General features: G+C 47.5%; 1 protein-coding gene, 2 long non-coding RNA genes and 2 pseudogenes across 5 annotated transcripts; 2 read left to right on the forward strand and 3 right to left on the reverse strand.

The window, feature by feature from the left end:
• Positions 1-2,985: 2,985 nt before the first annotated feature.
• Positions 2,986-4,480, reverse strand: LOC147374742 (uncharacterized). The gene is made up of 2 exons (XR_015161435.1): positions 4,361-4,480; positions 2,986-3,981 (listed from the first exon to the last, which is right to left on the reverse strand). It is a non-coding gene; the product is annotated as an uncharacterized LOC147374742 (long non-coding RNA).
• A 15,435-nt stretch (positions 4,481-19,915) lies between these two features.
• On the reverse strand, positions 19,916-24,966 carry LOC147374743 (uncharacterized). Its single transcript, XR_015154227.1, has 2 exons — positions 24,827-24,966; positions 19,916-20,254 (listed from the first exon to the last, which is right to left on the reverse strand). It is a non-coding gene; the product is annotated as an uncharacterized LOC147374743 (long non-coding RNA).
• Positions 24,967-34,301: 9,335 nt separating this feature from the next.
• Positions 34,302-75,305, forward strand: LOC147374744 (small ribosomal subunit protein uS2 pseudogene; annotated as a pseudogene). Its single transcript, XR_015154234.1, has 3 exons — positions 34,302-37,427; positions 61,275-61,478; positions 73,799-75,305. The product of XR_015154234.1 is annotated as a small ribosomal subunit protein uS2 pseudogene (transcript).
• LOC147374745 (ubiquitin carboxyl-terminal hydrolase 17-like protein 6) lies at positions 52,060-55,540 on the reverse strand. The gene has a single exon (XM_086373798.1). It carries the CDS (start codon positions 54,901-54,903, stop codon positions 53,302-53,304), a length of 1,602 nt encoding a protein of 533 aa, XP_086229924.1. The 5' UTR covers positions 54,904-55,540; the 3' UTR covers positions 52,060-53,301.
• A 56,973-nt stretch (positions 75,306-132,278) lies between the features above and the next one.
• On the forward strand, positions 132,279-134,056 carry LOC147374746 (small ribosomal subunit protein uS2 pseudogene; annotated as a pseudogene). The gene has a single exon (XR_015154235.1). The product of XR_015154235.1 is annotated as a small ribosomal subunit protein uS2 pseudogene (transcript).
• The last annotated feature ends 9,744 nt before the right edge of the window (positions 134,057-143,800 follow it).

Here is a 143,800-nt window from a genome sequence, read left to right on the forward strand (position 1 = left end):
GGAAATGGCAACCCACTCCAGTGTTCTTGCCTGGAGAATCCCAGGGATGGGGGAGCCTGGTGGGCTGCAGTCTATGGGGTCGCGCAGAGTCGGACATGACTGAAGCGACTTAGCAGTAGCAGCAGCAGATGACAGTAAAGGAGGAGAGTGGAAAAGCTGGCTTAAAGCTCAACATTCACAAATCTGAAATCATGGCATCTTTTCCAATCACTTCATGGCAAATAGATGGGGAAACACAGTGGAAACAGTGGCTGACTTTATTTTTTGGGGGCTCCAAAATCATTGCAGATGATGATTGCAGCCATGAAATTAAAAGACACACCTTGGAAGAAAAATTATTACCAAAGTAGACAGCATATTAAAAAGCAGAGACAGTACTCTGTCAACAAAGATCCATCTAGTCAAGGCTATGATTTTTCCAGTAGTCATGTATGGATGTGAGAGTTAGAACATAAAGACAGCTGAGCGCTGAAGAATTGGTGCTTTTGAAGTGTGGTGTTGGAGAAGACTCTTGAGAGTCCCTTGGACTGCAAGGAGATCCAACCAGTCCATCCTAATGGAGATCAGTCCTGGGTTTTCATTGGAAGGACTGATGTTGAAGCTGAAACCCCGATACTTTGGCCACCTGATGTGAAGAGCTGACTCACTTGAAAAGACCCTGGTGCTAGGAAAGATTGAGGGCAGGAGGAGAAGGGGACAACAGAGGATGAGATGGTTGGCTGGCATCACTGAGTCAATGGACATGGGTTTGGGTAGACTCTGGCAGTTGGTGATGGATAGTGAGGCCTGGCGTGCTGTGGTGCAAGGGGTCACAAAGAGTTGGACACGACAGAGCGACTGAACTGAACCTTCAGTTCCAGGGTCCATCTGTTCCCATTTCTTTGCAGCTGATTCTCGGAATTGTGGAAGCTCATATCTTGGATATAGTCTGGTCATCATGCAGTTAATTTCTCCACCTGATGGTCTAGTGTCTGTAAGACAGCTCACGGGACGTGGCTCAGAATATTATCTATAGCCCTTGAGAAAGAAAGAATTAAAGATCCTTGACTGTGCTTAATGACTACATTATTACTATTTAGTCTCCTTTAGCTGTTTTCCTTGGCTTTGGCGTTTCTCACTTCTCTGGTTAAACTTATTTTTTGATTAAACTTTTTCCACAGACAAAAGGCAGGCAAAGGGCATGGTGGGTGGCAGCAGGGTGGGGCGGGGGTGGGGGGAGAGGCGAGCTGAGGGGCAAGGACCATAGGGCCTGCTCCTTTTGAATCTTCCCTTTGCTTTGATGGCTCAGACGGTAAAGCGTCTGTTTGCAATGCAGGAGACCCGGGTTCGATCCCTGGGTTGGGAAGATCCCCTGGAGAAGGAAATGGCAGCCCACTCCAGTATTCTTGCCTGGAAAATCCCATGGACCGCGAAGCCTGGTAGGCTACCGTCCATGGGGTCGAAAAGAGTCGGACACGACTGAGCGACTTCACTTTCACTTTGCTTTGATACTCCTCAATCTTGAGGAGGGACTAGTACAGAGCAAGAAAGATAATACACTTTCATAGTACCCAAATATTTAAAAATTACTAGATTTATTACAATGAGGATAATAATCAAAATGCCTCTTTGTATTATTGTCCTAGTGATTAAAGCAGATGTGCAGTGAATGTTAAATAGGCCACAAACAGGCTGTTTTGGTTAACCTGAAGTTTGTATTAAATGATGTATAGGCCAAAATGACTTCCCCATGCCTTAGTATATGAAAATCTCTTCCATCATTCCCCCTTTTAGATGTAATTCCTTCCATAGGGAGCACTGATAATCAATACATTTCCCAACGTTGCCAGAGCGGCTCTCTGGCTGCTCTAGTCGATCCGTGTCCCTCGGCGCTAGGCCTCTTCTTTGTTTATATATTTGCCCAGTTGTCCAGTGGGAAGAAACTAATCAGACATCATGAACAGGCTCAGAGTTATGTTACTAGGGGAATGTTTTATAGGCCATATGTTTTATCGTCTATCCCCAGTCGTCACACAAACCATACACATGTGCTTTAAGCAGCAAACTTAGAGCCAGCAGTGCTGCACACCATGAGTAGCTATACTTTGCGACAACTTCACTGGACAACTTTTCCATCCTGTACATTAGGGTCAAAACTAGAAACCAAACAAGTACTTTCCATTAGAAGCCTCTGTTACCAAAGTCAGATCAATATTCCAGGAGAACTTTGTTTTCTTAACAGAGAAAAAGAACAAATTCAGTCTTGCATCAGTTTACTGTTAATAACAAAATTTATATATCTAATTAAATTCAGTCTAACATTAATCCTGACAATATACAAAAATCTTTTCTCTAAGTTTCTTTTTCACAAACCTTTTATTATTTTTTAGATCCAAACAAATTTGTCCTGTATTTCTTCGTCAAAAAACAAAGAACTGTAGGAAAAAACTATCATTTTTCTTCAACAAAAATATCTTCTCTTCCACAACAACACATATCCTACTTGTTTTACACACAGAAATCTTTCCCTTATTATTTTTACATATCACAATTTTTACTCCTTGAAGCCTTAATGAAACTAAGTGAGTCAAATATTATACCAGCATTTTTTGATTGGCAAACTCAAGAACATACTCTATAACCCCTAAAAACATACATGCTTTTCATAGCATAATTTTTCTTCAGTAGTACAACACACAGGTTTAATAAACCAAAACATCTTTAATTTCCCTCTAGTCTTACAAGACAAAAGGAAGTAAATTTAGATTTCTTTGACTTGTAAGTGACCATATTTTTAAGGACAATTAAATAGAGCTTCTTTACAAATTAACCTCAGCAATATAATACAAAGACAAACACACGTGCTGAGACACACAAACATTCAGACAGAGATCTCATTCTTTCATCTTTTTACATTTTATGAATCAGCCATTGCAATTAAACTAATCAGTTTATGGATAATAGAATAGCCGAATTTACATACTTATTCTTGAAAGGCTTCTTTCCTTTTTCTTTTTTTTTTTTTTTTTAGCTTGAAGTTTTACCCAATTAACCAAAGACCAAAGTCACAGGCAAAGTGGACTGTGTTTGTATTTCAAGGACTTGATAAGAGTTAACTTCAAGCTTTCTCCTAGGCATATTTTTGTTTTCTCAGGAGCCAGGAAAACTGTTTTATCAAGCTAGCTTTCCCTAACTGCATATACAAAAAGAACCAGTTTTTGTGACTTTCAAGAGTTTCATCTTAACCAATTTTCCCTGAAGCTTAAAAAATAATGTTGCCATTTTTTTGTTGCTCAGTCACTCAGTTGTGTCCAACTCTTTGTGACCCCACAGACTGCAGCACGCCCGGATTCCCTGTCCTTCACTATCTGCTGCTGCCATACGTTATTCAAAATAATAATAATAATAGTCATCTTTCTTTGTCTTAGTTATAATTTTGTAGCTAAAATTTTGCTTAATTGCGCCCTAATGAGTTGTCATTTTGCATAAGGCAGCAAGAATACCAATCACGCAAATGGAATACAGTCTCACACACTGAGTGACAGATGAGTCACAAACCCTCTCCGAGGGTGACCAGTACAGAGTCCCAAAGGAACATTTCCCTGACACAAACAGTCCTCACGGGTAGTTATGTTACTGAATTCACAAGCCCATGTGCCAGGCACACAGTGAGGCCTATCAATTCTAAACATTATAATGAGCTTGGAACAGAGAAAGGCTTAATACACATCCATACAAGGAGATGGGTCGCTCATGCCCTAAGATGGGTCGCTCATGCCCTAAGAACTCCAATATTAATGAAACCTTTCAGCAAGCCCCCTTAAAAGCAAAAATTGAGGGATGGGTGTGGTTAGTTGTTGCAGACTTCTCGGGGTCAGAACGTTTGTTTCTGAGGTCTGGTAATGATGTTCCTGTAAGTCTCTATAGATGAATGTTACTCTCTGTCCTGACAAGAAAGGGCAAGGTCCCAAGGCACACCTTTCACCGTCCAAGGTCCCAGTCCTGGTTGAGAGGAAGCAGATCTCAGTTGGCAGCTCCTTCAGGTCCAGGTTTCCAAGGCATGCTCTGCTATCATCCCTGAGGGAGCCAGGCACCCAACTCAACTGACCCTCAGTCTCCTCAGCTGCCCAAATGGGGAGACCCGGTCCCACAAACTGTGACTCATACGGACGGCCACTGCTATTAGGTCACAGAGACAGGGGTGAGGGAGAGGTTCACCGCTGCCTCAAGGGCTGGACCAAGGCCAGTGGAGGCCTTGTGAGGCCTCTGGAGCCCTGCGGGATGGAGCCCCAGTCTGTTCCCTGGGCCCTCCACTCACCCACGGCCCGAAGGCTGGGGAATCTGGAGGGCCTCCCGGAGAAGGCCTGAGTCTGCCTCTTACCTCACTCTCCACTGGGTGACCAGGACCCCACTGACCCCTGGCTGAATCGCTTCCCCAGTGGTCCCTCACTGACAGTTACCAGTGGGCAGGGCCCGCCGTGGTGCTGACCAATAGTTGAGCAGGACAACTAACACTCGTCAACAGTTGGTTGCTTCTGGGTGGGGCCGACTGAGGCGCCGACCAATGGCTGCGCAAGACCTGTTGCCTAGTAACAGGGAGCAGCGTAAAGAGACAGAGCAATGGCCACCTGCTGAGGGCTGCAGCCATCCTGCTCTGTTAGCCAGGAGTCAGAACCAACTGGTAAAAATGCCTAAATAGCAGTCCGTGGTCACAAATGATCCTCAACATCAGACACACATCAGAACCAACTGGCAAGAATGCCCACATAGCACTAACACTCACACATGGGAAGGTCGCTGTGTGCACACCAGTGCGCAGTGGACTTACCCACTCCTGGAGCTTGTCAACTCCTCCTAGATGCAAGTTTCCATTCTGCCAATGAAAAGCACAAGTTGGCGGCCAGTGCCAAGAAGGGGAGAAACAGAGAGGATTCTCAAAACAAATGGTTTTGATAGCTGCTAGAAACACGTCCCATATACCCTACTAGGGGCTAGCTAACCACAAGCAGGCTCATACACTGTCATGGCCATAGATCTCCCCTAGAAAACCCAGGTAAGCCAGGTGCCGTGAAAGCACAGGAGCCAGCAGCAGGCAGCCCCGTCCTGGCGGCCAAAATCTGTTACAAAAGACCGAGTGTGGGGTCTGGTTGCTCGCCCGTCAAAAGCCAATAAACAGGCCAGGTTGGTGGAAAGGAAAGCTTCTCTATTTCAGATCTGGCAACTGGGATGGGGAGAAGCCGGCAGACAACTGTCCAAAGGCTGAATCCGCCCACTCTCAACAAGCAGGGGGTCAGAACTTTTATAGATAGAATGGGGTGGGACTACAAGTAGAAACAGCACAGTTATCTCTAACAGTCATATTTGAATTGGTCACTAGTGGTCTGACCAGCGTCATCTTGGTTGCTTTAGGTACAGTTAATCTTCAGTTCTGGAGTCCATTTATTCCCATTTCTTTGCAGCCAGTTCTTGAATTGTGGCAGCTCACATCCTGGGTACAGTCTAGGCACCATGTAGCTAACTTCTCCCACCTGGTGTTTTAGCATCTATAAGACAGCACATGGGATGTGGCTCAGAATATTATCTATAGCCCTTGAGAAAGAAATAAAGATCCTCAACTATGCTTAAGGACTACAGTTAGTCTCCTTTAACTGTATTCCTTTGTTTCAGCATTTCCCATTTCTCTAGCTAAACGTATTCTTTGATTAAAGTTTTCCACAGACAAAAGGCAGGCAGAGGACATGGTGGGTGGGGGGCAAGGACCATAGGTTCCTACTCTGTTCATAATGCCAAACTCCTGCCAAGCTTCCATTTGAATCAGCATCAGCTATAGAAACTGTCAAGACTTCCCTGGTGGCTCAGTGGTAAAGAATCTGTCCACAATGCAAGAACTGCAGGAGTCACAGATTCAGTCCCTGGGTCAGGAAGATCCCCTGGAGGAAGACATTGCAACCCACTCCAGTATTCTTGCCTGGAGAATCCCATGAACAGAGGATCCTGGAGGGTTACAGTCCATAGGGTCTCAAAGAGTTGGCCATGACTGAAGCAGCTGAGCACGTGTGTACACATGGAAACTACCAGATACTTCTGAGAAGCATCATATTCCCGCAGTTTCCTCTGGGATGCATTTTCACAGCCTCCCTCATTGGATGAGTTCACAGCCTCACCCTTGAAGGTCCATGATTCCTACAAACACGGTGGACGTCCTGGCTCGAGTGGCACCATTGCTCACAGTGTGCAGAGGTGATGGTTTAGGATGACAGCACCGGGGACAGAGAGCTGTGTGGATCAAAACCAAACTCAGAGGTCAAGTCCCGTATATCTCTGGGGTGACTGCTCATACGCCTTTCAGAAACATCCCAGAGATGTGCACATTCTAAATCCAGAGTAACTTTCATGAAGATGGAACATCACATGAAAAGTAGTTTGAAACATCTGGAAATGCCACAACGGAATGATAATTTTAACTTCCTGACTGGTGATTATAAAACTGGTACCTGGGAGCTCATAAATATGCTCTATTCCCCACAAAGTTTAATTAAATTCACAGACTAAGCACGAGGCAAACAATATCCATGTTCTGCCACTTAGCTGTGACTGTGAGCAAAATTCCTCAAGTATAAACCTCCAAATTCTTAAGTGTGAAATAGTTTCATAACCTCCTGAGACACTTGAGTGACCGAAAGATCTAATAGGTAAGAGCTTCTTACATTAAAAAAAAAAAAAAAAACCCAGGTAAAGCCACAGAAACACTAGTCTTGAGGTTCTCCAAGAACCTCGACGAGGTGTCCAGTACTCTGCAGGATGGAGCCAGCTTTCTGTGGGCCTGGGCTTAGGAAGCGCTGCCCTTATCACCTCAACACACATCAGTCATTCTTCACAAGCTACAACAGACAGATTTTCCTCCTCAAGCCAGTGACCCTGGGGCTGCAGAAGTGAAGGAGTGTCCCAGCCTGACCTCTCCTGTGAGCTGAGGGCTCTTTTCCCTTCTGATCTCTCTGGAGCCTCACAGCTCTGATGATCCTTTTCCTCCTGCCGCTTCCCCATCTCCCTACTCAGATTAACAGGAGATTCTAGCTGGTTCAGGCCTCTCCGTGTAAATGCTGGAAAGGAGGCATTTTCTGCATTAGCGCTTGTCCACCCCACAATCCTCCCAGAGATGCTGCATGTGAACTAATGGTCAGAGCCTGGAATGCCTCCTGGATACACTTAGAAGACTCAGTACAAGTGAAGATACCATTCTAACCACTGAAAAGAGAGTTATCATTTCACTAGAAAAAGCAAGCCCCCAGTCACACAGAGATGCATCGCCAAGAACTCAGCTGTTAGCTGTTTCCCTCTGTATTTTATTATCTCACAGTCAGTATGTTCTCTAAGCAAGTGAACCTGAGGAAATAGAAGAAAGCCATGAGACTTGAATCTGATCTGTAAATTCCAGGCCTAAAGTCATGAATTCCTGAACCTTTACCTGGGCATGAACTGCCAGTGAGGCACCAGCAAACGGGAAGTATTCAAGAGAAAAGCGGAGAAATCTTCTTTCCCAGAGTCAACACTAAGAAGGGCTTGGCTAGTGCTTCTCACAAGGGAAATAGTGAATCAAGTTTATGTATAAGGAAACAAAAATCAAAGAGTTTTTAGAAAAGTAATTAAAGCTACTTGAAGTTCTTACTCAGTTCCTTTCCTGACCCCAAATGCTTGGAAAACCTCCATTGAATTGACTCCACTCCCTTAATATCTGTGTCAACCTATCATTATTTTTATGTCATATTCATCAAATTAAGTCATTTCAACATATAGTTATGAAGACCAACACTTTCCATATACTTCTGACCTTTTATCACACCTGCTGTCAAGATTCCAGTCCTGGATGACTTCACAGGCCTGCTTTTCCATGGCTGAATCTAACTAGCATCTTAAACCTGGGGAGGCTCACAAACCTCCCAACACCTTTCAAACATCTCTTGCCACTGTACTATATCTGGATAATTAAATCTTATTCTATGCTTCACAAATATTTCAGACTTTTCTGCATATCTTCTAACTTTTAAACATTCTTAGTACTTCATTTACTTTCCACAAAAGGAATCACCTTCTACTGCACACGTGAATCAGATAATTTGAGGAAATTCTTCAGTTCACAGTGTCACCACGTTTACAAATATGCCTGAATTCAGACTAAGCCCACTTTCTCCTATTTTACTCTTTTCTCTCCTGCATCCTTGAAACTTTATATAATTAATGTATTTTAAGTATTATTTACCTTGTGACTAAAACATGAACATTTCAAACTCTCAAAAATATCTTCCTTGAAGAATTAGCATGTTTAATGTTAAAATGTTAAGTACTTTATGAATTAGTTAATAAACTGTTAATAAATTTTTCTGTATTTTCAATGTATTTATGGTATTTTAATAAGCATTTATAATTGCCTGTGAAATCCTTTATATGAGTTTATATAACTTCAATAAGCTTCTCATATGGAACAGAAATTTGTACAGTAGACACAGACATTGCAAAAATTAAAATATGTAATTATTAATTAAAGCAACTTTGTTGTTATAGCACTTAGACCAAAAAAAAGAAATCTGTTAAGCATGTAGAAGATCTGAGTGACACTATTCATCTTCATATAGTGAACATTTTATAAAGAACTCCAAGAACTACACAGTAAATAACACTTCTTTCTTACATGAAAAGTTTACAAAGATATTCTGGCCCACAAAAAAGCTCAATAAATGTCAAAATATTGAAATATTGCAAATTATTCTGAGGGTTAAATTAGATCTTGAATTGAAGGGCTGTGGGGGTGGGCCCAGAAGAAAGCTGCTTCCCACACACCCCCCAACCTTGTACAAGGGAAGGTGCAGTTTTGTTTGGAATCACTGGGTCTGTGTGGATTGAGGAGAATGGCAAAATAGAACCAGGCCATGAGTGATGAAAAGGATCCAAAATGTGACTACATACTATGCACTGGTGAATTCATTATCTCATGCAATTCTCCACATAGCAATGCGATGTGATAATGTTGCCATCTCTGCTTTAGCAGAAGTGAGGATAGAATGGTTACAGGGCCTTTTCACTGATGGGGAGGTCAGAGCAGGGATGGGAATGTGTGTATTATTCAGGACCAGTCGGTGTATTTCCTATCAGCAACATCATGTCTAAGTGAATAAGCCACAGCTCACACCTTCTAACTGAGGTTTGGGGGGAGGAACAGTGAAAAGTCTCCACTTACTCTCTGCTTGCCACCTCTTCTTACTATTTTCTGCTTCTGTGAGGTCCATACAATTTCTGTCCTTTTTCGGGCCTGTCTTTTGCATGAAATATACCCTGGATTTCCCCTTATTTTCTTGAAGAGATCTCTACTCTTTCCGGTTCTAATTGCTTTCCTCTTTTTCATCACTGAGAAAGGCTTTCTTATCTCTCTCCTTGCTACTTTGGAACTCTGCATTCCGATGGGTGTATCTTTCCCTTTTTTCCTTTGCCTTAGCTTCTCTTAGCTATTTTTAAGGCCTACTCATGACAACCATCTTGCCCTTCTTACATTTCTTTTTCTTGGGGATGGATTTTGATCACCACTGCGGACACAGTGTTGCAAAACTCCATCCATAGTTTCTTCAGGCACTCTATCAGATCTAATCCTTGAATCTGTCACTTTTTCCCTACTCCCTTCCACTTAAGTCTGAATTTGGCAATAAGGAATTCGTGACCTGAGCCACAGTCAGCTCCTGGTCTTGTTGGTGACTGTGTAGAGCTTCTCTATATTCTGCAAAGAATATAATCAGTCTGATTTCAGCATTGACCATCTGATGATGTCCATATATGGAAACCTGTCTCTTGTGCTTTTTGGAATAGGATGTTTGCTATGACCAATGCATCCTTCCTGCCAAAACTCTGAGCCTTTGTTCTGCTTCATTTTGTGCTCCAAGGCCCAAACTTGCTTGTTACCACCTGTATAAGTCTTCCTATTTATGCATTCCAGTCCCCTGTGATGAAAAGAACACTTTTTTCGGTGTGCTAGTTCTAAAAAGTCTTGTAGTCATCACAGAACCATTCAGCTTCTTCAGCATTAATGGTAGGGGCATAGACTTGGGTTTACTGTGATATTGAATGGTTTGCCTTGGAGACAGAGATCATTCTGTCATTTCTGAGACTGCACCCCAGTACTGCATTTCATGGGAAGGGCATGTCCTTTCCTCGGGAAAATAGCTCAAAGCTCATGCAGAGACGTGTTGCACACCCATGCAAGATGTGGCTGGCTAGGAGCCTTGGAATGGGGATGATTGGTATGAGTACCAGCATTACTTAATATAAAAGCATAGTATTCGGAACACAACCATTAAAAGGAACTAGGTGGGTGATTTCTAATACAACTAACACGGGGCAATCTTAGGAATTCGTGTGGCTGGCAGTGGGGACTCCCAGGTTGAGGAAAGAGGTCAGGGCGTCCAGGTCTGCTTGCTGACTCCAGAGTCCAAGTCACAAGGAAACCTGTTTCCTTCGTGTTTTTTTTTTTTTAATTCCCTTTAAGCTTTTCTATTATCTTTGGCTTTCCAGCTGAGTTTCTTCAGAAGATAAATGCATTTTATTTTGAAGAACACCCCTGGAAGTTCTACAACTTGTTTTCATTGAAGTTGCACTGTCAATTTTTGCAGTATCTATAGATCTACTTCATTTAATATATACCAATAACTCAAACACAAATTGATGAGACTGCCTTGTGTAATTGTACTAGAACTTACCAACCTAGTTCCTCTTACTAGTTTTTCCCAAATGCTTTTACATGAAGCAAAGTTACCCTCAATTTATTAGGCATACACATTTGCACAAATGTTCTCCAGGTACTTACCATTGGACTTCGTGAAATATGTAAAGATCAGTATGTAGTCGTTTATTCAACTTTAGTATGACTTCCGGACTTTAAAGTTCTGTGCAAGGACTCCACTCTGTAACTGCATAATATAAATAATTCTCACACATGCTCTTTCCCAGTACTTTCACGGTTGCCATTTCACAATCCTCTCAGCCCCGTGAGCAAGGACCATGCAGCGTCTCTGGGCTGCGTGTGCGCCACCCGGCTGGGGTCAACCGGGCGCATCTCCTTGGAGGCAGCCTCCCGGCGAGGCGTTTCCATCTCCCCGATGGCCGCGTTTCCTCTGCGGCCCAGGTCGCGCGGCCCGGGCGTGTTGTGCGGGCTGGGTGCCAGCTTTGAGACAGACCTCCTAGGAGGCTCTCTGGCGTTTCAGCAGCTCGCGGTGTTCCTTTCTCGACAACAGGCCCGCGACCGGGATCCGAACCGGAGACGTCCCAGGGACATCCCGCTGGGCTTCCCTGGTGGCTCAGAAGGTAAAGCGTCTGCCCGCTATGCGGGAGACCCAGGTTCGATCCCTGGGTCAGGAAGATCCCCTGGAGAAGGAAATGGCAACCCACTCCAGTATTCTTGCCTGGGAAATCCCCTGGCTAGAGGAGCCTGGCGGGCTACAGTCCATGGGGCCCAGAGTCTGACACGATTGAGCGACTTCTTTCTTCCCCCTGGAGCTTCAGCGCCCTGCCCAGGGGCTGCGCCTCCGCCGCCCGCCCGGAGGGAGCGTTCAGGGAGCCGGCGGCGCTAGCAGCGAGAGCCCCCGGAGCAGAGAGGACCCGATACCTCCTTTCACTGGAGATTGAGTTGGCAGTTTTAGGGAGAGAGAGAGCGAAGCCACTTTACAGGGAATAACTGTGGCCACATTCCCGAGTCAGGTGATGGCACCCGCCCGAAGAGGCCAGCACTTTTTCACGTTTCTCTGCCAGAGGGATGCTGTCCGCCTTTGATCACAGACCTGCCTGCCGTTTATCCCACTGTCAAGTGGCCCACAGAGCAAGAACGAGGCAAATGCACACACTCTTCCTCAGTGGGTCTTGTCCATCCTAATCCCAGTAGTTTACCTCTCCCCCTGGAGCAGGAACCGGCCCGAATGCGAAACTAGGAGGGACTGGAGATGGATTCCAGAGGCCCATTCTTTCCCACAGACAGGGCATCCGCATACAGTCCTGGGGTGCGTCCTCGCCCCTTGGGGGCCTGGGTCCATCCTGGTGACATCTTGAAAGTTCACCGGCGGGCATTTGGTTTTTCCAGTTCGGCTATAAACATTCTATGGCTCAACAAACAGGACGCCCTGTAGGCCGTGCCCTGTAACATCTCCGCTGAGAGCGCCCCTGTTCCCTCTCCTGGGGGTTCCCTGGGCCCGGCGCTTGTGCGCCAGACACGGAGGTCTCCTCGCCGTGAGTGACAGCGCGAACTAACAGCGTGCTGGCGGTTCTGCCGGGGGCCTGGAGGTCAGCTGCCCGAATGTCGGGGAACGGGACCGGCATTCACCGTTCAGGGATGGTCTGGAAGAGGGCTGAGCCCGGCCGCGATCCTGGGTGTGCGGTGAGCAGAGGTTGCCTCCAGAAAAGCTGGGTTTTCTGGAGACGTGGAGAGGCCTTCGTACACACGGGTGGATGTCACGCATCGAGTGTTTTCGAGCTTCTTCCGTGTTTTATATAGTGTTTTTTCCACCGAAGAATTGTCTGTTGTATCATTAACATACACAGACAAAATCTAACATTTGTAAAAATGAGATAAAGTTCCCAGCGTGAACATTTTATGCATTGTCTGTCCACGGCCTCACACCCTGCTTTCCTGCAGACCCTCACCTCACCACACCTGAGCCACCATCAAGCTCAGTGGACACAAGCTCAGTCCTGATGCCTTTTCTCAAAAACCCACACGCCATCTACCCTGACCAGGACACCAATGGGTGCCTCATGACGGCGGCTAATGAAAAGAGCTCCTGTGCAGAGGTGAGGGGTAATAGTGGCAACTGGAGATGAGAGAGGTGGCGAAAGTCTCATCTTCCACAACCTGGAGTCTTTTAACCAGGTATCCTCCGGGTGGTGTTGCCACTGATGCCACCAGGCTGGGAACCCTGCCAGCCCGGCTTTACCGCCCAGTGTGCTCTGGAGCCTGGGCTCCCCAGGTTCCTGGGTGGGGGCTGCTCCCCACACGTTTTTAGGCCTGTGTGGGCTGTCCTCAGCCTGGGACTTTTTAGTCCCAGAGAGTTTGTCTCTTAAAAAGCACACATTGAGAATTGAGTTTTATTGGGGCAAAATGATAGCCCAGAAGACAGCATTTCTGAAGGCGTTAAGAAACTTCTGTAAAGAGGGTAAAGCAAGTGAGTGGTGAAGGGGAGTATGTGCAATCAAGCTCGTTTTTTTGGCAAGTTTCTGCTAGTCTAATGGAGTATTGCTAGTCATCAGAACTCACCATGAAGGATTTTTGTGCTTTTCTAAATGAGATACAAGAACGGGGCTAATAAAATCTCTTGAAAATGTTGACATTCTGCCAGCTTTTTTCAAGGCACATAGTGCCTCCTTGCTCCTCTCCACCCTAAACTGTCAGGGGTGTTGAAGGTCAGCAGCTGCAGTGACATGCTGTAATCATTGTAGAGGTAGAGGGCAAGTGCCAATCTGTAGTTGACCGCACACATTCTGGGGATGTGGCCCTTGGTGTCCTGCGAGGACCAGCTGGAAGTGGCCCCGTCCAGTTCCCTGGATTAAGTGCTGCTTGGGCACCACCACACTCCCCAGCTCCTGCGTTCCCTCCGTCAATGTTCCCCCCGTCAACGTTCCCCCTCCATGGTGCAGATCAGCGTTACTAGAGAACAGTGTTGGGTGACAGCAGAGCTGTAGCATCTTTCAGGGGCCAGGAGCTTAGCCGGGCTTCCCCCTCCAGAAGGTTGTCTGGCAAAACCAAACTGTCAAATTTAGTAACTGAGGCGCCAAGTGTCCTAGTTGCTTGGCCTGAGTCATCAAGAGGGCTTAGAGCTGAAGTCTGGTGGCCTCTAAATCTGTCTCCAAAAGACTGGTTATCCAAGGAGAGAGACTTTGCATTATATGTATCAGGTACTTACCAGGCATATTAAATACAGGGCTTCCCATGTGGCTCAGTGGTAAAGAACCTGCCTGCCCATGTAGGAGCCATGGGTTCAATCCTGGGTCAGGAAGATCCCATGGAGAAAGGAATGGCAACCCACTCCAGTAATCATGCTTGAGAAGCCCATAAAATGAGGAGCCAAGTGGGTTATAGTCCATGGGGTCGCAAAGCATCAGAGACAAGTGAGCAAGTAAACAACCTGACTCAAAAGTCACCATAGTTTTTCACTGTGAATCATTGCACTACAGTATGCTGAGTACAAGAGAATTGGTAAGCAGACTAATGAGCTACTTAAGTGAAACTGACTAAAAAATCTAGTAATTGAGACTCTTAACACGCAGCCCACTGTGGCCTCAGTGTCTCAGCAATTGTTCTCTCAGCCCAGGACACTCTGTCATCCATTACTTATTCCCTAAGCTTTCTGATTTTCTCCAAGAAGCGCATTACCATCGGACTTTGTGTACATTTTCTCTGCCTCTCTGCGTCCGCCTGTTGTTTAAGGATGGGGATCTCTGGGCTCCTGTTTCATCCACTGTTGTGCCCTGGTATCTCAAACAGGCCATGAATGCAGTGGGGCCTCTGTGGATGTGCTCTGGGGGAGGGAGCACTGAGTGTTTAGTGGGACAGCTGGGTGTCCTGGAGCACTACTGCGGGTTGTATATGGACAGAGGATAAAACCTACTGAAGGCCCTAGCTCCTTTCTCATATATTTTGCTATCATGAAGTTTGAATATCAGAGCCAGGGAGAAGCAGTTGCTCTGACTTACGGACAGTCCTAAGTACAATAACGTGTACCTCCCAAACTGAGAAGCGAGGTGGCATCAGATCTCAGGTCTTCACGGCACTCTTCCCTCCTCCGGTGTCTCTTCGAGTCTCAGAAACCCTGTACTCGGGACCCGTTCAGCCAATGTTTCCATTCTGTAGATCCATTCATGCTTCCACCTCAGAAAGGACTTTGTGCCCTGGAACTTGGAAGGCCCTCTCTATCGTTGACACATCTGAGCCTCAACTGCCCTGGAGACACACTCCCACTGCCCCTGGGGTTTAAAGGGCTTTGCTCATCAGGTGAGACCACACAGAGGGCAGGCACTGAGGTCCTCCAGCCACCATGAATACCTGCACCTCCGTGAAGAGCCCTCAGCCTCTGCGTGGATGGGGTCCCCCTCCACGGGTGTTCCTGGGACTGGGACTGAACTGCCTTCCTCTGGGAACCAGCACCAAGATGACTTGTCCATACCTGTGTGGGGGAGGGGAAGAGTGCATGAGTGGCCCACAGGGTCCCAGGCTTGTTGATCCCAGGGGTGGGAGCGGCACTGGAGGGAGGCCGGCAGGGCAGCTCGCCTGGGGCGGGGGCCGGGCTGGGGGCTGTGTCCACGCACTGGCCGCACCTGCCTCAGATGCCCCTGGTGACAAACCACTCCTGTGTCTGTAGGAGCCTGAGTCACTCTGCCAGCTCTCTCAGCGCCACCATTTACAGTAAACACTGTAATGCCCAAGGGCTGCCTGTGACCCAGGAAATGCTCCCTTAATCTGGAAACTTTCTGATGGCGTCTCTAAAGATGTGAAGAAACTGCTTTGGTGAAGTCACTGACAGATTTTAGCATTGGCTTCAAAGGTACATTTTTGGTGTGAAATAAGCTGCGTTATTTCAAAATTAAAAACCTATATTTAGAACCAGATTACTTAGATGACATACTCCTTTTCCCATTTGGAACCAGTCTGTTGTTCCATGTCCAGTTCTGTTGCTTCCTGACCTGCATACAGGTTTCTCAAGAGGCAAGTCAGGTGGTCTGGTATTCCCATCTCTTTCAGAATTTTCCACAGGTTATTGTGATCCACAAAGGCTTTGGCATAGTCAATAAAGCAGACACAGATGTTTTTCTGGAATTCTTTTGCTTTTTCCATGATCCAGTGGATGTTGGTGATTTGATTTCTGGTTCTTCTGCCTTTTCTAAAACCAGCTTTTCTAAAACCAGCTTAAACATCTGCAAGTTTACGGTTCACGTGTTGCTGAAGCCTGGCTTGGAGAATTTTGAGCATTACTTTACTAGCATGAGAGATGACTGCAATTGTGAAGTAGTTTGAGTATCCTCTGGCCATTGCCCTTCTTTGGGCTTGGAATGAAAGCTGACCTTTTCTAGTCCTGTGGCCACTCCTGAGTTTTCCAAATTTGCTGGCATATTGAGTGCAACACTTTCACAGCATCATGTTTTAGGATTTGAAAGAGCTCCACTGGCATTCCATCACCTCCACTAGCTTTGTTCGTAGTGATGCTTTCTAAGGCCCACTTGACTTCACATTCCAGGATGTCTGGCCCTAGGTCAGTGATCTTACCATCATGATTATCTGGGGCATGAAGGTCTTTTTTGTACAGGTCTGTGTATTCTTGCCACCTCTTAATATCTTCTGCTTCTGTTAGGTCCATACCATTTCTGTCCTTTATCAAGCCCATCTTTGCATGAAATGATCCCTTGGTATGTAATTTTCTTGAAGAGATCTCTAGTCTTTCCCATTCTGTTTTCCTCTATTTTATGACCAACCTAGATAGCATATTAAAAAACAGAGGTATTACTTTGCCAACAAACACCTGTCTAGTCAAGGCTATGGTTTTTCCAGTGGTCATGTATGGATATGAGTATTGGACTGTGAAGAAGGCTGAGTGCGGAAGAATTGATGTTTTTGAAAAATGGTGCTGGAGAAGACTCTTGTGAGTCCCTTGGACTGCAAGGAGACCAGTCCTAGGTGTTCATGGGAAGAGAGACTGAGATGTTACAGAAAATATGAACACAAAGCACAACAAAAACCAAGTTACCAAGCTCCGCCAGGGTGTGAATGAATCAAGTTCTTCCCCAGGACGCCTGCCCCCTGCTCACATGCAGCCCCCTCGTGTTGGCATCCCCCTCGTTTTGGCATCCCTGGCCCCAGGAGTGAATGGAGGCCATCCTGTCCCTGGCATGCAGGGTGCCAGTTCAGTCTGAGCAGCAGTTCCTGCCTGGGCCCATCCATCATCCATCAGGTCCCCACTGCCCACCCTGGGAGGGGCAGAGAGCTGCCTTTTCATCCTCAGGCTCTGTGCTCAGAGCCCACAAATAGGACTGCAGCTTCCCTGCCTGGGGATGGCCCAGGGGAGTCCAGCAGCTTTTCTGTGCTCCCTGAACCCAAAAGGAGCTGGGCTGGGAACTGCCCTGGCTGCTCACAGCCAATGCCTGTGGATGACTCTGGCGATTTTAGTTCACTTGACACCTTACTTTGGCAGAGAACAGAATGCCTCCTGCAAACCTTTCTAAAGAATAATTTTTGCCAAGGATGGGAAATCTGGACTCTTTCACACCAGAGATGATGGCTCAGAAATGAAACATGTGTACTTGGCTGCCACCTTGTTGCCCCATGTGGGCCCTGAGTGCAGAAAGACAGACAATAGGGCCAAGGCATTCCCTCATTCTGCTCTGTGGCTGTAGCCTGGAACCTGGCAAAACACAAAGTGCAAGTGCTCCTGCCCCGATTGGCCCAGAGCCCAGGCAGACAGCAGACATGAGCAGAGACAGAGGGCCAGGGCCAGAGGTGGGCCAGCACACATCCTGTAAACAAGGGGGCTTTGGGCAAAGAAAATCAGGAGCCTCTGGAATGACAGGAAACCACACATTTTGGGGTTATAGATGTCCTGGAAGCAAAAACAAAGCTGGGAAAAGTGGAAATCTCTGGTGTCTCACTGTAACTTTTGCTCATTATGTGCTCATTACAATAAAATTAGCTTTGCAGACAACAAGTTCCCATCATGCACTGAGGCTCCGACTTAAACTCCCTCTACCTTGGGAAGGTAGAGCTGGGTTGAAATTTTTAAAAATATGGCCCCAGTCTTGAATGGCTGCATGGTTACAAGGGAGGACTTTGAGACTGTAAGGTTGCTGGTGGCAGCTGGCAGTAGACACTGTTTTGAGAGTGACTGATAGTGTCCTTGAGTTTGATGCTGTAATAGGGAAGAACAAATCTATTAGGTCTGTTTCTTTTACGCTAACCTCTATACTCTATGGTTTCACTTTGAGTTAAGAATGTTGTCTATAGCCTGAAATATACAGGTCAGCCCATTCCCAAGGCTCTGATCTTTGAGAGTATAACACTTTTCCATTCATGGACATAAAATTTTCAGACTAGAAAGTTACATTTTTTTGCGGGATGTTTCCAGGAACATGGTGACCTGACATTCAGGGACAGAGAATTCCTGCACCAAGAAGTTTGCAACAACCAACCTCACAGCTTGCTTTTGGAAAAGTTGTGCTGAGAGCTTTGGGGGAGTTTGGGGCTTTTGTAGGGGCGTGATCCCTGCATTCTTCTCACAAGGCCCAGAACAAACTTTTCTCTGCTCCAAACTCAGATGTTTCCATTTGTTTGGTCTCACTCTGCACTGGACACATAAACTAGCCTTCACTAACAACACGGGTCAGTTCACTGAAGCACTCCGCAATCCCAGGATGTGTCTGCAACCACATTCATAGTGGCCGCCTGGCTCCATTGTGAATGCCTAGTTGGACCGTAGTTGCCCTACTTGATTTTTAAATGTCCCCCCATCCTGCTGTGGCTCATCCATTTAGACATGAAGATGCTGATAGGAAATATACAAACTGGTCCTGAATTACACAAACATTGGCATCCTAGCTCTACCCACTCCTTGTCCATGTGAGGTTGGAGAGACTGACTAGCCACCTCTAACCTCACTTTCCCTACTTCTAAAGCAGAGATGAAAATGTTATTATATTATATAGCTGTACGGAGAATTACATGAGATAATGAGTGTATTAGTTCATATCTGAGGTCACACTATAAAGAAAGTTGAGCACCAAAGAATGGATGCTTTTGAAATGTGGTGTTGGAGAAGACTCTTGAGAGTCCGCTTGGACTGCAAAGATATCCAACCAGTCAATCCTAAAGGAAATCCACCCTGAATATTCATTGGAAGGACTGATGGTGAAGCTGAAACTCCAATACTTTGGCCACCTGATGCAAAGAACTGACTCACTGGAAAAGACCTTGATGCTGGGAAAGATTGAAGGCAGAAGAAGGGGACAACAGATGATGAGATGGTTGGATGGCATCATCAACTTGCTGGACATGAGTTTGAGTAAGCTTCGGGAGTTGGTGATGGACAGGGAGGCCTGGCGTGCTGCAGTCCATGGGGTTGCAAAGAGTCAGACACGACTGAGCAACTGAACTGAACTGAGGTCACACAAGCACTTCCCAGGTGGCTCAGTGGTAAAGAACCTGCCTGCCAATATGCAGGATACGTGGGTTCAATCCCTGGGTTGAGAAGATCTCCTGGAGGAGGAAATGGCAACTCATTCCAGTATTCTTGCCTGGAAAATCCCACAGACAGAGGAGCTTGGCAGGCTACAGTCCATAGGGTCGCAAAGAATCGCATGTGACTGAGTGAGCCCGCACATGCAAGGCCACATACCAATCCCAATAATCCCAATGAACGATTTGAAATACTTTGTGTTACTTGTCCACGTGGTCCCCAGGGTGATCACTCTTACTGTCAGACTTCGGTCATGCATTGGGCCCTTTTCATTTCCCACGGGCTGTTTCTACTTTTCCATCTTCAACCATCCACATTGAATGTAATTATTTCCAACTGAAACTCCACCTTCCCTTGTGTGTGGTTGGAGGGGTGGGTGGGACATAGCCTTCCTCTGTGCCCACTGAGCCCTTAAATTCAAGATCTTATTTAATCTTTATAAAAAGCCTCTGACGTAGCACAACTATTCTTATTTTCCAAAACACAGAACTGAGACATGGTGCTTTTAGTAACTTGGCCAGGATTGATCTCATATGGTCTCTACCTGCAGAAATTTGAAGCAGGATTTCAGTTCCTCAACCAGAGATTGAAGTCAGGCCACAGCAGTGAGAGCACTGATCCTGTCCAGTGGCCAGTGAAAAGGTCCTCTCCAGTCGACGTTGTAATAAAATCTGACAAAATAGATGGAAAATATTGAAAACAGTCAACGATTTGTTTATAGAAGGAAGAAGGGTACGCTTGGACACACACAGGGTGGCTCAGCGAGAGAGCTGCACCCTCTTAGTTTGAATCCCTTACGTGGGGTGTTTCTTCCAGCTTCCCTCTGACCAGTCACCTTGCTTTGCTGAGCTCTGAGTCTGTGTTGGGTGTATCTCACGGTTTTCCCCGACGCACACGTGCATCTCATAGCCAAGCCGGGCTCTAGTGAAGAGGACTATGGGTAGGTTGACGTCACCTACTATGGGGTGGTGCCTTCTCATTTTGACTTCCGAGCAGCCTTTCTCTGGATGTGTATTCAGGAAAGCCTCCTTGACCTGGAGAATGAGAAATACATGGTCTCTTTGTCTGGGCAGTGCCCAACTTCTCCTTTCTCCTGCTATTGCCTTCATCTTGGAGTATGTGTCCATAGGGGACAAACTCCAGCTGCTCAACTTGAGACCCTATTTCTGGTGCCTCAGAATCACACGGTGAATGAGTTAGTGAGTGAGAAGCCAAAACTTAAACTCAGACAAGTCTGATTCCTGGGCACTCATACCCACAAGAAGTTCTCTTCCTGTACTTTTCGGAGCTCAGTGGTTGCACTTTTTTTTTTTTTAAAGTAGCTCCTGTAGATCTCTCTAATTACCAAAATACTGTCTATTTATTTATTGTAGCCAGATTTGAAAATATTTATAATAGTGAAAGAAGGAATTTTAATTCACCTGTAACCCACAATCCCCCAAATCTACCCAAAGATCTCTCTTTGCTTACTTTCTTTCAATTTTAAATATTTTCCTGATATAAAAATTACTATTGCCCAGCTAGCTCAGTTGGTAGAGCATGAGAGTATTAAAAGGTACTAGCTTTGTTTCATCAAATTGTTATTGCTGAGCATTTAAGAGTATTTCTCATTTTAGCATTATTTATTTCTCATCAAACAGGTAAAACTTTATAGCTTATTATCTACTTGGTATAAATCCCCAGAAATGAGAAATGAAATCCCTAGGCCAAATAGGAAACATTTTAAAGGGTTTTGATTTGTATGTGCCACCAAAGAAGCAAACAAGACAAATTGTAGAGTACACAGATCTTCATGAATGAAAGCGACAGTCTTTGTTAGTGGGTAAGATATTGGAAGATTCTTACCTCTTTGTGGGGAAGAAAATATTATTTCACTCTTAATTTGGTTTCTTTTTCTATTTTCTGGCAACAATGTATATTTTTCATTTCAACTTTCCTACTTACGTTTCTTGCCAATTTTTCTGCTAAAGTGTTTACACTGCTATATATTTATAGGAATTATTTCTTGGGAATACTAGACCTCTATCAGCTATTAGAAGTTACATTCTGGGGTGGGGGGAAGCAGTAACATTCTGAGTTTGTGGTTCTCCTCTTATTTTTGGACAAATAAGAGTTTAACAGTACTGTGTAGTAAAACTCTTTAAGCTTTTTCTGTGTAGTTTGGCATTTAGGATAATATTATTTTCTTGTAGTTGCCTTAACAAAAGACCACAGGTTGGAGGCGAGCAGGGAAGGAATTGTAAGCAGCACAAATGGATTTCCTCACAGTTTTGGAGGCTGAAAGCCCAAGGCCACGGCATGATGAGCTGTGGTTTCTCCTGAGGCCCCTCCCTGCCTGGCACAGGCAGCCTCCTCAGTGTGTGCTCACGTCATCTGCCCTGTGCACATGCAGCCTGTGTTCCTTGTGGCTCCAAGTTTCCTCTTTCATAGGGAAGGGGCACAGCCTGATTGGATTAGAGTCCACTTTAACAGCCTCATTTTACTGTTTAACTGTTTATAGGCCACAGATATATGTTTAGTCACACTTTGACATACTAGGGGTTAGGGCTTAAATATGTGAACTTGGGGGACAAAATTCAGTTCATAACAGTTTATAAATATCTTCCTTGACCATAGAAATATTTTTAGTTTTCATCTTGAAGTTCATGGCATCATGTTTTCTATTTATATTCCCCTTGGAATTTATGTGGATGTGTGGTATTTTTTGGGGGGGGGGGATACATACAGAAAGTGCATAGGTAATACAAAAGTATTTAAACGTAAAAGAGTAAAAAAGAAACCACATTCACATCACCTGTCTTCAGAAATGAGATCAGATCAGATCAGATCAGTCGCTCAGTCGTGTCCGACTCTTGGCGACCCCATGAAGCGTGGCACGCCAGGCCTCCCTGTCCATCACCAACTCCCGGAGTTCACTGAGACTCACGTCCATGGAGTCAGTGATGCCATCCAGCCATCTCCTCCTCTGTCGTCCCCTTCTCCTCCTGCCCCCAATCCCTCCCAGCACCAGAGTCTTTTCCAATGAGTCAACTCTTCGCATGAGGTGGCCAAAGGACTGGAGTTTCAGCTTTAGCATCATTCCTTCCAAAGAAATCCCAGGGCTGATCTCCTTCAGAATGGACTGGTTGGATCTCCTTGCAGTCCAAGGGACTCTCAAGAGTCTTCTCCAACCCCACAGTTCAAAAGCATCAATTCTTCAGTGCTCAGCCTTCTTCACAGTCCAACTCTCACATCCATACATGACCACAGGAAAAACCATAGCTTTGACTAGACGGACTTTTGTTGGCAAAGTAATGTCTCTGCTTTTGAATATGCTATCTAGGTTGGCCATAACTTTCCTTCCAAGGAGTAAGCGTCTTTTAATTTCATGGCTGCAGTCACCATCTGCAGTGATTTTGGAGCCCAGAAAAATAAAGTCTGACACTGTTTCCACTGTTTCCCCATCTATTTCCTATGAAGTGATGGGACTGGATGCCATGATCTTCATTTTCTGAATGTTGAGTTTTAAGCCAACTTTTTCATTCTCCTCTTTCACCTTCATCAAGAGGCTCTTTAGTTCCTCTTCACTTTCTGCCATAAGAGTGGTGTAATCTGCATATCTGTGGTTATTGATATTTCTCCTGGCAATCTTGATTCCAGCTTGTGTTTCTTCCAGCCCAGCGTTTCTCATGATGTACTCTGCATAGAAGTTAAATAAACAGGGTGACAATATACAGCCTTGACATACTCCTTTTCCTATTTGGAACCAGTCTGTTGTTCCATGTCCAGTTCTAACTGTTGCTTCCTGACCTGCATACAAATTTCTCAAGAGGCAGATCAGGTGGTCTGCTATTCCCATCTCTTTCAGAATTTTCCACAGTTTATTGTGATACACACAGTCAAAGGCTTTGGCATAGTCAATAAAGCAGAAATAGATGTTTTTCTGGACTCTCTTGCTTTTTCCATGATCCAGCGGATGCTGGCAATTTGATCTCTGGTTCCTCTGCCTTTTCTAAAACCAGCTTGAACATCAGGAAGTTCACGGTGCACATATTGCTGAAGCCTGGCTTGGAGAATTTTGAGCATGACTTTACTAGCGTGTGAGATGAGTGCAAGTGTGCGGTAGTTTGAGCATTCTTTGGCATTGCCTTTCTTTGGGATCGGAATGAAAACTGACCTTTTCCAGTCCTGTGGCCACTGCTGAGTTTTCCAAATTTACTGGCATATTGAGTGCAGCACTTTCACCGCATCATCTTTCAGGATTTGAAATAGCTCAACTGGAATTCCATCACCTCCACTAGCTTTGTTTGTAGTGATGCTTTCTAAGGCCCACTTGATTTCACATTCCAGGATGTCCGGCTCTAGGTCAGTGATAACACCATCATGATTATCTGGGTCGTGAAGATCTTTTTTGTACAGTTCTTCTGTATATTCTTGCCACCGCTTCTTAATATATTCTGCTTCTGTTAGGTCCATACCATTTCTATCCTTTATTGAGCCCATCTTTGTATGAAATGTTCCCTTGGTATCTCTAATTTTCTTGAAGAGATCTCTAGTCTTTCCCATTCTGTTGTTTTCCTCTATGTCTTTGCATCGATCTCTGAGGAAGGCTTTCTTATCTCTTCTTGCTATTCTTTGGAACTCTGCATTCAGATGCTTATATCTTTCCTTTTCTCCTTTGCTTTTTGCTTCTCTTCTATTCACAGCTATTTGTAAGGCCTCCCCAGACAGCCATTTTGCTTTTTAACATTTCTTTTCCATGGGGATGGTCTTGATCCCTGTCTCCTGTAGAATGTCACAAACCTCCATCCATAGTTCATCAGGCACTCTATCTATCAGATCTAGGCCCTTAAATCTATTTCTCACTTCCACTGTATAATCATAAGGGATTTGATTGAGGTCATACCTGAATGGTTTAGTGATTTCCCCTCCTTTCTTCAATTTAAGTCTGAATTTGGCAATAATGAGTTCATGATTTGAGCCACAGTCAGCTCCTGGTCTTGTTTTTGCTGACTGTATAGAGCTTCTCCATCTTTGGCTGCAAAGAATATAATCAATCTGATTTTGGTGTTGCCCATCTGGTGATGTCCATGTATAGAGTCTTCTCTTGTGTTATTGGAAGAGGGTGTTTGTTATGACCAGTGCATTTTCCTGACAAAACTCTATTAGTCTTTGCCCTGCTTCATTCCATATTCCAAAGCCAAATTTGCCTGTTACTCCAGGTGTTTCTTGACTTCCTACTTTTGCATCCCAGTCCCCTATAATGAAAAGGACATCTTTTTTGGGTGTTAGATCTAAAAGGTCTTGTAGGTCATCATAGAACCATTCACCTTCAACTTCTTCAAGGTTACTGGTTGAGGCATAGACTTGGATTACTCTGATATTGAATGGTTTGTCTTGGAAACGAACAGAGATCGTTCTGACGTTTTTGAGATCAGGGAGTTAGAATGAGGAAAGGTAATCTGATAATATGTATCTTCAGAAAAGCAGTTCAGAAGCCTCTCTGCTGAGAAAGAGGGAAGGGAAAATGTGGGTAGATATGAAAGGCCCTCCCTGGGGGCAGGAAGGGACTTCGGGCAGAGGAGCCTCGGGGAAACAGCTGGGAGGGTGTGTGCTCGTTATCTTACTTAGATCTGGAGATGCTGTGGAGACAGCTGAGCTGAGAGAGGGTGATGCACAAGGGGGTCCTGTGGCCTTGCACCTGCATCTTGACCACCAGGTGAGCGCCGTCCCTCAAAGATGAGCATCCAGAACCGGGGGGGTCCCACTGGAAGGAAAGAGTAACCAGGGGAAAAAATGACCTTATATCACAACGTGCCGATGGAAACTTAGCTTTGCATCTTTCTCTTCTGACACCTAGCTGAAAGTGACAGCAATATGTTATCAAATGCTGAGGTAAGAAGCCAGGCATTCTCAGTGCACAAGCCTGAAGTAAACTGTGCTTGTGTGAGTCGGGGGAACACGAGTTGGCTGTGAGTCACACAAACATCCACATCCTATCGCTACCCCTGTCTACTTGTGTGACTTTGGACAGGACACCTAGTGTCTTTAATCACCTGTTTCTTTACTTCTAGGGTAGAAATGACAATCCTATTGCATCATAGAGCCGTGTGGAAAATTACATGAGATAAGACATGTACTGGTACTTATATGAGGCTAGCTCAGTTCAGTTCAGTCACACAGTCATGTCCAACTCTCTGTGACCCCATGGACACCAGGCCTCCCTGTCCATCACCAACTCCCGGAGCTTACTCAAACTCATGTCCATCGAGTCGGTGATGCCATCCAGCCATCTCATCCTCTGTCGCCCCCTTCTCCTGCTTTCAGTCTTTCCCAGCATCAGGGTCTTTTCCAATGAGTCAGTTCTTCACATCTGTGAGGGTAGCTAGTGATCCCCCCAGATCCCAGGGAATGACTCGTGATACTGAGCACAGGGGGATCATGCTTAGCATCCTCTGGGTTCTGGTACTGCTTTGGATTCTTTCCATCCATCTGGCCTGTTTCTACTTCTGCATCCCCCTTGGTTCAAAAAAACCTTATTACTCTCAACTTTAAAAATCTACTTTTCACTGTACAAGGTTGGAGGAGTTGGTGAGAAGCAGCCTTTCTCTGTGCCCACTCTGAGCCCTTTGAGTTCAGGAAACAAGGCTCTGAGGCCTCTGACAAAACTCAGACTTTGATACTTTTAGAAACCCAGCCAAGATTAGAACAAGTGAGAGTGACCACGATTCAAATGCAGTTGCGTCCTGTCCTTGGGTCTCAGACCCACAGGAGGTCCACTTCCCATTCTACTCAAATCGCCTCAGCAATTGCTTTCATGTTTCTGACTTTATAGATTTCTTGGGCTTCCCTGGAAGCTCAGCTGTAATAAATCTGCCTGCAGTGCAGGAGATATGGGTTCCAGCCCTGAGTCAGGAAGATGCCCTGGAGAAGGAACTGGCAACCCACTTCAGTATTCTTGCCTGGGAAATCCATGGACAGAGGAGCCCAGTGGGCTACAGTCCATGGGTTCACAAAGAGTCAGACAGAACTTAGTGATGAAACCACCACCATATTATTATCAAAGCAATCTATATTTTATTGTAGCAAACTTTGAAAAATATTGATAACTAGGAAAGAAGACATTTAAATTTACCTGTATACAATTCAGAAAATCAACCTATCAGAGATGATTTCATTTCATATTTTGGTTTATTTCCTTTCCAATTTAAACATTTCCATGGTGTGAAAGTTGCTATACTTTGTTTAACCAAATCCTTATGCTGAGAGTAAAGATTATTTCTCATTTTAGAGTACATATTCTAATAGTCAAAATAAATAGTCAAAATATTTACCTAATTACTTGGTATAAATTCCCAGAAGTGAGACTTAAAATTTCCATGTCAAACATAAGTCATTTTTACCACTCTTTGATCTGTATGTACTGTCAAAGGACCAAAAAAAAGAAGGAATGTTAAATACTTAGATCTGCTGAGGATGATAGCTACAATCTTTGTTAAATGTGTATGCTATTATTTTATGAGGCACTTGTCTCTTAATAGAAGAAAAAATAATATCTCAGCCTTAATTTGTTGAGAGAAGTTGACTTTTTTTTTTCTGTCTTCTAACAAGCATTTGTATTTCTTTATATGAACATTTCAGTTTATGGATCTTGCCAAAGTTTTTGCTAGATTGTTTTATTACACACTTATAGGGGCTATGTGTTGGTAATGTCAGACTTTTGTCAAGTGTATTATAGTTTTGAGTTTGTAATCTTCCTTTTACTTTTTGACATGTAAGTGTTTAGCAGTGTTGTAGTAAAACCCACGAAGACTTTTCTATGTAGTTTGCCCTTCAATGTAATGCTTATGTATTAGTTTGCTGGGGCTGCCATGACAAAATCACATATCCTCAGAAGCTTGAATGGCAGACATTTGTTTTCTTACAGCTCCAGAGGCTGGACATCCAAGATCATAGTGTGGTTGGGGTTGCTTCTCCAAGGACTTGCTTCTTGACTTGCAGACAATGACTTTCTCTAGGTCCTTACTTGACCCTTCCTTTGTATGCACCCATTCCTGGGGTTTCTTTCTGTGTTCAATTTCCTTTTCTTACATGCACAAGAGTTATACTGAATTAGTGCACAACTTAAAGGCCTCAATTTATTTATCTCTTTAAAAACTCTGTCTGCAGATATAGTCACATTCTGAGTCTCTTCAGGTTAGCACTTCAACACATCTCCCTGGGGGGACACAACCCAGTCCATCAGAGTTTATCAAGGTCTTCCTCATCTCAAGATTGCATACATATTTGTACTTTATTCTTAAGGTTTATGGTATCAAATTTTATATTAAATGCCACTTGGAATTTATTTTGATATGTGGCACAAATCTTACTGAGAAATAGATTATATAAAGAAAAGCTTATAGGTAATATAAATACATAATTTGCAGAATATTAGTAAAGCAAATTCTCATGTTCTCAACACCCACTCTCATTTAAAAAGATTCTAATTTTTCCATATATGTCAATTCTATGTCATTCTCTGCCTTTTATTTGAGATTTTCTCATGCATATGAGTTCCTAAACAGTACACAGGCTTTTCCTCTTTTGTCCCTTTATGTAAGTAGAATCACAGTGATTATCCTTTTGTGACATAATACTTATTTTGTGTGTGGTATCGGTTTCTGAGGTTCATTCATTCGTATGCATGCCATTGAATTACTTTTACTGCTATATAGTAGTCCATACTTTAAATGTACCAAATCTACCCATTCTATTGTTGCTGAATGTTGGCGCTGTTTACAGCTCTTTGCTGTTAAGAATATCATTCACATGTATCTGCTTTATGAGCTGGATGGGAATTAATGAAGCCTAGGGTGTGCACTTGTGCAGCTGTGCTGTGTTACTACAGTTGCCATTCCGATTAACAAGGAATGACAGCTTCTTCTGTTCCACATCTGAGCCAGCCTTTCATAGTCACTCACAAATGTTTGCTCAACTGTGAGCTGTGAGATGGTGTTTTGTTGCAATTTTAACTAGTATTTAATTTATCACAAATGAAATTGATCACATTTTAAATGTTCATTGGACTTCCATGTTTCACCTTCCATGCAAAGCCTGTTAACGTGTTTTTGACATCTACTTTAAAAAAATATTTGTTGGTGAAAGATCTTTACACTTGTTGCACATGTCACTTCCTACTCCCTGGCTTTTGCTTTCCTCATTTTATGATGTCTTTTGATGAGCAGCAGTTGTTACTTGTAACATGATCATATTTATCCATCTTTTACTTACCCATTTGTTTGGCTTTTTAAAGAAGTTCTTCATCCCCTAGACATCATAATAGCATTCTGTTAGGTATGCTCCAAAAGGTTTCATGTTTTTTGTCTTTCACACTTAATGTTTAATTTATTAATATCTTCAATTTAAGTTTCAACTTACCTGCAGTTTATATTCATGCCTTGTCTGAAGAAAAACAGCTTCTTTTCCAGCAAAGCCTGTGGAGAGAAGATACCACCCTACCCTCTCCCCACATCTCCCTTCACCCACAGCCCCATCCCTAGAGGCTGTCAGAGATGCAAGAAATAAGAGAGAGAGAGAGAGCAGGACGAGTGGAAGAGAAGGATGGCGCTGATGCCCTCCATGTGAGGTGTGGGGTCTCTCCCCCAGGATGGAGCATTTAAGTAAAGGCTTGAAGCCAATGGAGGAATGAGCTGTCTGTCGCTGGAAGAGAAGCGTGTTTCAGGGGAATCAGAGAGAAAGGAAATGCTCTGTGACTGAGGGGGTGTTGGGATTTCAAAGAACAGCCCGGGGTGCTGTGTGGTCCAGCACCTGAGAGGAGAAGGCGGGGGTCGGGGGGGATGAGGTTCATTTTCACAAACGTTCCCGTTCTTCACATGAGCTGCCTCCACCTCCAGGTAAAAAAAGCCTCACTTTTAAAGACTCACCTGAACCTCCCCTCCTCTATGAGACTGTCAGGGTCCCCAGACTCCTGGGCGGAGTGAGTGGACTCTCCACTGCCCTGTGATGGGGGTAACTTTCTGTATTACCAGCAGAGAATGAGCTTCTCAAAGAGAGATTTTGTTCTTTATCACTAGTGATAAAAATGTCCAGTAAATATTGGATGAATTTACAAATGAATCCAAGAAGGAATGAAGCTAACATTTTCTTCCATCTTCACCATGGCCCATTAGAAACTGGGTATAGTAGGAACCCTGGGCTTCTGTTAAAAAGAATCTAGTAATGGTCAGGTCAGTCTTTAACCTTGTAGGTAGGTCCTAGGAATGAGACTCAGGCCGAAGCTTCCTGCTGCCTCCCTCTCACTGAGAGTTGGTGACCAGTCAGCCCTTCTCTCTGTGTTCCACCCAGTGGGTGACAAGGTCTGCAGACTCCATGGGCCAATCTTCAACCTGGCTTGGCTCTCCTTGGCCACCCCAGATTCACAAGTGTGCATCTGGTACAGGGACCAAGAAGATGATGTCATTACCTGCTATGAGTCACAGCCCTGAGACCCTGGCTGATTTGCATTTGCTTCTGATGACAAGGGCGCCTGCCTGTCTCTGAACAGAGGGCTGGCCACGCTGCCCTGGTCAGCTTCCCACACAGACAACCTCCTGTCATTTCACCTTGACTCCTCCTGTCCCTTTGCCTTATTGGGACGTCTTGCCTGTGACAGCCACTGCTGTTCCTCACCCTGAATGAGGAAGTAGGTAAGTTCTTATGACCCCGAGAATCCCCGGGTGGTAAGTTATGTGGCCAGCCCTGGCCTTAGCACCCCAGGATGATCACCGACCTAGCCCGCACTGAATGCAGTTGATTCATTCTGCCTGAGAGAGAGGAGGAGAGGGTGGACTCGGGGTGGGTCCTGAAGGTATTTACTGAGTCAGAGATGCTGAGATCAGGCCTGGTTTTCCTGATGGGGAGTCTGAATCATTGAAAGATGGCAACCTTCGCCAGCAGTCTGGGGGCTCAGGAAGCCTGGCCAGCCTGCGGGCCCTCTGCTGCCCCGAGTGAGCCCGCAGACAGCTGCTCCAGGTTCCATGCGCTGCTCTCCTCTTGGGGTTTTCTGATGGTTTTGGTTCATTGCTCCCCTCACATCTCCTTGGACTATTCAGCAGAAGTGATGTGTGCCTGTTCCCTGAGACGCTGAACACTGGAAATTCCTCCTTTTCTGTGACCTGGAGTTTTGTAAGCATTCTAAATACCTAACAGAATCAGGTACAGAATGTCAGAAGAAGAATGAAAATAAAGAGAAATGAAATGTTATTTTTTTTTGCTGGACTCTGTCTTTTAAAAATTTAACTGATTGATTTCTTTGGGCTGCACCGGGCCGTCACTGCCGCACACCCGCTGTCTGCAGTGTGACCTGCAGAGGCTCCTCTACTGCGGCGCCTGGCTTCTCACCGTGGCGGCTTCCCTTGCTGTGGAGCACCCACTCCAGGGTGCGCACGCTTCAGTGGTCGGGGTGCACAGGCTTCGTTGCTCTGTGGCTTGTGGGATCCCCCAGACCAGAGATCAAAGCTGTGTCCCCTGCATTGGCAGGTGGATTCTTAACCACTGCATGTCTAGGGAAGTCCCCGGACTCAATCTTTCAAAAGAACTGAATTTAGTTTCAGAAGGGAAGTATAGCACGGCACACAAGGTCAATGGTGGTTGGGGGATCTTTAAAGAACTACTCTAAAGGAAGTCCTAGGATGGCTGGAAAGAGCTCTCATGGTAAAATAAATGAAACAAGAAACCAGACCCAGAATTAGAGCTGCTGGGGACAGAATGGGGCGGTGCTGGGCCTCTGGGCACACTCTTCTCTTTCACATCAGCTGCTGCCCACAGACCTCATTTAGGAAAATAGCTCTGAGCAGGGGAGACTTGGCAGATTAGTTGGGGAGGGAACTCAAGGATTCTCACCATACTAGAGATAGCTTCTCATTCTCCTGGGGCCACTAGATCATCTGAGGTATTTATTTCAAGAGCGAACTTATGGTTGAGGCCTGAGCTCTCTTATGAAGACAAGGGAGTAGGTGGGACTTGTACTCAGAGGAGGCACACCCTTTTGGGAAAATGGGAAACCTGGAGATGAGCAGGGTGAAATGAAACAAATGATTATATTTCTTATCTTTTAAGAAGATGGAGGGTGTCAACTAAATATCAGAATATGTTTTGAGTGAGCACACAAATTTGTTTGATGAAGAAAGTAATTAATTTTCCTTCCTTAGAGACAAATACCTTCCTATACAAAAATTATGAAATGAAGAATGTTTCTGCCAATAATATTTAGCAGGACAGAAATCCATGTAGTATTTCACCATGCCTCTGAAGGTGTCAACTAGATTTCACCCCAAATTAAACTTCCTCTGCATTTGATGAGCGTGTCTGCCCTGTGGGACTGTGACACCCACCAGGGGACTCATGATGTATGTGCTCCTGCTTCTTTCCTGTGCAAGGGGGTTTAAGAGCTTATCTGTGTGACCAGAGTGCCTGACCTTTCACCAAGACATGACCCTTAATGTTGTTTCACCTACCACTGAAAAGGTTCACAGTGGCTTGGTCACATATCTGAGGCCATGACAGAACTAAGGTTCGGGCTCCAAAGCTGCCTGATTCCCACATGGGGAGGACTCAAGATGACTGAAGGCACTTGCATCCAGTGGGTCAGGGAAGGGCACAGCAGGAAGGGTGGGGACTCTAAATGACTTCAGTGGGTATTGGAGAACAAAGCCTGATGCATTTGATCAAGAATTAGTTATGGAAATGTTTGAGAGTGGTGTTTGTTCTGTGGAGTCAAGATTCCCCAAATGATCACTGTGAGGGTTTCCTGGGATTTGATGTAAATCATAGGAATTGAGTATTAATTAAATAACTCTGAATAAGTAGATCTAATCAGAGTATAAAGCTCATGACTTTCATTTTTTTCTGTGTAAAATGGAAATATTACTACATTGTTTATGCGGGGAGTAGCCCATAGTATTTTTGGAGAGGGCAATGGCACCCCACTCCAGTGTTCTTGCCTGGAGAATCCCAGGGATGGGGGAGCCTGGTGGGCTGCCATCTATAGGGTCGCACAGAGTCGGACACGACCGAAGCGACTTAGCAGCAGTAGCAGCAGCCCCCTAGTGTTTTACCTTTGACCCCAGAGAAAGGAGGGTTCCCTATTTCTCTGCATGCCCGTGGTTTGGTGAGAGGAGTCACCCCCAGGTGAATGGTTGGGGACTCATGCCTGGAGTATCTAGCAGGGCTTTAAAGGCTTGGCTCTCATGACTTCTTTCCATCTCCCCAGCTTTATCTGATCAGTTTCAACAGTCCTGCATGATGATGCAGAGGAGGACAGTGGTGGCTGAGTTCTTGACCTTGAAACAATGAGAGGGACTTGCTCTCAGTCCAGGTTTGATCTGTGTCTTGTCAAATTGTCCGGTTTCTCCTTTCAGCTTGGATCTTCTAACACCACCCAGGAAATACTAATGCCAGTAACATCCACCACTCTGTTAGGCATATGGCAGCTCAGGGACTGATATGAAAACACCCTCTTTCTGTCATTCACACCCACTTGTTACAGCATCTGTAAAGGTTGTGACTTTAGAGGACAGATGGGAGAGGTTTCTATTAAAAGGGAAAAAAAAAAAATACAACCTTCAGGCTCACTAGAGAAAAATCCCCTGACTTACCATGTGAATGGCTACAATGGCCTCAGGTGTGTAATGAGCATAGAGGATAGTGATGAGTGTGAAAGAAGTCTCCAAACCAGGAGAACAGGCATGTCGTCAGGTGAGCCCAGTGTGACAGAAGCTGGGGCAGAGGTGGTGATGCGCAAGAAGGAGTAATGAGGGATTATTTATTTTTCCTAATTTTAAAAAATATTAAGCTTTTATAGACTATATTTGAACATTTTGGTAGCTATAAAACAGATAAATAAAGCTTCCTCACTACCTTCTTGACAATAACTCCGTTTCTCTCTGTTCTTAAACTTTGTTCAAGTTTGAAAATTGAATGCAATATGTGTCGATTCTTATTTCTTAATGGTGACTGTGCATTGAGGAGAGAGGGTAGAGTGGACCGAATAAAGTGCAGGGCGCTGGACAGCAAACTGCAGACTAGGGCGCCCCAAGCCCGCACTCCCCATGGTGAAGTCAGCAAAGCAACCAGGGTCTGCCAGCGCAGAGGACCCGAGAAGCAGCAACAATGATCTCTTTTCTGCTCCCACCATTGCCAGCCCTAGCAGGAGTCCAGATTAGCTCCTGGGGTGTGTGTGTGCCTCTATGTTTGTACGTGGGTGTGTGTGCATGTGTGTGTGTGTGTGTCATATTTCTTCCTGCCACATAAGTGAGCCTGGATGCTTCAAGTAAGCAATGGTCATGCCATGCAAACAGCACAGTGGAAAGGGTAGTGTCTTTGGGAGTTGAGTGTGCACACAGAATTTGTATCATGGGTCCAGGTGCAAACTTCCGGTTGTTCCCGTGGGTCATACCTGTTTTGTGAGGGGAATGGTCTTCCCTTAGGATATCAGCTCAAAGCTTATGGAGAGAAGGACTACACAGCTGTATGTTAGAGCCAGCAGCTCTGGGCATGGATGATTGGGCAAACCAAGTGAATTGCTCGAGGCTCCTGACATGAAGGAAGAGACTGTGGACATAGGGATCCCAGGCCTGCAGAGTCAGAGTTCTGATTGCCTGCAGGGGCTGTGGGTGTTAGTGAAGCAGAGACGTGGAGGGGCTGAGATGCCGGCTGCCTGTCCCAAGACTATAGCAGGAGGGAGCAGAAAAGCACGTAGTGTGGCCCATCTTTGTTTCTGGCACGTCTTTCTGTCCAGACACCAGGCTACAGGGAAGACTTGATTCTTGCTCTTTAAAACCGCTTTAGCTATTCTAACTCTTTATATGTCCACTTCACTTTTAAAAAAGGTATATATATATATACACCCCTGGAAGTGCTAAAATTTTCTGTTTTCATTTGACAGTTTGCCTTCGTCATCTTCCAAGTCAATACCTATGGATCTAACTCATTTAAACAACAGCAATAAACCAAAAAGCAAATTGACAATCTTGTGTTACGTGAATGCACTGAAAATGTACTTAACTGGTCCCTTGCCGTGTTTTCTAAATATTCTATTATTACGTAATGCTGATGTCAACATTCTTAATATATATTTAGTTGCACAAATGTTCTCACACACCCATTTTTTGTCACCTGGCTTTGCTTGGTAAAGACTAAAAGGCCAATTGCATAGTCAAGTTTTCAGTCGTTTCCTTTATGGCTTCTGAGCCTTGTATTTTTGTGCTTTAGTAACATCTCAACTCTGAAATTACAGAATAAAACGTATTCCGTGCTTTTGTTCTTTCTGTTTTACTTTCACGGTTCCAGCTCACAGTTCACACAGCCCAGCCCCCTGCAGAATCTCCCTTGCTCAGGTTGGCCTGCGGCCCTGCAGTCTCGCGGGGAGGGCCTCTCCGCCGCGGCCTCCCGCTCTCCGCCCGCCCTCGTCTGCCGCCTGGGCCGCTCCGCGACGCCGCGTCGCGCTGTCCCGAGCGGGGAGTCCCCTCCGAGGCAGAGGCCCCGGGCGAGCTCGGACGTAAGGGCGGTCGGCGCCGCTGCGGCCTGCCGGCGACTCGTCCCGGGGACACTCGAAGCGGTTGTCGGGCGCCCCTGGCGGCCGCTTTTAGAGCGTTCCTGTCCTTCATAAGGACTGCTATTCAGCCGGCGAACGCGGCGCAGAGCTCCAGAGACTGGCAGCACGGGCGGCGATAACAGCGGTACTGCGGAGACCTGGGCCTGCTTGTTCCTGCTGAAGATTGGACCTGCGGGTCTGTGAGGCGGTCTCGTACCTCGGTGGTGGGTTGCCGCTTGTTCTGGTCGACCAGCATCTCTCCTCGTCCTTCCATCCGCGGGGCTTGGGAGCGCGCAGGAAGAGGGTCTTCCGCGCCGGAGTGCCTGTGGCTCGGCGGCCAGGCTCCTGGGTCACCGTTAGGGGCGTTCGTCTCCCCTCCGCGGTCCTCCCGCTCCAGGCTCTGGGCCTTGGACAGCCTGGCCGAAGCCGTGCTCGCAGGGCTCGTTGGCGAGCGCGCTTGGGCCCCGTCTCCGAACCTGGACGCGTCCTGCTCCCGCTAGAGTTGAACGTTTAGGCTTGCGTGGCGAGGACGGGCCGTGTATCTAGAAGCTGTGCGGCGATCCGAACGTTTCGTCCGCCTGGGGTACAGCTCGCGGCCAGGAGAGTGAAGGTGCACCGCGCGGTGTCCTGGGGCCACATTTTGTTTTCCCGCCTCGTCTGAGTAGCCGTGTGTCTCCGTCGGCAGACGGCGCAGAGTTCCCGCCTGCCGTCCGTGAATCCCGTGCGTCCTCCCCCGGAGTGGGGCCTTGCCGGAGGCGCGGAACAAAGCGTCGCTGGACTGCGCGCCCAGCCGGCACCGCGATCACCGGGCTCGCATCTCCCTGCGCCACGTCCTCGCCGCCTGGAGGCCCAGGTGCGCACCAGAGCCGGGCGGCGGGGTAAGCTGCTCCGGGACAGACGCTGTCGTGTCACCATACTCTGCGATCGTTCGTGAGCGGGCTTGCGTCTTCGCGGGGACCGCATGTAGTTTCTGCTGTTCTTGCGGGCTCGGGGGTTGTGTGAACCACACACGGGTCCCCCTCCGTGGGCGAGCAAGGAGGCCGCCCAACGCGCGGCTCTAGTCCTGCTCGGCCTCGGTGATCAGAGGCACCAAACAAGTGTTTGAGACCCAAAGAGTGGTCGGGGCCGTCCGCTGAGGGAACCAGGGTACGGACCCTGGCTCGGTCTATGGTTCTGGAAGAGCCTCTGAACACAAGTGGACGGGAGGACGCTTAGGGGAGAGAAATGCAACCTGCGGCGAACTCGTAGGAAATGAGTGCAGTGGTGGTGCTGGACCTTCGCCCTGTGATCAGAATTTGTCCAGGTAGCATTCATGCTGTTTGTTTGTAGCCGGCTGGTCACCGCCAACAGGTCGACCAGGTGGCCAGACAACTTTGGCGCTTTCAGTTCTGCTATATTGTAGGTTGCCGTGGTTATGTTATACTGTAGGTTGTAGTAGATGAGGAATACTAAAATCTCCAATAATGAAAATTACTATTATGGTTATTACCATTGTGTGTAATTAGTGATAAAGTTTACCCACAAAATAGCTAGCTGCTCAGTTCAAGATGACCAAAGGAGTTTCAATATGTCTAAATATACGTTTAAAAGCAGAGGGAACTCCCTACAACCCACGAGGCCCTGCCCCATGCCCCGCAGCAACCATTCTGGAAATCCAGACCCCCAAATTCTGCAGCACTAGGCCTCACATTCCGGTCTTGGTCAGTGACTGTTTCCTCATTTATCCTTTCCAATTAGAAACAAATCGGCGGGAATATGTTCCTCTAAGCAATCCCTTGGGCGCCCCTGTTCCTGTCAGCCTGCCTCTAACTTCCCTACATCACAAGCTCTCAGCAGGACATGCCTTCCTCTTTTGCTACCACTCTTAAGTGTGCCCCTTAAGGAAGTCCAGACACTCCTCCTTGAATTTAGAAGCAGAAATCACATTTCAAGAGAAAATTATACTTTTGAATCAATAGTTTAAAATCTAACCACACATTCCTTTGGAAGGAATGATGCTAAAGCTGAAACTCCAGTCCTTTGGCCACCTCATGCGAAGAGTTGACTCATTGGAAAAGACTCTGATGCTGGGAGGGATTGGGGGCAGGAGGAGAAGGGGACGACAGAGGATGAGAGGGCTAGATGGCATCACTGACTTGATGGATGTGAGTCTCAGTGAACTCCGGGAGTCGGTGATGGACAGGGAAGCATGGCGTGCTGCGATTCATGGGGTCACAAAGAGTCGGACACGACTGAGTGACTGAACTGAACTGATGAGATCAATGAATGTAATAATGTAACTCTAGATATGGAAAGAAGCAACAAGAGGAATATTCTCCTGGGCCAAGAGGCTAGTAAGACAGGTGTGGTCCTGAGACTTTTGCTACTTGCAAGGTCTGGTCTAGTAACAGCACACAATGGCCTGTCAATGGAATCTTCATTAGACCTGAGACACGAGGGCCCTGAAATGCCCCCAAAGCATGGTCAAATATGTGGTTATGAAGGGACCCTGCTGACTGGAAGTTGGCACTTGCCAGCTGTCTCTACAAAGATTACATCGTGACCACTGCAAGCTGCTGACCTTGAAAGGAGTTCAAGGTGGAGATTAGAAATAAGGCACTCTGCTCTGGGAAAAACCCAGAAGAACCGGCCTTCAGGGAGTCGGATGTTTTCAGGTAAAGGTTTTTATGAGCCCAGCTTCTCACCTCTTCTTGCACCCAGAGAAACACTAATGTCATGACCCAATGTCTGGTCCTGGTTCTCCTGGCTAGCTCCTCGGGAGCTTTTCTGCTTCTCTCAATCTTTGGGCCATGTGTCTTTAACTTTCTTGTTAAGTTTGTTTCTTCTAGAAAACAATAAATCTCCAAGTGATAGTTTGACAAGAATATTCCCTGGCCAACACCCAGACGACGCTGAAACGTGCCGCCTTATCGTTCCATGGACTCTCATCTCCCTCCGTAAAGGCATCCTGGCAGAGAGCAGGCAAAGGGAACCTAGAGCCCCACAACGCCCCTCCAGCCTGAAGAAGCCAGAGTGGTCATCACCCCTTTCCCCTGAGACCGGGTTCCCAAATGCCTGAGAAGGGAAATAGGTAGATAGTTAGACGTGAGCAGAGTCTCAAAGGGGGCCAAAGAATTGGCCCTAAAAATAAAGAGAGGGAGGAAGGTGGAGACCCAAGGACAGAAGAGCAGAGAAAACCAAGGGGGAACGAAATGCAGGAACGGAGAACCACACCCTGATCGTCCTTCCCTCCCCCATGGTGTAACTACTAACGGATTTCAGGTCCTTCTGAGCAGTACAACCTGTCTCCCCTCCTAGCCCATAGGGAGAAGGTCTTTGCTTTACTCTCCACCCTCCTTCTCATCCAATCAGCAATGACCAGCAAGACCCGTATCCTGCTCCCTGTACCCTGGATATAAAATTGGACTAAGGGCCCCTGTTCAAAGACGGTTCTCTCTTGAGCTGGCCTGCTGTTCTAATAGCATCTCCCACGCTAAGAAACTTTATTTCCCTCTCACTCTGTCTCATGTCAGGAAATTCTTTTCCAACCAGCACCAAGATCACGACAATTTTCCTTACTGTTGTTACAAAATACTGATTAAATTTTCCTATCTAAAATAGGAATGTCTGATTTACTTACAGGCATGACTATAACTGACACAGGAAACCCCACGAGGCTATCAGAGGATTTCTCAGAAGAAAACTACAGGCCAGGAGAGAGTAAAATGAAATATTCAGAGGGCAGAGCAATAAAAATTGCCAACCAGAAAAACTCTATTCACCAAACATCCTTCAAATATGAAGGGAAAATAAAGGTTTTCCTAAGGAAAAGCTAAGGGCGTTCATCACCACCAGATCTGCCTTGCAAAGAATGCTGAAGAAGTTCAAGCAGAATAAAAGAGATGCAAAGTAACACATGAACACATACAAAAGTATATAACACACTAGGTCAGGTAAAAATGTATAGTCAGATTTAGTTAATTCCAATTACTTAGAAGAATGGTATATTAACAAGCTCAAGTATAAAGGCTCAAGGAAAGGATGACTAAAAGTAACTACAGCTAATATACCTTATCACCAAACACACAGCATAAAAGAGAGAACCGGAACATCAGAACATTGCAGAGGAAGAGTTAAATGGCGGAGCCACTTTATTAGCTAAAAAAGCCAGGTTGCCATCAGCACAAGACAAGCTTGTTTTAGGTATAAAATTTTAATGTAAGCTCCATGGTAACCACATTAAAAATCTAGAGTAGATGCAAGAAATATAGAAAGATGCAAGAAATATACAAAAGTAGGCAGAAACAAAGGGAAAGGGAATCAATGGAGACAAAAAACAACCAGAAAGCAATCACTCAGATGGCAGGAGTCAGCTCTTATAATCAATACCCAGTCTAAATGCAAATAGAGTGGGTTCACCAATAAAAAGACACTGATGCTTAAAAAAAAAGACCCAAGTATATGTTGTCTACAAGAAACTCACTTCAGCTTTAAGGATACACAAAGGCTCAAAGTGAGGGGGTAGGTAAAGGTATTTCACAGGAATGAAAACAGAAAGGAAGGGGGCATGCTGCTAAGTCGCTTCAGTCGTGTCCGACTCTGTGCGACCCCATAGACGGCAGCCTACCAGGCTCCTCCGTCCTTGGGATTCTCCAGGCAAGAACGCTGGAGTGGGTTGCCATTTCCTTCTCCAATGCATGAAAGTGAAAAGTGAAAGTGAAGTCGCTCAGTCGTGTCTGACTCTTAGCGACCCCATGGACTGCAGCCTACCAGGTTCCTCCGTCCATGGGAGTTTCCAGGCAAGAGTACTGAAGTGGGTTGCCATTGCCTTCTCTGGAAGGGGGGCATAGTAATTCTTATATCAGACAAAATAGACTTTAAGAAAAATGATAACAAACATCAAAGGAGGCCATTGTATGACAAAGGGTTAATACATCAAAAAGTATACACACACACACACACACACACACACACACACACACTTACATATGCAAATATATAAAACAACATTGGGTCACCTAAGTATTTTAAGCAAATAATAACTGACCTATAGGAAAAAATAGACAACATTACAACAATGGAGGGGGTTTCAGCATCTCAGTCTTAGCAATGGATAGATCATCCAAACAGAAAATCAAGAATGACGTGTTGGAATTAAACCAAACTTTAGACCAAATTACATTAAGAGACATATATAGAACATTCCACCCAATGGAACCAGAATACACGTCTTCCCAGGTCTACACAAAACCTTCTCCGTGGACAGATAAGGTGATGGATGGGACACGAGCAAGTTTAGGCGGAGGTCGTTGTTGTTGCAGATGCTGTTGTCACTCAGTTGCGTCTGACTCTCTGAGACTCTGTCCATGGGATTTCCCAGGCAAGAGTCCTGGAGTGGGTTGCCATTTCCTTCTCCAGGGGATCTTCCTGACCCAGGCATCAAAGCCAAATCTCTTGCATTGGCAGGTGGATTTTTTACCATCTGAGCCACCACAGAAGCCCCTAAGAAGTATATATTACATATATTACAAATAATTTTATTCCTTTAAAGACAGTGAAGTGCTGGCTTAAAATTATGCACAACCTACAAGTTTAGAGTTACATTTTATTCAGCAGGAATGTTTAGGATTTCCAAACAGGGAGACAGCACCTCAAGAAAACCGAGGGAACTGCTCTGAGGTGAGGGGGAGCTAGGTTACATAGAAGTTTTGCACAAAGGGCAAGTAGTCAGAACATCAAAGATTATTGTTAATTAAAAGAAAGCCAGATATCTCAAGTGAATGAATTTAGCACTTTTCTATGTGTGGGAAGATGCAAGAGGCTGGCCTCACTGAAATCATTCCTTTGATACGCATCTCAGCTGTTTGGGGACAGGATCCTGTGGTTTTGTCCTGGAAGGAATAGCAGTCTTTATTTATTTATTTGGCTGTGCCAAGACTGGGCTGTGGCACGTGGGACATGTTAGTTGTGGCATGTGGGACCTAATTCCCTGACCAGGGACAGAACCCAGGCCCCCTGCACTGGGGGCACAGTCTTAGTCTTGAAGTAGGATCTCATTTCCCCATCTAGGAAATGAACCCAGCTGCCAGTCCACCAGTGGCTAGAGGCTACAAGCTAACTTCCTTGATTCTTACTCCATTTGAAAGCAAAAATGTTTCAAGGAGGCAAAAACTGCAGAACAGGTGCAAAGTTTTTTATATAGAGACACAGTGCAACACATAGGAGAGCACTCAGAAATAATTTATTTATGTCAGAAGCATGACAGTAACACACACTGGGAGAGGAGCACGGGTGTCCTGAATGGGGAGTGCAGTAAGAAGCTGATTTAAAATACTCGTATATGGAGAAGGAAATGGCAACCCACTCCAATGTTCTTGCCAGGAGAATCCCAGGGACGGGGGAGCCTGGTGGGCTTCCGTCTATGGGGTCGCACAGAGTCGGACACGACTGATGCGACTTGGCAGCAGCAGCAGCAGCAGACACAAAACATCACAACAGAAGTAAAGAGAAGAGATGCAAACTGAAACATATTTGAGAGTAAAAATGATATAACTGGAGATAAAAAGTAAGGTATGGACAGGAATGCCACCTACGTGTCTATTCTGGGCATCTGGGGGATGGTACTGACATTTATGCAGGCTTTGCGGTAGATTACAATGTTATAAACTCAGTTCTGACCTGTTACCTTGAAGGCGGGAGTGGGACTCCCATTTGTGTGTATCGTACACAACTCTCCTGAGATTCCTCTGGAGACCAGTGATAAAGCTACAGATACAGGCATGGCCATGTACTAGAAGGCAGAGACGGAAGACCACTATAGGCTCTGAGTCAGTGACTCAACACGCACCTTGGGTCCAGTTTCTTTCTAAACTTTTCACTATTACGCTTTGTGTATGGGCTCTATAAGTCTTCACTTTTGGCATAATATTAGATCAAATAAAGAAAAAAATAAGATCAGAAAAAAAAGAAAAAGAAAACACTCATATAGGAGTGTCCTTATATAGGGTCTTTGTTTAGATTTGGCCAATTACTTTGTTTCTTTTCTCACACATGGCTGGTCCTTTGCCCCTAAGAGGCTTGTGCAAATTTCTGCTAATATGGATTCCACCACACAAGCCTGTAGGTGTATGTCCACACTTATGGGATGGGACTCCCTTCCCTTTCTGACCCTCAACAAGCCTTCCTGCACATGTGTGCACAGAGAAGTCCTCCTTGACCTAAGGAGTGGGCACTGTATCTCTACTTCAGCAGAGCTCAGTGTTTGCCACTAGCTTTGTCCTTGGAGTGTCTGGGTGAGAGCAAAGCTTCAACTTTACTCCCCTTGACAATCACCAGGTGTGCAGCCTGGGACCCATCTATATCCTACCGCATTTTCACATCTTGAGTTCCCTCAGGGCTCGCCATGGGGCATAGCTGCAGTCTGAAGGCTGCCAGAGGGCAGATAGTCTTTCCCTCCTGAGTCCCCTCAGGGCTTCACCAGCTCACCTTTGGCTGGTGGCTGCAATCACTGATGACTGTGAAATCATTTGTTACTGATATGGCAGGAAATATTCCATTTCTCAATGGGAAAGCAAAAGTATAATAAATTCTGATTCCTTAAAATATAAAACCTGTCAACTTAACCACCATGAAGGATTTTAGCCCTTTTCTAGATACTAGGAGATACAAGAATTGGCCTTATAAACTTGACTCCTGAAAATATCTATCTGAAGACTTGTTCCACCAGTTTTTCCCAGAGCACAGGGGTCTTCATTTCTGCTCTCCAGCCTGAACTGCTTTCAAGGGGTGTTGAAAATCAGCAGCTGCAGCAGCACATTATCTGATCCTTGTAGAGGTGGAAGGCAAGTGACCATTGCAAGTGCCAGTTTGCGGTTGACAAACCTAACATAGCGCGCTTTAATACATCTCTGCTTTACCTTTTCAATATTTTCTCAACTGCGTCCACGTGATATCTATGTCAGCTACAAATTAGCACTTGTGAGGAGCATTGGCCAGAGACTCACCTGCAACAGGGGATTTGCCAGCTGCCTCAGCGGAGATTGACCCTGTGCTGCTGAAGCTGTGGACCGTCAACTTCTGCTGAGGGGAACCTAGGGTAGAGAGCCAGGCACTCTGCTCCAGGGAAACTGCTGGAACAGGTCTTTTAGATAGTCAGATATTTTCAGGAACTGATTTCTTGATCCCAACTCTTACATTTCTTCATATCTAGAAAATCACTAATTCCCTTCATGGTGACATCAGCTCGGGACCAGCAGAAAACCTTTTGTAAAATAAGTGCTTGATTGCATTGAACTCCCCATTCACCAAAATCCTATATACTAACCTCCCCCCACTGCCTCTTTGGAGCAGTCTCTCAGAATTATCTCAGATACTGTCTCCTGGGCTCAGTCCTCGTTTTGCCCCAAATAAAATGTAGCTTGGCCACTGTCACATAGTGCGTATCTCCAGCTATCTCAACGAGCTCTCTAATCTTTCCCATCCTGTTGCTTTCCTCTATTTCTTTGCATTGTTCAGTTAAGAAGATTTTCTTATCTCTCCTTTCTATTCTTTGGAACTCTGCATTCAGATGGGTATATCTTTACTTTTCTCTTTTGCCTTTCAATTCTCTTCTTTTCTCAGCTCTTTGTAAGGCCTCCTCTGACAACCACTTCTTTCTTTGGGGGATGGTTTTGGTCACTGCCTCCTGAAAAATTTTATGAACTTCTATCCATAGTTCTTCAGACACTCTATCAGACCTAAATCCCTTGAATTTATTTGTCTCCTCCACTGTATACCCATAGGGATTTGATTACATCATACCCGAATGTCCTAATGGTTTTCCCTACTTTCTTCAATTTAAGTTTGCATTTTGCAATAACGAGCTCATTATCTGAGCTGTAGTTAACTCCTGCTCTTGTTTTTGCTGACTGTATAGAGCTTTTCCATCTTTGGATGCAAAGAATATAATCAATCTGATTTTGGTATTGACCATCTGGTGATGTCCATATGTAGTCATCTCTTGTGTTGCTGGAAGAGGGTTTTTGCTATGACCAGCTCGTTCTCTTGGCAAAACTCTGTTAGCCTTTGCCCTGCTTCATTTTGTATTCCAAGACCAAACCTGTCTGTTACTCCAGGTATCTCTTGACTTCCTACTTTTGCATTCCAGTCACTACAAACAAAGCTAGTGGGGGTGATGGAATTCCAACTGAGCTATTTCAAATCCTAAAAGATGATGCTGTAAGAGTGCTGCACTCAATATGCCCCCCAAATTTAGAAAACTCAGCAGTGACCACAAGACTAGAAAAAGTCAGTTTTCATTCCAATCCCAAAGAAGGGCAATGCCAAAGAATGTTCAAACTACTGCACAATGGCACTTATTTCACATGCTAGCAAAGTAATGCTCAAAATTCTCCAAGCCAGCCTCAACAGTATGTGAACCAAGAACTTCCAGATGTTCAAGCTGGATTTAGAAAAGGCAGAGAAACAAGAGATCAAATTTCCAACATCTGTTGGATCAAAGAAAAAGCAAGAGAGTTCCAGAAAAGCATCTACTCCTGCTTTATTGACTACACCAAAGCCTCTCACTGTGTGGATCACAACAAAGTGTGGGAAATTCTTCAAGAGAGGGGAATACCAAATCCCGTTACTTGCCTCTTGAGAAACCTGTATGCAGGTCAAGAAGCAACAGTTAGAACATGAAATGGAACCAATTGACTGGTTCAAAATTGGGATAGGAGTATGTCACGGTTGTATACTGTCACCCTGCTTATTTAACTTATATGCAGAATACATCATGCAAAATGCTGGGCTGGATGAATCACAAGCTGGAATCAGGATTGTCAGGAGAAATATCAATAACCTCAGATATGCAGATAACACCACCCTTATGGCAGAAAGCAAAGAGGAAAAAACGAGTCTCTTGATGAAGCTGAAAGAGGAGAGTGAAAAAAATTGGCTTAAAGCTCAACATAAAAAAAAAATGATGATCATGGCATCTTCTCTTCATGGCAAATAGAATGGAAAACAGACACGGTAACAGGCTTTATTTTCTTGGTTTCCAAAATCACTGTAGTTTGTTGACTGCAGCCATGAAATTAAAATATGCTTGCTCCTTAGAAGAAAAGCTAGGATGAACCTAGACAGCATATTAAAAAGCAGAGAGACTTTGCCTACAAAGGTCCATATAGTCAAATCTGTGGTTTTCCCAGTAGTCGTGTATGGATGTGAGAGTTGGACAATAAAAAAGACTGAGCACAAAAGAATTGATGCCTTTGAACTGTTGTGCTGGAGGAGACTCTTGAGAGTCTCCTGGACAGCAAGGACATGAAACCAGTCAATCTGACAGGAAATCAACCCGGAATATTCACTGGAAGGACTGATGCTAAAGCTGAACCTCCAATGCTTTGGCCACCTGATGCAAAGAGCTGACTCATTAGAAAAGACCCTGATGCTGGGAAAGACTGAGGGCAGGAGGAGAAGGGGATGACGGAGGATGAGACAGTTGGATGGCATCATCAACTCAATGGACATAAGTTTGAGCAAACTTTGAAAGATGTTGAAGGACAGAAAGTCTGTACTTCATTCCATAGGGTCACAAAAGAGTCAGACACTACTGAGCGACTGAACAACAACCCCTATGATGAAAAGAACTTTTTTTTTTTTTCGTGTTAATTCTAGAAGGCCTTGTTCTTCTCTGGCATTAGTGGTTGGGGCACAGAGTTGAATTATTTTGATGCTGAATGGTTTGCCTTCGAAATGAACCGAAATCATTCTGTCATTTTTGAGATTGTACCCAAGTACTCCATTTCAGACTCTTTTGTTGACTTTGAGGACTACTCCATTTCTTCTAAGGGATTCTTGCCCATGGTAATAAATATAATGGTCATCTGAATTAAATTCATCACAATCACAAATAACTGAAACAGAAGATGGAAGTGGAAAATCTATGGACTTTTAGCCATTTGAGAATAGGAGTCCAGAGTTAATGCCAAGGAATCAATAGACATCTGAAGCAATGGGATACAGCCGGCATACCTTGGAGCTTGTAAGGTAGAGAATCAAACTGTGCTTTTCCCTCATTTAGCAAATCTGTTGTAACCCCGCATTCTGAGAAACAAACTCATTCAGAAGGACATTTCAGAGAGTCAGTTCAGTTCAGTCGCTCAGTTGTGTCCAACTCTTTGCGAGCCCGTGAACTGCAGCATGCCAGGCCTCCCTGTCCATAACCAACTCCCAAATCTACCCAAACCCATGTCCATTGAGTTGGTGATGCCATCCAACCATCACATCCTCTGTTGTCCCCTTTTCCTCCTGCCCTCAATCTTTCCCAGCATCAGGGTGTTTTCAAGTGACTCACCTCTTCGCATCATGTAGCCAAAGTATTGGAGTCTCAGCATCAACATCAGTCCTTCCAATGAGCACCCAGGACTGATCTCCTTTAGGATGGACTGGTTAGATCTCCTTGCAGTCCAAGGGACTCTCAAGGGTTTTTTTTCCAACACCACAGTTCAAAAGCATCAATTCTTCAGCACTCAGCTTTCTTTATAGTCCAACTCTCACCTCCATACATGAATACTGGAAAAACCATAGCCTTGACTAGATGGATCTTTGTTGACAAAGTAATGTCTCTGCTTTTTAATAATGTTGTCTAGGTTGGTCATAACTTTCCTTCCAAGGAGTAAGCATCTTTTAATTTCACGGCTGCAATCACCATCTGTAGTGATTTTGGAGCCCATAAAAATAGTCAACCACTATTTTCACTGTTTCCCCATCTGTTTCCCATGAAGTGATGGGACCGGATGCCATGATCTTAGTTTTCTGAATGTTGAGCTTTAAGCCAACTTTTTCACTCTCCTCTTTCACTTACATCAAGAGGCTTCTTAGTTCTTCTTCACTTTCTGCCATAAGGGTGGTGTCATCTGCATATCTGAGGTTATTGATATTTCTCCCAGCAATCTTGATTCCAGCTTGTGCTTCCTCCATCTCAGGGTTTCTCATGATATACTCTGCATATAAGTTAAATAAGCAGGGTGACAATATACAGCCTTGACATACTTCTTTTCCTATTTGGAACCAGTCTGTTGTTCCATGTCCAGTTCTAACTGTTGATTCCTGACTTGCATACAGGTTTCTCAAGGACAGGTCAAGTGGTCTGGTATTCCCATCTGCTTCAGAATTTTCCACAGTTTATTGTGATCCACACAGTCAAAGTCTTCAGCATGCAGATAGTGGAGTGCAGTTTATTACACTGGCAGGCCCAAGGCACAGTCTCCTCTTAGCCAAGGACCCCGACCGACTTTTTTGAAAACCTTATATACCTTAAGTGTGAGTGAATGAAGTCGCTCAGTCGTGTCCGACTCTTTGCGACCACGTGGACTGTAGCCCCCCAGGCTCCTCCGTCCATGGGATTTTCCAGGCAAGAATACTGGAGTGGGTTGCAAGTGTACTCATCCCCAAATTCCTTAAACCTAGCCTGGAAAGTGTTAAAGGGAGATACAGTCAGGTTACAGCCATGATTCAAAATCAGAAGAGTCAGCTGGTTAGACATTGTAGCCTACACCAATGGGTGCCATAAAGCTTACAAAGGTGACCGACTATATAGGGGATTATTACAAGCCTTTTGGCAATGGGAAATCTTGGTATGGAATCTCATGTTTGTCAGTCTGGGAGGCCAGCTCAGCCAAAGGCATCTTATCCCCATGGCTACCAGGCACATAGTCCTGAGAGAGAAGACTCTTGAGAGTCCCTTGGACTGCAAGGAGATCCAACCAGTCCATCCTAAAGGAAATCATTCCTGAATATCCATTGGAAGGACTGATGCTGAAGCTGAAACTCCAATACTTTGGCCACCTCATGAGAAGAGCTGAGTCATTTGCAAAGACCCTGATGCTGGGAAAGATTGAGGGCAGGAGAGGATGACAGAGGATGAGATGGTTGGATGGCATCACCGACTCAATGGACATGGGTTTGGGCAGACTTCGTCTTGGGTCAGGAGATGCCTCAAGGCTGAGGGCATGTCACCAGGCCCCCCTCCCACAATGAGCGTTTTCGAGATAGAATGGCACAAGGTGTGTCGTCCCCAGCCAGGAAACAATTGACATGAATACTGATCTGTTGAGCCATTAACAGCCCAAGGTTTGAGACAAAAGTTAGTCTCAAGCAGAACCGATTTGAAGAAAGTGAGATCCCAAAGCCAGTACATAGTTTCATTAGCATAGCTTAAGAAAAACGTTTCCATAAGAAAACCGCATTGGTTAGCTCAAGGTTTGAGAAAAGTCAAGTTCAGAGGGAACCAGGTGTCCTCAACAGAGAAGGGAAAGGAGTCTGCCACTTGCAGTTCGTTTCTTCCTGCTGCTTTGGGACCTCTGGCCTCCCTACCCAGGCTGCTAACACTCTCAGTTGTTACCATTAGCGCCACCTGGCAAGCTCTCTTCATTAACAGCCCAATACAAATAAAATAAAATGAGTTTCCAATAGCAAGCGATTCTTCTTGTTGATTTTCCTCCAGTCAGAGATTCTGGGACTCAGCAACCTTTAATTTGTGGATTTTCCATCCTCAACATGTGCTTTCAAATGCAGGCATGTTCCTTGGGCTTATTTCACTTCGTTGTAAAGGGGAAATGTATGGCACATCACGGGGCATGTTTTCATAGCCTGAGTGTACACACGGCAAATATCCCTTCCACATTCCATTTACTTGCTGGGAACCACTTCCATGTGAATCATCTGTCCTTAGGGCTCCAGAAAATGCGGGCCTTTCAGAGGCTGCAGGTGGGGCACCAGAAACAACTCCCCTTCGGAGCGGAGCCCTTGGTCCAGTGTCGGTGACTGTGCAGGGAGGCGGGCACGGGTGCGCTCACTGTCCCTGGGCCTGCACATGCCCTCTGGCTGGTGCTGGGACAGGACAGGTGTCCTGGCCACTCCCGCTACAAGCTCGCCTGCCTTTGCCCACATCAGGAGCACAGGCCTCCTGAGACCACCCATGCCAACAACCCATCTATTGTTGCTGGAGTCAGAGAACACGTTTGCCTGTGCATGCGCTTATGCAGCTTTTTATCCAAGCCCTCTTGGTACAATTTGAAAACCAAAGCCTAGAAAGAGGCAGACTTGTCTGGAACACAGTATGTGAGCAGAAGCCAGTAGGAAAGTGAGGACCCCAGCTCCCTAAGCCAGTTCGCAGTCCTATCCATCATGCTTGGTTTGGAAGTGAGACCCTAAGTTCCTGGTGAACTCTACCAACCTGGCCCCACTTGGGTCATTATTCTCTCTGCATTTTCATGCTCACACAAGCAGGCACAAACAGAAATAGGGTCCACAGTGGGGACGATGTGAGATGGTAAAGGGAGAGAACACACCGTGTCAGGGCTGGGAGAGCAGGAAGGGCTGGAGGCACCTCCGCCATGGAGCAGGGGCCTCCACACCCTGCTCCTGGCAACGGGCACTGCGTTCAGAAGTCCAAAGCGTGAGGGGGATTCTCCACGTTCCCTGAGTCCTGCCTGGGTGTGGGCCCTCTCCTCAGTGTTCTCCAGTGAACACGGTCTCAGTCCCACAGTCCACTTTTCTGGGCTGTTAAAACCAGGCTGAGCACACACCCCATTCCCCAGTATAGACGGTGCTACAGGACAGAGGGACTTGCTTTCCTTTCCTAAACATTGTGTGCTTGCTGTTGGGCCCCCCAAGCGTTCACTCAGTATGTTTGGGAAATCTGTCGACCTTGGTTCTCCACCATTGACCCCTGTGTCTGAGAGCTTGGAAAAATGCTTTCCACTCACAGAGGTCCCTCAGAGGAGAGAGGAGCTGAAGGAACAAGGGCTTGTGGTGAGCAGGAGAGGGCTCAGTTGTGGACCCAGAGTCAGGGTTCCAGAAAGAAGACCAGCCCTAACCGGATTCCAGAGGTTCTAATTTGAAAGTAGGGGGAAATTATTGCCCTGTCTGAGCCGAGGATGCAACATGAACGAACTAAACCCCAAAGAGAGGAAAAGGAAATGAAAAATGAGGAGATTCCTGGGTCTTTCCACAGCCTGCCTGAAGTACACTTTCACCTCGGGAACTCTGGAGAGCCTCCGCCTTGAAGACCTGAAAGAAGGTTCGGGTTAGTCCTGCAATGCTAGCGCGGGCCACCAGGAGGCACCCAGTCGGGGTTGCTAGCTGAGCTTTGCAGGAGCAACTGGAGAGAGAAAAAGGATGGTGGAGGTCATTCTGGCCATGCTCCCGCCTCAGAAACAGCACGCGCTTCCTAGTAAGAGTGATCATCTCAAGAGACCGACCTGGACAGAAGAGGAAGGGGAGCCCCAGGATCTTCACGTTTATTTACTCTGCCCCCAGGCTGTGAGTACTCACTCTATGCCAGGTGAGTCAGTGGTACAGAGAACAGTGCTGAAAATGACCAGCGGCCCGTCCTTTCAAGGAGCTCTCGGTTTGGAGTGAAGAAAGAGAAAAGTATGGAAGCCAGACAAGGGAAGGAAAAGAACAAGTGCTCTTCTGAAAATAAAAAAGGGCGTTGTGAGGGAGGGCTTGGAGTCACTGGTCAAGAGGGTCTAAAAGGCCTTGCTGCGGTGACCAGGATGAAGGAAGGAGCTGGGCCTGCACAATTCTAGGAGAAGCACGTCTGAGAGCAGGCAGCCCTTACACAGAAACATGAAGGCAGAAGTGAGATGCCCAGGTGAGGCTAGGAATGTGAGCGTTGCCTCTGGAGGGAGGCTGGTAGGAGATGGTGGTGAGTGGTGAAGTCAGTTCCTGGTTCCTGGTAGACGGTGCTTTCTGTTCCTCTCTGGCAGCATTACTCCAAGACTGCACTAATAAACTTTGCCTATTAAACTCTTCACAGTCTGTGAGCTAGAAATGGCTTATCTGGGGGTTTCTGCCTCAAAGTCTCTCTGCTGCTGTGGTGGAGAACTCAGCTTATATTATTTTGGGGCTTCAAAATCATTGCAGATGGTGACTGTAGCCATGAAATTACAAGATGCTTGCTCCTTGGAAAAAGAGGTATGACTAATCAACTCAGCATATGAAAAAGCAAAGACAATACTTTGCCAACAAAGGTACTTTTAGTTAAGGCTATGGTTTCCCAATAGGCATGTATGAAAGAGAGAAATGGACTATAAAGAAAGCTGAGCGCAGAAGATCTGATGCTTGTGAACTGTGGTGTTGGAGAAGACTATTGAGAGCACCTTGGCTGCAAAGAGATCAAGCCAGTCCTTCAGAAAGCAGATGAGTCCTGGATGTTCACTGGAAGCACTGATAACTGAAGGTAAAACTCCAATAAGTTGGACATCTGATGAATAGAACTGACTCATTTTAAAAGACCCTGATGTTGAGAAAAATTGAAGACAGGAAAAGAAGGAGACAACACAGGATGAGATGGCAGGATGGTACCACCAACACAAAGGATATTAGACACACTAAATTCTGAGACTACGTATTGGATATGGAAGCCTGGCAAGTTCAGTACATGGGGTTGCAAAGAGAGGAATACGAGTTACCTACTGAACTGAAATGAACGAAATTCCCTCCTGGAGGAGGGTGACTGTTGCTTTCCTTCTCGGTGTGTAACATGTGTGTTTGTTTGCTCTCCTATCCTGGACATTATGCTTCCCTTCCAGGACTATGGGGCTTTGACCGTCCACGGGTTTATCATACATGATGGGTTGATTCCGTTGATCTTTACTAGGAAAAAACGGCCCTGACGCCGCTCTCTTCCTTAGGCTATTTCACCCCTCAAACCTCCAAGTCACCCACCACATTCCAGAACCCTACCGCTTTGTGCTTTATGATCCAAGTGCTCACAAACTTGCTGTCCTCTTGCCTCCTTCCCATGGCACGGAGAAGCGAGATCAGCCAGGATTTTTCTCTCTTTTGCACGGACTTCCTCCAGCATAAGCCGAAAATACCATTTCCTCTGTCACGCCGCCCCAGTCGACATTCTTCTCCTTTTTCTCCTCCTCCTCCTCCTCGTCATCCCCCTCTTTCTCCTCCTCGTCGTCCTCCTCCTCCTCCTCCTCCTCCTTCTTCAGAGGGTGTGGATGGGGCAAGCAGTAAGTCCATTTGAGACGATGGGGCGGAGGAAGATGCGTGGTGATGATGAGGGCGGACCGTGGGTGGCTCCGCTTCCTCGTGCAGGGCACGCTTGTTCGTGTTCTCGGGGGAAGATACTGCTCATCATTCTTTGTCCTCTCTACGTGCGGAGGGCATGGTGCGGCGTAGGTAGCCATGCGGGGGAAACAAGCCATCGGAACGTTCTCTGTTCCTTGCCACGCCGACTAGCGCAGTCAGGAGCCAGAGTTGGCCCTCGAGGTCGGAGATGTTCCATCGCAAATTCCCGGTCTGCCGTTTTATGGAGGGTTTGGGGTTTGAAGCCATCAGCCAAGCCAAAGAAAGAAAAACGCAAGAGGTGGTCGATAAGGGGCCTCAGGTGCCCCTCCAGCGGGTCACGGGCCCATGAGGCAGTCGAGAAAGCAGCTAGGGGAGGACAGCTTCCCCACCGCCCCAGGCACTTTGGAGGCCGGCCGCATCTCCTCGCGTCCAGAGGCGTTTGCCCGGGGCCCAGCTGGATGAGACTGCCAGACAGGACGGGCAGAGTCGGAAGTCCAGTTGTCTTGCTATCACAATCTAGGGTAGGCTCGGGTCTTTCCTCAGTGCGGGGAGGACCTTTGCTTTCAGAAATGAACGTGGCGCGACATATCTCCACTCAGGCACCGGTGCGATGCTGGTGGAGAAGTTTCTTTGGGACTGGTTGGGTTGCCTCTCTCCCCTTGGCCTTCGTGTTGGTGCTGGTGGTGCTGGTGGTGCTGGTGGCGGTGCTCATGGCCTTGTGGATCGCTTCTCCTGTTTGGCACTTGGAGCTTCTCCAGCGTACTCCTTGCACCGGACATGGAGCCCCAGGGATCTTTGCGGACGAGCGTCGTGCCGGGGACGCGCGCATCCCCGCCTCATTCCTGCCGGACCCTCCGCCAAGTAGCACGAGGCCTCCCAAGGACAGACACCCATAAAGGCTGCTTGCCCGTCTTCTCCCCGGACGCCTCTCGACGTCTGGGGCATTTTCGAGAGCCTGACCGGCCGGAAGGAGACGGTTCATGGACCTGCACCCGCTCTTCCCTGCCCCCCGAAGGGCTCCCGAGATCTTCTCCTTGCTCGGCGGGCTGTGAGCGCTCTGTGAGGCGTCTCCAGGCCGCGTCACTCACCCGAGGCCAGCGGTGCGGCCAGGGAACGGAGACGGGGAACGAAAGGCAAACCCACACCCAAAGTCCCATCCCGAGAGGACTCTCCCACCCTCGCAGAAGTGGGAGGCCCTCGGACCGTGCCCAGGCCCGCTCATGCACCCCATCACCCCATCCTCTCCAGCGACTTCCCAGCAGAGCCAGCCCTCGAGAGCTCAGCCGCTCAGGCACGAGCCCGTCCCAAGTGAACACCGAGACCCCGGGCACACTCCAGGCCCCGCTTCTTCCCAGGAGGCTGCTTCACGCACACGGCCGAGAGGAACTCGCTCCTCGTCGGAACTCTTGGGGCGTCACACAGGGCGTGCCGCACACAGCGTGTGCCTGGGCGTCTGCACGCACGTGCGTCAGAGCCGACCTACCGCCACAGCCCCAGAGACGGCCGCGGCTTCTTGTTCTTCCCCTTGGTGGCTCTGGCCCTCCCGCTGGCACAAGGGCCGTTGCCGACGTTCTTCGGCCCCGGAGGCGGGGTGTCCGTGCTGGGACGGTCGAGCCGCTCGTGCTCCTGTTGGGGCGGCGTGCGGTTTCTCCCTCCTCCGGGTTTGGACTGGTGAATCACGACTGCGCCGGCAGGCAGGGCAGACTGGACCTTCCGCAGCTCCAAGGCCGCCTTCGGTCGGCTGTGTTCTTGCAGGCGTCTCCACTGCTCTAAGCTCATCCCTTCGACCTCTGTGTCCCCCGGGGACTCCTCCGACCCAGGAGCTCTGCCGCTGGCGTCTCCTGCAGGCTGCCCGGGGTCTGTGGGGTCAGCCCCGACGGGGGCCGCTGCCCCTCCCCCAGCACCCCCTTCCCACGAACCCTCCCGGGCGTAGAACAGGACGTAGGCGCTCTGGCTCAGGGCAGCGGTCTCGTCACAGGCGGTCACCTTGGCATCGTCCATCTTATACCATTGGCCGTTGCCCGCTCGGGCGTAACAGAAGTAGTGTCCTCGCTCACAGCTCCACCCGGAGTGCACCAGCACGGCATAGAGCACGTAGCCCAGTGGCCCTGCCTTCCGCTCAGACGTGTAGGGCTGCAGGTCCAAGCACTGGGGATAGCGCACCTCCTGAGCCCTTTTGGCCCCGCTCACCGGTGTGAACCGCTTCAGCACCAGCACCAGGACCTGGGAGGTGCTGTGCAAAGTCAACCTCTTGGTGGCAGGCACCTTCCGGAGACAGACGCCACAGTCATAGGCATTGTCCGCGTCCAGCTTCTCGGGCTTCACCAGCTCTCTCAGAGCTTGCTCCACACTCTGAGCCGCCGTGATATCCAGGCTGATGTCCAGATAAGGGTCGAACGTGTCCGAGACGCCGAGGCAGCGGAGACACTGGATCTGAGACCTCCAGGTCCCGCCGAAGATCTGACGGATGACGGTGGTGTCCTCGGAGGTATGGCCCGACGGCTGGGATGCACTCAAGCACCCTTGCTGCATGGCATTCAGAGTGAACACCAGAAACTCGTGGGCATCTTCCTGCTGGTGTCTGTGGAAGCCCGCCAGCAGGTCCTTGCGGGGCCGGATCACCTCTCCCGCGTGAAGGAGGGCTCGGGTCACGTGAGCTCGCATGGCACAGAGCGTGCAGGCGCTGCGGGCCGGACAGAGGGCGGCGTGCTGCTGGGACACCATCCAGCTGGCCAGGGGCGGCGTGTGGCTCAGACACTGCAGCGCCGCATTCACGTAGCAGGTGTTCCCCAGGTTCTGAAGCCCAGCCCCCACCCCCCACGGCCCCTTCCAACTCAGGGCGCCTTTCTGGCCAGGCGTCAGCCCTGCCGACCCAGGAGCCAAGTCACCCCGCTGGGGACGCCCAAGCGCCGGCGACGGCCCCTCAGGGACAGAGGGTCCCCGAAGGGCATCCGCACCAGCGCCGCTGGGCCCACAACCTTGCCCTCCGGGGAAGACGTCGAACGGAGACGGACACACACCTCCCCCGTGCTCAGAAGCAGCCCCCGGGGCTCTGCACCCAAGGCCCACGAGGGTTTCCATCTCCTACCTGCAGCTGCACGCCGACGCCTCCTTCCCTCAGACGGTCCGGCTCCAGAAAAGGGCCTGGGCCCCGCCCCCTCGGGCCTTTGGGGGCTTCCCCACAGCCCCACCCCCGCACGTGCAGGCTCCTCATTGGCTGAGGCGGCCGAGGGCGTGCCCACTCCCACTCCCGCCATCCAACCACCCACACTTTTCTCGGGGAATTCCCCTTGACGAGGCCCCACACGCACTTCCGACCTGACCCCCTGGACCAAAGGGCTCAGGATGCAAGTGATTCGGGGGCATTGGGCCTTCCAGCCTTGCCCGCTAGAGATTCACTGCGGGGCTTCCGAGTTCAGCACACAAATGCCGGCTGCACAGGACTTCCGTGGGCTCACCATTCACATCCTAACACACGTGTGGAAACATATGTCTGCCCACCGAACCTCTCCCCTTTAGGGGTCTCCCGACCCCAGACCCCTGCCTGAGGACAACCCCTCCCCGGACAACAATAAACCCTTGCCTCAACTTTGCGCTCCAGCGAGGTCCTCCCCAATTTCCATGCGTTCTCACTGGACACTCTTCTAGCGTTCAGGGTCCTAGCACCAAAAGATGCCAGCAGAGGGCCACATATGCTTTTCTCCCTTCAGGGCCGTTGCTCAAGACCCAAAGCGAGCTCATTTAGAAAGGCATAGGCTTCCTGCAACTTTGGATTCATTTCTGCAGCTCCTTTTCTCTCTCCGCTGCCCTTTTTTCTTCCTTTTCCTTCTTCCTTTATCATTTACTGTTTTTTTTTTTTTTTTTCCTGCTGGGTGTTTTAGGGTTTTTTGAGTTTTTTTTTTTTTTTTCCATTTATTTTTAAACTTTTTTTAAAATTTTGTGTTCATTTTGTTATTTTTTTGTTGCTTTTATTCTCTTTCTCTCTTTTATATACACTAGTTGACTCATACAGTCGTCTTTCGAATTCCGGGGCTCAAAATGCGGTATAAATCAAGGTATAAAAAAGGTTTCCCTCCTGGAGGAGGATGACTGTTGCTTTCCTTCTCGGTGTGTGACATGTGTGTTTGTTTGCTCTCCCGTCCTGGACATTATGCTTGCCTTCCAGGACTATGGGGGTTTGACCGTCCACAGGTTTACCATAGCTGGAGTGTTGATTCCGTTGGTCCTTACTAGGAAAGAAGGGCCCTGACCCCGTTTTCTTCCTTAGCCTATTGCACCCCTCCCACCTCCCGCTCCCCCCATCCCATCCTAGGAGCCTACCGCTTTGTGCTTTATGATCCAAGTGCTCACACCCTTGCTGTCCCCTTACCTCCTTCCCATGGCACAGAGAAGCGAGATCAGCCAGGATTTTTCTCTCTTTTGCACGGATTTCGCCCAGCATAAGGCCACCTTCCCATTCCCTCTGTCACGCCACCCCAATCGACATTCTCCTCCTCCTCCTCCTCCTCCTCCTCCTCCTCCTCCTTCTTCAGAGGGTGTGGATGGGGCAAGCAGTAAGTCCATTTGAGACGATGGGGCGGAGGAAGATGCGTGGTGATGATGAGGGCGGACCGTGGGTGGCTCCGCTTCCTCGTGCAGGGCACGCTTGTTCGTGTTCTCGGGGGAAGATACTGCTCATCATTCTTTGTCCTCTCTACGTGCGGAGGGCATGGTGCGGCGTAGGTAGCCATGCGGGGGAAACAAGCCATCGGAACGTTCTCTGTTCCTTGCCACGCCGACTAGCGCAGTCAGGAGCCAGAGTTGGCCCTCGAGGTCGGAGATGTTCCATCGCAAATTCCCGGTCTGCCGTTTGATGGAGGGTTTGGGGTTTGAAGCCATCAGCCAAGCCAAAGAAAGAAAAACGCAAGAGGTGGTCGATAAGGGGCCTCAGGTGCCCCTCCAGCGGGTCACGGGCCCATGAGGCAGTCGAGAAAGCAGCTAGGGGAGGACAGCTTCCCCACCGCCCCAGGCACTTTGGAGGCCGGCCGCATCTCCTCGCGTCCAGAGGCGTTTGCCCGGGGCCCAGCTGGATGAGACTGCCAGACAGGACGGGCAGAGTCGGAAGTCCAGTTGTCTTGCTATCACAATCTAGGGTAGGCTCGGGTCTTTCCTCAGTGCGGGGAGGACCTTTGCTTTCAGAAATGAACGTGGCGCGACATATCTCCACTCAGGCACCGGTGCGATGCTGGTGGAGAAGTTTCTTTGGGACTGGTTGGGTTGCCTCTCTCCCCTTGGCCTTCGTGTTGGTGCTGGTGGTGCTGGTGGTGCTGGTGGCGGTGCTCATGGCCTTGTGGATCGCTTCTCCTGTTTGGCACTTGGAGCTTCTCCAGCGTACTCCTTGCACCGGACATGGAGCCCCAGGGATCTTTGCGGACGAGCGTCGTGCCGGGGACGCGCGCATCCCCGCCTCATTCCTGCCGGACCCTCCGCCAAGTAGCACGAGGCCTCCCAAGGACAGACACCCATAAAGGCTGCTTGCCCGTCTTCTCCCCGGACGCCTCTCGACGTCTGGGGCATTTTCGAGAGCCTGACCGGCCGGAAGGAGACGGTTCATGGACCTGCACCCGCTCTTCCCTGCCCCCCGAAGGGCTCCCGAGATCTTCTCCTTGCTCGGCGGGCTGTGAGCGCTCTGTGAGGCGTCTCCAGGCCGCGTCACTCACCCGAGGCCAGCGGTGCGGCCAGGCAACGGGGACGGGGAACGAAAGGCAAACCCACACCCAAAGTCCCATCCCGAGAGGACTCTCCCACCCTCGCAGAAGTGGGAGGCCCTCGGACCGTGCCCAGGCCCGCTCATGCACCCCATCACCCCATCCTCTCCAGCGACTTCCCAGCAGAGCCAGCCCTCGAGAGCTCAGCCGCTCAGGCACGAGCCCGTCCCAAGTGAACACCGAGACCCCGGGCACACTCCAGGCCCCGCTTCTTCCCAGGAGGCTGCTTCACGCACACGGCCGAGAGGAACTCGCTCCTCGTCGGAACTCTTGGGGCGTCACACAGGGCGTGCCGCACACAGCGTGTGCCTGGGCGTCTGCACGCATGTGCGTCAGAGCCGACCTACCGCCACAGCCCCAGAGACGGCCGCGGCTTCTTGTTCTTCCCCTTGGTGGCTCTGGCCCTCCCGCTGGCACAAGGGCCGTTGCCCACGTTCTTCGGCCCCGGAGGCGGGGTGTCCGTGCTGGGACGGTCGAGCCGCTCGTGCTCCTGTTGGGGCGGCGTGCGGTTTCTCCCTCCTCCGTGTTTGGACTGGTGAATCACGACTGCGCCGGCAGGCAGGGCAGACTGGACCTTCCGCAGCTCCAAGGCCGCCTTCGGTCGGCTGTGTCCTTGCAGGCGTCTCCACTGCTCTAAGCTCATCCCTTCGACCTCTGTGTCCCCCGGGGACTCCTCCGACCCAGGAGCTCTGCCGCTGGCGTCTCCTGCAGGCTGCCCGGGCTCTGTGGGGTCAGCCCCGACGGGGGCCGCTGCCCCTCCCCCAGCGCCCCCTTCCCACGCACCCTCCCGGGCGTAGAACAGGACGTAGGCGCTCTGGCTCAGGGCAGTGGTCTCGTCACAGGCGTTCACCTTGCCATCATCCATCTTATAACATTGGTCGTTGCCCTCTCTGACCTAACAAAAGTAGTGGCCTCGCTCACAGGTCCTCACAGAAACATAGTATTTTCAATACTCTCTGCTTGAATTTTTCTTGAAGAAATGTAAAATTTTAGTAAATTTTTCCCAATGAAATAAATCTTTTTTAAGTAATGTATATCTGGCCATATTAGTCTCAATAATCTCAGAATAAACACAAGGACATCAAATATTTATTCATAATTAAAAATTTTTTAAAGAATCAGGTCATTTTCATGATATTACATCTGCATAACACATTGACATGTTTGATTCCAGAGTTGCATTTTCCCTTAGGATCAGGTGGTTGCTTTAGCCCCTCCTTTGTGTGTGTGTGTGTGTGTGTGTGGCTTGAATGATTTCATGCTTCCCTATTCTTGCCACCCTGGTGTTGCTTAGAGACCCTGGATATTTTATGAGAGCAATGGCCACACCACACTAAGAGGCCTAACCCTGTCTCTGTCTTGTGTCTTCAGGAGCTCAATGCATACAAAACGTGTATGAAAGCTCCAGATGTGAAAGCTCAGGCTTCCAGTTGATTCACACCTCCTATGTAAAGGGAATGGCCTTCTTCTACCCTCATGGGCATAACTGGGGCCAGATGTGAGGACAAAGTGTGCGATGGGTTCAGGTGCAAAAAGTCAGTTATCCCCTTGCTTCATACCTGCGGTGCAAAGGGAAAATCCTTCCTTTGGGAAAACAGCTCAGAGCTCATAGAGACAAGGGCTGCCCCCTGCAGAGTGGGGCCAGTAGCCTCTGGTGGGGAAGACTGGGGTGATGACTGACTGGCTGGGGGCTCCCAGGATGAGGCAAGAGGCTGAGGAGCCCAAGTTTGCAGAGCCAAGGTCATACCAACCCCTCCTTGGATCTGCGTCTGTCTGAGTGGAGCAGTGACTTTAAGGGGCTAGGATGCCAGCTGCCTGCCTGGAGGCCACAGGAGGAGGAGGCAGAAAAGCAGGCGGTGTGGCTCCTTTTGATTTCTGAAGACACTTCTTTCTGGCACCAGGTGCCAACCTATGGGAAAGATTGTATTCTTTTTATAAAACTGCTTTAGCTGTTCTAATTCATTTGCCTTTCCATCTCAGTTCATTTAAAGATAAATGTACAAATGTATATATTTTTTCTTTAACACCAGTGGAAATCCTATAACTTGGCTATTTTTATCCAACAATTCATCATACAGATCTTTCCAAGTCAGTACCGACACAAATTTCCTTCCTAGATCCCTCTTAATGGCTGTTTCCTGAATGTTCTGTTTTTATACTGAGTGGTACTAATATCAACAATCTTAGTACACAAGTATTTGCACAAATGTTCCTCCCATGCTGAGTTGTTATCATTGGACCTTCCGTGTGGAATATGAAAAGGTGGATTTATGGCTGTTTATCATTCATTTCTTTGATAGTTTCTGGACTTTTTTTTTTTTTTTAAATGTTGTATCATGATTCCATTCTTTTTATTCCACAGAATAAAAATCATTCATACATGTTTTTACCCAATCACTTCATGGTTTCAGTTTTACAGTCCCCACAGTCTAAGTTTCACTAAATTCCTAAGTCCGCCCTGGAGCAGGGACCTGCCCTCTGGGGCCGCCTGGGTCCCAGCCTCGGGAATCGCTGAGGAGCGCGCCTTCTCCCGCAGCTGCCCGGGGAGGTCTTCCCAGCTCCCGTCCTCCTGTCTGTTGTCTGGGTCTCCGCGCCCTGCCGGGCCGCCGGGCCGGGAGCCGGCTCCCAGTCCGGCTTGTCCCGGGCGTAAGAACGGCCCCCGCTGCGCTCTGGCCTCCCAAGGGTAGGGGTCCGCCCGGGGCCGTGTGCGCCTCCCGTCGGGAGCCACCCAGCGGCCGCCGTGAGCCGGTCCCTTCCTGGGGAACGTTGGCGACTCCCGCGAAGGCTACGGTTCGGCCACCAAGCCCGGGGCAGAGCTCCAGAGGCCGGGGTGACAGCGGCAACGTTCCCGGTGTCATGAGACCCGGGAAGAGCCTGCTGTCGCCGGAGATTCGGGCTGCAGGTCGGCGGACAGGGCGGGCGGCGTCGGTCGGTGTCCGTCGGTGTCGGTCGGTGTCGCTGCCCGGCCCGGTGGACCAGCGCGCCGCGGGGCCCCTTCTGCCCGCGGGCACCGCCGGGGCAGCTGAGCGCGAGCAGGAAAGGGCATGGCGCCGGCGTCCGCGGAGTTACAGCCTCTCGATGTTTCCCACTCGCCCGGAGGTGCGGACCACACGGATGCACGCAGACATGTCCAGTCTTCCCAGCCTCCCCCATGGACCCCGATAGTCCCGATTCACAAACGTGTGTCCTCTCCCCGGAGAGGGCCGGCCCTGGTGTCCAGAACAGGAGGCACCGCAAGGGACCACGGGCCGCCCGTCCTCCCCAAAGGGCGCCCGGAAGCGCTTCCTTGCCACCTTGGGGGAACGGTCGTCCCGCTGCCTTCGCGGCGCTGAGGCTGCTCCCAGGCGGCCTCGGTTCCCGGTGACGTGCTCAGGACTCCGCAGATGGGTTTCCTGCGGGTCGGGCTGCATCTATTCGAGGGGCGCCCGGCGTCCCTTCTATTCTCCTCGGGCTCAGAAGTGGAAAGGATGGTGTCTGTGTGGAGGCGCTGTGTTTCCCGGGTATGAGACGCGGATACATCTGTGTGAGGATCACAAAGCCGACAGATTGGTGGCTACTGTGGCGAGGTCGACCACATGGCCTGATTCTTGTTAATATATGAACTGTAATGTAGGTATTCAATGAGAAATCTCGAAATTAATTATAGTGAAAATCACCATTATCATTGTAACTCAACAATAATGTTTTTATTACCTTTGTTTGCAGTTAATTTAAGAAACAGTTTCAAGTTTATCCACAGAGTATCCAATTGAAGACGACCAGAGAAGGATATTGAAATGAAGAACTTTCTTCATACACTGTGAAGTTGGGGAACCTCTCCTTCCAGCCATGAGGCCCTGCCCTGCAACAGCCGACCTGGAAAGCCAGACCCCAGCCCCTGCAGCAATGGGCTCCAGGATTCAGTGCGTGGTGGGTGACTGCCACCTTTCTTATTTTCCTTCCTTTCAATTTAGTACCAATTGGGGGAAACCAAATCTGTCATCTAAGCAGTCACCTGGGACGGCCCTCTTCCTCCCAGCCTGCCTCCGGCTTCCCCACATTACACGTTCTGAGTAGGACATGCTTTCCCTCTTTCCCACCAGAGCGCGTCCCACTCCTCTGTGTGCCCTGAGTCTCAGCCTAGGCGAGTGGTGGTGGCTGACTCCTTGCTCTGGAGACAAATTCTGAAGAAACAGTGAAGGATCGGGAAAATATCCTGGAGTAGGAAACAGCCACCGCTCCAGTATTCTTGCCTGGAAAATTCCATGAAAAGAGGAGCCTGGCCATCTGCAGGCTGTGGGGTCACAACGAGTCAAACACGACTGAGCATGCACACACAGACACAGGCATGTTTGTTTATGTCTACAGAGCTTAGAGTGAGAACCAAATAAAGCACTGAGGATAATACATGGGTTTTGTTATTTTTGAAAAAAATCAAGTTAATCATTTTAAGTTGAGATATATATCATATACCAAAAAATTCTCCTTTGAGCACTATATTTTAGTGATTGCCTATCTCTATAGTTGTGTAGCCATCATCACTATCTAACCCAGAATATTTTATATTTTATCTCCCTACAAAGACACCTAGTGTTCCTTAATCAGTCACTTTTAATTCCACATTCCTCACTCTTTCATCCTCATGGAATTGCCTATTCGGTGTATTTCAAGCACATGGGTTTGTACAACTGTGGCCATTTAGGTCCGGTTTCTTACACAGTGTCATGTTTTTGAAGCTCATTCATATTTTATCATGTGATCCAATTTTTTGTTTGGCTTCAGAATTTTCCTAAGTCTTTAACACATGCACACACACACACACACACAGACATGCTACAGTTCTTTTAATGTGGAAAATACACAGAGGTCCAATGTCACCATGAGAACCATTTTATGCAGACAGTTCCATGGCATAAAGTACTGCCTTCCTGTAGGCACTCAACCTGCCCACCAACCCACAGCAGCCAGCAAGCACAGAGGATGCCAGCCCAACTGTGCTGCCCATTGTCAGAACTCCCAACAGCACCCACCCAGGCCAAGACTCAACAATAGGTGCAGCTCCCTGTGGCCAAAGGAGAGCCCAACTGTGCTGGGGGGTGGGGGGTGGGGGCGGTGGTAGCAAAGGGAGAGAGAGATGAAAGGAGAGACAAGTGGGAAAGTCCACAGCACCTGGTCTTTCCAGGTGGTCTTGCAACCAAGTACTAATCAGGTTCAACCTTGCTTTAGCTTCTGAGCTCAGAAATTAACAGATGCCTTCATGGTGGCATGGCCCTAGATGATGGCAGCCCCGACCAGGCACCCCAATACCCTGTGCTGTGGGGCCCTGCCATGCCAGCCTCACCAGCCCCTGTCAGAGCCCTGGGGTGCCCAGCATCTGTGGACAAACCGCTCCTGACACATCCTTCAGCCCTGTGGAGGCCCAGCCATCAGGCTGTGACTTGGAGTTCCCAGGAGATGGTTATCACTCAGGGTATGTGGCCAGTGGCAATAGGGCCTGACCCTCTGGAAGTGAGTGGAGAAAAGCCCAGTGCTCTAATTCAATGCTGTCCTGGCACCAACTGAGTGTCTCTCGCTGACATCTTCACTGCTTCATCCAGATATTGCACGTACCACTCGTGTTCCAGGTGGGATTCTAGGGGCAGCCTTCACGGGGCTGCAGCCTTTCAGTGACCAATCCCAAGTGCTGATGCCTCTGCCTCTGGGCCCTCACACAGGTAGTACCGCTGTCAATGCTTAGGGATAAAAACAGCAGATCTAAGACGCTGAAGACTTGTCCTAGGTCTGGCAAACAGCTCAGAACTGATGGCTGGTGGCCTTAATGCTGTGACCTAAGACCACACCATCTGCCAGCAGACATGTCAATCTCCAGATAATCAGGATCGGATTGATTAAGTACAAAGAGGGACAAGTGTGTCATGTTGGGAGGAGGGAGGTGGAAACAGCACCCCTCTGCCTTTGTTTCCCTACTTCCAGCTGCCCAGGGGCCCAGCCACCTCCTCAATATCCTATGTTCATGTAGTGTTCTGTTTTGACTCAGACAACATGAAGTGTTCCTGCCCCTCAAGTAGTAATTTTCTCAGTTTTGAGGGGTACAGTCATGAAATGTCTTCCAGTGTAAAAATAAAGAAAAGATAAAACTCACCCAGACCACTGGAGTCCCTTATGAGGTGAGGGTGATATAATATCCCTTGAACTTCTGTTCTGGAAAGAGGGAGGGAGGAGGAAGAAAAAGCTAATCTTCAGTGAATGTAACCTTCTCATGGACTCTGTGTAGTCATTTTATCTGTACAGCTATTCAGTCATCATAACATTTACTCAAGGTCTTTTCTCTTTCTGGCCTGATGTTCTCATGGAGCTCACAGGCTGAAGAGGTGCTCAAAGTGAGAGAGTCAATTCCTAAGCAGGTTGATAAGAAGTCTGGGGGAAGCCAAGGAGAGAGGGTCTGGAGTTCTCAAGGAGGAGGAAAGGACAAACATCTTTTGTTCTCTACATTCCTTAGTCTTAGTCACTTAAAACATTTTTTTGTTTTGTTTTCTTTCTTTCTTTAGGCCCAGAAGTGATGATTACACAACTCAGTTTAAACTCTGTGAAAGAAAGTGAATTTGCTCGGTCATGCCTGACTCTTTGCAACCCCATGGGCTGTAGCCTACCAGGCTCCTCTGTCCATGGGATTTTCCAGGCAAGAGTACTGGAGTGCATTGCCATTTCCTTCTCCAGGGGATCTTCCCAACCCAGGGATGCAGCCCAGGTCTCCCACATTGTAGGCAGATGCTTTACCATCTGAGCCACTTAAACTCTGTACTAAGGATCATATAAGAACAATGTATCCTGCTTGAGGACAGTTTCTCCTTTCTGAAAACCTTCTGACTAATCCTGACATCTTAGAATATATATTATGGGAATGGGTCTCGTAGGATCTTTCTGTTAAAATCTAATCCTGTTATCCTAAAATGCTAATTGTGGGAGTGGGTCTGGTAAAACTTTCACAAACTTGAGACATTCTTTTGATTTATTGTAGTAACTAATTTAAAAAGTATATACCTCCCTTGCTAACACTAGCAAGGGGGGCACTCTCCACCCACTTCTGCTGTCCATGTCAGAAGCTTTCTATGACTTTTTTCCACTGTCTCAAAACTCTGCTACACAAACGCTCTTGAGTGATCAATCCTGGTCCTTGGTCCTGAAGCTAAATCATCTTCGGAGATCCTGAATCTGACATCGTTCACAGTAAGCTCAATTGAATCTATAACAATCTCTTAAAAGCCAAATATAATCTTAAAATAAGCTATGCTGTTGCTAAGTCACTTCAGTCGTGTCCAACTCTGTGCGACACCATAGAAGGCAGCACACCAGGCTCCCCCATCCTTGGGATTCTCCAGGCAATAGCACTGGAGTGGGGTGCCATTGCCATCTCCAAAATAAGCTATATGCCCTATTAAAATAAAATTCAACTGAGTAAAATTTTAAAATCTTATTGCCTTTATTTAAAGATTTATGAATCAGGCAGCATCCAATTTAGCAGTTAGAAACTCTGAGGAGTTGCACAAAATAAAAAACTTTTATAGGCATAAGGGATCAGAAACAAGGAAGTTGTACTGGGCAAAGAATCCAAGTGGTTACTGTGAGGTTACTTTCCATTAAAGGCTGTAAAGCTTTCTCAGGCAGATGACTTAACTAGTGATAATCAGAAGATTCCTGGCTGACTGGTTCAAGATTTCATTTCTGGAAGAGCCAAAACTGCATTTACATCATCTATTTTGCTAGCATGGTTCCTAACTAAGCAACTCCTCTGGGGCTGTTGTCTTGTTTTTAACAGTCCCCTGGGGGGCAGCAACAAGGCTTACCACTGCTGGTTCTTCCCAAATGCTGAGAGCGCATGTGCTCTGTGCCAGGCCTGTGCTGGGGGCAGGGACCCAGCCACGACACCTCACAGTCCTTGACATTCAAGAGGAGAGTAAGACAGAAAACCACCACACTTTAAAAAGAAAGGATTCTGCTGCTCCCACAGAGCTGACACTGTGGAGCGAGACAAGGAATAAACAGAACAGCTTGTAGAAGAATCAGCTCCATGGAGTGAAGGGCGGGACACGGCATAGCAGGAAGAGAGGAGCTGGGGCGGTGGGAGGGTGGGGAGGAAAGGAGTCCCGGGACAGAGGACGGATGGGTGATGAGCCCCAGCGGGTGCAGACAGGGCCAGCCCTGGTGCCGTGAAGGACCAAGGTGGTAAGGGCAGGAGACATGGGGGAGCTGTCACCACAGATGCACATGGGGATGTGTCTCTGAGGAGGTGACAATTAAAATGCGCTCCGAGCCACTGTCCCCTTCCCTTGTCACCCAGAGGCAGACACCAAGGATGGCCGCTAACATCACGTGCACCAGCCAGTCCTCAGCCTGCACACCCAGCTCACTGTTCCTCCTGAGGAGTCACAGTAAAGGTCCCTGTACCTAATTCCCTTCCCTCAATCTGCGGACAAGTCCGGTCCTTTCCCGTGTGGCCCAATGGTGTGGCCTGTCCCTCCTCTTGGGAACTGTAAGTCATCAACTCTCTTTTCGAGGACAGTTATCTCCTGATCTGTTTGCCTTATTATGCCTGCAATTTCCTACTAATACACTATATTTTAAATTAGCCAAGAATGACAGTACACTCTAGACACAGAGTGTCTTAACTGAGCACACTCAATTAAGTGTGGACAAATGGAGAATGATCTAGGACACTTCCCACGATGTCCTCAATCAGTTTAATGTTTGATTGTGTGTTAAGCGGTGTTTTGTGTTTTCCTGCCTGGTTAGTTTCCTCTGGGTCAGCTGTGCTTTCTTTCACCAACTCTTTCTCCCGGCAAAATTACTTCCAAGCACAACTGAAATTCAGAATATGTTCAAATTGTTCCCTACAGGGAAAGCATCTTAGAGCAAAACTTACTGCAGCACTGATAAGGCGTCATGTCTTTCTCCAAGTTGGCTAAGAACGAGCAGAGTAGGACTTGTGTGGTTAGTCCCTCTGTTGTGTCCAGCTCCTTGTGGCCCGTCCTTTGAGAGGAGCCTGGCAGGCTACAGACCCTGGACTCCCAAAGACTTGGACACGACTGAGCCACTATATATTCTTCCGGATTCTTTCTGGTTACAGGTCGTCACAAGATACTGAGTACAGCTCCCTCACTACACAGCAGCTCCTTATGTCACCTGGTGTACATACAGCAGTGTGTGCGTACTGACCCCAAACTCCTAACTCACCTCTCCCCACACCCCCGTGTCCTCTTAGGTAGCCATAAGCGTGTTTTCTATGTCTGTGACTCTACCTCTGCTTTGTAAATAAGTTCATCTGTATCATTCTTCAATATTCCACATATGTGATGTCATACGATGCTTGCCTCTTTCTGTCTGACTTCACTTAAAGTGAAATCACCATGTTCATCCATGTTGCTGCAAATGGCATTATTTCATTTGATTTTATGACTGAGTAATTTTCCATTGTATATATATTCCACATCTTCTGGAGCAAGCACTTCTTAGACTGTACAGCTTGACTTCCTTTAAAGGAACAAAAATTGTGAGGAAACCTAAATTTTTTTAGAGATGGAGAATTTCTCTGCAATGATTCATATATCATTAATGAGCATTTAATGGATTAGGAGACCAAGAATAGTAGGTAAAATTGGTGTGTCGTTTTGTTTTATGTCACTTATGTCAAGTTCTCATGCTGCTGCTGCTGCTAAGTTGCTTCAACTCTGTGCGACCCCATAGACGGCAGCCCACCAGGCTTCTCCATCCATGGGATTCTCCAGGCAGTAACACTGGAGAGGGTTGCCATTTCCTTCTCCAGTGCACACAAGTGAAAAGTGAAAGTGAAGTCACTCAGTTGTGTCCGACTCCTATCAGGGTTAAATTATGTTCACAAAATACAGATTTCTTCTGTTCCTCTATTCTTGATTCTCTAAAATTATGTGGTGCTTTTGTAGTCAGTTGTTCTTTGCTTGCATAGCCTTCACATGATTTTCAGAAGTAATTCTTGAAAAAAATTTTATTTTATAGCCTTCCTTGCTTATTTTTCTTTTGTTACAGCTGCTTTAAATATTGGTCTTGAGAATTCATATTTTTCCAGAAAGTAGTCAATTTCTTGAATATTCTCGTATATTTGCAGTGTATATAAAGGGGTTTATATTCATTTTTGTGGGTGGGTATGAGGTAATATGAAATATACTTCGGACCTCTTGCCTGACACAGGACCCCTAAGTGTCTTGAAGTTTCCTGGGTGATAGAAATGTCTTTTGGCTTGTTTTCTTTGTATGATTCCTGAAAGTGTTAATTTTGCTTTTTCCTGGTAGGAAATGATTACCTTCATAACAGACACGTTTGAGGATTATTGCTAAGGTTTGTTAGTAGAATTCTATGTGCCCTTTATTTTAAGGCTTGTGATTAGTTTCATCTCTCTCTCTCTCTCTTTTTTTTTTAGTTTCAGCTCTAATATATGCATTTTCCATCTCAGTTGAATGCCCCATGTATTCAAGGAGGTTTCTTCACTCTGGCTGGTGAGGATTCTCCGCCTCACATGAATGTTGCACATTATTCAATGCATTCAGTTCAGTTCATTTCAGTTGCTCAGTCGTGTCCAACTCTTTGAAACCCCATGAACCGCAGTGCACCAGGCTCCCTGAGTTCACCCAAACTCATGTTCATTGAATCGGTGATGCCATCCAACCATCTCATCCTCTGTCGTCCCCTTGTCTTCCTGCCCCCAATCCCTCCCAGCATCAGAGGCTTTTCCAATGAGTCAGCTCTTCACATCAGGTGGCCAAAGTATTGGAGTTTCAGCTTCAGCATCAGTCCTTCCAGTGAACACCCAGGACTGATCTCCTTTAGGATGGACTGGTTGGATCTCCTTGCTGTCCAAGGGACTCTCAAGAGTCTTCTCCAACACCACAGTCCAAAAGCATCAATTCTTCTCTGCTAAGTTTTCTTTATAGTCCAACTCTCACATCCATACATGACTACTGGAAAAACCATAGCTTTGACTAGACGGACTTTTGTTGGCAAAGTACTGTCTCTGCTTTTTAATATGCTGTCTAGTTTGGTCATAACTTTCCTTTCAAGGAGTAAGCATCTTTCAATTTCATGGATGCAATCACCATCTGCGGTGATTTGTGAGCCCCCCAAAATAAAGTCAGCCACTGTTTCCACTGTTTCCCCATCTATTTGTTGAGCTATTTCAAATCCTAAAAGATGATTCTGTGAAAGTGCTGCACTCAATATGTCAGAAAATTTGGAAAACTCAGCAGTGGCCACAGGAATGGAAAAGGTCAGTGTTCATTCCAATCCCAAAGAAAGGCAATGCCAAAGAATGCTCAAACGACTGCACAATTGCACTCATCTCACACGCTAGTAAAGTAATGCTCAAAATTCTCCAAGCCAGGCTTCAGCAATACGTGAACCATGAACTTCCTGATGTCCAAGGTGATTTTAGAAAAGGCAGAGGAACCAGAGATCAAATTGCCAACATCCACTGGATCATCAAAAAAGCAAGAGAGTTCCAGAAAAATATCTATTTCTGCTTTATTGACTATGCCAAAGCCTTTGACTGTGTGGATCACAACAAGCTGTGGAAAATTCTGAAAGAGATGGGAATACCAGACCACCTGACCTGCCGCTTGAGAAACCTGTAGGAAGCAACAGTTAGAACTGGACATGGAACAACAGACTGGTTCCAAATAGGAAAAGGAGTATGTCACCCTGCTTATTTAACTTATATGCGGAGTACATCATGAGAAACGCTGGGCTGGAAGAAGCACAAGCTGGGATCAAGATTGCCAGGAGAAATATCGATAACCTCGGATATGCAGATGACACCACTGTTATGGCAGAAAGTAAAGAGGAACTAAAGAGCCTCTTGATGAAAGTGAAAGAGGAGAGTGAAAAAGTTGGCTTAAAGCTCAACATTCAGAAAACTAAGATCATGGCATCTGATCCCACTCAATGCACAGCTCTCCAGTAATAATTCTTTCCTCAAAAGTTGTTCCTGCCCAGCCTTGGGAAATTTCACCTGCGTGTGATCAGATGACAGAGACTCAATGGGCTCATTAGGCACTTGTAATCATTCTTTCTGTCTGAGTAGCTCTCTTTTAGATGCCCTGCCCCACACATATCACCTTCTGCACCTCCCTGGCTCACTTGTGTTCTCAGATCAGGGCTTTGCTGGGCTGCATCTGGGTCCCCCTCCCTGTACCTGCAACATGGAAATTGCCTGAAGGCAGACAGCCAGGAGTTTTCAGATGGATTTGTGCATCCATCTTCACTCTAGGAACTTAGTCCTGCATGGCCTGCTGTCCAGGATCTGAAAACAGTTGTTCCCAGTATTTTGTTCAGCTTTCTAATTACCAGTGCCAGGTGAGGAAGTTCAGATACTGTTCCTCTTAAAGCTGGGAGTGGAAGTCACATTTTATTTTTACAGACACTCTTTGAATCAGTAATTCTAAATCAGTTAACCATATATGTTTAAAAGTATCCTTTGCTTCATTTTCTCTGTTTTGCTCTTGCAAATGTAAAAACAAAACCAAATATCAAGAGACACATTAAAACAGGTTTTGTTTTCTGCTTTTCCTGGTTGAACTTTATGCCAACAAATCCTAGGTAAGGACTTAGGAAGCTGCAGTAAGTCAAGGCACCAGCAAGATCACAGGATCTGCAATCAACAGGGATATTAATGGTACCAGAGAGCCTTTTTTTTCTTTTTGCCATGCCATAGGAGGTGGATGAAGTAGTTGAGGGGCTAGAGGGATCCCAGGACCTTAATGACACCAGTGAGCCAACTAAAATACAGGAGGCTGAGGCCAGGTATAGCATGTTTGGCCAATGTGAGCTGAAATATATTTAATTCTGAATTTCCAGAACCATAACCTCAAACAAAATGTTCACCTTCTTCTGATATTCACATAGAAAGATTGCATAGAATTTTTTGCGTAGAAATTCTACTTCCTTGTCCATCAGCAGATGAATGGATAAGAAAGCTGTGGTACATATACACAGTGGAGTATTACTCAGCCATTAAAAAGGATACATTCGAATCAGTTCTAATGAGGTGGATGAAACTGGAGCCTATTATACAGAGTGAAGTAAGCCAGAAGGAAAAACATAAATACAGTATACTAACGCATATATATGGAATTTAGAAAGATGGTAACAATAACCCAGTGTATGAGACAGCAAAAGAGACACTGATGTATAGAACAGTCTTATGGACTCTGTGGGAGAGGGAGAGGGTGGGAAGATTTGGGAGAATGACATTGAAACATGTAAAATATCATGTAAGAAATGAGTCGCCAGTCCAGGTTCGATGCACTATACTGGATGCTTGGGGCTAGTGCACTGGGACGACCCAGATGGATGGTATGGGGAGGGAGGAGGGAGGAGGGTTTAGGATGGGGAACACATGAATACCTGTGGCGGATTCATTTTTATATTTGGCAAAACTAATACAATTATGTAAAGTTTAAAAATAAAATTTAAAAAAAAAGAAGAAGAAAAAAAGAAACTGAAGAAACAAAAAGTTATGGCTTGGGAATACATGCTGCAAAAAATAAATGCAAATAAAAGTAAAAAAAGAAAGAAAAAAAAAAAAGAAATTCTACTTCCATGGAAGAAAGCCACTAGGAAGATTGCTTGGAGAATTTAAGAGATGTGTGGTTTTTAGGTGGAGAAAGAGGCAAGTGTGGTTCAGAAACGGAAAGGGGTCTGTGCAAACCCAGCAGGCTCTCTTTGGTGGAAGGCAGGCCGTGCACTCACTGCTCCTTCCCCCTTTTGCTGAGATCACTTTTATCATGTTTTAGGTAGCTCCAATGAAAACTTCAAGTACAGGGGCTTCCCTGGTGGTCCAGTGGTTAAGAATCTACCTTGCAGTGCAGGGGACACCGGTTCAATCTCTGGTCCCCAGAAGATCCCTCATGCCACAGAGAAATTAAGTCTGTACACCGCAAAGACTGAGCCCAGGCATCCTAGAGCCCAGCACTCCACAGCAAGAGGAGCCACCAAAGCGGGAAGCCCAACCACCCAACTAGAGCACAGGCCCTGCTCGCTACAAGTGGAGAGAGCCTGCAGGCAGCAAAGAAGACCCAGGGCAGCCAAAAAGAAATAAAATTATGTGTAAACAAAAACCCCTTCAAGTACAGTGACTCTCAATGGCTCAAGTAACTCCTGCTCGATGTTCTCAGCACACCGGCGTATGGGGTCTACAGGACCCCCCTCGTCCCGTGAAGGCCCAGAGTCTCCATCGACCATGTGTCTCCACCACTGTGCTGTGCCGTCTCCCCGTTCTCCTCTGCACAGAACTGCTTCTGATGGTGTCACTCTTTAGGCAGGGGAGTCATTCTTGTGAATCACCATCTAAGAATTAATATCATCTCACCTGCAATTTTATTCCTATATTCCTTAAAAGGAGTTCCTTAAAACCCCAACTGTATTCCTTAAAAGAGGGTTTTAACACAATCTTGATTTGAACACCTATGTTTTTATTTATCAACTTTCATGTCTCCTTCACTGTGTCCTGTGCTCTGGCTCAGCCTCTCTCTTGGCCTCTGCTCTTGGCCTCTCAGGAAACAGCGTACAGGATGTGTTAGTTGCATCCGCCCTCCCTCTCACTGGCTCTTTTCCGTCCTCCCTCATCTCCGTGACATGTGTAACTCTGTGCACATCACTATCACCATGACACCCTCCCTCCCTCGGGAAGCCTGTTATCACCTTCCTGCTCCTTTCTCTGCTGCCCCGTGTGTGTCCCTGCCCGACACTCACAGCAGCTTCACAGCAGGCGCTCTCCCTCACTCTTCTCTCCAGAGCTCCTGCTGGAATTTCTGGACACCACCTCCCAAGTATTTACCTCTGACTCTGACTTCTCCTTCCCTGGTGGGCCCTGTAGTATCTTCCCCTGAATGAAGACCACAGATAAAACCTAAATTCTCCTTCTTCCCCAGCTACCTTAGACTCCCCTGTGGATGTCTCCTTCTCATCCAGGCTCAGTGATTCAGTATCATCCATGAACCATTTTTCTATACTCAACCATCTATCTGGCCGTATTGATACCATCTCTAGGGGAGTGGGTGGAGCAATGATGAGCAATGTTGAGATGGCAGGTAGAGACCAGACCAGGCAATGAGGGTGTGAGAATGAAGGACAGTGCTAAGAAGAGGAGCAGATTATAGAGAAGTCACAAGGGCAGAAGAGGTTGGAGAATGTTTTTGAAAACAGATAAGGGAGAAATCTGGGAGAGGAGAGGTTGAGTCTTAAGGAAAGAGAAATGATCATTGCATAGCTCCTTGGTGGAGTGGGGGAGGGGGGGAAATCCAGCAACGTGCTAGTTTACCAGCAACATCCTATCAGATGCTATATTTCAGTTGGAAATACTTCAGGCTACAAATCCATTAGATTTATAGAAATTCCATATGCATTAGAAATTGATACAATTTCCTGCAATGGAATAAATTAGGCTAAGGTTATGCATTACATAGTTTTTTGTGATGTCAAGATATCATTTTATATTAGTGTTTATTCCAATGTGGACCAGTAAAGCGTATTATAGTACATCATCTATTCACTGGATTGATTTGTGGAAAATAGTGTTCCAAGAGAGAATATTCCCCAAGATATTGTCAGCTGAATATAAGCAAGATACCATAAAACATTGTGCACAGTATGTGACCATGTATGGTTTTAAATGTGGTTGTGCTCAGTCACTCAGTCATGTCCCACACTTTTGACACTATGGACTGTAGCCCACCGGGCTCCTCTGCCCATGGCGATTCTCCAGGCAGGGATACTAGAGTGGGTTGCCATTTCCTGCTCCAGAGGATCTTCCAGACCAAAGGATTGAATCTGAGTCCCTTATGTCTCCTGCACAGGGAGGTGGGTTCTTTACCATTAGCACCACATGTGGAGTGAAGAAGAAATAGATATTCATAGTTGCTTGTGTATCCATAAAATGACATTCTGGGCCTTCTCTCTTGATCCAGGGGCTAAGACTCTGCACTCTCATTGTAGGGGCCTGAGTTCAATACCTTGTCAGGAAACTAGAACCCACAGGCCATAGCTAAGAGTTCCCATGGCAAAGGTCCCGCGGGCAGAGCCAAATAAATACTTAGAAAAAATAAATAAACCTCCAGAAGCTATTCCTGAGAAACAAAACACGTGGCTGACTGTGGAAGCAGCAGGGCCTTGACAAGAAGGGAGGCGGTAGGAAGAACAATGTAATATGAAGTATTTTATATTTCTAGGTTCTTGAATCTTGTACATGTATTATAAGTTTCTCAGAAATGCCAAGACATTATAAAAGAATTTAAACCTCTAAAGAATAAAACTCACAGCGTTATTTCTACAAACTGAATGAAAGTCAAGTTTGTTTTATCAGAAAGATTATCTGGCTTCTCTAAAACATCTTCTCAGGCTTTTCCCACGCTACCCAGACAGTGGTCCATAGGGCACTGTCTGGATTCTTGTCATAACGGGAAGTGAATCTTTTACACTATCCTCGGTCCTTGATGTCCGGCAAATGAAGGACGACGTCATCACGTTCCTTGCAGCAGGGGCCCACTTAGGTAGCACCGACCTTTACTTCCCAACGGAGCAGTACATCTACAGAAGGAAAAGTGACGGCGTCTACACTAGGAATCCGAAGAGAACCTGGGAGAAGCTTCTGTAGGCAGCTCATGCCATCGTTGCCACTGAAAACCCAGCTGCTGTCCCTGCTGCGTCCTCCAGGAACCCTCGCCAGCGAGCTGAGCTGCAGTTTGCTGCCGCCACTCCTCTGGTCAGCCGCTTCGCTCCTGGAGCCTCCACTAACCAGACCCAGGCAGCTTCCAGGAGCCAAGACTCCTGGTGGTTACGAGGCCAGGGCTGACCGCCGGCCTCTCCCAGAGGCATGTATGTGAACTTCTTACCATCGGTCTGTGTGACACGGACTCTCCTCTGCACTCTGGAGACGACCCATTCCCGGCAACCAGGGAGCTGTCGGTGGGTCTGACTTAGCGGATGCTCACCCGGGAAGTTCTGCCCGTGCGCGGCACCGTTTCCTGTGAACACTCTTGGGAGGTCGTGCCTGATCTCTACATCTGCAGATTCTGAAGAGATTAAAAGGGAAGAGCAGGTGCCAGCTGAGCAAGCTCTGACCAAGGAGGACTTCACCGTGAATGGGTCAGTTCAGCAGCTGAGTGCAACGCTACTGGATCTGAGGTGCTGGCCTAGTCCACAGGCGGGCAGCGAGCTCGCTGCCTACTCCGCAGATCCCCCTGAAGGCTGGCCTGCAGCGCCCACTGCTCAGGCCACTGGATGGGTAGGCACAGCACTGCGTGGGCTTCAGCTGTTCTTTCACAGGCTCTTTTCTTGGGTGGGGGCTGTGCTGGGTCCTTGCTGCTGCACAGGTTTGCTCTGGTTGCGGTGAGCAGGGTGCACTCTGGTTGTGGTGCCTGGCCTTCTTGTTGCAGCGGCTTCTCTTGTTATGGAGCGTGGGCCCCAGGGACCCCAGGCTTCAGTGGTGGCAGAGCATGGGATCAGGAGCTGTGGCCCCCAGGCTGTGGAGCACAGGCTTGATGGTTGTGGTTCACAGGCTTAGTTCCTCTGAAGGCACATGGTATCTTCCTGGACCAGGGATTGAACTCATGTCTCCTGCATTGGCAGGATTCTTTACCATGAGCCATTATGGAAACCCCACAAACTCTTAAAATGGAAATTGATTGACAGAAAATAAGCAGTTTCTAAATAAATAAATATATCTACTCATGAGGATGTTCTGTGACTTTTGCTGTTTTCCTTTCACATAAGAGGAAAATTTCCTAATTCATAATTCATTATGTTCTTCCCTCAAACAACATTTGCAACTGCTAATTTTATTAGCTAAGCTTGATCCAAGTTTTAAAATACTTTTCTCCCACTTTTCCCTATGCACTGTACATTCATTATCAATTGAGATAATACTTTATCATTGTTCAGTCACTCAGTCATGTCCAACTCTTTCCGACCCCATGGACTGCAGCACACCAGGCTTTCTTGTCCTTCACCAACTCCCAGAGATTATATTTATATACTTCATATGGATAGGAGGATAATCAGTTGACTTCATACTTGAATTATTTCTCTGAATCTGACATATTAATATGCTAGTAAGATATAAAACACTTGATTGACTTCAGCATAATAAAAAATAACAGAATCAGGTGACCATATCTGAAGACTGATTATAAAAGCAGCAGCCATGTTGATGAGGAGCAGTGACACACGGGGGGACATTTTATGCGGTGAGAGAGGGGCGCTGGCCTCAGGGATTTAAAGGGCTGCTTGAAAACAGACAAACTCGGCTCAGTGGATGGACCTCCTGGGAATCACTTCCCAGGGACACACAGGACAGAGTCCTGAGCATCCTGAGTGCCCACAAGGTGGTCTGAAGCGGTGGCCAGGGCACCCCTCTGTGTATCAGTGGAGATGGTAGCTGTATTGTGTGTCTGTACGAGTCTGTATAAGGTGACCCTGCATGCAGAAAAGCAAATTTGATGAAATGGCAGAAGGCCTCAGCTCTAATATTAAGCTCTAATATTAAGATCTTGTCTTAAATCAATTTCTTTCTCCTCTCAGCTTCTCCATCTGAAAGGAGTTACTCTTCATGAGACCCATTCTCTTTTAATTCCCTTCTTCAAAGCCTCAGATTTTGTAGCTTTTTTTCAGTAAGTATCTTTCCACGTTTATTCCTCAGACAAGACAAGCAAGAGTAAATGTTTATTATTGGACTTTAAAGATAAACAAATACTTTTAAAATCAGACTTTCCAAAAGTTCTAAATTTATTCATGTTCTCACTTTAGTATCTTCAATCCTAAGCCTATAATGAGCATTTTTACTTGATTCAGACACAGCTCTGGGGAGTGAATTGGTGGCGGGACTCCACAGACCCGTGGAATTCTGAACTCTTGACAGTTAGATCTCTTTTTACAGAAGTGTTAGCAGCCAATGGAGCAAGGCACATATAGTGCCAGATTATAGGGCTGACAGCGGGGAAAAGACAGTATATTGATGGTAGAAAAGATCTGCCTTCTGACAAGCAGGCGCCTCTCATGGTGAGGCAAACTGGAAGTGCCTGCAGACTCAGAGCCCCATGTGCTTGGAGAGTGATGCTTCAGCCACACCCGTTATCAGCGCAGCCTTCACAAAGGGGTCCTTCCTTGACCTGACTCGTGCTTCCTGTTTCTTTAACTCCCTGTGCTTCGGGGCTGCTCTGCTGAGTTGGACTCCCCTTTGCTTTTCCTAGATCTCCTTGGGGCCTTCTCACAAGGCCCGGCAGCAGGCAGGAAGCAGCGGCGCCATTGGGCAAGTCTGCTCCTGTAACTCCTCTGGCAGCCGTGAGGCTGGGACAGCGCGCTGAGCGTCCACTGTCCCTCTCATGGGACCAGAGTTCGGAATGGGGAAGAGAGAAGGGCTGCCTTTGCTTTCTTTCACTCCCTGGCCAGGAGCTCTTAACCTGAGGGATTTGGAGAGCCCAGGGAGCCTGTGCCCTCCCTGGTGATGCATAAAATGCATCTGTGCACAAGCTTTTGTTCAGATAAGAGTAAATGCCCTGGATTCACCCCTTCAGAATATTTTATCTTTGTTCCTAGTCTGTACAGACCCTGTGCTTTGAAGCACAACACCGCTGCAGTGATTTCATCACACTTCCACTGCTGCCGGTCCCTAGTAAACCCAGCTTTCAGAATCAAGAGAAGCTGGTGGCTGACAAGGCTTAAAAACATCCTTTGAAGTTCCTAGAATCAAGAGCACTTGACTGTGCTCTACTGGAACATTTTAAGGTATAGTAGTTTGCTTTTCGCTTGTGAGCAAGCTACGTCAAATTGTTTCCAAACAAGAAAACTGAACTAAAGTCTATGTGGACCAGGGTTACAGGACACAAACTACTTTAGGGCAGGTCCCGGGTCGACCTGAGATTCTGTCATTACCAGGAATCAAAGTAGTGAGGAGCATTTGTGACACAGACCCTAAAAGCGTTTTATTACTGGATAATTTGAGTTGGGATGGTTCTCTAGAGAAGAGAATGGCAACTCACTCCAGTGTTCTTGCCTGGAGAATTCCATGGGCAGAGGAGCCTGGCGGGCTACAGTCTAAGGGATCGCAAAGAGTCGGACACGACTGAGTGACTTTCACTTTCTGTTTTCAGTTTGGATCTACGGAGAGGTAAAGTCTTTTCTGTGGATATTTGTAAATGCTTCCTACAGATCCAGTTATATGGCTTTGTGTTCTTCTGGAATTGCTCCCATGACATTGATCTGGACTTCATACACTTATGTACCAAATTACTCTGTTTTCTGTGCAATGGTGGTAAAACAGTTAAAAAGCAAGTAAACAAGCCAAAGCCCGTGGACTGTTCCAAACACGCTGAAAGCGCCACCTACTGTCCAATCTGCAGAGGTGCCCGAGGAATATAGTCTGAGCCTTATGGACTGAGAGCCACAGGAACTAGGATATTAAGCTAAGTTAGACTCACATCTGACTATACTTTCTACTTATATGCTATTTATAACGAGTATGTAGTTATATTTATGCTCTCTCCTGAGCATTCTCAATCTTTGGTTACAAAAAGTAAGATATTGAAAATCACTGAACTGTGGCAGATGTGAGAAACAGTATCAGGCTATCATATGCTTTCCACGGGTCCCGATTATCCCACACCAAAATGCCTTGAGAGTTCTGGAGCAAAAATGCTCGTTGCCACTTTTATTCCTAGGAACGACTGAGGCCCAGAGCTCCCTGAGTGGCCCCTCCTGAGGGGACTTGACTGTATTTATTTTACATGTTTAAGAGATGACAGAAAAAGAGAAAGCTCTAAAATGGCAAAAGCTTTCAGGTACACCAAAAGGGTGGTTTTTAATGTTGGTTTGAGTGTTTTGTTTTTAATGGAACAATCCATTATAGAACAGGCCAAAATAAGTTTAGAGAATACAGTGTACTTTTGCTACCTCTGAGAGCTACTAATTGAAATATGTATTTACTATGGGCTTGGCATCAATTCAGACGTGCCTTGGACAGGTGACTGACTTCCAGGCTGCCTTAAACCCAACAAGTGTTCAGGGAATGACCCAGTGACTGGAGGGCACAGCAGGGTGCAGCCAGCATTTCACTGTTTGTGCTGCTCGTGCGCTCTTTCTGTCTCTAGCCCTTCTAAGCTGGTTCTGTACAATCATATGTACTGTTTATTTAAATGCAAACAATATACACTCTCGTTCAAGTTCCTCCTGAGTTAAAAGTACACCCAAAAAGAAACTGGATAATTTAGAGTAAAAGTAGAATTTCTCTTTCATCCTTATCAAAGTATCTGTGGTTCACTTGTATATATTCCTCCAGCTTTTTAGAAAACATTTTCAAATATATTTTATTTACATGCAGATAATATATGTTCATTTTTAGTTCAGTTAATCAAATAATGTGTGCTGTTTTACAACTTGCTTTTGTCATGTAACAGTATGACTTTGAGGTGTCACCATTTCCTGTTTGGGGGTTTTCCAGTGGTTTTCAATAGGAATATAAAAATCTTTCTTTAGAACAACATGATTCTGCTATAAGCAAACTAGGTTCATCTAGCATGCACATTCAGGGAAATTCAGAAATGGGTTTAGTTGCCCTGCGCATCCCACCATCCGGAATGAAGGAAACTATGAGCAAGGAAAGTCTCAGCAATGAACACGAGGCACCCCGTTAACCCAGCGCTAAAGGAGGAGGGCCGGGCGAGGACAGCTCACGGGCTGGGGGAAGGTCTTCTGATGCCTGTGTCTCCAGCCTGGCCGGTAGCAGCCCAGAGAATCCAGGAAAGAGAGATGGTAGGCGGAGAACAGTGGAGGGCAGGAAATGGGCCTCCTGGCGGCAAAGCACAAAGGTCTCAGCAGAGCCTGGGGAGGACAAGCGGGCTCACAGAGGAGCCGGCGGAGAGACACCCGGAGGAGGCTCCCTCCCGCTCACCCCACCCCAGAAGGTGCCCACAGGCCGGGCAGGGTGCAGGGTCGCATCCGCTCCCCTCACTTCAGGCTGGTCTTGGGAACACACTTCTTGTTTCACTTGAGTGATTCAATTATGCCTCCCTGTAATTTCAGGTTGGGTCTTCTCTGCCTGCCTTCCCCTCACTTTTCACTCTGGCCTCAGTCTTCATTTTTTCTGGCAAACAAAATGTGGTCAGCAGGCAGAGTTGACTGCATAAAAGGCAAAGATCTGCCTCTGAGGAGTAATATATACTCATATTGTCATGCTAGTTTATTTATAGTTATTAATTTAATTTATTATAACATAATGCTACATAAATGTATGCACATATAATGTAAATAAACATTAAATGTTATGTACTATTATTATTTTAATATAATATTTATATATCAATGATATATGTTAATATTAATAATATATAGGCTGATTTAGTTAATGACACCCCTGGTGAGAAGACTAATGAAGACGAAAAAAGTCAGAAAAAGACAGAAATTTGAAGATCTTTGAGAAAACTTCATGCTCACGATGTAAATGGCGAGACGTGCATGAAGCTTCTTGGCCAGGGCTCCTCACAGGCTTCTCCAGGCCCCTTTTATGGTCAGCAGTGAGAGAGGGAGTGAGGATCCTGGCAAAGCCCTCAGGCCGAGGCCAGGCCGAGCCCCCCTCCAGTCTCCTTCCTTCTGTCACCATGCATCACCTCCTCACTTACACTAGTGTAAACAAGTGTTATCACTTCTCCCACAGAATGAAGGGTGTGTGTTGCAGGAGAGCTGGAGCGAGCTCACTGGTGACACAAATCTTAAAACTATAGAGAGAGGGAGTTGGAGGGAGGGAGACTGATAAATAGACTTATGTGCCCTGGCTTTAGACTGTAGTGTGAAATTTATGATATTAAAACTGCTTAGCCTTTAGCTTGTATTCTTATCAGTGCCTGTATTAAACAATTGATCAGTCACCTAAATATCATAGACTCTAAATCATAAACTAGGATTTTAAAATACTATAATTTTCTGTGTTACCAAAATGCACTTTGAAGCCAATGTTCAGATCATCCATTGTCTTCTTTTGGTGAGTGTTTGGTCACATGTTGTTCTCTTTTAACTTTTACTTTGTATTTGGGGTGTAGCCCATTAACAAACAGTGTTGTGACAGTTTCAAGTGAACACCAAGGGGAACAGTTCAGCCAAACACACACATGCGTCCTTTCTCCCCCACACTCTCCTCCCTTCGAGGCTGCTACATAGCATTGACATCCGTGTGCCAAACAGTGAGTCCTTGTTGATTCCGAACCAAAGCGGACATTTGTTGCATCATCAGAGACTCCGTCAGAATCTTTCCCAGAGGTTAGTGAGGAGTTTCCTGGAAAACACTCAGCCCACACCCTGTTGCCAGAGGAAGAGTGTTTATATATGGGTGTTAGTTTTGGGAGAATTTGGTGAACCGGGCCAGCTCATACAGAGATGGAAACAGCTTGTCACCATAACACTGTCACCACTCCCCAGTAGGTTCAGCCTCCCCCGAATGCGCCCCGAGTCCTGACCACTGAGCAGGCCAAGCCCGCTCTCAGCCCCCAGCACCTCCTCCCGCAGGGCCCAGCCCACAGGAGTCGGAGGGACTGACCGCTCGTCCCCTCCTCCCCCTACCCAATCCTCCCCCTACTCAAGGGCCTGCCCGAACCAGCTCCCTGCTCTGGTTGAAGGAGGAAGAAGGCCCAGCAGCAGCCCCAGAAGAAGCACACAGAGGGCCCTCCATTCCCAGGAGTGCAGGCTCATTGTGCAGGGCTGAGGGGACACGGGGGTGGGAGGAGCCTCAGCGCTGGACACTGTGAGAGCCTGTCCACTGAACAGACTCAGGGACTGCCTGTTGGCCATGGGATCTGAGGAACAGGATAAATTTGGATGGACTGGGGCTAGCTGGGAGGGTTTGCCATGGTCTAAAGCACAGGCTGTGTCTCTCTGGGCTGAAAATATTAACTGCTGAGCACTAGCTCCCACCACAAGAGGGTATTGGTTAGAGGTGTCCTGAGATGTAAGAGCTTCTTAGGGAGACAAGAGGAGATACTAGGAGGATGTGAAATGCCTTGTAGAGCCTGAACCACACGCCCAGCCTTCTGACCCCAGTTTTGGGAGGTAGCAGTTTCTTATGCATGTCCCTGGTGGTTCAGATGTTAAAGAATACACCTGTAATGTAGGAGACCTGGGTTTAATCTCTGAGTCGAGAAGATCCCCTGGAGAAGGAAATGACAACCCACTCCAGTATTCTTACCTGGAAAATCCCATGGACAAAGGAGCCTGGTGGGCTGCAGTCCATGGGGTCACAGGGACATGATTGAGAGACTAACACCCTTTCAGGTGAGGGCAGCTGGTTTGCTTGGGCCTGATCAGGGAGGGGCACAGGTGAGTGTTGCTTCTGATGAGTGAAAGAGGCTTTGGGCCCAGAAAAGGAAACAGCAGTCTCAGAGGCCATTGCTGAGTGATCTAACTTCGGGGAAAACAAAACCAAACTTTAGGTCCTGCCCTGATGCTCCAGGCTGGTTGCATCTACCTGGGACTTGTCACCCCTTGTCCAGAGGATTGATCACCCCCTGCCCAACTGCAAATGCCATCTCAACTAAAGAATACCCAAAACATCCCGCCTGACTAACGTTTCCCTTATCGCTTCTACAAACCTCCCTTTAAATATGAAGCCTCCCTGATCCCTCTCAGGCTCAGCCTGGTCACTAGGCCAACTGACGCCCCTCCTTGCCTGAAAAAAGGTCACCTACTTCTGTTGAGGTTGTCTCTCCTTCTCTGCCTCAGCCCAATCTATACCTTACAACAAGCACTGTCCGAGAGAAAAGGGCAAACAGGTGCCCCCAGGGAGTCAAGACACAAGCTGCTTAGTCAGCAAGACAGCCGTGAGGGGGTGGAGTGGGCACCCTGCGGGGCCTGTCCCGCTGTCCCCGGGTGCCCTGCAGTTCCAAGCTTTGGCCTGAAAGCGTCTTAGAGAAGGACCCTTTGTATCCTACCTATTAGGAGTTAACCACTAAAGGAATGTTGCCTATAAGCTTGTACATAAAGTCCCATCTCTGGGAGCCCTGCATCCCAGGTAATGAGCACCAAACTAAAATAATAACTTTGTTTAACTAACAGGAAACTTCATGACCAGACTCACCTGTGAATCACGACAGGGAGGCAGACATTTACACATCCCCTCTGGAGCCTGATGAGAATGAGGAAATATTTGACTTTCCTCCCCCACCACCTGTGAGGATTAATATAAAGGAAGCCTGAATTCTAACTCAGGCAAGATGTGTCCTGGGACAAGTGTCCTGGGCTTCTGAATAAAGTAACTATTCCTTGCCCCAAGAACTCATCTCTCAATTTATTGGCCTGTCATGAGGTGAGCAGGACAAGATTGGACTCAGTTACAGAAGAGCTGACAGTCTTGCTCTTTTGGGTGAAGATTTCCATTTTCATTCATTTAGTCATTCATCATGTATTTAAGTCCTGCTCAGAGCCAGGCCCTGCTGAACTCACCCTTGAAGCTCAGACTCACCAGGTCCACGACACCTTTCTTGATCCCATGCTCTGCCTGCACCACTTTCTGCCTCAAACAGGACCCCTTAAGTCTTTAAGCACACTGTGGTGAGCTCTCCAGCTTGTGAGCCCTGTGAGGACCTCGAACAGATGCAGAACGGGGCTCAGAAAATGTGATGACGACCAATAATCAAATCAATGAGCTGGTCAAACACAAACCAGGCTTAGGTCACATTCACCAAAGGTCATCTTCTTCTCCCTCCTTCCAGAGCCAGAGTTTCAGGGGGACCTTTACCAGGAGCCCAGGGATCTTCTCTGACACTAACCTCATCCAAAATGTTAATAGTCTGGGTGGATTTTATTTTCAATTTTATTTCTTTTTACACTTGAAGTCACTTCGTGACTATCCACTGAATACTGAGTAACTTAATGATCACTTCTGTTGTGTCTGGGCCAAGAAAACCCAATACGCGGGTAGGATACTGAGGAGGAGAAAGTCAGGGGAAAGCGGGGGACTGGGGGTGAAACAGCAGAGGCAGGAGGCCCCCACCCCCGTTCTCACTGCCCTCCCCATCCCCTTTGTACTTAACCAACCTGACTGTGATTACCGGGGTCCAGATGTCTCCTTGCTAGATGTTCTGTCCTTTAGAGCCAGCTATAGAGGTCACAGTACAAATCTAAGTTCTGGGGCCCCTGAGTGATCCAGGAGCAGTCACCTGTGCCTTCAGAGGGTCAGTTTCTGACCCACAGTGATGCTCTCCCAGAGTGGGACGTGAGTTGGTGGCCAGCCCTGCTCACTGTGAGATGCTGCAGCTCTTGCTCTGCCCTGAAACCCCTCCCTGCAGCCTGGCTGTGTTCAGGGGATGCCTGGACAAAACAGGCATGAGTGAGTAGGAGAGAGTAGGCACTTCAGGGGCAGAGGAGATACAGAGAAACTTGATTTCACTCTGGCCACTTCCAACTGGTCCCAGCCTAATGCCACTTGTCATACACCCTGAGTGGACATGACCTCCTGGGAGCTCAGAGGACTCTCCTGAGATCTGGGATGTGGAGCTCTGGAGGATGGGGCTGGGAAGCCCTCCACATGAGGCTGGGGCTCTGGGGTTCTGAAGCTGGCCCGGGGAGTGGAGCTGGGCCTGGCAGGTTTGCAGTGTAGACTGTCGGGTGTCTGGTTGAAGCTGCTGACATCCGTGGTCACACCTCCCTCAGCCATCTGACCATTTCTGATCCCAGCAGTTGAGCAGGGCTGGTCTGGCAGGCATGCAACTGAGACAGGAGCTCAGTGTGGGCGGCTCCTCTGCCTGCCTCTGCTCTCCTCTCTCCTGGTCTCTCTCCTTCTCCACCTCTGCGCCACCCCCATCCCCCCATGTAGTTCTCTTCTTAGGCTGCCATGGGGAGGCCCACGTGGAGTCTGGGTCGGGTGGGTGGTCCGGAGGGTCCCGAGAAGGGGTGTCGTGGCTGGGCTGGTTTCTCTATGCTTGCCAGTGGCTCAGGGTCTGTGAGGCAAAGAGGCTCCCTGCACAAAGACAGTTCCTAGTGAAGTAGACTGAGCAACAATGGTAATTTTATATGCTGTGAGTTTTTCACAATTAAAAAGAAAAGAACTCGGGTGTGTGTGTGTGTGTGTGTGTGTATTATAATGGCCTAGAAAGGAAAATTCTCAAGTCAAACAGAGGAATGAATCGTGTGCTAAACATAGATGAGTCTCAAAGACAACACCACGTGTAAGAAACCAGCATACATGGCCACAGTTGTACAAATCCATGTACTTTAGATATGCAGAATAAGCAAATCATTAGGGTCAAAGAGCACACAGACAATTGCCAAAAGCTGGGGGAAGGTGGAAGGGGAAGTGCCTGTTTAGTGGGTAGTGGCTTTCTCTGTGAGGAGATGAAGTGCTCTGATTTAGATAGCCATGATAGCAGCACAGCTTTGCACACAGATGATGAATCACTGAGCTGTACATTTTACACAGTAAATTTTATATGTGAATTAGATTCCAACTTAAAAATTGTGATTGATAGAGGATTTTTTTTTTTTTTTTTTTTAAGAATTCACACAAGAAACACATCTTATCCTGAGTTTTGTTTGGTTCTCACCCTTCTAACGTCTGTAGGCAAACATCTGGACAGGGATGAGGATTCAGGTTTCCTCCTTCAGGGACTGACTTCTCTGAGCTTCCCTTCATCACCAAACAACGAGGATCCTCAGCCTCCGCAGGAGCTGCTCTCCATGTTCCTACCGCCCTCTCTCCTTCTCCTCCCCCTGCTCTGATGGGCTTCCTCCCTGAGCTCTGCCTCCTGAGTTCAGTCTGGGCTCCTCTCACCAGTGCTCTTGCTGGGCTCCTGACCCCTCTCTGATTGCAGCCTCTCCGCCCTCCTGTTCGCTTTCTCCCTGTGATAACTGATATGCTTTAACTGCAGTTCTGAACATGTGCGTTCTCTACTCACAGCATCTGAGTGGCTCCCACTTCCCAGGAAGGATAGTGGCATCCCAGGCCAGGCTCTAAATGCCTTTTACCCTCTCTCCCCTGCCCCCTTCCTCTGCCAGCCCTCACCCCCTGCGTCCACCCCACGGTCCACACCACCTTTGATATCCAGGAGTGAGATGAACGCTCTGTTTTCACATCTGTCTTTCTGGGGGAACCTGCTCTCTGTTGCACCTACCACTGGCCCTGGTTCTGGATTCCTGGCTGCTGAACTGCATTCCTCTGAGACCTTGGCTTGAAAACCATCTGCTCTGCTGATTTTCCTGACTCCCTCGGGCTGTGTTGTAACTCCTTGTCTTTCTTCTGGTCCTGTGTGCCTTTTCTCAGTGAGCATGTGCCACATGGTGGGGCACTTCCGTCTTGTCTGATGCCCCTCTTAGGCCCAGGGCTTCCTGAGGACAGGAATCCAGGCCCCACGACTCTCCACGACTCTCTCAGGCCCGGAGGTGCTCACTGCTCACCTGCACGGTGACTGAAGGCTGTGGCTCCCCCGTCAGGCTTGCAGGGCCATCTGGCTCTCATCTCAGGCACTGTCCGTGCTTTGGGGAGCAGCTTTCACTCCAAGAAAGCCCCCCGCGCTCTTGTTGCAGAGACAGGCTCTGGGAGGCCCGGGCGTCAGGGGTTGCGGCTCCGGGCTCTACAGGAGCAATGGTCGTGGTGCGCGGACTCAGCTGCTCCACGGCGTGTGGGATCTTTCTGGATCGAACCTGTGTCTCTTGCGTTGGCAGGCAGATTCTTTACCGCTGAGTCAGCAGGGATGCCTGAGATTACACATTTCTGACTTCTGCCAATTTTGCTGAGGCCCAAGGACCGTTGAAGAATCAAGAAACACCCAAGAGCAGCCGGGCCGCTCGTCTTACACACGTGGAAGCCGACACCAGCAGAGCGCACAGACGGTGTCCCTCGGCGTGTGGCGCACCTCGGGCCGGGGTCCTCACTCCACGTCCAGGGTCTCTCCTGAGCCCACCGCTTCCTCCCCCAGGTCAGAGGAGAGCACCGGGACCCACATCAGGCCTCCCAGGGCCTGTGAGCCCCGGGAGGCATGGCTGAGTGTCTGGGGGTCAGACAGAGCCTTTATCAGAGGGGCTGAGAGGGGCGGGAGCTCGGCAGGCTCCTCTCCTGTGGCCCAGCTGTGTCTTCTACAGGCTCACTTTCTACTCCTCATGGTGACCAATAATTTATAGCTTCCCAAGGAGGTCCCTTCCATATTTTAACAAGTGTAGTGAAGGGTCCTTCCTGTCATTGTATATTTTGTTTGCCACCAGAGCTTTGAACAAGCAGTGACACACTCCGTCAAGCCCTCATGTAATTGTAGACCCTTCTAAGAAGGGTTGAAGATAAAACTTAAAAAAAAAAAAGCTCCTAGGCAATTGAACCACTTGAGCTGTGACATAAAATCATTTCCTTTAATCTAGTTTATTCATTGTGGATAGCACTCCAAAATAATACTTTAAAAGTCACCATGGTCTTTTGGCCTTTATTTCTGAAGGTCTTTGCTGGTGGGCCCCATTTGTCTGAGGAGATCGGTATATGAACATGAAACAGCATCATTTCCAGTCTGATGAAAGTTGCCATTTTTCCTCTTCTCTGCAAGGGAAACACCACCTTGGCTCACCCCGCAGCTATTTCACACTGTCAGGAGTGGAGGCCAAAAAAGCCCCTGTGCTGTACTCATAAGTGTAACTGGATCCCTTAGAAACCAGCCCAGCTAATCTCCACCCTCAGGAGCTTTAACACCTTGCTACTCAAATGCAGCCAGGGATCTGCAGGAATTGGCATTTCCTGGGAGCTTTTGAGAAATGCAGAGCCCCAGGCCTATCCCATCACTGCGTACAAGGCCATAAGTATCCTTTACATCCCTGAGAGGAAGGGAGACTGCAGACCCTGAGGCAAGCTCAGTGCTTCACCTTTCTCAGCAATTGTGAGAGCGCACATCGTCCTTCCACCATTTTCTTTTTTTTAACTGATGCATAGTTGACATATCCCTTCATATTCATTTTGGATGTGCAACATAATGACTCAATATTTGTATGTACTGTGAAATCATCACCATGATGAGTCCATCTCACGCCCATCATCTCACATTGTTACATCTTGTGTGTGTGTGATGAGGACTTTTTAGATCCCCTCTTTTAGCAACTTTCAAATATACAAAATAATTTTTTAAAATAGTATTATTAGCTACAGTTGCCATGCTACACATTATGATCCCATGAGTTATTTTTCTGTAATTGGAAGTTTGTGCCTTTTGACGACCTTCACCTACTTCACACACCCCCACAGCCCACCTTCTGCAGCCACCAAGCTGACCCTGTATTGAGGACCTTGGTGCTTTGCTTTTTATTTTATTTATTTATTTTTTTAAGATGCCACATGTAAGTGAGTTCACCCTTTTTCTGTGCACCTGTAGGACTAGTGCAGGTCTTAGTAGGTCCTGGATCTGTTACCCTCTCAACATTCCATGTGGAATCTTGGGCTGCTGTGTGAGAATGATCATTCAGTGGTTGGTAAACTCGGTAAGATGGGAATGTGATCTCCTCCCACCACCTGTCATGGGGCAGATTCTCCCAGCCCTGGTGTGTGGCTCTGGGGCACTTCCACTCCACATCAGTAAAGTGTGTGGTCATTCAGTAATCACTCTGTTTCCAACAATCGTGATAATGGACATCACCTTTGATAAACGCTTCATTAATTAGAGCAACTGCTGTTTGGAAACACAAGTCCAGGCTTGAATCTCTCCCTTTGAAATATCAAACATCCAGCAGCAAAACTCTAAGGGGTGACTTGCTACAAGAGGGTGCAGCGAGAGCAAAAATGTGGTACCGGATGAAGACTATGTAGAATTAGGGGACTTCTGGTTACAGACACTACAGGTTAGTAACACTTCAAGTAAAACTAGGAGCGAATAACTCTGACCACCGGTCATGTTTCTTCTCTAGGCTTCGCTTGTTCTCAGGAGAGGAAACACTTCGTTTCTATTTTTGCTACAACAACCTCATCTGTGCGTCCCCAGCCTCCAGCAGGGAGTGAAGCTGTCCTGTCCCATACCCCTTTCCTGCTGCGCGCTGGCGCCCATCGAGTTTTGAGCAGCAGTTACTTGCTGGGCACAGTTCCTTGCCCATCAAGTCGTCAGTACCTACTGAGGCTCCCAGAGGGACAGAAGCCGCCTTTCCAGCCCCAGCCCTGGAGCTGGAGTCCAGTCCTGAGTGTCTGCCTCTCTGGCGGCTGATGACCAGCCAAGGCCGGCAGTCTTCTGTGCTCCGCGCACCCACAGGGGGTCGGGCTCAGACCTGCCCTTCAGGCTCACCGCCAACAGTGCGGGTGACGGTGGCGTTTCAAATCATCAACCGGCTTATTTTGTCCGGGGAAAGAACGCCTTCTGCAAAATATTTATAAAGAACATTTCTTCTGCCCAGGGCGGGAGATCTGGGTTCTTCCACACCAGAGACATGGATCAAAGAAGCGGCGCGCATGCAGTTGACCCCAAGTCGTAGTTTCGGGGCCGCCCCTGCGCTCCGCGGGCAGACGGCGAAGCCGCCTCGCTTGGTGTCCCCCAGCCCTCGGGCTGCAGACGGGGCGGCCGGCGGAGCCAGAAGCCCAGGCGGCCCCGTGTCCCCGTCCGACGGCGCCTCCAGCGGCTTCATCTCCCCAGCTGGGGCTGCCGCTCGGCCGGCCACTCCGGGAAGCCGCGCCCGGGGCAGGCGACGCGCACGGAGGGCCCGGGGCCGGGCGGGGTCTGGGCTCCCGTCCCCGCAGGATCTCCGGGCCCCTGGCCGCCGCTGGAACCCGGGAGCCGGGTGCGCCCCGAGAAGCCGGGAGGCGGCGAGGAGAGAGCGGGGCGGTCTCCGGGCCCCGGAGACGGGTCCGATACCCCGTAGGCCGGAGATGTGGAGGAACCGGTGACCCCGCCGGCGGCGCAGCGGCCCCTCCGCCGGGCTAAGGGCTTCCGACAGACCGGGCTCGGCCCCGCGGGGAGAAACTGCGCCCGCTCCCCGCACGCGGCCACCGGCGGGGCCGCGCATCCCTGCCCGCTCGCCGCCCCGGGACCGACCCTGGCCCTCCGGCCGCTGCGGGAACCCGGAGAGGAGGACCGGGAGAAGGGGCGCGCGCGGCACATCGGAGATCGGTCGCGGGGCCCAAGGCTCAGACTTGCGGGCGCCCCGGCCCCTCTCCAGAAGAGGACCCGAGCGGGAAGCTCCGGGGCTGGGGATCACCGACAGGGCGGGGCGGAAGGAGTCTCCCGGGGCTCCTGGCTCAGCAGCGCTGCTCTTTCTCAAGTGCTTCTTGATCTCAGCGGTCCGAACCGCCCTCTGCAGTCCTGCCACGCTGCTGTTACCACATTGTGCTTTTCTGTTGAATGGACGCTGTAGATCAGGACATCACGGGGGAACTAGGAGTTAGAGAGGGTGGGCACTTGCACAAATAGGTGGTGAGAAGACTCGGCTTCTCAGGGACCCCCACACCCGCAGCCACATCCTGCCCACCCAGCTCCCACCCTAATATCTGGGGCTGCTCCTGCCTGAACCCTGCAGAGGCCTAGCTGTCCCTTGGATTCTGTGCCTGTGTTCACCGGGACCTCTCCAGACTCAGCCCTGTCTGTGCAGACCCCACCCTCCCTCCCTGACCTCCTGCTTCAGGAAATGACCCTGAGAGGTGTCACCCAAATACAATCTGATCTTTGTTTCTCGCTGGTGAAAAATTAGGAAAGCATTCTTCTAGGCCTGTTTATTGTGATCCACATTATGACCCAATTGTTGTATTATCTATATATCATATTTTCGTAGGTGATTATACTCTGAGCTGTTGTGAAGGTACTTTGCAACTGTTTAAAGTAATTTTCTCTCAAGTTGTGCAGAAAGAGTAGTGTGACCAATAGTTTCCCTCCCCCAAAAGACATCCGGGTCCTAATCCCCAGGACCTGTGACTGTTAACTCACAGGACAAAAGGGACTTGTGTGGGTGTGGTTAAAGAAAGGATCTACACCTGGAGGCCCTCTGGGTTACTGGTGAGGGTGCAATGTAGTCCCAAGCATCCTCAGAAGTCAGAAAGGGAGTCAGGAGGGTCCCTCAGCTGGTGGGAGACGTGAGGACATGAGCCACAGCGGGGCTGAAGTGGCTGCTGGGCCCACAAGCAAGCCGTGCAGCGACCCCTAGAAAGAACACCCCCAGATCCTCCAGAAGGACCACAGCCCCGCCGACACCTCCATGTCCGCACAGCGAGATCCACATTGGACTTCTCCAGATGGATGAGAAAGTGAACTTGTGCTCATTTGTTATACCAGCAGTAAGAAATGGATACAGGTAGGGAAATGTATCTTTTTTAAAGACACATGGGTCCCTACTGGTAGGAAGAATTTCTTTAACATTTAAAAGTGTTTTCTTTAAAAAATGTATCTTTTTAAAAGATACATGGCCCCCCTACTGGTAGGAAGAATTTCTTTGTATCACGGAGTTAGAATGAGGAAAGGTAATTTGATAATATGTATCCTCTGAAAAGCAATTCAGAAGCCACTCTTCTGAGAAAGAGGGAAGGGAAGATGTGGGTAGATATGAAAGGCCCTCCCTGGGGGCAGAAAGGGACTGTGGGCAGAGGAGCCTCAGGGAAACAGCTGGGAGGGGGTGTGCTCCTGATCTTACTTAGATCTGGAGATGCTCTGGAGACAGCTGAGCTGAGAGAGGGTGATGCACAAGGGGCTCCTGGGGCCTTGCACCTGCATCTTGACCTCCAGGTGAGCGCCGTCCCTCAGAGATGAGCATCCAGAACCGGGGGGCGGGGGGGGGGGGGTCCCACTGGAGGGAAAGAGTAACCAGGGGAAAAAATGACCTTATATCACAACATGCCCCATGGAAACTTAGCTTTGCATCTTTCTCTTCTGACACCTAGCTGAAAGTGACAGCGATATGTTATCAAATGCTGAGGTAAGAAGCCAGGCATTCTCAGTGCACAAGCCTGAAGTAAACTGTGCTTGTGTGAGTCGGGGTGAATACGAGCTGGCTGTGAGTCACACAAACATCCACATCCTATCGCTACCCCTGTCTACTTGTGTGATTTTGGACAGGACACCTAATGTGTTTAATCACCTGTTTCTTTACTTCTAGAGTAGAAATGACAATCCTATTGCATCATAGAGCTGTGTGGAAAGTTACATGAGATAAGACATGTACTGACACTTATATGAGGGTAGTTCAGTTCAGTCACGCAGTCGTGTCCAACTCTCTGTGATCCTGTGGACACCAGGCCTCTCTGTGCATCACCAACTCCCGGAGCTTACTCATGTCCATCAAGAAGGTGATGCCATCTAGCCACCCCATCCTCTGTCGTCCCCTTCTCCTGCTTTCAATCTTTCCCAGCATCAGAGTCTTTTCCAGTGAGTCAGTTCTTCACATCTGTGAGGGTAGCTAGCGATCCCCCCAGATCCCAGGGAATGACTCGTGATACTGAGCACAGGGGAATCATGCTTAGCAGCCTCTTGATTCTGGTCCTGCTTTGGATTATTTCCATCCATCTGGCCTGTTTCTGCATTCCCCTTGGTTCAAAAAACGTTATTACTCTCAACTTTAAAAATCTACTTTTCACTGTACAAGTTTGGAGAAGTTGGTGAGAAGCAGCCCTTCTCTGTGCCCACTCTGAGCCCTTTGAGTTCAGGAAACAAGGTTCTGAGGCAGCTGACAAAACTCAGACTTTGGTACTTTTAGAAAACCAGCCAAGATTAGAGCAAGTGAGAGTGACCATGATTCAAATGCAGAGGCGTCCTGTCCCTAGGTCTCAGACCCACAGGAGGTCCACTTCCCATTCTACTCAGATCGCCTCAGCAATTGCTTTCATGTTTCTAACTTTATAGATTTCCTGAGCTTCCCTGGAGGCTCAGCTGTAATAAATCTGCCTACAGTGCAGGAGATATGGGTTCCATCCCTGAGTCAGGAAGATCCCCTGGAGAAGGAAATGGCAACCCACTCCAGTATTCTTGCCTGGGAAATCCACGGACAGAGGAGCCTAGCAGGCTACAGTCCATGGGTTCACAAAGAGTCAGACACAACTTAGTGACGAAACCACCACCACATTATTATCAAAGTAATCTATAACAAATTTAATTTAATTTATCACAACTGAAATTGATCACATTTTAAATGTTCGTTGGACTTCCATGTTTCACCTTCCATGCAATGCCTGTTAACGTGTTTTTGACATCTACTTTAAAAAAAATATTTATTGGTGAAAGATCTTTACACTTGTTGCACATGTCACTTCCCACTCCCTGGCTTTTGCTTTCCTCATTTTGTGATGTCTTCTGATGAGCAGCAGTTGTTACTTGTAACATGATCATATTTATCCATCTTTTGCTTACCTGTTTGTTTGGCTTTTTAAAGAAGTTCTTCATCCCCCAGACATCATAATAGCATTCTGTTAGGTATTATCCAAAAGGTTTCATGTTTTTTGTCTTTCACACTTAATGTTTAATTTATTAATACCTTCAATTTAAGTTTCAATTTACCTGCAGTTTATATTCATGCCTTGTCTCTGAAGAAAAACAGCTTCTTCTCCAGCAAAGCCTGTGGAGAGAAGATAGCACCCTACCCTCTCCCCACATCTCCCTTCACCCACAGCCCCATCCCTAGAGGCTGTCAGAGATGCAAGAAATAAGAGAGAGAGAGAGAGCAGGACGAGTGGAAGAGAAGGATGGCGCTGATGCCCTCCATGTGAGGTGTGGGATCTCTCCCCCCGGAGGGAGCATTTAAGTAAAGGCCTGAAGCCAGTGAAGGAATGAGATGTCTGTCGCTGGAAGAGAAGTGTGTTTCAGGGGAATCAGAGAGAAGGGAAATGCTCTATGACTGAGGGGGTGTGGGGATTTCAAAGAACAGCCCTGGGTGCTGTGTGGTCCAGCACCTGAGAGGAGAAGGGGGGAATGAGGTTCATTTTCACAAACGTTCCCGTTCTTCACATGAGCTGCCTCCACCTCCAGGTAAAAAAAGTCTCACTTTTAAAGACTCACCTGAACCTCCTCTGCCCTGTTGGACTGTCAGGGCCCCCAGACTCCTGGGCGGAGCGAGTGGACTCTCCACTGCCCTGTGATGGGGGTTACTTTCTGTATTACCAGCAGAGAATGAGCTTCTCAAAGGGAGATTTTATTCTTTATCACTAGTGATAAAAATGTCCAGTAAATATTGGATGAATTTACAAATGAATGATGAAGGAATGACGCTAACATTTTCTTCCATCTTCACCTTGGCCCATTAGAAACTGGGTATAGTAGGAACCCTGGGCTTCTGTTAAAAAGAATCTAGTAACGATCAGGTCAGTCTTTAACCTTGTAGGTACGTCCTAGGAATGAGACTCAGGCCAAAGCTTCCTGCCCTCCCCTCACTGAGAGTTGGTGACCGGTCAGCACTTTGTCTGTGTTCTGCCCAGTGGGTGTCAAGGTCTGCAGGCTCCATGGGCCGATCTTCCTCCTGGCTTGGCTCTCCTTGGCCACCCCAGATTCACAAGTGCCCATGTGATACAGGGACCAAGAAGCTGATGCCATTACCTGCTGTGAGTCACAGCCCTGAGACCCTGGCTGATTCGCATTTGCTTCTGGTGAAAAGGGCGCCCGCCTGTCCCTGAACAGAGGGGCTGGCCATGCTGCCCTGGTCAGCTTCCCGCACAGACAGCCTCCTGTCGTTTCACCTTGACTCTGCCTGTCCCTTTGCCATATTGGGATGTCCTGCCTGTCACAGCCACTGCTGTTCCTCACCCTGAATGAGGAAGTAGGTAAGTTCTTATGACCCCAAGAATCCCCGGGTGGTGAGTCATGTGGCCAGCCCTGGCCTTAGCACCCCAGGATGATCAGCGACCTGGCCTGCACTGAATGCAGTTGATTCATTCTGCCTGAGAGAGAGGAGGAGAGGGTGGATGTGGGGTGGATCCTGAAGGTATTTACTGAGTCAGAGATGCTGAGATCAGGCCTGGTTTTCCTGATGGGGAGTCTGAATCATCATTGAAAGATGGCAGCCTTCTCCAGCAGTCTGGGGGCTCAGGAAGCCCAGCCAGCCTGTGGGTCCTCTGCTACCCCAGAGTGAGCCCGCAGACAGCTGCTCCGGGGTCCATGGGCTGCTCTCCTTTTGGGGTTTTCTGGTAGTTTTGGTTCATTGCTCCCCTCACATCTCCTTCGACTATTCAGCACAAGTGATGTGTGCCTGTTCCCTGAGACGCTGAACACTGGAAATTCCTCCTTTTCTGTGACCTGGAGTTTTGTAAGCATCCAAAATATCTAAGAGAATCAGGTACAAAATGTGAGAAGAATGAACATAAAGAGAAGTGAAATGTCATTCTCTCTCTCTCTCTCTTTTTTTTTTTTTTGCTGGACTCTGTCTTTTAAAAATTTAACTGATTGATTTCTTTTGGCTGCACCGGGCCGTCACTGCCGCACACCCGCTGTCTGCAGTGTGACCTGCAGAGGCTCCTCTACTGCGGCGCCTGGCTTCTCACCGTGGCGGCTTCCCTTGCTGTGGAGCACCCACTCCAGGGTGCGCACACTTCAGTGGTCGGGGTGCACAGGCTTCGTTGCTCTGTGGCTTGTGGGATCTTCCCAGACCAGAGATCAAAGCTGTGTCCCCTGCATTGGCAGGTGGATTCTTAACCACTGCACGTCCAGGGAAGTCCCCGGACTCAATCTTTCTGGAAGAACTGAATTTAGTTTCAGGAGGGAAGTATAGCAGTGGTCAATGGTGGTTGGGGGATCTTTAAAGAACTACTCTAAAGGAAGTCCTAGGATGGCTGGAAAGAGCACTTGTGGTAAAAAAAAAAAAAAAAAAATATGAAACCAGACCCAGAATTAGAGCTGCTGGGGACAGAATGGGGCAGTTCTGGGCCTCTGGACACACTCTTCTCTTTCACATCAGCTGCTGCCCACACATGTCATTTAGGACAATAGCCCTGAGCGGTGGAGACTTGGCAGATGAGTTGGGGAGGGAAACCAAGGTTTCTCACCACACTGGGGACAGCTTCTCATTCTCCTGGGGCCACTATGTCATCTGAGGTATTTATTTCAAAGGCTGAATTTATGACTGAGGCTTAAGCTCTCTTATGAAGACAAGAGAGTAGGTGGGACTTGTACTCAGAAGAGGCACACCCTTCGAGGAAAATGGGAAACCTGGAGATGAGCAGGGTGAAATGAAACAAATGATTATATTTCTTATCTTTGAAGAAGATGGAGAGTGTCAACTAAATGTCAGAATATGTTTTGAGTGAGCACACAAATTTGTTTGATGAAGAAAGTAATTATTTTAATTTTCCTTCCTTAGAGACAAATACCTTCCTATACAAAAATTATGAAATGAAGAATGTTTCTGCCAATAATATTTAGTAGGACAGAAATCCATGTAGTATTTCACCATGCCTCTGAAGGTGTCAACTAGATTTTACCCCAAAGTAAACTTCCTCTGCATTTGATGAGCATGTCTGCCCTGTGGGACTGTGACACCCACCAGGGGACTCATGATGTATGTGCTCCTGCTTCTTTCCTGTGCAAGGGGGTTTAAGAGCTTATCTATGCGACCAGAGTGCCTGATCTTCCGCCAAGACATGACCCCTTAGGTTGCTTCACCCACCACTGAAAAGGTTTACAGTGGCTTGGCCACATATCTGAGGCTATGATAGAACTAAGGTTAGGGCTCCAAAGTTGCCTGATTCCCACATTGGGAGGACTCAAGATGACTGAAGGCGCTTGCATCCAGAGGGTCAGGGGAGGGCACAGCAGGAAGGGTGGGGACTCTAAACGACTTCAGTGGGTATTGGAGAACAAAGCCTGATGCATTTGATCAAGAATTAGTTATGGAAGTGTTTGAGAGTGGTTGTTCTATGGAGTCAAGATTCCCCAAGTGATCACTGTGAGGGTTTCCTGGGATTTGATGTAAATCATAGGAATTGAATATTCATTAAATAACTCTGAACAAGTAGGTCTAATCAGAGTATAACAGCTCATGACTTTCATTTTTTTTCTGTGTAAAATGGAAATATTACTACATTGTTTATATGGCGACTAGCCCATAGTGCTTTGACCCCAGAGAGGAGGGTTCCCCATATCTCTGCATGCCTGTGGTTTGGTAGGAGGGGTCACACCCAGGTGAGTGGTTGGGAACTCATGCCTGGAGTATCTAGCAGGGCTTTAGAGGCTTGGATCTCATGACTTCTTTCCATCTCCTCAGCTTTATCTGGTCAGTTTCAACCGTCCTGCATGAGGATGCAGAGGAGGACAGTGGTGGCTGAGTTCTTGACCTTGAAACAATGAAAGGGACTTGCTCTGGCTCCTGGTTTGATCTGTGTCTTGCCAAATTGTCCGGTTTCTCCTTTCGGCCTGGATCTTCTAATACCACCCAGGAAATATTAATGCCAGTAACATCCACCACTCTGTTAGGCATATGGCAGCTCAGAGACTGATATGGAAACACACTCTTTCTGTCACTCACACCCACTTGTTACAGGATCCATAAAGGTTGTGCCTTTAGAGGACAGATGGGAGAGGTTTCTATTAGAAGAAAAAAAAAAAAATACAACCCTCAGGCTCACTAGAGAAAAATCCCCTGATTTACCATGTGGATGGCTACAGTGGCCTCAGGTGTGTAGTGAGCATAGAGGACAGTGATGAGTGTGAAAGAAGCCTCCAAACCAGGAGAACAGGCATGTCGTCAGGTGAGCCCAGTGTGACAGAAGCTGGGGCAGAGGTGGTGATGGGCAAGAAGGAGTAATGAGGGATTATTTACTTTTCCTAGTTTTAAAAAATATTAAGCTTTTATAGACTATATTTGAACATTTTGGTAGCTGCAAAAAAGATAAACAAAATTTCCTCACTACCTTCTTCACAATAACCCAATTTCTCTCTGTTCTTAAACTTTGTTCAAGTTTGAAAATTGAAATCAATGTGTGTCCATTCTTATTTTTAACGGTGACTGTGCATTGAGGAGAGAGGGTAGAGTGGACTGAATAAAGCACAGGGCGCTGGACAGCAAACTGCAGACTAGGGCGCTCCAAGCCCTCACTCCCCACAGTGAAGTCAGCAAAGCAACCAGGGTCTGCCAGCGCAGAGGACCCGGGAAGCAGCAACAGTGATCTCTTTTCTGCTCCCACCACTGCCAGCCCTAGCAGGAGTCCAGATTATCTCCTGGGGTGTGTGTGTGCCTCTATGTTTGTACATGGGTGTGTGTGCGTGCGTGTGTGTGTGCGCACAGGTGTGTGTGTACTTAGTATTTCTTCCTGCCACATAAGTGAGTCTGGATGCTTCTAGTAAGCAATGGCCATACCATGCAAACAGCACAGTGAAAAGGGTAGTGTCTTTGGGAGTTGAGTGTGCACACAGAGTTTGTATAATGAGTCCAGGTGCAAACTTCCGGTTGTTCCCGTGGTTCATACCTGTTTTGTGAGGGGAATGGTCTTCCCTTGGGATATCAGCTCAAAGCTTATGGAGAGGACTGCACAGGTGTATGTTAGAGCCTGCAGCTCTGGGCATGGATGATTGGGCAAACCAAGTGAATTGCTCGAGGCTCCTGACATGAAGGAAGAGACTGTGGACATAGGGACCCCAGGCCTGCCGAGTCAGAGTTCTGATTGCCTGCAGGGGCTCTGAGTGTTAGTGGAGCAGAGAGGTGCAGGGGCTGAGATGCCAGCTGCCTTCCCAAGACTATAGTAGGAGGGAGCAGAGAAGCACGTAGTGTGGCCCATCTTTGTTTCTGGCACATCTTTCTGTCCAGACACCAGGCTGTAGGGAAGACTTGATTCTTGCTCTTTAAAACCGCTTTAGCTATTCTAACTCTTCATTTTTCCGCTTCATTTTTAAAAAATCACTTCCAGTAGTAAGTGCTAAAACTTTGTGTTTTCATTTGACAGTTTGCCATCGACATCTTTCCAAGTCAATACCTATGGATCTAACTCATTTAAACAACAGCAATAAACCAAAAAGCAAAGTGATAGTCTTGTGTTATGTGAATGCACTGAAAATTTACTTAATTGGTCCCTTGCCGTGTTTTCTACATTCTGTTATTATGTAATCCTGATACCAACGTTCTTAATATATATGTAGTCGCACAAACGTTCTCACACACCCATTTCTTGTCACCTGCCTTTGCTTGGTAAAGACTAAAAGACCAATTACATAGTCAAGTTTTCAGTCGTTTCCTTTATGGCTTCTGAGCCTTGTATTTTTATACTTGAGTGACATCTCAACTCTGAAATGACAGAATAAGATGTCTTCCGTGCTTGCTTGCTTTCTGTTTTCCTTTCGCTGTTTCAGCTCACAGTTCACACAGCCCAGCCCCCTGCAGAATCTCCCTTGCTCAGGTTGGCCTGCGGCCCTGCAGTCTCGCGGGGAGGGCCTCTCCGCCGCGGCCTCCCGCTCTCCGCCCGCCCTCGTCTGCCGCCTGGGCCGCTCCGCGACGCCGCGTCGCGCTGTCCCGAGCGGGGAGTCCCCTCCGAGGCAGAGGCCCCGGGCGAGCTCGGGCGTTAGGGCGTTCGGCGCGGCTGCGGCCTGCAGGCGACTCGTCCTGGGGACCCTCGAACCGGTTGTCGGGCGCCCCTGGCGGCCGCTTTCAGAGCGTTCCTTTCCTTCGGCGACCTTCCTAAGGGCTGAGATTCAGCCGGAGAATGCGGCGTAGAGCTCCAGAGGCCGGCAGCACTGGTGGCAATAACCATGGTACTGCGGAGACCTGGGCATGCCTGCTCCTGCTGAAGATTGGATCTGCAGGTTTCCGTGAAGCGGCCTGGCGCTGCGGCGTTAAAGGGTGGGTTGCCGCTCGCTCTGGTAGACCAGCATCTCCTCGCGGTCTTCCATCGCGGGGCCTCGGAGCGAGCAGAGAAAGGGTCTGCGGCGCCGGAGTGCCTGTGCCTGTGCCTGTGCCTGTGCCTGTGCCTGTGCCTCGTGGGCCAAACTCCTGGATCACCGTTAGGGGCCTTCGTCTCCCTCCGGGGTCCCCACGCTCCAGTCTCTGGTGCTTGGCCAGACCGGCCGAGTATGGGCTCGCAGGGCTCGTTGGCGGGCGCGCCTGGGCCCCGTCTCCGGGCCTGGACGCGTCCTGCTCCCTCTTGAACGGTCAGGCTTGCGTGGCGAGCACGGGCCGTGTCTTTAGAAGCTAGACGGCGATCCGGACGTTTCCTCCGCCCGCGGGGCCGCCTGGGGTACGGCTCGCAGCCAGGAGAGTAAAGTGCCCCGCGCGGTGTCCTGGATCAGCATTTTTGTTTTCCCGCCTCGGCTGGGAGTAGCCGTGTCTCTCCGTCGGCCGTCCCTGGATCCTGGGCGTCTTCCCCCGGAGTGGAGCCTGGCCGGACACGCGGAACAAGGCGGCGCTGGGCTGCGCGCCCGACCCTCCCAGCGGCACCGCGATCCCCAGGCTAGGCTCTCCCAAGCCCGCGTCCTGATCGCCTGGGGGCCCAGGTCCGCACCAGGGCTGGGCGGCGGTGGAGCTGCTCTCCGACGGCCGCTGTCGTGTCAAGCTCTGCGTTCGTCGGAGGCCGTGCTGCGTCTTCGCGGGGGCCGCCTGTAGTCTTCTGTTCCCCTTACGGGCTCGAAAGTTGTGTGGACCACACACGAGTCCCTCGCCACGGGTGACAACAGGGAACGCGGTGGGCGAGCAAGGAGGCGGCCCAATGCGCGGCTTTAGTCCTGCACAGGCTCGGTGGTCAGAGGCGCCAAATGTTTGAGATCCAGAAAACGGCCCGGGCCCTCCGCTGAGGGTACAAACGGAGACGCGAGCCTGGCGCGGTGTGTAGTCCTGGAAGGGCGTCTGAACACGCGCGGACGGGAGAACGCTTAGGTGAGAAACGAGTGCGGAGTGGTGGTGCTGTGCCTTCTCTGCCCTGCGATACGGATTTGTGTTCACGTTTGGTTGTAGTCAGGCGAGCACCGCCGACAGGTCGACCAGATGGCCAGACAACTTTGGTGCTCTACAGTTTCTAATAGTGTAGGTTTTGGTAGATGAGAAATATAGAAATCTATAATAAAAATCACTATTATTGTCTGTAATTAATAAAATTCACCCACAAAATAGCTAACTGCTCAGTTGAAGATGACCAAAGAGTTTCAGTATATCTAAATATTTGTTTAAAAGCAGAGGAAATGCTCTACAACCCACGAGGCCCTGCCCCATGCCCCGCAGCAACCATTGTGGAAACCCAGACCCCCAAAGTCTTCAGCACTAGGCCTCAAAGTCCGGTCTTGGTCAGTGACTGTTTCCTCATTTATCCTTTCCATTAGAAACAAATCGGCGGGAATATGTTCCTCTAAGCAATCCCGTGGGCGCCCCTGTTCCTGTCAGCCTGCCTCCAACTTCCCTACATCACAAGCTGAGCACAATGTGCCTTCCTGTTTTGCTACCACTCAAGCGTCCTGCTGCTGCTGCTGCTAAGTCGCTCCCGTCATGTCCGACTCTTCGACCCAATAGACTGCAGCCCACCAGGCTCCCCCGTCCCTGGGAGTCTCCAGGCAAGAACACTGGAGTGGGTTGCCATGTCCTTCTCCAATGCGTGAAAGTGAAGAGTGAAAATGAAGTCGCTCAGTCGTGTCCGACTCTTAGCTACCCCGTGGACTGCAGCCCACCAGGCTCCTCCGTCCGTGGGATTTTCCAGGCAAGAGTACTGGAGTGGGTCGCCATTGCCTTCTCCACTTAAGTGTCCTAGTCTCAGCCTAACGCAAGTGGTGCTGGCTGACCCCTTGCAATGCAAATAGTAGCTGCTCAATGCACTCACTGATCTGTATTTTTAAATCTTCATAAACATCATAATGGAAGGATAATATTGAGTTAGGAACATGTGTGACATTGTTAACGATTTCTTTAGTATTTAGACATTAAATGTTGGGCTCCTGATAACTTTTCCATCTTAAAACTAAAGCTATTGAAGGAGGGGAAAGAAGCTCAAGAAGCGAGAGATATAAATATATATACATATATATATATATATAATTATTGGCTAATTTGTATTGTTGTATGGCAGAAACCAACACAAAACGGTAAAACAATTTCCACCAATTAAAAAAAATTTAAAAGAATACTAAAGCTATTCGAATGCCTTTTGTATGCAAAGACATATTGCCACATTACTTTTTTCACTTTTTTAGAATTCTAAAATTAGAATGACAAGAGGTTTGTTGACATCTTTAAAAAATTGCTTTCTACAAACTTATCCATTTATGTATGTGTGTACTACACACTGCTACTGCCGCTAAGTAGCTTCAGTCGTATCCGACTCTGTGCAACCCCAGAGATGGCAGCCCAGCAGGCTCCCCCGTCCCTGGGATTCTCCAGGCAAGAACACCAGAGTGGGTTGCCATTTCCTTCTCTCTAGTACTGCACACTAGCATTCATTTAATTGCCATATTTTGAAAAAAATTTAATGTAGAAGAAATTGGTTTTTTGCTTGTGAGACCAATGTTTTATGTTTTTGTGTTTTTGTTCATTATGGAATCTCGTCTGTGTGTCCTCATATTGATATTCAATAAAGACTTAAAGGGATCATTAAGCAGTTGTGGAACATTTTCTCTGAGTATCTCCCTCCTCTTTGATGCCCTGCCACACAGGGTATAGCCTCCGTGGCCTCCCAGATCACCAGTGTTCTCAATTCAGATTTTTGCCAGAATGTTTATGGCTCCTCTGCCTGCAGCTGCAGCGTGAAAACCCCCTGAAGACAGAGAGCTGCGGAGTCATCAGGTTGATGTGTGTGTTCACCTTCACTCAAGGAACCTATTCCTGGAACCCTAACACTGCCTGCTGTTCAGGTTCTGAGAACCGTTTCCTATTTTGTTCAGCTTTCTAATTCCTAATAGTAGGTGAGGAAGTCTAGACACTGTTCCTCTTATCGTTGCAGGAAGGGGAACCCTTCCCAGGGCCCTAGAGTGGGCTCACACGTGCTGACAAAGCAAGAGACTTGATTGGGAAGGGCAGGCAGGAGGACAGCAGCAGGGCGAGGAAGCCCAGGGGACTTCTCACCACGTGACCTGCAGTCTCAGGTTTTATGGTGATGGGGTTGGTTTCCAGGTTGTCTCTGGCCAAGCTTTCTGACTCAGGGTTCATTTCATGGATTTTGTTCAGCTTTCTAATTACCAGTAGTAGGTGAGGAAGTCCAGACACTCCTTCTTGTATTTAGAAGCAGAAATCACATTTCATTTTAAGAGAAAATTGTACTTTTGAATCAATAATTTTAAATCGCCTAACCACACTGGCTTGAAGGTGTCTTTTGTTTTGTATTTGTTGTTTTGCTCATGAACATGTTAAAATGAAATATCAGGAGACACACTTAGATGGCTCCCCCCCCCCCCCCCCCCCGAAGACCTTTATGCCAATAAATCCTGGGTAAGGTCTTAGGAGTCTCTGAGTTTGAATCCTTCAGGTATATCAAGTCACTGAGGCCATTTTTGCTCCTGTTTTCAGATCTGTTGGTCTAATAAGTCACACTAAATTTTCCCACGGTTTATATTGTGGAGAATGTTTTTCACCGGAATCCCAGTGTCCATCTTCTTTTTCAGTCACTAGCGGTTCATTCTGCTCTAAAGTGTGCAGTTCACTATCTCTGGATTGGCTTGAGGTGACCACCTGTGTGACACTTGGTAGCTCAAGTCTCATTTCTAATCCATGAATTTGAATTAAAGGGACCTTAAGGCTCTTGTATTCATTACTCAATAAATACTTATCAATTGAGAATTGTAATCACTGGAGACACGTTAATAAATGAACAGATAGGGACCCTGACCTCATGTGATTTTCTGGAGTACACAGACTCATAAATAAAAATTTTAATTGGGGAAAAGTTTTGATTAGCATTATAAAGAAAAAACTGAGCTTTCCAGGTGACTCAGTGGTAAAGAATCCACCTGCCAAGCAGGAGACATGGGTTCAATCTCTGGGTCAGGAAAATACCCTGGAGAAGAAAATGGCAACCCACTCCAGGATTCCTCCCTGGGAAATCCCAGGGATAGAGGACCCTGGCAGGCTGCAGTCCCTGGGGTCGCAGGAGTCAGACATGACTTAGTGACTAAACAACACTGATGGAAAACATCAGGATCACGAGGGATGGTAAAGGGGAAACACCAGCATTAGACAGGCTGGTCCAAGAATGCCCATCCGAGAGGTTAATATCTGAGCTGCCATCCAGGTGAGCAGAAAACAGCAGCCACTTTAAGCTCTAGGACAACGGCATTCTAGGAGAGGGAAGAGCAGGGACAAGGGTCCTGAGATGGGCACCAACTTGGAGGGTGGAAACACATGGGGGCTGAGTTAACGTGAGTGAGCACACACGTGGTGACGGAAAGGGGGCGGGGCGGGGGACGGAGTCAGTGCTAGCTCAGTGCTGCCAGTCCCTGATCCCGGGATTTGATCCTGCTCTGAATACTTCTCCATAAATACAGCACATTGATGCCATGTGCCCACACACATGGATGACACAGGGCCCTGGCAGTCAGACAGAGTGCATGCAGTAGTCAAGGCACCAGCAAGATCACAGGATCTGAGATCAGCAGGAACCTTGATGGTACCAGAGAGCCTATTTTAAACTCAGGAGACTGAGGAGCAATTTTTGTAGTCTTGGCCAGTATGGACCAAAATAAATTTATTTCTACTGTTTGCAGAATTTTTACCTCAAAAAAATGTTGGGCTTTTTATGAAGCTTATGTGGAAAGGAAACATAGAACCCATGCCTAGAAATCCTACTTCCATGGGAGAAAGCCTACCAGGAAAACTGCTTGGAAAGTTTAAGGAATGTGACTTTTAAATTATAAAAGAGAAAGACGCTAAAATACAAGTAAAGTTCAGAGACAAAAGGGGTTGATCCAAAGCTGGCAGGCTTTGTCCTGGTGAAAAACCCGGCACACAGCACACTTCCTCACATTGCTGGGTTTATTCCTACTATGCTTTCCCATGGACTATAGCCCGCCAGGCTCCTCTGTGCATGGAATTCTCCAGGCAAGAAAACTGGAGTGGGTTGCCATTTTCTTCTCCAGGGGATCTTCCTGACCCAGGGATCAAACCTGTGCCTCCCGCATTGCAGGCAGATTCTTCACCACCTGAACCACCAGGGAAGCCATTGCACTTTACATGGTGCCAATTTAAAATTCAGTTTAAGTAATTTTTTTCAGGTTAAGTAATTCCTAAGACCCAAATAGCTCCCCCTTGATGTTATCTACACAGTGGTACATGTAGTCTGCAAGATTCCCTCTTCCCTGAAGCCCTCCAGTCACCAGCCTTTTCCACACGTGTCTCCCATCACATCCGTCCGCCGATGTCATGGGCTCTCTGCCCGACTCTGCACAGAACTGTTGCTGATGGCATCTCTTCTAGGCAGGGAATCATTCTGTCAGCCATCACCTAAACTTCAACGTCCTCCCATCTGAGACTGTATTTTTATGTTCCTTAAAACAGCATTTTAACAAAATCTTGATTTGAACATGAATGGGTTTTACCTACTGATTTTATCTGTTTTTCATTGTATCCTATGGTCTGATTCTGCCCTTAGCCTCTCATGAAACAACTTGCCAGGACTTATGAATGACTTCTGATCCCTTTTCCATTTACCGCCACCCTTTTGTGGCACATGCTTCTGTGGCATGTCCTTATTGCCATGACACTCTCCCTTTCCTTTTGGAATGCCTGCTGTTGCCTTCCTGCCTCTCTGCTGCATCCTGTCCCCGTGTGTGTCTCTCCCTGGCACTCACAGCAGGTTCACAGCAGACTCACTCACAGGCTGTTCCCTTTGGAGTCCCCGCCTCCCATCTTAGCTGTGCTATTTGGGTACAAATTCCCAAGCACAAATTCTCCAACCAAGATTCCTGCTCCCATGTCTGGGCTCTGTAGAAACTTCACCTGAAAAATTACCATGGATCAAACCTAATATACCTTTCCTTCTCCCCAGTTACACCCCTTATGGACACTCCCTCTCTCCTGGGCACCAGGCTCCCTGGCTCAGATCATCCATGACCCATTTCTCTACACTCAAGGAGTTATCTGGCCATGTTGGCTCCAGCTCTAAAGGAGTGAGTTGAGCGTGATGGACCCAGAGGAGAGTGGAGACAACAGGTACATACCCGGTGAGGTTGTAACTGCACTGAGAATAAAGGGCAGTGCTGATGATAGGAAAGACTGTAGAGGGTTTCTGAAGGTTAGAAAGCATTGGAAAGCAGTTTTAAACACAGGGGGGGGGGGGAGTTGTGTGATAGAGAAGCTGCAGTTTAAAGACAAAGGCTCATTGATGGCTCAGAAGGATCTTAGTGGTAGCATCTTATCAAATGCTCTCTCAGTTACAAATACTCCAGGTTACAAATCCTTTAGAAATATATCCTACACTTGCTAGCAGCAGAGGAGCACAGGTCAGTTCTCCATTGCAGCATTATTTGTAATATAAACAGATTGCTGCATATCAGTGTTCATCCCAATGTGGATGGCCAAGAAGGATTATACTACCACATCATCCACTCAGTGCACTGCTCTGCAGGAAATTATGTCCTGATAGAGGACAACTTCCAAGGCATTGTCAAATAAATAAAAGGAACATGTAACAAAACACCATGCTTAATATACCACTATTTGTGTTTTGAATTGGGGCATGAAGGAGAAATGTATTTTCATGTTTGCTTACAAGGAACTCTAGAAGGACCTGTAAGAAACAAAATATTACCTATGGAGGCCAGATGGCCCTGGACACACAGGCTAAATGACAGGAGGCACAGATTAAGGCAAAGCATATTTTCAGTATCTTGAATCATGTACCTGTATTATAACCTCTTTGGAATTTTCAATAAATTGAATTTTTTAAAAACCTCCAAATAAAATGCATTTTACTGTTTTTATTTTACTATATTATTTTACTGTTTTTACGAACTGAATGACTTTCTGGTTGTCCTACCACGGTTGTTGTTTGGCTTCTCTAAAATGTCTATTCATGAGTCTTTTCAATTGGTTTTGACGTTCTTATTTTAACTTTGGTAAGAAACAAAGAAAAAGATTTTTCTCAACACCCTAGGTAGTTCATCCTTTTCTCTTTTCCTCCTTTAGGATACTTTATATACTTTGTGGGTTTGGGCACTGTTTTCATAACTTTTATTTGCAAGAAAGAGGATAAAGCTGTGCTAGTTTGCTAGGGTTGCCAGAATAGAATACCACAGACTGAGGCTTAAATAACAGAATTTCATCAGGTTATCCAACCTTACAGCGCTCAGCTGCTCAGAGTTCTCCCTTGCTGTGCTACTTTCTGATATCAGTAGTTATGTTTCCTATTTGTTACTGATTTTAGTTGTCTTTTTTCTTAATCGGTATAGCTAAAGATTTGTTACTTCTGTTGACCTGTTTGAAGTAACTTTTGTTTAAAATTGATTTCTTTGGTTTTCCTCTTCTGTATATTTATCTGAGAGCCAATATTTACTATTTTCATTCCTTTTTCTAGCTTTGAGTTTGGTTTGCTCTCCCTTTTCTGCCTAGGTGTAAAGACAGGTCGCTTATTTGAGCTTTCTTTTTAATGTTTGCATTCACAGCTTTACATTTCATTGTTGGTGATGTTTTTGCAGAATCCCATACATGTTGGCATGTTCCATTTATATTTTGATTTGTCTTCAGGTATTTTCTAAGTTCCTTTTCATTATTATTTTTTAGCCTGCTGGTTATTTAAGAGTGTGTTTAATCTTCACATAAAAGTGGATTTTCCCACTTTTCCTTCTACTATTAATTTTTGTTTCATTGCATTGTGACAGGAAAACATTCCTTTGTATGATTTGAGTCTATTGGAGGGATTAGGGGCAGGAGAAGGTGACGACAGAGGATGAGATAGCTGGATGGTATCACCAACTCGATGGACGTGAGTCTGAGTGAATTCTGGGAGTTGGTGATGGACAGGGAGGCCTGGCATGCTGCAATTCATAGGGTCACAAAGAGTTGGACACGACTGAGCAACTGAACTGAACTGAACTGATAGTAGACTTATTTTCTGGCCTAACATATGGTCAATTTGGAGAATGTTCCCCATGCCCTTGTGAAAAGTGTGGAATCTATCTCTGCCCAGGTCATTCAGTGCCCTAGCTGCACAGTTCTTATGGATCACCTCTCACTGTCAGGCGAGACTGTTGGGTCCCTCGGCCATTTGCGTGCATTAGTCACATGAGGAGATCAATGGGACAAAAGGGATGCCTTTCTGTCAGCCGGTGACTCTCAGTAGCCCATTCTATGGCAGATAGGCTAAGAGTGAGCTCTGGTACATCCTGGGAGCCTCTCTCAGACTCACCCATTGGCTACATTCTCAGAAACTGGAAAATTTAGCCCTGCAAAAGGCCTGGCCCAAATATAAACTCAGTTCAGTTCAGTCGCTCAGTCGTGTCCGACTCTTTGTGACCCCATGGACTGCAGCACGCCAGGCCTCCCTGCCCATCACCAACTCCCGGAGCTTACTCAAACTCATGTCCATTGAGTTGGTGATGTCATCCAACCATCTCATCCTCTGTTGTCCCCTTCTCTTCCTGCCCTCAATCTCTCCCAGCATCAGGGGCTTTTCACATCAGGTGGCCAAAGTATTGGAATTTCAGCTTCAACATCGGTCCTTCCAATGAACACCCAGGACTGATCTCCTTTAGAATGGACTGGTTGGATCTCCTTGCAGTCCAAGGGACTCTCAAGAGTCTTCTCCAATACCACAGTTCAAAAGCATCAATTCTTCGGTGCTCAGCTTTCTCTATAGTCCAACTTGATGTTTGCTCTTGCCATCTCCTGTTTGACCACTTCCAATGTACCTTGAGTCATGGACCTAACATTCCAGGTTCCTATGCAATATTGCTCTTTACAGCATCAAACCCTGCTTCTAAGACCATTCCCATCCACAACTGGGTGTTGTTTTTGCTTTGGCTCCATCCCTTCATTCTTTCCGGAGTTATTCCTCCACTCATCTCCAGTAGCATATTGGGCACCTGGTGAGTTCATCTTTCAGTGTCCTATCTTTTTGCCTTTTCATGCTGTTCATGGCGTCCTCAAGGCAAGAATCCTGAGTGGTTTGCCATTCCCTTCTCCAGTGGACCTCTCCACCATGACCCGTCCATCTTGGGTGGCCCCACCGGGCATGGCTTAGTTTCATTGAGTTAGACAAGCTGTGGTCCATGTGATCACCTTGGCTAGCTGTCTGTGATTGTGGTTTCCATCTGTCTGCCCTCTGGTGCCCTATCTCAGTGCCTGCCATTTTACTTGGGTTTCTCTTACCTTGGACATGGGGTATCTCTTCACGGCAGCTCCAGCAAAGCACAGCCGTTGCTCCTTACCTCGGATGTGAGGTAGCTCCTCTCAGCTGCCGCCCCTGACCTTGGACATGAGGTAACTCCTCACAGCCACACTCCTGTGCTGTGGGGAACCCCAAAAATGGCCTCTGAAAGGCACACTAGCTTTTGCCCAAAGCAGTGAGAGAACTCAGAATCTCCTTACGTTCAGTCCTTCGGGGCCCTCAGTTGGAATCCGGGTCTCAGGGACCGATGCCGCATGTCTTCCTGTTGCCTCCCTGTCTCCTGTCCCCCTCTGTCTCTCTCCATCAGGTTTCCTAGACGACCCCTACTCGACCTTTCATGCCCACATGATCTCTTGGAGAGGATTCTGAGGTTCCCTTCAGTCCAGGTCTTTCTCCTATATTCAAAAGCCTGAAGGATCAAAAGCTCTCCTAACATTCTGAAGCTCCCCTTCTAACTATGCTTATCTCTCAGGTGGGGAGGGAACCAACTTCCCCCAACCCCTGAACATCCTAAAGAATTCCCTTCTAACTACTCCTGTTTCTCAGAGTGGGGAAGGACCAAGCTTCCCCCACTTCTGCAAATTCCCTTAACCCTTCAGATCCTTCTCATGGGACAAAGACCTCCCAACCAGAGGGACAATCCATGATTTTTATCAGCTGATCTGCCCCTAACATCAGAGTCAATTTGAGCACCATTTGGCCTATAATTTAGATATAAAACTATGACTACAGAAAGGAAAGGTGACTTTCTGACACAGGATGGCCATGATATTCTTTAGACTCTGGAGAAAATTGGTTAAACTGAAAAAAATTTTTCTTGGAAACTGCAGAACCAGTTCTTTTTGCATATGCAATTAAAAACAACAAGTTTGTTAAAAAGACTGCCTAGGGAAAAGCTTGAAGTTAACCCTTTTCATGTCCCTGAAATACACAGCCCACTTTGCCTGAGACCTCAGCCTTGGGCAAATTAGAACTTCAAAAAAATGGGTGGGGGGAGGGGGTGGTCAAAGAGACATTTTAAATGTCAAGTGGAAAACTATGAGATTTCTGTCTGTCTGTCTCAATTTGTATGTCTCAGTGTGTGTCTTTTGTTTGTTTGTTTTAATAATATTGCCAAAATGGTAAATGAGTTCTAATTTAATTGCCCAAAGAAAAGTTGAAGAATAAAAATTCTTAAAGTAAGGGTTGGGGGGAGTGGGTGGTTTGTTTCACTTACCGGCTCTCTAGTTGTTCCACCACCACTTGTTGAAAAGACTGTCCTTTCGGGATGCTGGTTGAAAGCCAGCTGGCCATACATTTGAGGGTCACATTTCCCTGGTAGCTCAGATGGTAAAGCATCTGCCTACAATGCAGGAGACCCAGGTTCAATCCCTGGGTCAGGAAGATCTCCTGGAGAAGGAAATGGTAACCCACTCCAGTATTCTTGCCTGGAAAATCCCATGGACAGAGAAGCCTGTTAGACTACAGTCCATGGGGTTGAAAACAGTTGGACACAACTGAGCGACTTCACTTCACTTCACTTCAAAGAAAAATAAGTACTTACAAATCAGACAATTCTAAATACAAGAGAAATTAACCTAAAAGAATATCAGATTCACGTGAACTGGGAAATATTCAATATGAAATATCTAGTATTAATGTTTCTTTGCTAATCTAATATAGACATGTCTAAGAGTTGTTAACATTAAGCTTAATATTTTCATTGTGCCTAGGTTTATTATAAGTTAAATATTGTTATATTTTTATATCTGTTACAAGTTTGTCAACAAGGAAAGTACCTGTAGAAAAAAAAAACTCGTAAAAAATGTAAATGAGATATAAACTATTAAGAATAATTATATTTTAGGAATGTCTGTCTAAAATAGTGTTTCCAGATTTGGGTAAGTTGAATTTCTGCTGCTGCTGCTAAGTCACTTCAGTCGTGTCCGACTCTATGCGACCCCATAGACGTCAGCCCACCAGGCTCCTCCGTCCCTGAGACTCTCCAGGCAAGAACACTGGAGTGGGTTGCCATTTCCTTCTCCAATGTATGAAAGTAAAAAGTGAAAGTGAAGTCACTCAGTCATGCCCAAATCTTAGTGACCCCGTGGACTGCAGCCCACCACGCTCCTCTGCCCATGAGATTTTCCAGGCAAGAGTACTGGAGTGGGGTGCCATTGCCTTCTCTGAGAATTGAGGTCTGGTGACCTCTAAATCTGTCTCCAAAAGACAGACCATCCAAGGAGAGACCTTGAATTACAGCTGTAGTCAGCTAATTGTAATGAGGTATGTTGGCTAAGTCCAAAGAGGGAGCAAGCGTGTCCTGGTGGTGGAGGGTAAAGACTTTCTGTGGCCCCACTTCCTGCTGCCCAGGGGCCCAGACAGCTTATGTTCCCAGGATGTCATCTTTTGGCTCGGGTATCTGGAAGGAGTCCTGCCATTTGTTTCTCAAGGATGTACAGTCATGAACTTTCTTTATTCGATTGAAAATAAAAATCCTGCTAACTACTGAAGTGTCAGATGAGGTGAGGGTGAGACACGGCCCCTCAGCTCCTGGTCCCAGAAAGAGGGAAGAGAAGAAAGAGACCTTTGATGAACTCACATGTGGTGTGTTTCTTTTACTGCTCATTGAGGCATCATCACAGTTTGAGTTCCTTCCTCACAGATCTCACAGGCTGGAGAGGTAATCAAGCATGATCAGAGCCCTGGGGAGTTTCAGATGAGCCCAGATGCACCAAGAAGAAGGGGTGGCCATCAGCAAGTCTTCATGGAGTGGGCAACTTCTGAACTGGGTCTCTAAGGGTGAGTTAGTTATCTAGCTGAAGCTTGGCACTGGGTGCAAAGACAAACACAAGATGAGTGAATGAACGGGGCATCCCTCTAACACAGGAGGCAGCCCACCAAGACGGTAGCCTGAGATCACAGGCCCCCCTGGGGAACTGGGGGAAGGGGCTGCAGTGTGCTGCCGGCCTCAACCCTTGTGTGAACTTTGCTGCCACACTGGCCTGTTTCTACCTGCTCAGGGAAATCTTTCTGCCCTCTGCTCTGGCATAGCTCCTCTTTACCGGCAATGACCACACATGGTGTTCTGTGTGCAATTGCCCTCCGCTTGAGGGGAGTGGCTTGGTGCAGAGGTGAAGGTCAGTGTGCAGTCTGAGGCTGGAGAGAACAGTGGGGAGCCCTGCAGTGGTGGGATCACGGTGGGAGGTGCTTGGCTGTGACGAGGCAGATGCCACTCCTGGGACTTGAGGGCAGGGTGATTAGTGGCTACCCTTAAAGGGTGGACTCATTTGGGGCTGCATTGCCTTTGAGCAGTTTGGTGGATCTTCGGTTAGAAACATCTGGAAGGAATTACAGAGGATAAATATATGAGAGCATTTGGACCAGAATTCATGACCCAGGTGAGGTGAGGAGAAAGTGGAGTGAAAGGGGCCTCAGGACATGGTGGAAATTCATTGACCAAGGTCATCAAGGGGGAGACCTTCATGTCCATTCCACAGCCTCCTGGTTACTCCCAGAGTGCCGGGCCCAGGGAGACCACTCAATAAACAGGTGCTCACTTGATCCAAAATCACTGAAGCTTTCACTTTGACTCACCACAATATAATATGCTGAATTCAAGAAACTGGTGCCCAGGTTTATATTAATGAGCTAGAAAAGAGAAAGGAAAATAGACTCAAGAAAAATCAAAGAATCCACACTATTAAAACCCTGAACATGCTTTCCACTGTGGCCTCAGGGTCTTGGCACTTGCTGCACTCCCAGCTCAGAACACTCTGACATCCCCATTGATTACTCTCTAAATACATTCTGAAATTCACCTAAACTTCCTGATTTTATTTTTCCCCAAGATACGTATTACCATTGGACTTTGCATACATTTTATTTTTTCTGTCTCTGAGCCTGTTAGTTTCATATAAGAATTGGGGTCTGCAGCCTCCTGCTTGACCTACAGCTGAGCCCGTGTCTGGAATGGGCCAGGAACAAAGTGGGCCTCCATGAACGTGCTCTGGGGAGGGAGCCCTTAGTGTGTAGTGGGGACAGCAGGTGTCATGAAGCACTGTTCCAGGCTGTGAATGAAGGAGTCAGAGGACAACCTGACGAAGGTCTTAACTCTCATTTTGCATCTGTCTTACGTAATCAGGATTGAACATCAGGCCCACAGAAGGCAGCTGCTCTGACCTGGGGACAGCTGCACACACAGAAACCCGTAGCTCCTGTGCTGAGATCAAGAAGGATGGATGTCAGGTCCAGGCTCTCACCAGGAGCTCTCCTTCTCCACCATCTCATTTCTCTCTAAGAAACCTACACTCAGGACTGGTGAGTCCTGTCCAAGGCCACAGAAGCCAAGCCCAGGACCAACGACACTTCTGAAGGTAACTCAGCCCTTTGTAACCATTGCCAAAACCCCCAATCATCACTAACAAGCTTCCTGACTCCCAATTAGGCAAAGATGCCCACTCCAGTAAACACCCCATAGCACCCTAATCAATCACCCGATGCCAGCCCTACAGCAGGAATTTTCTTTGTCTTGAGGCCATAAAAATTGGTTATTAAACCCACAAAAACTGCCAAATCTCCCTGGTCTGCCAGGGAGGTCAGCCCACTGCCAGGGAGGTCAGCCCACTGTGCTGGCAGTGCCCACATTATCTCTTTGTTTGTAATCAACCCACTGCCTTCTGAAATGCTGTGCCTGGAGATTCCTTTCCAGCCCACGCTCAGACTGCCTCAACAAGGATGCCAACCAATCCCTCCATTTGGTGGGCAGGTTCTGAGCGGTCCATACTTCCAGCTCAGAAGAGACTTGGCCTGTGCTTTGCAACTTAGAAACCCCTGCCGTCCACACTGGACCCACTCGAGTCTCACCTGCCCCACAGCCACCCCACTTCCAGAGGCATTTGCAGTCTTTGTTCAGCAGGTGAGAACCCAGAGGGCAGGCGCTGAGGCTCCTTCAGCTGCCAAGATCCCCCTACACCTCCGTGAGGAGTCCTGAGCCTCTGAGGGGATGGAGCCTCCTCCGTGGGTCTCCCTGGGCTGTGACGGAACCTCCTTCCTCCTGGACGGGCACAAGGATGACTTGTCCATACCCGTGAGGGGTCAGGTAGGAGTGCAGAGCGGCCCCGAGGGTCTAACGCCCTGGGATCCTGGGGGTGGAAGCGGTGAGGGAAGGGGCCAGCAGGGTGGCTCGCCCAGCGTGAGGGCCGGGACGCCAGGCTGCTTCCAAGTGGCCACACCAGCCACAGACGCTGATGGGGACAAAGTGCTCCGTGTCTATGCGAGCCAGTCACTCAGCGAGTGCTCTCAGAACCAGCGTTTATGGTTAAAAAAAACACCTGTGCTGATTGGCACAGGAGAAGGGATTGGCAACAGGAGAAGGGATAACTGTGACCCGGGAAACTCTCACCTAACCTTCAGGAAACACTCTAACAGGGTCTCTGAAGATGCAAAAAAAAAAAAAAAAGTCTGCTTTGGTTAAGAAGACATGAGAGGAATTGAACATTGGCTGCAAAGGTACATTTTTGAAAAAGTAGAAAACAGCATTATTTCTAAATTAAAAGCCTATGTTTAGAACAAGATTACTTATGACTAATTGTATAATGCAGGCATTGGTGAAAATAAAAGCTATGTTATAAGCTGTTTTAACATCAATTTGTATTTTCCTAAATTTCACATTAGTCTAAAGTTGGGTGTCACTGTTTGGGAGGTGCTAGTTCTCCGCCAGTGTGCTTCACTCTTTAGGAGAAGTGATAACACCTGTTTACACGGGTGTGTGGCATGGAGCACAAGTGGCTGAGGCCCCTGGGCTGTGGAGACAGAAGGAAGGGGGTTGGCCAGGGAGGGTGGGTCCTGCCCTCGGGCTTCTGCTTTGCCCAGACACTCAGGGTCCCCTGGTTCATTCTTGACCTACTAATGGGGGAGACAGACAAGAGGAGCCGTAGGGGGAGCTGTAGTCGGCGCCTTCCATGTACTCTCCATTTACATCTTGGGCATGGAGCGCTCTCGAAGATCTTCAAAGGTCTAGGCTCTTCTGATGTCTCTGGTCTTCACTAGTCTCCTTGTTAAGGTATCTGTGTGCACACATGCTGTCGCTTCAGTCAGGTCTGACTGCAACGCTATGTACTATAGTCCGCCGTGCTCCTCTGTCCACGGGGTTCTCCAGGCAAGAATACTGCAGTGGGAGCCACTCCTCTCTCCAGGACATCTTCTCCACCTGGGGATCAAGCCTGGGTCTCCTGCACTGCAGGCAGACTCTTTACCATCTGAACCATCAGGGAAGTAATTACTTAATTCTAGTTATTTTCCTACAACACTATGTGGGTGTTGACCCCAAGTGTATCCCCGTGTTTTCCTTTCCCCTGTGATTTGATGCCTCTGCTGACACCTTGGTGCTCCCACTGGGTACCTTATTATTCTTCGCCCACACTGCCTGCCCCAGAGCCACCCCTGGCCAGAGACACTCTGTGAGTTAGCAGTGGAGTTCAATCAATGGCCTACCAGCAAATCTAATGAGAACCACCCATGAACTCATGATTTTCAGCCCATTCCTGAAATGTGAATGGATGCAATTTGAAGGACAAACTCTCATACAGCAAGAGCTCTGGGAAGGGCGTGGGTAGAGGGAACATGGCAGACACGCCCATTTGGCTCCTAGGAGTCTGGTCACTTCTCTCCTAGGGTGATTGCACACTCAGTTTTGAACTGAGCACATGGCTGCCCGAGACTACAGACATTCCCATCATCCTCTGAAGCTGGGATGCTTATGAGACAAGCTCTCCTTCCAGGATGGAGGGAAAACAATTTGTGCAACTTGTTGACTATTTTCTAGGTGAAAGAACCTGGCTCTTCTTCTCCTGCTGTCTTGCTCCTGGGAACGTCAGCCTAGAAAGGGAGGCTCCATTCTGCTCCCTGTCCACCCTGGAGGGGCAAACACCCCTGGGATGACAGAACAGTATTCCTAGGATGGGAATGGAGCTTTCTGGGACAGCCCTGCCAGACCAACCCTGGGCTGCCTCCCTCCGCATCTAAATGGGAGACGGATGCACACTTCTCCTGGCTGTAATTTTGTGGGGACTTTTTGTTTTTGTCCACAACCTTGACTGGCACATCAGGCTTTGAGGGGGGTTTCTGTGCAGCGGCCTTGTCAGGCTGCTCCAACGTGCAGTAGTCTGGTATTTTCAGCTCTCCTTTCTGTGGGAGGACAGCCAAGCTCAGCGCCAATCCGCTGTCTTTGCCAGCTGCGTCTCTGAAAATCTATGTGGAAAATAGATGCTCCCAATTCAGTGAATCAGGACCTGATTCCTCTACCTTCCAGGGATATGGACTTGTTCCTTTCCCCGCACCTTGCACCCTCCACTCTCTCCTAAACACATAACCTGCTTTGAAATGTGCGCTCTTTCCCTGATAATATGGGCAGTTTCTAACTGCACAGCCTCAAGGCACAGGCATCTCGTGGGGGTGTAACTGGATTATTGCAAGAAAGATGAGTTTCACTCTGGTAAGTCCCCTGCTAAACTGATGCATTGAAAAATTTAATTGGAAATATCACTAAAATCCATTTTCAGTATTAAGCTAAAATATGGGAAGTTGCTAAGTTTTGCCCTAAGCTCTCAGTTCAAGGAGACAGATATTTAGGACTTCCCAGGGCTCTGATCTTGTTTATGTAATTTCTTAGATGTCCTTCACCCTTATGGAACTTGCTAGTTTATAGAGGAAAAAACCCATATAGTGAAATATTAAACTGCTTGAGAACATTGTAGTAAGTTTTATAATTCATTTATTCATTTGTGCTTGTCTGAAAAGTGTCTTCTCTTTCAGGGCTAGTTTAAAATAAAATTTGTTAAAAATGTCCTTCAGGTAAATGTGAGCCTTAGAAGAGGTGGGGGGTGGGGATGAGAGTTGACTCCAGCCAAGCTGCTCTGGGTGATTCTCTATTAAATGGTGACAGTCTCACCCACAGATGACTGATGTTTCCAGCATCACAAGACAGGGCTGGCCTTTTTGGATGAAGCTCACAACCACATCCTTACAGGTCACTGATTCCTGAGAACAAAGTGGGTGTTCCACATCAGGTGTACTGTTGCAGGAAGGGGGACCCTTCCAGGGCCCGAAACTGGGCTCCTGTCGAACACTCGGAAGTGAATTGTCTGAGGAGACACATGTCTGACAAAGCCAGAGATTTTATTGGGAAAGGGCACCCACATGGAGAGCAGTAGGGTAAGGGAACCCAGAACAGCTCTGCCACACGGCTCACAGTCTCGGGTTTTACGGTGATGGGATTAGTTTTGGGGTTGTCTTTAGCCAATCATTCTGACTCAGAGTCCTTCTTGCTGGTGCACATCTTGGTTCAGCCAAGATGGATGCCAGAGAGAAGGATTCTGGGAGGTGGTCAAACCTGTGATGTCTCCTTTTGACCTTTCCCGAACTCTTCCAGTTGCTGGAGGCTTGTTAGTTCCCTGTTCCTTACCAGGACCTCCTGTCATAAAACAACTCGTGCAAATGGTTACTGTGGTGCCTGGCCAGGGTGGGTGGTTTCAGTCAGCATGCTTCCCCTCACAGTTCCACTGTGGTTTTATAGATCAGGCCATAGCATCCTACATCCCCTGGGTCAAATTCTACCACAACCTGTGCTGGTTGGACCTAAAAGCTGAGAATGATTTTTATTATTTTAAATGTTATAAAGTTTTGTGAGACATATGAATTATATGGCTGTCAAATTTCAGTGTCTATAAAGATATCTAAGACTGCTTTCCTGCTGCAATAACAGAATTGAGTAGATGCAGCAGAGGTCATATGACAGTCTAAAATATCTACTATCTGCCCTTTAGAAAAACTTGCCAGCTCTGGCTCAGGAAAGTAGTATTTTAATTACTGTATGCTGGAGTTTTACTTGAAGAAAAGTAAAGTTTTATTAAATTTTGCCCCATGAAATAAATCTTTTTTAAGTAATGTAAAACTGGCCATGTTACTCTCAGTAATCTCAGAATAAACACAAGGACAGCAAATATTTATTAATAATTGAAAATTTGTTATAGAATCAGGTCATTTAGATTATCTTCTGCATAACACATTGACGTGGTTGATTCCAGAGTTGCATTTTCCCTTAGGATCAGGTGGATTCTATAGTCTCTCCGTGTGTGTGTGTGTGTGTGTGTGGCTTGAATGATTGCATGCTTCTTTATTCTTGCCTCCCTGGTGCTGCTTAGAGACCCTGGATATTTTATGGAAGAAATGGCCACACCACGCTAAGAGGCCTAACCCTGTCTCTGTCTTGTGTCTTCAGGAGCTGAGTGCATACCAAATGTGCATGAAAGGTCCAGATGTGAAAGCTCAGGCGTCCCATTGACTCACACCTCCTATGTAAAGGGAAGGCCTTCTTCTACCCTCATGGGGATAATTGGGGCCAGATGTGAGGACAAAGTGTGCGATGGGTCCAGGTGCAAAAAGTCAGTCATCCCCTTGCTTCATACCTGCAGTGCAAAGGGAAAATCCTTCCTTTGGGAAAACAGCTCAGAGCTCATAGAGACAAGGGCTGTCCCCTGCAGAGTGGGGCCAGTCGCCTCTGGTGGGGAAGACTGGGGTGATGACTGACTGGCTGGGGGCTCCCAGGATGAGGCAAGAGGCTGAGGAGCCCAAGTCTGCAGAGCCAAGGTCATACCAACCCCTCCTTGGATCTGCTTCTGTCTGAGTGGAGCAGTGACTTTAACGGGCTAGGATGCCAGCTGCCTGCCTGGAGGCCACAGGAGGAGGAGGCAGAAAAGCAGGCAGTGTGGCTCATTTTGGTTTCTGAAGACACTTCTTTCTGGCACCAGGTGCCAAGCTATGCGAAAGATTGTGTTCTTTTTATAAAGCTGCTTTAGCTGTTCTAATTCATTTGCCTTTCCATCTTAGTTCGTTTAAAAGATAAATGTACAAATGTATATATTTTTTTCTTTTAGCACCAGTGGAAATCCTATAACTTGGCTATTTTATCCAACAATTCATCATACAAATCTTTCCAAGTCAGTACCGATACAAATTTCCTTCCCAGATCCGTCTTAATGGCTGTTTCCTGAATGTTCTGATTTTATACTGAGTGATACTAATATCAACAATCTTAGTACACAGGTATTTGCACAAATGTTCCTCCCATGCTGAGTTGTTATCATTGGACCTTCCGTGTGGAATATGAAAAGGTGATCTATGGCTGTTTATCATTCATTTCTTTGATGGCTTCTGAAGAGACTGTTTTAAAACAAATGTTGTATCATGATTCCACTCTTTCTATTCCACAGAATAAAAATCATTCATACATGATTTTACCCAGTCCTTTCATGGTTTCAGTTTTACAGTCCACACAGTCTAAGTCTCACTAAATTCCTAAGTCCGCCCGGGAGCAGGGACCTGCCCTCTGGGCCGCCTGGGGCCCAGCCTCGGGAATCGCTGAGGAGCGCGCCTTCTCCCGCAGCTGCCCGGGGAGGTCTTCCCAGCTCCCGCCCTCCCGTCTGGTGTCTGGGTCTCCGCGCCCTGCCGGGCCGGGAGCCGGCTCCCAGGCGGACGCGCGGGACAAGCGGGGCGTCAGGGCGGCCCGGCGGTCGGGGTCCGCCCGGGGCCGTGTGCGCCGCCCGTCGGGAGCCACCCAGCGGCCGCCGTGAGCCCGTCCCTTCCTGGGGAACGTTGGCGACTCCCGCGAAGGTTCGGCCGCCGAGCCCGGGGCAGAGCTCCAGAGGCCGGGGGTGACAGCGGCAACGCTCCCGGTGCCATGAGACCCGGGAAGAGCCTGCTGTCGCTGGAGATTCGGGCTGCAGGTCCGCGGCCTGGGCTGGCGGCGGCGGGCGGTGTCGCTGCCCGGCCGGGTGGACCAGCGCGCCGCGGGGCCCCTTCTGCCCGCGGGCACCGCCGGGGCAGCTGAGCGCGAGCAGGAAAGGTCACGGCGCCGGCGTCCGCGGGGTTACACCTTCTCCATGTTTCCCACGCGCCCGGAGGTGCGGACCACACGGCCGCACGCAGACATGTCCAGTCTTCCCAGCCTCCCCCATGGACCCCGATAGTCCCGATTCACAAACGTGTGTCCTCTCCCCGGAGACGGCCGGCCCTGGTGTCCAGAACAGGAGGCACCGGCAGGGACCACGGGCCGCCCGTCCTCCTCCCCAAAGAGCGCCGGAAGCGCTTCCTTGCCTCCTTGGGGGAACGGTCGTCCCGCTGCCTTCACGGTCGTCCCCCAGGCGGCCACGGTTCCCGGTCAAGTGCTCAGGACTCCGCAGACGGGTTTCCTGCAGGTCGGGCTGCACCTATTCCAGGGGCGCCAGGAGTCCCTTCTATTCTCCTCGGGCTCAGAAGTGGAAAGGATGGTGTCCGTGTGGAGGCGCTGTGTTTCCCGGGTATGAGACACGGATACATCTGTGTGAGGATCACAAAGCTGACATTGGTGGCTGCTGTGGCGAGGTCGACCAGATGGCCCGACAGGTTGTTGGGGGTTTTTGTTAATATTTGTATTGTAATGTAGGTATTCAATGAGAAATCTTGAAATTAATTATAATGAAAATTAACATTATCATTGTTACTCAACAATAACGTAATTATTACCTTTGTTTGCAATTAATTTCAGAAACACTGTTTCAAGTTTATCCACAGAGTATCCAATTGAAGACGACCAGAGAAGGATGTTGAAATGAAGAACTTTCTTAACACACTGGGAAGTTGGGGAACCTCTCCTTCCAGTCACGAGGCCCTGCCCTGCAGCAACCGACCTGGAAAACCAGACCCCAGCCCCTGCAGCAATGGGCTCCAGGATTCAGTGCGTGGTCAGTGACTGTCACCTTCCTTATTTTTCTTCCTTTCTATTTAGTACCAAATGGGGGAAGCCAAATCTCATCTAAGCTGTCACCTGGGACGGCCCTCTTCCTGCCAGCCTGCGTCTGGCTTCCCCATATTACACGCTCTGAGCAGGACACGCTTTCCCTCTTTCCCACCAGAGCATGTCCCCACTCCTCTGTGTGCCCTGAGTCTCAGCCTAGGCGAGTGGTGGTGGCTGACTCCTTGCTCTGGAGACAAATTCTGAAGAAACAGTGAAGGATCAGGAAAATATCCTGGAGTAGGAAATGGCCACCCACTCCAGTATTCTTGCCTGGAAAATTCCATGAACAGAGGAGCCTGGCTATCTGCAGGCCGTGGGGTCACAAAGAGTCAAACACGACTGAGCATGCACACACAGACACAGGCATGTTTGTTTATGTCTACAGAGCTTAGAGTGAGAACCAAATAAAGCACTGAGGATAATATGTGGGTTTTGTTATTTTTGAAAAAAAATTCAAATTAATCATTTTAAGTTGAAATATATATCATATACCCAAAAATTCTCCTTTGAGCACTATATTTTAGTGATTGCCTATTTATATAGTTGTGTAGCCATCATCACTATCTGATCCAGAAGATTTTATATTTTATCTCCCTACAAAGACACCTAATGTTCCTTAATCAGTCACTTAAATTCCACATTCCTCACTCTTTCATCCTCATGGAATTGCCTATTCTGTGTATTTCAAGCACATGGCTTTGTACAACTGTGGCCATTTAGGTCCGGTTTCTTACACAGTGTCATGTTTTTGAAGCTCATTCATATTTTATCATGTGATCCAATTTTTTGTTTGGCTTCAGAATTTTCCTGTCTTTAACACATGCACACACACACACACACACACACACAGACGCGCTACAGTTCTTTAAATGTGGAAAATACACAGAGGTCCAATGTCACCATTAGAACCATTTTATGCACACAGTTCCATGGCATAAAGTACTGCCTTCCTGTAGGCACTCAACCTGCCCACCAACCCAGAGCGGCCAGCAAGCACAGAGGACGGCAGCCCAACTGTGCTGCCCATTGTCAGAACCCCCACAGCACCCACTCAGGCCAAGGCTAAACAATAGGTCCACTTCCCAATGGCCAAAGAAGAGACCAAGGGTGGCCAAGGGTGAGAGAGATGAAAGGAGAGACAAGCGGGAAAGTCCACAGCCTGGTCTTTCCAGCTGGTCTTGCAACCAAGTACTAGCCAGGCTCAACCTTGCTTTAGCTTCTGAGCTCAGAAATTACCAGGGGCCTTCATGGTGGTATGGCCCTAGATGATGGCAGCCCCAACCAGGCACCCCAATACCCTGTGCTGTGGGGCCCTGCCATGCCAACCTCACCAGCCCCTGTCAGAGCCCTGGGGTGCCCAGCATCTGTGGGCAAACCGCTCCTGACACATCCTTCAGCCCTGTGGAGGCCCAGCCATCAGGCTGTGACTTGGAGTTCCCAGGAGATGGTTATCACTCAGGGTATGTGGCCAGTGGCAATAGGGCCTGACCCTCTGGAAGTGAGTGGAGAAAAGCCCAGTGCTCTAATTCAATGCTGTCCTGGCACCAACTGAGTGTCTCTCGCTGACATCTTCACTGCTTCATCCAGATATTGCACGTACCACTCGTGTTCCAGGTGGGGTTCTAGGGGCAGCCTTCACGGGGCTGCAGCCTTTCAGTGACCAATCCAAGTGCCGACGCCTCTGCCTCTGGGCCTCACATAGGTGGTACTGCTGTCAATGTTCAGGGTTAAAAACAGCAGATCTAAGACGCTGAAGACTTGTCCTAGGTCTGGCAAACAGCTCAGAACTGAGGTCTGGTGGCCTTAATGCTGTGACCTAAGACCACACCATCTGCCAGCAGACATGTCAATCTCCAGATAATCAGGATCAGATTGATTAAGTACAAAGAGGGACAAGTGTGTCATGTTGGGAGGAGGGAGGTGGAAACAGCACCCCTCTGCCTTTGTCTCCCTCCTTCCAGCTGCCCAGGGGCCCAGCCACCTCCTCAATATCCTGTGTTCACATATTGTTCTGTTTTGACTCAGACAACATGGAGGGTCCCTGCCCCTCAAGTAGTAATTTTCTCAATTTTGTGGGGTACAGTCATGAAATGTCTTCCAGTGTACAAATAAAGAAAAGATAAAACTCACCCAGACCACTGGAGTCCCTTATGAGGTGAGGGTGATATAAATCCCTTGAACTTCTGTTCTGGAAACAGGGAGGGAGGAGGAAGAAAAAGCTAATCTTCAGTGAATGTAACCTTCTCATGGACTCTGTTTAATCATTTTATCTGTACAGTTATTCAGTCATCATAACATTTACTCAAGGTCTTTTATCTTTCTGGCCTGATGTTCTCATGGAGCTCACAGGCTGAAGAGGTGCTCAAAGTGAGAGTCAGTTCCTAGGCAGGTTGATAAGAAGTCTGGGGGAAGCTGAGGAGAGAGGGTCTGGAGTTCTCAAGGAGGAGGAAAGGACAAACATCTTTTTTTTTTTTTCTCTCTACATTCCTTAGTCTTAGTCACTTAAGACATTTGTTTTTGTTTTTGTTTCTTTCTTTCTTTAGGCCCAGAACTGATGATTACACAACTGAGTTTAAACTCTGTGAAAGAAAGTGAAGTTGCTCGGTCATGCCTGACTCTGCAACCCCATGGACTGTAGCCTACCAGGCTCCTTTGTCCATGGGATTTTCCAGGCAAGAGTACTGGAGTGGGTTGCTGTTTCCTTCTCCAGGGGATCTTCCCAACCCAGGGATCCAGCCCAGGTCTCCCACATTGTAGGCAGATGCTTTCCCATCTGAGCCACTTAAACTCTGTACTAGGGATCATATAACAACAATGTATCCTGCTTGAGGACAGTTTCTCCTTCCTAAAAACCTTCTGATTAATCCTGATATCTTAGAATGTATATTATGGGAATGGGTCTGCTAGGATCTTTCTGTTAAATTCTAATCCTGTTATCCTAAAATGCTAATTGTGGGAGTGGGTCTGGTAAAACTTTCACAAACTTGAGACATTCTTTTGATTTATTGTAGTAACTAATTTAAAAAGTATATACCTCCCTTGCTAACACTAGCAAGGGGGGCACTCTCCACCCACTTCTGCTGTCCATGTCAGAAGCTTTCTATGACTTTTTTCCACTGTCTCAAAACTCTGCTACACAAACGCTCTTGAGTGATCAATCCTGGTCCCTGGTCCTGAAGCTAAATCTTCTTCGGAGATCCTGAATCCGACATCGTTCATAGTAAGCTCAATTGAATCTATAACAATCTCTTAAAAGCCAAATATAATCTTAAAATAAGCTATGCTGCTGCTAAGTCACTTCAGTCGTGTCCAACTCTGTGCGGCCCCATAGACGGCAGCCCACCAGGCTCCCCCATCCCTGGGACATGCCCTCTTGTGATGCGTGTCCCAGGGATATGCATCACATATGACACTTCCTGCATGTCCCAGGGATATACGTCTTATGACACTTCCTGCAGTGTTCTCCAGGCAAGAACACTGGGGTGGGTTGCCATTTGAAAAATCAAAGTGAAGTCGCTCAGTCATGTCCGACTCTTAGCGACCACATGGACTGCAGCCCACCAGGCTCCTCCATCCATGGGATTTTCCAGGCAAGAGTACTGGAGTGGGATGCCATTGCCTTCTCCAAAATAAGCTATATGCCCTATTAAAATAAAATTCAACTGAGTAAAATTTTAAAATCTTAGTGCCTTTATTTAAAGATTTATGAATCAGGTAGCATCCAATTTAGCAGTTAGAAACTCTGAGGAGTTGCACAAAATAAAAGACTTTTATAGGCATAAGGGATCAGGAACAAGGAAGTTGTACTGGGCAAAGAATCCAAGTGGTTACTGTGAGGTTACTTTCCAATAGAGGCTGGAAAGCTTTCTCAGGCAGATGACTTAACTAGTGATAATCAGAAGATTCCTGGCTGACTGGTTCAAGATTTCATTTCTGGAAGAGCCAAAACTGCATTTAAGTCTATTTTGCTAGCATGGTTCCTAACTAAGCAACTCCTCTGGGGCTGTTGTCTTGTTTTTAACAGTCCCCTGGGGGGCAGCAACAAGGCTTACCACTGCTGGTTCTTCCCCAAATGCTGAGAGCGCATGTGCTCTGTACCAGGCCTGTGCTGGGGGCAGGGACCCAGCCACGACACCTCACAGTCCTTGACATTCAAGAGGAGAGTAAAACAGAAGACCACCACACTTTAAAAAGAAAGGATTCTGCTGCTCCCGCAAAGCTGACACTGTGGAACCAGACAAGGAATAAACAGAACAGCTTGTAGAAGAATCAGCTCCATGAAGTGAAGGGCGGGAAATGGCACAGCGGGATGGCGGGGCTGGGGCAGAGAGGGGCGGGGAGGAGAAGAGTCCTGGGGCCCGAGGATGAATGGGTGATGAGCCCCAGCGGGTGCAGACAGGGCCGGCCCTGGTGCTGTGAAGGACCGAGGTGGTAAGGGTAGGAGACATGGGGGAGCTGTCACCGCAGATGCACAAGGGGACGTGTCTCTGAGGAGGTGACATTTAAGCTGCGCTCCGGGCCACTGTCCCCTTCCCTTGTCACCCAGAGCCAGACACCGAGGATGGCCGCTAACATCATGCGCACCAGCCAGTCCTGAGCCTGCGCACCCAGCTCACTGTTCCCTCCTGAGGAGTCACAGTAAAGGCCCCTGTGCTGAGTTCCCCTCCCTCCCTCTCCGGACAAGGCTGATCCTTTCCCATGTGGCCCAGTGGCGTGGCCTGTCCCTCCTCTTGGGCACTTTAAGTCATCAACTCTCTTCTCGATGACAGTCATCTCCTGATCTGTTTGCCTTATTATGCCTCCAATTTCCTATTAATACACTATATTTTAAATTAGCCAAGAATGACAGCGCACTCTAGACACAGAGTGTCTTAACTGAGCACACTCAATTAAGTGTGGACAAATAGAGCATGAACTAGGACACTTCCTGCAATGTCCTCAGTCAGTTTAATGTTTATTGTGTGTTAAGCTTGTGTTCTGTGTTTTCCCGCCTGGTTAGTTTCCTCTGAGTCAGCTGTGCTTTCTTTCACCAACTGTTTCTCCTGACAAAATTACTTGCAAGCACAACTGAAGTTCAGAATATGTTCAAATTGTTCCCTACAGGGCAGGCATCTTAGAGCAGAGCTTACTGCAGTGCTGACAAGGCGTCCTGTCTTTCTCCAAGTTGGCTGAGAACGAGCAGAGTAGGACTTGTGTGGTTAGTCCCTCTGTTGTGTCCAGCTCCTTGTGATCCCTCCTTTGAGAGAAGCCTGGCAGGTACAGGCCCTGGAGTCCCAAAGAGCTGGACACGACTGAGCAACTATATATTCTTCCGGATTCTTTCCCGTTACAGGTCGTCACAAGATACTGAGTACAGCTCCCTCACTACACAGCAGCTCCTTATGTCACCTGGTGTACACACAGCAGTGTGTGCGTACTGACCCCAAACTCCTGACTCACCTCTCCCCACACCCCCATGTCCTCTTAGGTAACCATAAGCATGTTTTCTATGTCTGTGACTCTACCTCTGCTTTGTAAATAAGTTCATCTGTATCATTCTTCAATATTCCACATGTGTGATGTCATACGATGCTTGTCTCTTTCTGTCTGACTTACTTCACTTAAAGTGAAATCACCATGTTCATCCATGTTGCTACAAATGGCATTATTTCATTTGATCTTATGACTGAGTAATTTTCCATTGTATATATATTCCACATCTTCTGGAGCAAGCACTTCTTAGACTGTACAGCTTGACTTCCTTTAAAGGAACCAAAATTGTGAGGAAACCTAAGTTTTTTTAGAGATGGAGAATTTCTCTGCAATGATTCATATATCATTAATGAGCATTTAATGGATTAGGAGACCAAGAATAGTAGGTAAAATTGGTGTGTCGTTTTGTTTTATGTCACTTATGTCAAGTTCTCATGCTGCTGCTGCTGCTAAGTTGCTTCAACTCTGTGCGACCCCATAGATGGCAGCCCACCAGGCTTCTCCATCCATGGGATTCTCCAGGCAGGAACACTGGAGAGGGTTGCCATTTCCTTCTCCAATGCACGCAAGTGAAAAGTGAAAGTGAAGTCACTCAGTTGTGTCCGACTCCTATCAGGGTTAAATTATGTTCACAAAATACAGATTTCTTCTGTTCCTCTATTCTTGATTCTCTAAAATTATGTGGTGCTTTTGTAGTCAGTTGTTCTTTGCTTGCATAGCCTTCACATGATTTTCAGAAGTAATTCTTGAAAAAATTTATTTTACAGCCTTCCTTGCTTATTTTTCTTTTCTTATAGCTGCTTTAAATATTGGTCTTGAGAATTCATATTTTTCCAGAAAGTAGTCAATTTCTTGAATATTCTAGCATATTTGCAGTGTATATAAAGGGGTTTATATTCATTTTGTGGATGGGTATGAGATAATATGAAATATACATCGGACCTGCTATCTGACACAGGACCCCTAAGTGTCTTGAAGTTTCCTGGGCTATAGAGATGTCTTTTGATTTGTTTTCTTTGTATGTTTTCAGAAAGTGTTCATTTTGCTTTTTCCTAGTAGGAAATGATTACTTTTATAACAGACACTTTTGATGATTATTGCTAAGGTTTGTTAGTACAATTCTATATGCCCTTTATTTTAAGGCTTGTGATTAGTTTCATCTCTCTCTCTTTTTTTTTTTTTTTTAGTTTCAGCTCTAATACATTCATTTTCTGTCTCAGTTGAATGCCCCACATATTCAAGGAGGTTCCTTCACTCTGGCTGCTGAGGATTCTCAGCCCCACATGAATGTTGGACATTATTCAATGCATTCAGTTCAGTTCACCTCAGTTGCTCACTCGTGTCTGACTCTTTGCAGCCCCATGAACCGCAGTGCGCCAGGCTTCCCTGTCCATCAGCAACTCCCTGAGTTCACCCAAACTCATGTCCATTGAATTGGTGATGACATCCAACCATCTCATCCTCTGTCGTCCCCTTCTCCTCCTGCCCTCAATCTTTCCCAGCATCAGGGTCTTTTCTAATGAGTCAGCTCTTCACATCAGGTGGCCAAAGTTTTGGAGTTTCAGCTTCAGCATCAGTCCTTCCAATGAACACCCAGGGTTGGACCTCCTTGCAGTCCAAGGAACTCTCAAGCATCTTCTCCAACACCACAGTTCAAAAGCATCTATACTTCTGTGCTAAGCTTTCTTTATAGTTCAACTATCACATCCATACATGACCACTGGAAAAACCATAGCTTTGATGGACTTTTGTTGGCAAAGTACTGTCTCTGCTTTTTAATATGCTATCTAAGATGGTCACAACTTTCCTTCCAAGGAATAAGCATCTTTTAATTTCATGGCTGCAATCACAATCTGTGGTGATTTGGGAGCCCCCCAAAATAAAGTCAGCCACTGTTTCCACTGTTTCTCCAACTATTTGTTGAGCTATTTCAAATCTTAAAAGATGATGCTGTGAAAGTGCTGCACTCAATATGCCAGCAAATTTGGAAAACTCGGCAGTGGCCACAGGACTGGAAAAGGTCAGTTTTCATTCCAATCCCAAAGAAAGGCAATGCCAAAGAGTGCTCAAACTACCGCACAATTGCACTCATCTCACACACTAGTAATGTTCAAAATTCCCCAAGCCAGGCTTCAGCAATACATGATCCGTGAACTTCCAGAAGTTCAAGGTGATTTTAGAAAAGGCAGAGGAACCAGAGATCAAATTGCCAACATCCCCTGGATCATCAAAAAAAACAAGAGAGTTCCAGAAAAACATTGACGATGTCAAAGCCTTTGTGTGCATCACAACAAACTGTGGAAAATTCTGAAAGAAATGGGAATACCAGACCACCTGACCTGCCTCTTGAGAAACCTGTAGGAAGCCACAGTTAGAACTGAACATGGAACAACAGACTGGTTCCAAATAGGAAAAGGAGTACATCAAGGCTGTATATTGTCACTGTGCTTATTTAACCTATATGCAGAGTCCATCATGAGAAATGCTGGGTTGGATGAAGCACAAGCTGAAATCAAGATTGCCAGGAGAAATATCAACAACTTCAGATATTCAGATGACACCACCCTTATGGCAGAAAGTGAAGAAGAATTAAGAGCCTCTTGATGAAAGTGAAAGAGGAGAGTGAAAAAGTTGGCTTAAAGCTCAACATTCAGAAAACTAAGATCATGGCATCCAGTCCCACTCAATGCATAGATCTCCAGTAACCATTCTTTCCTCAAAAGTTGTTCCTGCTCATCCTTGTGGAATTTCACCTGTGTGTGATCAGATGACAGAGACTCAGCGGGCTCATTAGGCACTTGGAATCATTCTTTCTGTCTGAGTAGCTGTTTCTTTTCAATCCCCTGCCCCACACATATCATCTTCTGTGCCTCCCTGGCTCACCTGTGTTCTCAGATCAGGGCTTTCCTGGGCTGCATCTGGGTTCCCCTCCCTGTACCTGCAGCATGGAAATTGCCTGAAGGCAGACAGCCAGGAGTCTGCAGATGGATCTGTGTATGCATCTTCACTCTAGGAACTTAGTCCTGCATGGCCTGCTGTCCAGGATCTGCAAACAGTTGTTCCCAGTATTTTGTTCAGCTTTCTAATTACCAGTGCCAGGTGAGGAAGTTCAGATACTGTTCCTCTTAAAGCTGGAAGTGGAAGTCACATTTTATTTTTATAGACACTCTTTGAATCAGTAATTCTAAATCAGTTAACCACATATGTTTGAAAGTACCTTTTGCTTCATTTTCTCTGTTTTGCTCTTGCAAATGTAAAAACAAAACCAAATATCAAGAGACACACTAAAATAGGTTTTGTTTTCTGTTTTTCCTGGTTGAACTTTATGCCAACAAATCCTAGGTAAGGACTTAGGAAGCTGCAGTAAGTCAAGGCACCAGCAAGATCACAGGATCTGCAATCAACGGGGATCTTAATGGTACCAGAGAGCTTTTTTTTTTTTGCCATGCCATAGGAGCTGGATGCAGTAGTTGAGGGGCTAGAGGGATCCCAGGACCTTAATGACACCATTGAGCCAGCTAAAATACAGGAGGCTGAGGCCAGGTACAGCAGGTTTGGCCAATGTGAGCTGAAACATATTTAATTCTGAATTTCCAGAACCATAACCTCAAACAAAATGTTCACCTTCTTCTGATATTCACATAGAAAGATTGCATAGAATCTTTTGCCTAGAAATTCTACTTCCATGGAAGATAGCCACCAGGAAGATTGCTTGGAGAATTTAAGAGATGTGTGGGTTTCAGGTGGAAAAAGAGGAAGTGAGTAAATGACAACTGCGATTCAGAAACGGAAAGGGGTCTGTGCAAACCCAGCAGGCTCTCTTTGGTGGAAGGCAGGCCGTGCACTCACTGCTCCTTCCCCCTTTTGCTGAGATCACTTTTATCATGTTTTAGGTAGCTCCAATGAAAACTTCAAGTACAGGGGCTTCCCTGGTGGTCCAGTGGTTAAGAATCTACTTGCAGGGCAGGGAACACCAGTTCGATCTCTGGTCCCCAGAAGATCCCACATGTCACAGAGAAATTAAGTCTGTACACCGCAAAGACTGAGCCCAGGCATCCTAGAGCCCAGCGCTCCACAGCAAGAGGAGCCACCAAAGCGGGAAGCCCAACCACCCAACTAGAGCACAGGCCCTGCTCGCTACAAGTGGAGAGAGCCTGCATGCAGCAAAGAAGACCCGGAGCAGCCAAAAGAAATAAAATTATATTTAAACAAAAACCCCTTCAAGTACAGTGACTCTCAATGGCTCAAGTAACACCTGCTCGATGTTGTCGGCACACTGGCGTGCGGGGTCTTCAGGAACCCCCTCCTCCCGTGAAGGCCCAGTGTCTCCATCGACCACGTGTCTCCACCACGGTGCTGTGCTGTCTCCCTGCTCACCTCTGCACAGAATTGCTTCTGATGGTGTCACTCTTTAGGCAAGGGAGTCATTCTTGTGAATCATCATTTAAGAGTTAATATCTCACCTGCAATTTTATTTCTATATTCCTTAAAAGGAGTTCCTTAAAATCCCAATTGTATTCCTTAAAAGAGCGTTTTATCAAAATCTTGACTTGAACACCTATGTTTTTATTTATCAACTTTTATGTTTATGTCATGCAAAGAGTTGACTCATTGGAAAAGACCCTGATGCTGGGAGGGATTGGGGGCAGGAGAAGGGGACCACAGAGGATGAGATGGCTGGATGGCATCACTGACTCGATGGATGTGAGTGTCAGTGAACTCCGGGACTTGGTGATGGACAGGGAGGCCTGGCATGCTGCGATGCATGGGGTCGCAAAGAGTCGGACATGACTGAGCAACTGAACTGAACTGATGTCTCCTTCATTGTGTCCTGTGCTGTGGCTCAGCCTCTCTCTTGGCCTCTGCTCTTGGCCTCTCAGGAAACAGTGTACAGGATGTATTAGTTGCATCCGCCCTCCCCTCTCACTGGCTCTTTTCCGTCCTCCCTCATCTCCATGACATGTGTAACTGTGTGCACATCACTATCACCATGACACCCTCCCTCCCTCGGGAAGCCTGTTATCACCTTCCTGCTCCTTTCTCTGCTGCCCCGTGTGTGTCCCTGCCCGACACTCACAGCAGCCTCACAGCAGGCACTCTGCCTCACTCTTCTCTCCAGAGCTCCTGCTGGAATTTCTGGACACCACCTCCCAAGTATTTACCTCTGACTCTGACTTCTCCTTCCCTGGTGGGCTCTGTAGCATCTTCCCCTGAATGAAGACCACAGATAAAACCTAAATTCTCCTTCTTCCCCAGCTACCTTAGACTCCCCTGTGGATGTCTCCTTCTCATCCAGGCTCAGTGATTCAGTATCATCCATGAACCATTTTTATATACTCAACCATCTATCTGGCCATATTGATACCGTCTCTAGGGGAGTGGGTGGAGCAATGATGGGCAATGTTGAGATGGCAGGTAGAGACCAGGCCAGGCAATGAGGGCGTGAGAATGAAGGACAGTGCTAAGAAGAGGAGCAGATTATAGAGAAGTCACAAGGATAGAAGAGGTTGGAGAATGTTTTTGAAAAAAGATCAGGGAGAAATCTGGGAGAGGAGAGGTCGAGTCTTAAGGAAAGAGAAATGATCATTGCATAGCTCCTCGGGAGTGGGGCGGGGAATCCAGCAACGTGCTAGTTTACGAGCAACATCCTATCAGATGCTGTATTTCAGTTGGAAATACTTCAGGCTACAAATCCATTAGATTTGTAGAAATTCCATATGCATTAGAAATTTATACATTTTCCTGCAATGGAATAAATTAGGCTAAGGTTATGCATTACATTGTTTATTGTGATGTCAAGATGTCATTTTATATTAGTGTTTATTCCAACGTGGACCAGTAAAGCATATTATAGTACATCATCTATTCAGTGGACTGATTTGTGGAAAATAGTGTCCCAAGAGAGAATATTCCCCAAGATAGTGTCAGCTGAATATAAGCAAGATACATAAAACATTGTGCACAGTGTGCGACCATGTATGGTTTTAAATGTGGTTGTGCTCAGTCACTCAATCACGTCCCACACTTTGTGACACTATGGACTGTAGCCCACCAGGCTCCTCTGCCCATGGCGATGCTCCAGGCAGGGATGCTAGAGTGGGTTGCCATTTCCTGCTCCAGAGGATCTTCCAGACCCAGGGATTTAATCTGAGTCCCTTATGTCTCCTGCATAGGGAGGTGGGTTCTTTACCATTAGCACCACATGTGGAGTGAAGAAGAAATAGATATTTATAGTTGCTTGTGTATCCATAAAATGACATTCTGGGCCGTCTCTCCTGATCCAGGGGCTAAGACTCTGCACTCTCATTGTAGGGGCCCGAGTTCAATCCCTTGTCAGGAAACTAGAGCCCACATGCGACAGATAAGAGTTCTCATGGAAAAGGTCCCACAGGCACAGCCAAACAAATACTTAGAAGAAAAAAAAAATACACCTCTGAAAGCTATCCCTGAGAAACAAAAACGTGGCTGACTGTGGAAGCAGCAAGGACTTGACAAGAAGGGAAGGGGTAGGAAGAACAATGTAATATGAACTATTTTATATTTTTAGGTTCTTGAGCCTTGTACATGTATTCTGAGTTTCTCAGAAATGCCAAGACGTTACCAAAAATTTTAAACCTCTAAAGAACAAAACTCACAGCTTTATTTCTACAAACTGAATGAAAGTCAAGTTTGTTTTATCAGAAAGATTATCTGGCTTCTCTAAAACATCTTCTCAGGCTTTTCCCACACTACCCAGACAGTGGTCCATACGGCACTGTCTGGATTCTTGTCATAATGTGAAGTGAATCTTTTACATTATCCTGGGTCCTTGCTGTCCGGCAAATGAAGGACGACGTCATCACGTTCCTTGCAGCAGGGGCCCACTTAGGTAGCACGGACCTTTACTTCCCAATGGAGCAGTACATCTACAGAAGGAAAAGTGGCGGCGTCCACATTAGGAATCCGAAGAGAACCTGGGAGAAGCTTCTGTAGGCAGCTCATGCCATCGTTGCCACTGAAAACCCAGCTACTGTCCCTGCTGCGTCCTCCAGGAACCTTCGCCAGCGAGCTGAGCTGCAGTTTGCTGCTGCTTTGCTCCTGGAGCCTCCACTAACCAGACCCAGGCAGCTTCCAGGAGCTAAGACTCCTGGTAGTTACGATCCCTGGGCTGACCGCCAGCCTCTCACAGAGGCATGTATGTGAACTTCTTACCATCGGTCTGTGTGACACGGACTCTCATCTGCACTCTGGAGACCACCCATTCCCGGCAACCAGGGAGCTCAGTCGGTGGGTCTGACTTGGCGGATGCTCACCCGGGAAGTTCTGCCGGTGCGCGGCATCCTTTCCTGTGAACACTCTTGGGAGGTCGTGCCTGATCTCCACATCTGCAGATTCTGAAGAGATTAAAAGGGAAGAGCAGGTGGCAGCTGAGCAAGCTGTGACCAAGGAGGACTTCACCGTGAATGGGTCAGTTCAGCAGCTGAGTGCAACGCTACTGGATCTGAGGTGCTGGCCTAGTCCACAGGCAGGCAGGCAAGCTCGCTGCCTACTCCGCAGTTACCCCAGAAGGCTGGCCTGCAGCGCCCGCTGCTCAGGCCACTGGACGGGTAGGCACAGCACTGCGTGGGCTTCAGCTGTTCTTTCACAGGCTCTTTTCTTGGGTGGGGGCTGTGCTGGGTCCTTGCTGCTGCACAGGTTTGCTCTGGTTGCGGTGAGCGGGGAGCACTCTGGTTGTGGTGCCTGGCCTTCTTGTTGCAGCGGCTTCTCTTGTTATGGAGCGTGGGCCCCAGGGCCCCCAGGCTTCAGTGGTGGCAGAGCATGGGATCAGGGGCTGTGGCTCCCAGGCTGTGGAGCACAGGCTTGATGGTTGTGGTTCACGGCCTTAGTTCCTCTGAAGGCACATGGGATCTTCCTGGACCAGGGATTGAACTCATGTCTCCTGCATTGGCAGGATTCTTTACCATGAGCCATTATGGAAACCCCACAAACTCTTAAAATGGAAATTGGTTCACAGAAAATAAGCAGTTTCTAAATAAATAAATATGTCTACTTTGAGAATGTTCTGTGACTTTTGCTTTTTTCCTTTCACATAAGAGGAAATTTTCATAATTCATTATGTTCTTCCCTCAAACAATATTTGCAACTGCTAATTTTACCAGATAAGCTTGATCCAATTTTTAAACCACTTTTCTCCCACTTTTCCCTATGCACTGTACATTCATTATCAATTGAGATAATATTTTATCATTGTTCAGTCACTTAGTCATGTCCAACTCTTTGCGACCCCATGGACTGCAGCACACCAGGCTTTCTTGTCCTTCACCATCTCCCAGAAATTATATTTATACTTCATATGGATAGGAGGATAATCAGTTGGCTTCATACTTGAATTATTTCTCTGAATCTGACATATTAATATGCTAGTAAGATATAAGACACTTGATTGACTTCAGCATAATAAAAAATAATAGAATCAGGTGACCATATCTGAAGACTGATTATAAAAGCAGCAGCCATGTTGATGAGGAGCAGTGACACACGGGGGGACATTTTATGTGATGAGAGAGGGGCGCTGGCCTCAGGGATTTAAAGGGCTGCTTCAAAACAGAGTGGAACTCGGCTCAGTGGATGGACGTCCTAGGAGTCACTTCCCAGACACACACAGGACAGAGTCCTGAGCATCCTGAGTGCCCACAAGGTGGTCTGAAGCGGTGGCCAGGGCACCCCCTCTGCATATCAGTGGAGATGGTAGCTGTATTGTGTGTCTGTACGAGTCTGTATAAGGTGACCCTGCATGCAGAAAACCAAATTTGACTAAATGGCAGAAGGCCTCAGCTCTAATAGTAAGATATTTTCTTAAATCAATTTCTTTCTCCTCTCAGCTTCTCCATCTGAAAGGAGTTACTCTTCATGAGACCCATTCTCTTTTAATTCCCTTCTTCAAAGCCTCAAATTTCGTAGCTTTTTTTTTTTCAGTATCTTTCCATGTTTATTCCTCAGACAAAATAAGCAAGAGTAAAATTTTCTTATTGGACTTTAAAGATAAACAAATACTTTTAAAATCAGACTTTCCAAACGTTCTAAATTTATTCATGTTCTCACTTTAGTATCCTCAATCCTAAGCCTGTAATGAGCGTTTTTACCTGATTCAAACACAACTCTGGGGGGTGAATTGGTGGCAGGACTCCACAGACCCCTGGAATTTTGAACTCTTGACAGTTAGATCTCCTTTTACAGAAGTGTTAGCTCCAATGGAACAAGGAGCATATAGTGCCAGATTGCAGGGCTGACAGCGGGGAAAAGACAGTTTATTGATGGTAGAAAAGATCTGCCTTCTGACCAGCAGCCGCTGCTCACGGTGAGGCAAACCGGAAGTCCCTGCAGACGCAGAGACCCATGCGGAGGGAGCAGGACGCTTCAGCCACACTCGTTCTCAGCGCAGCCCTCAGAAAGGGGTCCTTCCTTGACCTGACTCGTGCTTCCTGTGTCTTTAACTCCCTGTGCTTCGGGGCTGCTCTGCTGAGCTGGACTCCCCTTTGCTTTTCCTAGATCTCCTTGGGGCCTTCTCACAGCGCCCGGCAGCAGGCAGCAAGCAGCGGCGCCATTGGGCAGGTCTGCTCCTGTAACTCCTCTGGCAGCCGTGCGGCTGGGACAGCGCGCTGAGCGTCCACCGTCCCTCTCATGGGACCAGAGGTCGGAATGCGATGGGACCAGAGGTCGGAATGGGGAAGATGGAAGGGCTGGCTTTTACTTTCTTTCACTCCCGGGCCAGAAGCTCTTAACCTGAGGGATTTGGAGAGCCCAGGGAGCCTGTGGCCTCCCAGAAGTGATGCATAAAATGCATCTGTGCACAAGCTTTTGTTCAGATAAGAGTAAATGCCCTGGATTCACCCCTTCAGAATATTTTATCTTTGTTCCTGGTCTGTACAGATTCTGTGCTTTGAAGCACAACACCGCTGCAGTGATTTCATCACACTTTCACTGCTGCCAGTCCCTAGTAAACCCAGCTTTCAGAATCAAGAGAAGCTGCTGGCTGACAAGGCTTAAAAACATCCTTTGAAGTACCTAGAATCAAGAGCACCTGACTGTACTCTACTGGAACATTTTAAGGTATAGTAGTTAGCTTTTCGCTTGTGAGCAGCTAGGTCAAATTGTTTCCAAACAAGAAAACCGAACTAAAGTCTATGTGTCTGACCAGAGTCACAGGACACAAACTACTTTAAGGCGGGTCCCAGGTCGACCTGAGATTCTGTCATTACCAGGAATCAAAGTAGCAAAGAGCATCTGTGACACAAACCCTAAAAGCGTTTTATTACTGGATAGGATAATTTGAGTTGGGACGGTTCCCTAGAGAAGAGAATGGCAACTCACTCCAGTGTTATTGCCTGGAGAATTCCATGGGCAGAGGAGCCTGGCGGGCTACAGTCTAAGGGATCGCAAAGAGTTGGACACGACTGAGTGACTTTCACTTTCTGTTTTCAGTTTGAATCTATGGAGAGGTAAAGTCTTTTCTGTGGATATTTGTAAATGCTTCCTACAGATCCAGTTATATGGCTTTGTGTTCTTCTGGAATTACTCCCATGGCATTGATCTGGACTTCATACACTTATGTACCAAATTACTCTGTTTTCTGTGCAATGGTGGTAAAACAGTTAAAAAGCAAGTAAACAAGCCAAAGCCCGAGAACTGTTTCAAACAGGCTGAAAGCGCCACCTACTGTCCAATCTGTAGAGGTGCCCGAGGAATGTAGTCTGAGCCTTATGGACTGAGAGCCACAGGAACTAGGATATTAAGCTAAGTTAGACTCACACCTAACTACACTTTCTACTTATATGCTATTTATAACGAGTTATGTAGTTATATTTATGCTCTCTCCTGAGCATTCTCAATCTTTGGTTACAGAAAGTAAGATATTGAAAATCACTGAGCTGTGGCAGATGTGAGAAACAGTATCAGGCTATCATATGCTTTCCACGGTCCCGATTATCCCACACCAAAATGCCTTTAGAGTTCTGGAGCAAAACTGCTCTTTGCCACTTTTATTCCTAGGAACGACTGAGGCCCAGAGCTCCCTAAGTAGCGCCTCCTGAGGGGACTTGACTGTATTTATTTTACATGTTTAAGAGATGACAGAAAAAGAGAAAGCTCTAAAATGGCAAAAGCTTTCAGGTACACCAAAAGGGTGGTTTTTAATGTTGGTTTGAGTGTTTTGTTTTTAGTGGAACAATCCATTATAGAACAGGCCAAAATAAGTTTAGAGAATACAGTGTGCATTTTCTACCTCTGAGAGATACTAAATAAAACATGTCTTTACTATGGGCCTGGCATCAATTCAGACGTGCCTTGGACAGGTGACTGACTTCCAGGTTGCCTTAAACCCAGCAAGCATTCAGGAAACGTCCCAGTGACTGGAGGGCACAGCAGCGTGCAGCCCGCGTTTCACTGTTTGTGCTGCTCGTGTGCTCTTTCTGTCCCTAACTCTTCAGCAGGTATTCACTCTCTTCTAGGCAGCTTATCATTTGTTTGACTCTGAAATACATTGGTCCGGTTTTTAATGATAAGCTGGTTCTGTACAATCGTATGTAAAGTATTTATTTAAATACAAACAATATACACTCTTGTTCAAGTTCCTCCTGAGTTAAAAGTACACAAAAAAACTGGATAATTTAGAGTAAAAGTAGAATTTCTCTTTCATCCTTATCAAAGTATCTGTGGTTCACTTGTATATATTGCTCCAGCTTTTTAAAAAAACATTTTCAAATATATATTTATTTACACAGATAATATAGGTTCATTTTTAGTTCAGTTAGACAAATAATGCGTGTTGTTTTACAACTTGCCTTAGTCATGTAACAGTATGACTTTGAGGTGTCACCATTTCCTGTTTGGAGGTTTTCCAGTGGTTTTAAATAGGAATATAAAACTATTTTTTTAGAACAAAATGATTCTGATATAAGCAAACTAGGTTCATCTAGCATCCACATTCAGGGAAATTCAGAAATGTCTTTAGTTGCCCTGCGCATCCCACCATCAGGAATGGAGAAACTATGAGCAAGGAAAGTCTCAGTGATGAACACCAGGCACCCCATTAACCCAGCTCTAAAGGAGGAGGGTGGGGCGAGGGCAGCTCACGGCTGCAGGGGAAGGTCTTGTGATGCCTGTGTCTCCAGCCTGGCCAGTGGCAGCCGAGAGAATCAAGGAAAGAAACACGGTAGGCGGGGAACAGTGCAGGGCAGGAAACGGGCCTCCTGGTGGCAAAGCACACAGGTCGCAGCAGAGCCTGGGGAGGAGGAGCAGGTCAGCTGGAGGAGGCAGTGGAGAGACATGCAGAGGAGGCTCCCTCCCGCTCACCCCACCCCAGAAGGTGCCCACGGGCTGGGTGCGGGGTCGAATCCGCTCCCCTCACTAAGAATGTGAGCTTCAGGCTGATCTTGGGAACACACTTCTTGTTTCACTTGAGTGATTCAATTATGCCTCCCTGTAATTTCAGGTTGGGTCTTCTCTGCCTACCTTCCCCTCACTTTTCATTCTGGCCTCAGTCTTCATTTTTTTCTGGCAAACAAAATATGATCAGCAGGCAGAGTTGACTGCATAAAAGGCAAAGGTCTGCCTCTGAGGAGTAATATATACTCTTATCGCTATGCTAGTTTATTTATATTTATTAATTTAATTTACTATAACATCAGTCAGTTCAGTTCAGTCGCTCAGTTGTGTCCAACTCTTTGCGACCCCATGACTCCCTGGCTGTGGCACGCCAGGCCTCCCTGTCCATCACCAACTCCCGGAGCTAATGCAGACACATGTCCATCAAGTCAGTGATGCCATCCAGCCATCTCATCCTCTGTCGTCCCCTTCTCCTCCTGCCCCCAAACCCTCCCAGCATCAGAGTCTTTTCCAATGAGTCAATTCTTCTCCAATGAGTCAACTCTTCCAATGAGGTGGCCAAAGTACTGGAGTTTCAGCTTTAGCATCATTCCTTCCAAAGAAATCCCAGGGCTGATCTCCTTCAGAATGGACCGGTTGGATCTCCTTGCAGTCCAAGGGACTCTAAAGAGTCTTCTCCAACACCACAGTTTAAAAGCATCAATTCTTCGGCGCTCAGCCTTCTTCACAGTCCAACTCTCACATCCATACAAGACCACAGGAAAAACCATAGCGTTGACTAGACAGACCTTTGTTGGCAAAGTAATGTCTCTGCTTTTGAATACGCTATCTAGGTTGGTCATAACTTTCCTTCCAAGGAGTAAGTGTCTTTTAATTTCATGGCTGCAGTCACCATCTGCAGTGATTTTGGAGCCCAGAAAAATAAAGTCTGACACTGTTTCCACTGTTTCCCTATCTATTTCCCATGAAGTGATGGGACTGGATGCCATGATCTTCGTTTTCTGAATGTTGAGCTTTAAGCCAACTTTTTCATTCTCCACTTTCACTTTCATAAAGAGGCTTTTTAGTTCCTCTTCACTTTCTGTCATAAGGGTGGTGTCATCTGCATATCTGAGGTTATTGATATTTCTCCCAGCAATCTTGATTTCAGCTTGTGTTTCTTCCAGTCCAGCATTTCTCATGATGTACTCTGCATATAAGTTAAATAAACAGGGTGACAATATACAGTCTTGATGTACTCCTTTTCCTATTTCAAACCAGTCTGTTGTTCCATGTCCAGTTCTACCTGTTACTTCCTGACCTGCATACAAATTTCTCAAGAGGCAGATCAGGTGGTCTGCTATTCCCATCTCTTTCAGAATTTTCCACAGTTTATTGTGATCCACACAGTCAAAGGCTTTGGCATAGTAAATAAAGCAGAAATAGATGTTTTTCTGGAACTCTCTTGCTTTTTCCATGATCCAGCGGATGTTGGCAATTTGATCTCTGGTTCCTCTGCCTTTTCTAAAACCAGCTTGAGCATCAGGAAGTTCACAGTTCACATATTGCTGAAGCCTGGCTTGGAGAATTTTGAGCATTACATTACTATCATGTGAGATGAGTGGAACTGTGTGGTCGTTTGAGCATTCTCTGGCATTGCCTTTCTTTGGGATTGGAATGAAAACTGACCTTTTCAAGTCCTGTGGCCACTGCCGAGTTTTCCAAATTTACTGGCATATTGAGGGCAGCACTTTCACAGCATCATCATAAGTATATGCATATATAATGTAAATAAATATAAAATGTTATGTACTATTGTTATTTTAATATAATATTTATATATCAATGATATATGTTAATATTAGTATATAAGCTCATTTAGTTAACGACACCCCTGGTGAGAAGACTAATGAAGACTAAAGAAGTCAGAAAAAAACAGAAATTTGAAGATCTTTGAGAAAACTCCATGCTCACGATGTAAATGGCTGGACATGCATGAAGGTTCTTGGCCAGGGCTCCTCACAGGCTTCTCCAGGCCCCTGTTATGGTCAGCAGTGAGAGAGGGAGCGAGGATCTGGGCAAAGCCCCCAGGCCGAGGCCGGGCCAAGCCCCCTCCAGTCTCCTTCTTTCTGTCACCATGTGTCACCTCCTCACTTACACTAGTGTAAACGAGTGTTATCACGTCTCCCACAGAATGAAGGGTGTGTGTTGCAGGAGAGCTGGAGCGAGCTCACTGGTGACACAAATCTTAAAACTATAGAGAGAGGGAGTTGGAGGGAGGGAGACTGATAAATAGACATATGTGCCCTGGCTTTAGACTGTAGTGTGAAATTTATATTAAAACTGGTTAGCCTTTAGCCTGTATTCTTATCAGTGCCTGTATTAAACAATTGATCAGTCACCTAAATATCATACACTCTAAATCATAAACTAGGATTTTAAAATACTGTAGTTTTCTGTGTTACCAAAGTGCACTTTTGAAGCCAACGTTCAAATCATCCAGTGTCTTCTCTTTGTGTTCGGTCACATGTTCTCTTTTTTAACTTTTGCTTTGTATTTGGGGTGTAGCCGGTTAACAAACAGTGTTGTGACAGTTTCAAGTGACACCAAGGGGAACAGTTCACCCAAACACACACACGCGTCCTTTCTCCCCCACACTCCCCTCCCATCGAGGCTGCTACATAGCATTGACATCCATGTGCCACACAGGGAGTCCTTGTTGATTCCTAACCAAAGCGGACGTTTGTTGCATCATCAGAGACTCTGTCAGAATCTTTCCCAGAGGTTAGCGAGGAGTTTCCTGGAAAACACTCAGCCCAACCCCTGTTGCCAGAGGAAGAGTGTTTATATACCGGTGTTAGTTTTGAGACAATTTGGTGAACTGGACCAGCTTGTACAGAGATGGAAACAGCTTGTCACCATCAACATTGTCACCATTCCCCAGTAGGTTCAGCCTCCCTGAAATGCGCCCCGAGTCCTGACCGCTGAGCAGGCCAAGCCCTCTCTCAGCCCCCAGCACCTCCTCCTGCAGGGCTGGGCCCACAGGAGATGGAGGGACTGACCGCTCGTCCCCTCCTCCCCTTAATCAAGGGCCTGCCTGAGCCAGCTCCCTGCTCTGGTTGAAGGAGGAAGAAGGCCCAGCAGCAGCCCCAGAAGAAGCGCACAGGGGACCCTCCATTCCCAGGAGTGCGGGCTCATTGTGCAGGGCCGAGGGGGCACGGGGGCGGGAGAAGCCTCAGCTCTGGACACTGTGGGAGCTTGTCAGCTGAACAGACTCAGGGACTGCCTGTTGGCCATGGGATCTGAGGAACAGGAGAGATTTGGATGGACTGGTGCTAGCTGGGAGGGTTTGCCATGGTCTAAAGCACAGGCTGTGTCTCTCTGGGCTGAAAATATTAACCGCTGAGCACTAGCTCCCATCAAAAGAGGGTATTGGTTAGAGGTGTCCTGAGATGTAAGAGCTTCATAGGGAGACAAGAGGAGATACTAGGAGAATGTGAAATGCCTTGTAGAGCCTGAATCACACACCCAACCTTCTGACCCCAGTTTTGAGAGGTCACAGTTTCTTATGCATGTCCCTGGTGGCTCAGATGGTAAAGAACACACCTGTAATGTAGGGGACCTGGGTTCCATCTCTGAGTCAAGAAGATCCCCTGGAGAAGGAAATGACAACCCACTCCAGTATTCTTACCTGGAAAATCCCATGGACAAAGGAGCCTCGTGTGCTACAGTCCATGGGGTCACAGGGACATGATTGAGAGACTAACACCCTTTCAGGTGAGGGCAGCTGGTTTGCTTGGGCCTGATCAGGGAGGGGCACAGGTGAGTGTTGCTTCTGACGAGTGAAAGAGTCTTTGGGCCTAGAAAAGGAAACAGCAGTCTCAGAGGCCCTTGCTAAGTGATCTAACTTCGGGAAAACAAAACCAAATTTTAGGTCCTGCCCTGATGCTCCAGGCTGGTTGCATCTACCTGGGACTTATCACCACTTGTCCAGAGGATTTAACACTCCCTGCCCAACTACAAATGCCATCTCAACTAAAGAATACCTAAAACATCCTGCCTGACTAGCGTTTCCCTTATCGCTTCTACAAACCTCCCTTTAAATATGAAGCCTCCCTGATCCCTCTCAGGCTCAGCCGGGTTGCTGGCCGACTGCCACCCCTCCTTGCCTGAATAAAGGTCACCTACTTCCGTTGAAGTTGTCTCTCCTTTTCTGCCTCAGCCCAATCTAGATCTTACAACCAGCACTGTCCGAGAGAAGAGGGCAAACAGGTGCCCCCCGGGAGTCAAGACACAGGCTGCTTAGTCAGCAAGACAGCTGTGAGGGGTGGAATGGGCACCGCGCGGGGCCTCCCCTGCTGTCCTCAGGTGCCCTGAAGTTCCAAGCTTTGGCCTGAAAGCGTCATAGAGAAGGACCTTTTGTATCCTACCTATTAGGAGTTAACCACTAAAGGAATGTTGCTATAAGCTTGTACATAAAGTCCCATCTCTGGGAGCCCTGCATCCCAGGTAATGAGCACCAAGCTAAAATAATAACTTTGTTTAATTCACAGGAAACTTCCTGACCAGACTCTCCTGTGAATCACGGCAGGGAGGCAGACATTAACACATCCTGTCTGGAGCCTGATCAGAATGAGGAAATATTTGACTTTCCTCCCCCACCACCTTTGAGAATTAATATAAAGGAAGCCTGAATTCTAACTCAGGCAAGATGGGTCCTGAGACAAGAGTCCTGGGTTTCTGAATAAAGTCACTGTTCCTTGCCCCAAGGACTCATCTCTCAATTTATTGGCCTGTCATGAGGTGAGCAGTACAAGCTTGGACTCAGTTACAGAAAATCTGACAGTCTTGCTCTTTTTTTGGGAAGATTTCCATTTTCATTCATTTAGTCATTCATCGTGTATTTGAGTCCTGCTCAGAGCCAGGCCCTGCCGAACTCACCCTTGGAGACCCGGCTCAGACCTCACCAGGTCCAGGATGCCTGTCTTGATCCCATGCTCTGCCCGCACCATTTTCTGCCTCACCCAGGACCCCTCAAGTCTTTAAGCACACTGCGATGAGCTCTCCAGCTTGTGAGCCCTGTGAGGACCTGGAACAGATGCAGAACAGGGCTCAGAAAATGTGAAGATGACCAATAATCAAATCAATGAGCTGGTCAAACACAAACCAGGCTTAGGTCACATTCACCAAAGGACATCTTTTCTCCCTCCTTCCAGAGCCAGAGTTTCAGGGGGACCTTTACCAGGAGCCCAAGGATCTTCTCTGACACTAACCTCATCCAAAACGTTAACAGTCTGGGTGGATTTTATTTTCAATTTTATTTCTTTTTACACTTGAAGTCACTTCGTGACTATTCCACTGAATACTGAGTACTTTAATGATCACTTCTGTTGTGTCTGGGCCAAGAAAGCCCAATACGTGGGTAGCATGCTGAGGAGG

Source organism: Bos grunniens, chromosome 3 (genome assembly GCF_055505025.1).
Source record: "Bos grunniens cultivar Pamir isolate PY7600 chromosome 3, Bosgru_T2T1.0, whole genome shotgun sequence".
In the NCBI taxonomy this organism is placed as follows: domain Eukaryota; kingdom Metazoa; phylum Chordata; class Mammalia; order Artiodactyla; family Bovidae; genus Bos; species Bos grunniens.

Excerpts from the sequence above, each read along its gene's own strand:
- LOC147374745 (XM_086373798.1), bottom strand. The coding sequence starts at position 54,903 with ATGGAAACCCTCGTGGGCCTTGGGTGCAGAGCCCCGGGGGCTGCTTCT.